At 38.3% G+C, this 144179-nt stretch overlaps 1 protein-coding gene and 1 long non-coding RNA gene across 2 annotated transcripts; both read right to left on the bottom strand.

The window, feature by feature from the left end:
- Positions 1-25227: 25227 nt before the first annotated feature.
- LOC145051572 (uncharacterized) lies at positions 25228-26118 on the bottom strand. Its single transcript, XR_013683707.1, has 3 exons — positions 26024-26118; positions 25791-25862; positions 25228-25515 (listed from the first exon to the last, which is right to left on the bottom strand). It is a non-coding gene; the product is annotated as an uncharacterized LOC145051572 (long non-coding RNA).
- Positions 26119-26622: 504 nt separating this feature from the next.
- LOC145051571 (uncharacterized) lies at positions 26623-28206 on the bottom strand. The gene is made up of 7 exons (XM_078999479.1): positions 28092-28206; positions 27939-28011; positions 27783-27863; positions 27629-27692; positions 27452-27539; positions 27283-27367; positions 26623-26831 (listed from the first exon to the last, which is right to left on the bottom strand). Exons 1-7 carry the CDS (start codon positions 28190-28192, stop codon positions 26748-26750), a joined length of 576 nt encoding a protein of 191 aa, XP_078855605.1. The 5' UTR covers positions 28193-28206; the 3' UTR covers positions 26623-26747.
- Between the last annotated feature and the right edge of the window lie 115973 nt (positions 28207-144179).

Genomic DNA, 144179 nt, shown 5'->3' with positions numbered 1-144179 from the left:
CTTATTCAATACCTTTGTTGATCAAAGGCAGGAAATTCATACACTCTAGTTAACTATAATAGGTATAGTTAAGACTACTGCTCATTACCTCTACTACAACTATACCCACTATAACTGCTATTATTACAAGTTAATGCACGTATAAGAGAACACTCTATGTACTATACTAAAAGTCTACTATACTATAACACAAGAGAATACACTAATCCAGAGTATAACACACTATCTCTCTATAAGGCACTCTACCGCGCTTACCCATGTGACAAGGGCTTCCCGGAAGGGGAGCAACACTACATGTATAGATCTATACAGGACGGACGCTATTACATCCCAACTGTTAACTACAGTCCGAGCCGACTAGGCCCAGGGGTGGCACTACATCACTACATTACGCATGACCGGGAAGGCCATCGGGCACTCTATTATCATACAGTTGGTTACATGAGGGGTTACACCTATATCCAAATAAATACACAAAGACTTAAAGTCTAAGCTAACATCCCGAAGTAAATAAATATCTATTACTAACTGAAGTTGCACCACTACTACTGTTAGCAGGCATGACATTTCTTCAGCTATGTTACTCAAATGAGATTTATTATTGTACTTTTATAACTGAAGGTTTCAATGATAATACTTTTACACACTTAAAGGATTTAACTTACAAATGTACATTTCTGGAAAATATAGGATTTTCTAGGGATTTCTACTACTCACAAACATAATTTTCAGTTTTTATATTACATTTTCGTAAAACTCTTTTACACAAACAACGACACTGAACTCTTATGAACTCACCAACTTTATGCTGATACTCGTTTTCAAAATAACTTGTATCCTTAGGTCAAAGATAGACAGGTACTGGTGCAGCTTTTGGAGAAGATGGAGCATATACAAGACCTATCTTTTATTTTGTTATACTTTTGGTGTCTATTAAACTATACAGAACATGCTTGTAATTAAACTTACTATATAAATGCATTGGTTGTTGTCTCTTGTTTTTACTATTATGGAATTGTTATGATACTGTACATGACGTCCTCCACCCCAGAACGTATTCCGCCATTCTCGGTTTTGGGGTGTGACAGTTTTATATAGTTATACATGCAAGAAAATATCCAAAGCATGAAGCCTACAACTAACATACAATTTGATACTTGAATCATATAAATAGATTAGATGATTACCTCTTTTTTGTAGCTTGATGTATTTGGCCTTTAAGAACTTAGCACCCCAAGTGTGATTCCTCAAACGGTTCACAACAGACCATGAACAAAGGAGAACTTGAGAGAGAGGTTACTAAGCACAAAAATCGGCTACATGAACTCCAAGAACACTAGTATCCTATTTTTGGCTAAGGGGTGTCATATATATAGTGTGGGAATCCAAGATTCATGGGTAAACCCTAATCCATACACTTAGGTTATGATCCATATCTCATGTGGGTAACTCTAATGAATACTTACATAAACTTAGCCCATCATGGATCAATATACCAAACAATATATATATATATATATATATATATATATATATATATATATATATATATATATATATATATCACTGATTTACGTAATCAGTCCCTATTAATTGAATTAGCCTCTTTTGATCACTAAATTATTTTCAAATTAATTATTGGTCAATACCAATTAAATAATATGATTTCTCAATTAATATATTATACTTATAATATAATAATAAATAACAAATAACATCTTTCTCAAATATCCATCCTATCGAATTGTTCTGGTGAAGGCAACCCGAAATGGATCATGCTACTCTCGGGTCAAGTACATAATAATTATAGTTATGGGCTTAGACACATAATCCAACAGTCTCTTACTTGGATAATTCTAATAACTATTATTGCAAGTATAAATCCACAACTCGACTAACAATCGTAGCTCTTAAAAGCCGATGTTGAACTCTGACCTAGTTAATGAAGTGTCCATTAGATAAGGGATCATATATTCCTCCATTCTATATGTCGTATGCACTGAGACATGGATTATAATCATTCTCTCTGTCCATGTGTTGTTTCCCGACTTTCAATTTATGACGACTGACTAATTGAACAAATCAAATCAATACAGGGTTGGCCAAGAACTTCGGTGTCATCACTAAATCATCAAGGGGCTCACAGATATTGCTTTTATCCCTCTAAGGGTAAAAGGAACAGATAATATTTTATTCATATGCTTGCTTTATTTACACATCAAATCACACACAATAATACGTTTTATAACATCGAGTTACCGGTGCGTTTACATATCGTTAATGTGCAACCGACTTGTAAACTGCAACTCATATATCTCCGTTTCAAGAATATAAGATATTATCATCTCACAATCACTCGTGATAAAATCCATGAAATGATTCAGATGAGCGTGGGTTAAATCCAATACTCAAATCTTATTACAGGAGTACTCATGAACACTGCAACAAACTTGTGTTATGTCTAACACTTTAGACAATCTACAAATGAAGTCATTATAGTCTTACCTCATTACCTACTTCCGAAGTATGATTGAGTGTGGATGTTTGAATAATCTTATTATTCAGGAAGTCAAAACATGCGAAGTAAAACACAAGAATAATCGAATCCAATATGGTCTCAAAACTTTTGAATATATATAAAGCACCTTTTGATTAATCACCATATTGATCACACATTATTCATTATATAATGTTTCGATTAATAAACTTAATACTTGAATTAAAGCAATAGTCATCCCATGCTCCAAGCATGCACACTATGTTTACCTAAGGTCCTTACGTTGTGAAATAAATCAATTGTAAACATCTTTAATGACACTCATTTCACAATTCCAAATCCTTATCGCAAGTGAAAGAATACCAAGTCCTTGCCACTTACTGTAATCTGTTAGATTCGAAGCTTATATGCAGTGATCCTTTTGTAACGAGTCTGTACACAAGTCACAGAGACTTTGCCAATTACAAAAAATTCCATTGGAGATTGTTACAAGACAATTCCATAGATACGTAGTCTCATATTCAAAGCACATTCCTTGGAACATCCTTCTTGCATAAAAGTTTCTAACTTACTCATAGATTCTTGATATCCAACTCCCATTATGGAAACTTTTCCATAATTGCCATATGACTATCCATTCTTAATAGAATCCTATTTATTCAGGTTCATATCAATATGGTCCATTCATTACTATACTTCCAACTATCCATAAGCAATCAATCCTTAGCAAACCTTGGATTGTCCTTGACAATTGTTTAACCACTTTAGTCATATCTGGTTCTAGTATTTTTTTTTCCCTCTTAATGCCCCGGGCATTTGGAAAATTAGAACACATGAATATTATAACATATGCAATCGACCCTATATCCGAACCATATGGGACACGATTCATAATGTCTTACATAAAGACATGATACTCGACCAGTCTTCTGCTATAATATTTCCATATATAGAATTTCCAATGTTGAAATATTTTAATATGGTATTCATATATATATATATATATATATATATATATATATATATATATATATATATATATATATATATATCCATGACTAAGTTTGATTAATACTTCAATCTAAACTTTTAGATTCGAAATAAAGTATAAGTATCCTCTCCCTTGCTATAGTGAAACAACTTTTCAACCTTTAAAACTTTGCAAATTAGAACTTTATTTCCTATAAATAGTATTGCTAACTCGTAACACTTACCATAATAATTATGCTCCCACTAGCATAACAATTATTTTGTTACTATCATAAAATTTATGCTCCCACTAGCTTTGACATGCATCCAAAATCAGCTAGACTTCTAGAAATCAATACTTTATTGACTTTATTACCAAAGTTCAAATTTCTGATACAATATGCTTTGATAATCCTTCATCTAAACTCATACACCTTTTATTAGAAAGCCCATATGTGTGTCTAAACTATTTCAGAACTTATAGCAATAAGTTCCAAATGTTCAAACTATTTTCCATTTCTCATAACTTGAACTATGAAGAGGGATGTCGTAATCATAATTGAAGTTGAGAACGCAATTTACAAAACTACTATCTCCTTAAAATCTACTTAGTGAAAGTGTTTCCTCACAATCATTTTCATGAATTGGACAGAAACATTATAACACTCAGATTTTATGGTGTATGTGTTCCTATCCATGTGAATTTGTCATAACCATAATCACAAGACATGGTTAGTGAAAAATCTAAACTCATATGGACTGAACTTGTTCAATCTTAAGTTCTTGCCATTTGGAATGGTCATATAAACAAGAATATGTTAACACGATAGGTTACAAACCTCAAGTCATGCGCTAGTGATTAACAATAGGTTTACTTTTGATTTGTTCTTGAAAGTTTTCAATATCTTTAAGACTCTGACTGACCTCTTGACATATAAGATTCTCTTGTTAAGAACCATTCCTTGACAAGCAAATATCCAAGAGTTAGTGTGGATTCTTATCAAGAATGACACTTCATATAATTGGTCTCAATTGGTCTTTGTCTTATCCAAGACATCACAACTACTAATTACAAATGAGTAAGAAAACTTTTCTACTCTATATTTTATGATGTGTTATAAACCTACTTAGGATATGTCACTCAATGGAAAAATCTTGGAGTATGACTCTAAGACTTGATTTTGGAATGAAGTATGACTCACCTTAACTGATTTAACCATTTCAACAATTCCCGATATCTCTTCTTAGCCATACAAATGCACTAAGGTGTCCTTAGAGGATCACAGTGATATGGTTTTTCATAATCATTAAGATGATCATAAAACACGATACTAAAGTACTTTCCTTTCCTTTCAGTTTGGAGAAACTTTTATCTTTCTGCCTAATTTCATTATACTCATTTGTTCAGCCATACATTGAAACTTTTCAATAATTCATAATTATACTTAATCTTGTAAGCATAATCATATTCACTAAGCTTTAGTAAATCATGACGAATAGTCTTATCATTCTTTGTGGTGGAAATGACCAGTGCACAACAATGTGTACTAGATTCCCTAGTCCTTCACTTGACTCACACATACATGAGAACAAGCAATTAGTCTTAATTTCCCAAAGATGAAGGTTCTGATTCATCATACAATACAACTTGCATGATTCCAAGTTTCTGTCCAATTGAAACTTAGGTGATAATAATCTTTCCTTATTTGGTAAATTTTAGACACTACCACAAACGAAGGAATCAAATCCATATTGCTAAAAATAGATAAACACCAATTTTCACAAATGCCATTACAAGGAGATATAAAATAAGACAAAATCAAAATTTTATTCTTTATTTATAAAATGCGGAAAACCTTTCCTTATAATGCAAGTACATATGAAAACTATATTTCTAAATATTCCTAAGCATTCTATCATAACACCTGAGCAGCAACTCAAAATTCTGATCATCGAATTATGCGATCCAAATCCATCTCTTCGTGATCAGACTCAACATGCTCTTTCTTTATGCTTCTTTTATCTTCTTCGATTCTACAAAACATCAAAATGTAATCTTATCACATCATGTTATTAAGAATCTATAAGAAGGAACTTAATAGAATTAGATAGTGGACTTACCTGAAGTAGAGTCAAACACTCTGACTTTCGCATCCTTGTGATCCTTCAGCTAAATATGACAGCTTCGCATCCAATGCCCCTTCTATTGGAAATAGAAACAAACAGACTCTTTTGGAATGGCACACGAGACAATCTCAGACTTAGTCATTCCCTTTCCGTTGGGAAGAGAGGACTTTTCTGGACTTCTAATGTTTCCATTATTAATATCCATGGAAGTTTGGGAAGTAGATCTTCCAATCAAATTTGCTTTACCGGTGCACCAAATCATTGTTGATTCAGCCGCAATTAGCAAATAGGTAAGATCAATAAGGGTCACGTCGTGATCTGTCATATAGTAGTCTTTAACAAACTGACCATAAGACTCGGGAAGTGATTGAAGAACCAATTCAACATCCCATTTCCTTGACACAATGACTCCTAACATTCCCAACCCATCAATGTGTGACTTCATCTCTAAGACATGTGCACACACAGACCTTCCATCTTGGTGTTTTCTAGCCAATAGGGTTTGAGTGACCTTGAACTTTTCAAGTCGACGAACATGTAGGTTGGGAAGAACTATTGGAGGAGGTAGAGGAAGTGAAGTATGATTTCTGGGAACATCATCTTCATGAGGAAAGCTTTTCCCAAGAGATTCATGAAGACCATAGTTGTCAGAACTAGACATCTTCAACGAAGAAATTCAAGTTTAGTTGATTTAAGTCCTTAATATAACACCCAAAATGAAATATTATGGCTAGGGCCCAACACAATATTCTATAATTCGGAAGAGGGATGTCGTAATCCAATTGTAAAATATTTGATGGTATGTAAATTACGATTTACCAATTTCAACCATGAAAAACGAAAAAGGGTATTAGGTTTTAAATGAATTGAAATTTCTAGATTCTTTGAGATTCATTGAACTTTTTCAATGACATGTTTAATCTCGATTATGCCCTTCAAGTTTGTGACTGGGATGCCAAGGATCACAAACAAGGTGTAAATAACCATGTAAATTAGCTTGGTACTCTCGAAGTCATTTATCACCTAATTAATGTGCCGGTTAACCAAACACGCTCCATTGATCTATGAAAAATTACGAGCTACCCATTTCCATCCTTCATTAGTCCCATATTAGTGTGCCGGTTAACCACACACGCTCCATTAACGACTAATAAGGTGCAATTTGCAATTTCACGGGTTAGCATCAAATTCACATTTTTCTTAAGTAACTAAGATTGGGAATTTATAAGGGTTTAGTTACTTTATAATTATCATTATACTTTCAACGTAAATTAATGTCCTATCCTACCCGTTCGATTAACGACCCTCCACCAGTCAAGGAAGCGGTGAGTAAGAGTGGATACCCATTAAACCACCATTTTATAGGCAGTAACCTTATACCCCCATATAAACTGGCTTCGTGAATGAGGCCTACTAACGGTAAGACTGACCTTTTATTTATACATATATAATATATTAAACTTTTAATTTTATATAGTATAAGGGTTTATTTTAAACTTTTGAAATACTTGATGGTTTAATTAATAAATTATACTCTTAATTAAATTAAACTTAAACTATGTTATTATTATGGATTTATTAATCTTCTCTTTTAATTAAACACTTTAATTAATTTAATACAATCCATAAGAGGTAACTTGAACTATTCAAAAGACATTAAAGTTCTAAACATAAAATACAAAATTAAAACTATTTAATTAATTTTATAAGTTATGAACCCAAGAGTTGCACATTTTCAAATTACTAGGTTTTTTAGAATTCAATGTTTCATAATTTGAGACTTTTCAAATATCAAAAAACTAGAGGAAGAGTTTTGTAACTCTTGAAATCCTTTTGAGTTCCAAACTTAATGAAAAGATTTGTAACTCCATAAAAACTTTTGAGTTCCAAAACTTGATGGCAAGTTTTGTAACTCCTAAAACCATTTAGATCGAAATTTAAAACAAATAAAATAATCATTATTTTATCTTTTACAAATTCGACATAATGCAACTCTTATAGAAAGATAACATCAAATCAAATAATACAACCTATTAGCATATCATATAAACTAGTAATAATTTCAAGATTTGACAATTTATCCTAATTGGATGAGGATAATCACTACCGTATCAGAAAAAACAGATTTTATGATACAAAACAGTTTGTGGTAATGATCCTAATCCAATTCAGGCCAAAAAAACGAAAAATTTGCCATCTAATGATCCAACTCGTCGAGTCAGGCTATGGACTCATCAACTTCAAGGTCATGTGAGTCAACTCGTCGAGTCCACTCATGGGACTCGCCGAGTCCAATAGTCAAACAACAATTTTTTCAGGTTTTTCAACTTTGAACAATTAAACAATGCATCTATATAACAAAAACCAACCCACGGCTCTGATACCACTATTGGGTTTTATGTACTGTAACATTCTTATGATGCATATACAATCCTAATAGCTTTGGATCTAAGTTTTCTCTAGTTATATATGCACTAAAATATCTAAAGCATGAAGCCTACAACTAGCATACAATTTGATATTTGAATCATAAAAATAGATTAGATTATTACCTCTTTGTTGTAGCTTGTTATATTTGGCCTTTAATAACTTAGCACCCCAAGTGTTATGCCTAAAACGGTTCACAACACACCATGAACAAAGGAGAACTTGAGATAGAGGTTACTAAGCACAAAAATCGGCTACATGAACTCTAAGAACACTAGTATCCAATTTTTGGCTAAGGGGTGTCATATATATAGTCTAGGAATCCAAGAGTCATGGGTAAACCCTAATCCATACACTTAAGTTATGATCTATATCTCATATGGGCTAACTCTTCATGAATACTTACATAAACTTAGCCCATCATGGATCAATAGCCCAAGCAATATATATATATATATATATATATATATATATATATATATATATATATACACACACACACACACACACATATATATATATATATATATATATATATATCATTGATTTACATAATTAGTCCCCGTTAATTTAATTAGTCTCTTTTGATCACTAAATTATTTCCAAATTAAATCTTGAACAATACTAATTAAATAATATGATTTCTCAATTAATATATTATACTTATAATATATTAATAAATCATAAATAACCTCTTTCTCAAATATCCATCTTATCAGATTGTTCTGGTGAAGGCAACCCGAAATGGACCATGCTACTCTCGGGTTAAGTACATACCAATTATTGTTATGGGCTTAAACATCTAATCCAATAACCACTTCCTGTATCAAAGACCCAAGAATTAGCATGTGATGAGTTATTAGACATAATAGTGTAAATACCTACAAAGGTCTGATTGATCTTCCCATCCTTTATGCCGTGCAAGTATTTGGGGCAACTTCATTTTTAGTGCCCTTTTTCATGACAATGGAAGCACTCTGCTTCCTTTGGGTTGGAAGGGGGTTTATCATAACCAACTTTGGTCCCACTAGAAGAGGATCTGTCATGGGACTTTCCCTTGTGGCTCTTAGAAGGAGTGTTTCTCTTCTTTCCCTTCCCATTTCAATTGCCAAGACAGGGGTAGCAGTAGTAGGAGTAGGTACAACATGTCGTTCAAACTACTTTCAACAGTTCTTAAAAGACCTTGAATCTTGCTTAGAGTGACCTCCTCCTTGTTCATATGATAAGTCATACGAAACTGATCATAAGAAGGAGGCAAATCATGTAGGATAATGTCAATGGCCAACTCTTCATCGAAATTGACATTCAACTTCAGCAAGCGTTCCACAAACCTTTGCATCTTTTGCTAGTGGGTCGTGATAGACTCTCCATCCTTCATGTTGGTAGTAATCATGGAGGCAATGATTTCATACCTTTCCTGCCGAGCACTTTGATGGTACCTTTCCATCAAATCTTGGTGCATTTCATAAGGCCAAAAGTCCTCATAAGACTTTTGAAGCTTAGTGGTCATGGTAGCAAACATGATACACGACGCTTTTGGCATGTCCCTCTCATGAGTCTTATACTAATCATTTTGTTCGGGAGTAGCAGTGTTTTCATCAATCTCCTTTAGCTCTTTATTGAGGACATAGTTTTTGTCCTCGTAGCGAATGACCATTCAAATTTTTCGAATCCAGTCATTGAAGTTCGATCCATAAAAAATGACCCTCCTACATAAGTTAATGAGTGAGAAAGAGCAGGAAGGGATTGGGTTTGAAGCATTGTTTGAAGTAGCCATCTGAAAAAGAAAGACAAAGTTTAGATTAGATAAGGATCCTTAATATAACACCCAAATGAAATATTAAGGCTAGGACCCAACACAATATTCTAGAATTCGGAAGAGGGATGCCGTAATCCGATTGTAAAATATTTGAAGTTAGGTAAATGACGATTTACCAATTTCCACCATGAAAAACAAAAAATGAAAATTTAGGTTTTAAATGAATTGAAATTACTATATTCTATTGAGATTCATTGAAGCTTTCAATGGCATGTTTAAATCTCAATTTTTCCCTTTAAGTTTGTGACTGGGATACCGAGGATCACAAACAAGGTATGAATAACCATGCAAATGTGCTTGGTACTCTTGATGTTACACATCACTTGATCAATGTGCCGGTTAACCACACATGCTCGATGGATCCATGATTAACATCAAGCTACCCTTTGCCACCCTTGCTAGTCCCAAATTAGTGTGTCGGTTAACCACACACTCCAATAACGACTTAGGAAGGTGGAAAGTGCAATTTCCATGGAATAGGACTATTTTCACATTTTTCCTAAAGTAACTAAGATTGGGAATTTATAAAAATTCATTTACTTTATAATATCATTATACTTATTAATGAGGATTAATTTCTTATCCTACCCATCCAGCTAACGACCCTCCACCAGTCAAGGAAGTGGTGGCTGAGAGTTGACACCCGTTCAATCGCTATTTTATAAGCAATATCCTTATACCCCCCTTATAGACCGACTTTGTGAATGAGGCCTGCTAATGGTGAGACTGACTTGTCTTATATATATATATATATATATATATATATATATATATATATATATATATATAATTATTAAACTTTAATATTATAATAGTATAGGGTTGAATATTAAACTTTTAGAATTCTAGGGTTTAGAATTAAAGTTTCATAAATGAGACATTTCAAATCCCAAAACTTGATGGAATGTTTTGAAACTCTTCAAAATCTCTTGAGTTTTAGAACTTATGTTACATAAATGGGACTTTCCAAGTTCCATAACTTGAGGAAAAGTTATGAAACTCTTCAAGACTTTTGAAATTCTATAACTTAAAGATTTTAATGTTTCATGAATGAGACTTTTCATATTTCATAACTTGAGTACAAGTTATGAAACTCTTCAAGAAACATTTAGATTAAATTTTAACTAACATAATTATCATATAATTTATCATTTACCAATTTGACCTAATACTTGTCACATAGCAAAATAACTCCAAATTTTACAAATAATTAGTTATTCACAAAATCCAGTAATTATCTTAAAATTTGACAATAATCATGTTATTGGATGAGGTTAACCATTACCATATCATTAAAAACAAATTTTATGAACCAAAACATTTTGTGGTAATGATCCTAATCCAAAACAGGTCAAAAACTCGAAAAATCTGCCAACTAATGATCTAACTCATCGAGCCAGGCTATGGACTCGTCAAGTTCCATGATGGGACTCGACGACTCCAGTAGTCAGATAGCAAAAATCATTTTTTTTCAACTTTGAAAATCACACAATTGCATCAATATAATAGAAAACACCCATGGCTCTAATACCGCCGTTGGATTTTATGTACTCTAACATCCCTATGGTGCACATACAACCCTAATGCTTTGGATCTAAGTTTTCTCTAATTATACATGCATTATTCATTTTCCAAAGCAAGAAGCCTAACTAGCATGCAAAGGTGATATTTGAATCATAAAAACTAGTTAGAAGATTACCTTGTGTAGGGGCTTGTAGAATCTTGGCCTTTAAGAGAGCTTAGCACCCCAAGTGTGATGCCTCAAACAAGTCACAAACACCAATAAACAATTATATGAATATAAGATTGGTTTATGAGACTCTAAAATCGGCTAGCTCTTCTTGGAATACAACGGTGGACGATTTTAGGGCTTAGGGTATACATTTATAGTGTAGAATTCCAAGAGTCATATGTTTAACCCTAATTCTTACACTTACGCTTATGGTCCAATAATTGATGTGGACTAACACTTCATGGACTAACCCATAAGATTAGCCCATCACAAACCAGTCATGGATCATTAGCTCAGTCCATATGTATCACTGATTTACATAATTAGTCCCCATTAATTTAATTAGTCTCTCTTTTGATCACTAAATTAATTCCAAATTAATTCTTGATCAATACTAGTTAAATAATAGGATTTCTCAATTAATATATTATTCTAATAATATATTAATAAAACATAAATAACCTCTTTCTCAAATATCCATCTATCAAATTGTTCTGGTGAAGGCAACCTGAAATGGACCATGCTACTATCGGGTTAAGTACATACCAACTATAGTTATGGCTTAGACACCAAATCTAACAATTTTTTCCTAAACCATTTTGAAAAAATGTTCTTCCAACGAAATCAGTGTTTAAGCAACCAAAAGTTGATTGACTTTTGGATCAATAAATGGACCACGACATTCTACATATTCCCAAAAGAATCTTGGAAAGAGCCTTCCGAGATACCAACTGTTCAAAAATCAAAAGCCAAGTCTAAAGCCCATGCTAATGTCCCTAAATCTAACGCGGAGGCTAAAAACTCCAAAAATCACTAATATTATAGGCTTTTGTGCTTCGGTACAAGATACAATATGGTATATTGATAGTGCTTGTTCCATGCACATGACTTGGAAGAAGGATTTTCTACGTGATCTAAAGCTAGCTCCAAATGCTGGTTATGTTACAAATGGCGACAATAGAAATTCGTAGATTTGAGGCTATGCAATCCTCACCAACGGTAACTACTCTGTCTCCAATTTCGTGTATATGACTAATCTCAAGCACAATCTGATTAGTGTGTCCCAACTCACTAATGCAAATTGGAGGGATGACTTCTAGAAAAAATCATATCTACTTCATGACAATATATCAGAAAGAATGTCTCATCAAATCAGGTCGAAACAAAAACATGTATCCTCTGGATATCAACATGATTGTTGGGAAACCTCATATATGTCTTCTTACTAAACTTGTTCCTCATGTCAGTTAGCTTTGTCATCGGTGGCTATATACTTGAATTTATGATATATGAATTATCTAGTTTCTGGTGAAATTGTCCAAGATTTGCTACTCCTCAAGTTTGAAAATGACCATCTTTGTGTTGCATGTGAATGTGAGAAGCAATCCAAGAATGGTCATCCTGTTCTGATCAAAAAATCTATATACGAACCACTTGAACTTCTTCATATCGATCTGAGTGGCCTATCTGCCATTGAAAGTTTACATCACAAAATGTACATTATTGTGATTGTTGATGAGTACACAATATTTACTTAGGTTTTCTTTTTGAGATTGAAGTTAGAAACAACTTCCAAGATCATCAATTTTATCAAAGGAATTGAAGTTCTGACAAAACTACCTGTCCAAGTAATTCGAAGTGACAACAGATCTAAGTTCACCAATTCCGTAATTTAAAAGTTTCTAACTGAAAAGGGCATCAAACACAACTTTTCTGCTCTTTACACTCCACAACAAAACGGTGTCGTTAAATGAAGAAATCGAACTCTAGTTGAAGTCACTCGGTCAATGTTGAAATTTGCAAATATTCCTCTTTATCTTTGGATTGAACCAATCTCCACAACCTGCTTTACTCTGAATTAGAGTATCATCAACCATCAACTCAATAAGACACCATATGAAACGATGAATCGTCGTAAGCCGAGTATCTTGTTCCTACACATCTTTGGATGTAGATGTTTCGTCAAAAATATCTGAGATCAACTCACCAAGTTTCAACCGAAATAAGATGAAGCCATATTTTTGGGACACTCTACCAAATCAAAAGCTTATTGTGTTCTGAATCTCCGAACCCGTGTAATTGAGGAAAGCTTTGGTATCACTTTTGATGATAACTTCGTTTGTAACTCATAACCAAATCATGTTACAATGCACATCCTAGAGTACAATGCTTCACTTCCTGTGTCTTTGAATACTCAAGTTATCTATGAAATCGATTTTAAAATTTTGCTCCGACTAATAGAAACACCTCTTGACTCGGAATCTCGATCAAGACCGTCTTCTATGCCAAATCCTTCTGTTTCATAGAACATATATGGTCTGACCCCAACTTTTCCTCCATTTTCTTCCAAAGTATTCCCATCTCAGGTTAAAGGGGAGAATACCTTTGCCTCCTTGCCTCAAGGTTAAGAAAGCAATACAAACCTCAAATCAAATGTGGATCGTTTTCAAGATGCGACAGATCAATTTGTCGAAATTGATCCAATTCCGAACAAAAATGAAGATGATGCCAAATTCTTTGATTTTCCAGATGATGGTGATGCATACATACCAGGTTCAAAAGTTTTAGGGAACATCATCCTCAAATTCAAATAATTCATGGTTAGAAACACAACAACATTATTGATGTCGGATCATGTGCTACACAAGAACTTCTGAGATTGCACATATGGACAAATGATCATCCTCCAAATCAAGTTGTCGGAAATCTTAACCCCAGAGTTCAAACACGTTATGCTACTAACATTCAAAATTAGTGACACTTCTCGGCATTCATATCAATGGTTTAACCTAAATCCAATAAAAAATCTCTAGAACATTATGATTGAATTATATCCATGCAAGAAGAATTAGCAGAGTTCGACAGAAATGAAGTGTGGGATCTTGTCTCTCCTCCTAATTATCACCCAATTGTCGGAACTCGTTGAGTTTTCCAAAACAAGCTCGACGACGCATGAGTCATTATCCGATACAAATAAGGATTGGTGGTTAAAGGATTCATAAAGATAGAAGGTCTTGATCAAGATAAGACTTTTACACATGTTTCTCGTATTAAAGCCATCCGAATCTTTCTTGCATATGCTGCTCAACGGCATTCAAAATTTACCAAATGGACGTCAAAAGTGCCATCCCCAACTGTGAATTTGACAGTGAAGTTTATCTTCAAAAACCTTCTAGGTTTGTGAGTTTATCCTATCTAAACTACCACTACAAACTCCAGAACATTGTGTATGGGCTGAAGCAAGCTCCTTGCACCTGGTATGAGACTCTTACTTGTTTTCTGAAATGATATGAGTTTCAAAGAGGAGTTCTTGATCTGAAATTGTTTTGAAGATCAAACGGAAAGCATATCATGTTAGTTAAAATATATGTCGATGCCATCATCTTTGGATCAACTGATCCGATGACAGTTGCTGATTTTGCGAAGCCTAAAGTCAGGCGATTCCAAATGAGCATGAATCATGAATTAAGCTTCTTTCTCGGATTGCGAGTCTAAAAAAAATTGAGAAGCTTCATTCACCAAGAGAAATAAATTTCTGAATTTCTGAATTCCATATCTATACCTATCATCTAGAACTTTGTTAAACTCAAAAATTTCTTTTTCACAATCATATGAAACACTATCTACCTTAGCTCTATCATATGCTAAAAATGGTAGCAATTTTCTGTGTTGTTCCTTACTTATCTCACTCGAATGATGTAATTCAGTTAATTTTCCATACAATCTTTTTGCAGAATTACATAAAATATTTCTCTGTGCTAACAACAAGTTTATTTCCTTTGCTAAACTCTTCCTATCCTCCATAATATTCGACACTTGCAATTCTAAATAATCAACCCTAGTGACTTTTGATTCTAACTTCTTTCTTGTCTCTTGTAATTGATCATTTAACTTTTTAGCTTCATTGCTAGCAGACACAACAATTGAATCAAAGTAAGTAACAGTTTCATCAAAAGATACTAACTCAGAATTATATGCAGAAACTGGAATATTAAAGGATTCAAGAAGTTTACGTACCTTGGTAGTCATGGGCGACCTGTCGGTAGACTTCGATACGAAGCACTGCCCACGTACTTCGAAATTCACTTATTCATCTGAATCTTCTTCAACTTTTGCATACATGGCCCCGTGTGTTGGATTCTTCATTTCTTCATCGTCTGAACCTGAGGACCATATTTGATATATTCCCTCCGATTCAGTTTCTCCATGAGCCACTAACGACAAATTCTTTGCCTTCGACTTTACTTCCTCCAGTTTCTCAGTGTAATACACTTCATCCTTTGTTTTATTTTTCTTTTCCTCCTTCTTTATCAACAAGCAATCTACTGCCAAGTTATTTGCACCATAGCAATAATGGCAATTAATCCCTGTATCACCTTTCAACATCTTCTTCATTTGCTCCATTTCACTCTTCGAATCCATCTTCACTTCTTTCTTCTTTTCATCCACTCTATTTTTGTTCTCAAAACTACCCTTCGAATCTGATGACTTGTTCTTTGGATTAAAAGGTTTCTTAAAAAATTTCTTTACTCGATTGTTTGAGCAAAATGCAACAGCCTCATCATCAGAATTCATCAGAAAACCTTCTTCTTCATCAGACTTCGATTTTTCATTCTATCTTTCTGAAACCTTCGAAACGAGTGCCAATGGTCCACCAAGACTTGCTATCGCTTCCTCAGCTATTTCATTAACCTCATTTTCATGAGATTTCAACTGATTGTACAAGTCATTCAAAGTTGAAGTATCAAAACTTTGTTGGTTTTTCACCATCATACTCACACTCCTCCACTCCTTTCGAAGTCCCATTACAAATATCAAGTTGTACTCCATTGATGACCTTGTAATACCGTAACGATTACAACGATAGATTATCTCGTTGAACCGATCATAGTATACTTCAATGGATTCAGATTCTTTCTGTTTGAAATCTTTGATTTCCACCAGACATTTTTTCATAGATGTGATCTTCGTCTTTTCACTTCCTTGAAATTTATCTTTGAGATTGTTCCAGATTTCTTTAGCTGTTGTGCATGTTCTAACATAATTGTACACAACAGGAGGCAAGGCACCTCTTAATTCCCTCATGCATTTCTTCTCCAGTTGTTTTAAACGATTGGATTGATTGTCAACTTCCGAACTGCTTGAAGACACACCGATTAGCTGAACTGTTGCAGGTTGATCGATTTCTCCTGAAATGCACTTCCATAACTCTTCATCCAATCCGTTCAAGTAATCTTGCATACGATCTGCCCACTGATCGTAATATTCTGGAATAAGCATCGGAATTTTTGTGGATGAACCAAGCAAATGAGAAAATGATGTCATGGAATTCAGATTGAATGACGCCATTGTTGTATGGACAAAAACTTCAAGATGATACGAAAACTTTGATAATTTTGAAATCAAATTGTATATTTCAAATTAGAATCACACAACGAACACTCGATTCACAAATATGTTCGCAGAATCAAATCCTAGATTTAGATCAAGAAGAATTTTTCACACTTAAAAAGAACGGTAACTTTTTGAATCAAACAGTAGATTCAAAAATCTTTTTGAACGTATGAAAATCAGATCACAGAAAGGATTCCTGCTCTGATACCAATTGATGAGATTTGTAATCGAGTTTAAAAAAAATTCAAGTATGAATTCAGGAAGAGTAATAACGATGAATACGATAGTAAATAGAATATTTGTTCAGCTCGTATTATGCTTTTGAGTTTTCAGATTATAATGAATAATCCGTAAAGACTGAGTGAAAAACTATCTCTACTCACTTAGTACAGACCCCTATTTATAGGAGAACAAAAGCATAACAATACTAAGGACTAGACATTAAGACTACTCTTTATAATGCCTTAGTACAAATAACATTACATCTGAAGACTCCTTCTTACGAAGACAAAATAAACTTCGTAACAATCTAACTAACACTTCGACTATTACAACATTTAAGCCCTAACAGAAGTATTCAATGGACACTTGTGCATCTGCAAAACTTCCGATCAGTGTTGGACCTAAGATTTTGTCGGACCCATCTGTTAAAGCCGTTGATCAGAAGAAGTATAGGAGAATGATTGGATCACTGGTTTACTTTAATGCAAGTCTCCTAGATAACATGTTTTCAACATGCCTTTCTGCTAGATTCTAGGTTAATCCGAAGATGTCTCAAATTTTGGACATGAAACAAATCTTCTCATATCTTTAAGGAACAAAGAGCCTCAAATTTGGTACCCTACAAATGAAAGCTTGTTGTTGCAAGCTTATTTGTATTCTAATTAAGGTGGACATCAACATGATCAGAAGATAACATCCGGTGTTTATCAAATACTGGGTGGAAGATTGGTTACTTGGACATCCAAGAAGCAGAATTGCATAGAACTTGCAACAACTGAAGCGGAATACATTGTTGCCACAAGCTGTACCTCTCAAGTTCTCTAGATGAAATCTCAACTGCTAAACTACGGTTTTCGATTTCCATGGATTCTGGTCTACTGTGATTCTCAAAGTGATATCGTGATCTCTCATAATCCGATCCAACACTCCATGACCAAGAACATTGATATTCAATACCATTTCATTAAAGATCTTGTTTTAAATGGCAACATTGAACTCATTTTTGTTCCATCTGGCGATAATATTGCTGATATCTTTACTACCGCATTAGACGAAACCAAAGCTAATGGTTTTCTAAACAAAATAGGAATGACAATGCTTGATCCTTAGTTTTTGCAAGAAGTATGTACTCTCTGATTGAAACATTGGAAAATCAAATAATTCTGAGCTAAGCGTTTTTCACTTCAGAACTATTTCTTCTTGGAAAATAAAGGATCATTATATGTCTTTTTGTCTAACCTTTCTTTTAGTATTAAGCTCTGAGGTTGATGATCATTATCTTGGAAAGTTGCATCTGAAATATCTTTTATCAGAGATCTTGAGATCTGAAGTTTTACTTTGCGATTTCTTCATAATAACTTTATATCGGAAGGTTACTTTTCACTTCTGATTAGTTCTGATCTTCGGAAGTTATCAAAATGTTACTATTCACTTACGATTAGTTCCGACCTTCAGAAGCCGTCGGAGAATTTCTATTCATTTGCTATAGATTCCGATCTTTGCAGGAGATCGAAAGATTAATGTTCATCTATGAATAATTCAGAGCTTCGCAATCAATCGGAAGACTTCTTTTTGCAGTTACTTCTTAGTTGCGAGAGGGTAGGCTTGTTCGTAGGCTGATTCCATAGGTAACTATTCTTTCTTTTATTTTTTTATTTTAATTTTGTTTATTCAAAAATCCAAAAAGATTTTTTTTTCAAGAAATTCAAATCTGAATTGGTAATGTGATTTCATTTCATCTCTTTTCTGAGCTCTAATCCTTTAGCTCTTGGAATCTCTCAAATATTTTTCAAATAGTTGACTAAGATCTTCCATGTAACTTTTGTTTCTGATATCCATTCTTGAATTTGTGTCACTTCTCGGATCAATATCTAACAGCTGTAATTAATTTTCCGATTCTTGGAAGCATCATATGTCAGTTCATCTCAGAATTCCTTTGTTCCAAGATCTTTCCTTAATAAACAATAAATGTGATTTTAAGGTTATCATTAATAATTGCCAAATCAAATTAACACTTATATTGCTTTATGTTTTAAGGTTTAAAACAAACCAAGCTAAGAGTGTTTAATCCAATTCATTTGCAAATCTAATGCCTCCTGACTTTTCCTAACTGACAGACTTGGTCAGCGACATTGGCTTATGGAATGGATCGACAAGATTATCTTTCGATATGATTCATTGACTGTGATGTCTTTACATTTGACTCACTATCAAAGATGGTGGTACTTACTGAGTATGTATCTTATGATCTTGTTTGACATGGGTTCCATACTCTTGGTAAGTTCACCGTTAAAGTCACAAATAGCTTCTAAAAGGACCATCAATTATTGAATTTCAATAAAGATGTCACTAATGAATATCTTTTAGTCACGTTTTTTTCATTGCAATTTAACCAAACACAACATACTCTAATTTTGTTAAATCCACTATGGTGTATTACTCGGTACTCTTCCAAGCTAATACATCACCATTAAGTAAAACCATGAATTCCGACTGCAAACAAAATTGTTTTTATCAGTGTGGAACTTACATCAATGTAACTCTTACAATTATCTCATCCATATTTTCAAGATCATTTCCTCTATCCTCTTAGGAAACTTAAGAATGTTCTTGATTTCGATTCATTGATTCTTGCAAAATATATCTAATCCAACTTGTCATGCTCAAGCCATACCAGTCACCAGATGTAGTACATCTCATGGCATATATGATCGATCCCATAGGAGAAGCATATGGGACACAACTCATAACCTCTATATCTAAAGTAAAACTAGGAAATTAGAATCTCTCAATGGCATGCCATATTAAGCACGAACCTTTCAAAGTTCTACATGTCAACTTTCGTCAAGAGTCTATGTGCTTTGGCTTAATCCAATGAATCACCTTGATCTATCTCCATAGATCCTTATATTATATACGTGTGTTGTATCTCCCATGTTTATCATAGTGAATCAATTCCCATACCAATCCAAGATTTTACACTTGCTATGTTAGAATATAGTTTCCTACGCATCATACATTGTCAATATACAACACAAGGGTGATAACAACGATCCCACTAACATTGACATATATATGGTTTATCTATGTTTCTCGAGATTCAAACTCCTTGAACTTTCTCACTGAAACAAAGATTCCAATTACTCCCACTAGCTTTGACATATTTAAGGCTCATCTATATTTCCCTAAATTCAAACTCCTCGAACTTTTCTCATTGAAATAAAGATTCCAATTGTGAGATGCTTGCTTCAGTCCATAAGGAACTTTTTAAGCTTACACATCCTTCAACCCATATATTGGTTTTATTATGTGTATGTTCCTATCCATTCTTCTCTCTTCTTGAAAATCCACTTATACCTAATGATTAAGGCCAAGTGCTTGATCAACCAACTTTTCACATACATGGACTGAATCTCGCTCTCCATGTCCTCCTTCTATGTTGTAGCATTTAGGGCCTACCATAGCCACCGATAGCTTCTATACTCTGATTGCTTCATACCAGTGACTCATTTACTGTCACTCCCCCAAACCGGAATGGCGGAAACGTTTGGGGGTGGATGACGTCATGTACAGTATCACAACAATTGAATAATGGTAATCAAAGTACAACGACCATTACATTAATAAAGTATAGTTTTACATTCGTGTTCAAATCAATGTATACTTGACACCAAAATATATAGCAAAAACTAAAAGACGTAAATCAATGAAGCTCCGTCTTCTCAAAACCTATGGGTACCTGTTTACTAATTCGCTGAGAATACAAGTAGTTTTGTAAAGAGTATCAACAATTAATTTGGTGTGTTTATAAGCATGTTTGTATTTGAAATCTGTAAGTCCCCAAAATGCTTGTGTATCAATCAGATCCATTTGATGGTGCGGAATCCCAATCAAACGGATGATGCTAGATCAAAATAGAAGAGAAGGAGAAGAAGAAGATGATGAATCTTGAATGTATTGATGATATGATTGATGCTCCTTACACAAGATTCACTTTCTCTCTAGAAAACACCTTAGAATACACACACATAAGCTCCTCTCTTCTCTTTACTATTCCATACGTTCCTCACACCCCTCACCCCTATATATATACATGAGAAACATGGCCGTAAACCTGTTTACTACCATAAACCTGTTTACGGCCGTAAACACCCACCTGGCCGTAAACCTGACCGTAAACTCATAAAACATTACAGAAAAATACAATTGCCTAGAAAAGCAAAGTATAAACCATATTTTTGACCCAACAATCTCCCCCTTCGTTTATAGCTTTCTTTTCTAATTGACCCAACAAACTCCCCCTAAAAAGGTAGCTAGCTTTTCTTGATAATCTTCATTGGGAGCTTGGCTTCCACATTTATCTTCAATTTCTTCACAACTTCAAGATGAACATGATGAATCTTCAAAATTTTACTTCATCTTGAGCAATTGGGCATTTCTTCAAGATTTGACTCTGAACGCACATTAGGTAAGGAGGCTTGATGTATTGATTCTTGAAAGATAGCACTTTCAGCTTGAGAATCTTCAGAGAGAACATCAGAGAGAACAAATCTTCTGGATCACTTCAGCAAGTTTAAGATAGCAGCAGACTGATTGAGGAGGCTTCAATGCAATGCGTCACATAATCTTCAATTTCAGCTTCACCTTGCTTCTGGGATTGAAAAATTGAATGTCGAAAGAATAATCTTCATTTCTTGCTTCTTTGAATGAGAATTCTTTGATGATCACGGATGAAGCCTTGGCTCAGAAATCTTCGACACAAACTCCATGAGTTTCATCTTCACCTGAATTCACTTTTCAAGACAAAACAAAACTAAAAGAAAATTTAGCACACAATATTTTTTGGTTTCTCATATTTTCTGAAAAAAGTAAAATAGAAACAAAAATATTTTTGGATTTTTGATTTTCTTGAACAAGAAATAAAACAGAATATAACACTATTTTTTTTTTGAAATTTCTGATTTTTGTTTGTTTTTTGAATTTTTCTGATTTTTGCTTGATTTTTGATTTTTTTTTAATTCTCCCCCTAAATTTGTGCATAGAGAAAAACTATGAACAAATTTAACAAAAACAAAAATATTTGGGATCAATGTTGTGAGACAACCTGAACTTGTTTATCAGTACCTTCGCCTTCATGAATAGATCTGGTCAATTACCGGTATTGTGGTCCACTTAAACACGAAGGATATCGATAAACTTTTCTTAGTAAACTATTTTGCTGATGACGACCATGGGTATTGTTGTCCACTTAAGTTAAGCAACAAGATCTACAGGCAAGCTCTTAAATGGTTGAATTTTAGTTTCACTAGAACGTGTTCCCCACTTCCCGATATACCCTGGTTATCAAGAACTTCCTAAGGAATCCTTACTTTAGGTGAGTAAACAATTATTAACGAGGAAGTTAGATTTAGAAATAATTGCATATGTTGTGTCCCAGGTCAGATATATTTTAATCACGCAGAGGGGACAACATATGGCTAACTAGGATAGAGGGATTGATAGGTAGAATGTTGCATATGCTGTGTCCTAGGTCAGATCTTCTGATTACCTAGAGGGGACAACATATGGCTAACAGATAGAAATAGTTTCATAGATAAGAAGGTGTGTAGAAATAGAGTTGCATATGTTGCATTCCAGGTCGTATTTTCCAATCACGCAGAGGAAGCAACATGTGACTGGCAGATAGAAAGCAAGTAAATAATTTCCTACAGACCTACTTTATCAGAACCCCCCAGTCCCCCTATCAGAACCAGAATTAAGGACATAAGTCCGTACATCAAAGAAAATTCGAACCACTGTTTTAGATATGTATTAATTTAGTGTATCCCGTAGGTTCCTGTGTTTATCTCACTGCTTAATCTACCCGAGCGTCGTATGGTCAGTCCAAACAATCTTATCTAAGTCCACACTATTAAATCCATCGTGCCTACCAGTACACTGATTACAGAGTCTAGACAACTCAGATTTAGTCCTTTACACATGTTTTAGACTGCCCGTTATCACTTTCCAATAATAACTACTAACGAAAAACTATTAAGAAAATGAAAAATTGTCTTTAAAACAAAATAGAGTAAGATAAACTTAGGAGTATAGAGAAGAAAACGCAAACTGTAAGTCATCGATTGAATTTGCATCCAGAAGGTCTGAGAACAGCACACATAATCTCAGAACATATCCGAAAATTCTTCATGTCATTAAGCACTAACCCCATTTGTGATCTCTTCCTTTCCTCCTTTTTCGCAAAAGGACACATTCTCTCAAACAAAGGTCTGAATGGTGTACAGTTGAGAGATTTCCCCTAGCATGTGCCAGGAACAACCACTTCCAACAAACCGAAGTCTGATGATATGCCTCCATAGCTGCTCTAAAACAGAGCGGGATCAGTTGGTCTTTAGAACCCATTCCATTTTGAAACTGGGTCGACCTTTGTCATCTTTGCAAGGAACATTCTCCCACGACATCTCCTGTTTATCACAAACAGAAGATGTAGAAATATTAGAGTCATTAGGTGATTTGGGAGACTGAACCTTTGGAACCCATTTGTAGTTGGGTTTGACCCATTTCTTTTTCGATCCAATGGGTGCCTCGGCACTTGATTTTAAACTCGAAGTCGGCTTCCGAGATCATTTTGACCTAACCGGTCTTGGCATCACATGAGCATCTATTGGATTGGACTTTTGGCTTGCATTCCCTTCTTGCCTTTCGGATTTGGATTCTTGACCTTGGAAGTTTGATTCTTGGCCTTGTACGCGTTCCAGTCACCATTGCGCGATTGTGACCTGGAAGGGTTTCTTTTGAAGTATCTCCCACTTGGTGCGTTCTGCCAGCCTTGTGCATAGTGGAGAACGTATGCGCGATTAGGACAATTTCTAGCAATGTGTCCAGGTGTTCCATAGTGAAATCATGTCTTTTTCTTCACTATGAAGTTGTTTCTTCCTACCCCTGGTGGTGTATCCTTGCCTTGTCTCTTATTTTCCCCACAAGCACAATTACAGCAGGCACACTGTTTCACTGGAATTGGTGGTATGTATTTCTCAACAACAGGTTGATCAGAAGCAGCTAAGTTTGAAGCAACAGATTCAGAGTTCAAGAAGATGTCACTACAAGAAAAAAGGCCTTTTACGACACTCATTGCGCGTCGTAAAAGGCTCAGACGACGCGCAAATGCGTGTCAAGGAAGGCCCTGTCATAAAGAGAGACGACGTGCTTTTGCGCGTCGTCTATAGACGACGCGCATTTACGACGCTCATTTACGACGCGCGTTTACGACACGCAATGCGTATCAAGGAAGGCCCTGTCATAAAGGAAGATGACACGCATTCGCGTGTCGTAACCTTACGACGCACGTGTTAATGACACGCAATGCGTATCAAGAAAGCCCCTGTCAAGAAAGGCCATGTCATAAATGAAGATGACACACATTTTTGCGTATCGTAAATTTAAATGTTTAAAAAAAATAAATTTATATATTTATTAATTTTTAAATTAAATTTGCATTTAACTTCTCATAATAGAAATAAAATACCATATACAAAAAATACAATCCATTGCATAATATAAAATAAAATTTCATACTCAAAAAATAAAATAAATTACACAAATTGTAATGTCATACAAAGAATCATTCGAATGTTAAACAAAAATAAAACATTGCTAACATGGGTTATACATTCCTATAAAACTAACAAGTCTCCCTTAATCTTGATTACTCACCTGCTTAAGTAGAATGTTGTTGTTGAGAAGGTTGCCTAGCAACAGAGAAAAACACAACACCTCTCCCACAATCACAACATCATTTACAGAGAAAGGTTGTCAATTACTTTCATTAAGACTTTCATTCAATCACAAAAATATTAAATAAAAGGGTGAAACAATAACTTACTTGTGATAAGTTGATCTCCCTTAGAGCAAACACAGCTAAAGCATTGAACAAGACCCTATTTCCCTCTTCTTCTAAAGTTTCCAGAATGTTTAGAATGCTCTCCTTACTCATAATATATAATCAATAATCAGATTGAATTATATATTATAAGTAATAAAGTACATGTAACACAATAAAGTATTATTAAGGAACTTATGAGTTCAAATATTATTTTTTACACTCAGATGCCAAAATATTTTATGTTATTCTTCTACAAGTTGAGAACCAACTCAAACATGAAAGATAATAGTCCATCTGGCAGCTTTTGATGACATGGCAAATGAAATTTCTCAGAGATAGAATAATACATGTACTATTAAAATGATGGCAACCACAACAGGTGGTCCAATAACTACAGCCAAAAACATGCCTTTAATCATGTCTAGAAAGAAAAGAAAGATTGTTTGCTGCAATCATAAATCCCATGTGTTACAAACTTATATCCAAATTTAAATTAAATAAAAAGAAAAAACTGTAAAAACAAATTATATCCAAGGTAATACACCATACAACAAAATAGCAAACTCCATCAGTATTTTTCAAAAAAAACACCGTTTTCTTAATTATTAGAACACATTAGGAAAGCTTTATACTCTTTGATTTAAGAAGCTAAGTAAACTATAGGAAATCCACAACAAAAAGAAACTATAAGAAATCCACAACAAAAAGATTTGAAACTTACCTGTCCAGTAAGAAGAGGGGTATCAGCAACAAGCTTGAAAGCAACAGGCCTTGGAGTACGCACAGGCCAAGCCTGCAAATAAAAGCTGCATCAAGTATAAAAGAGAACAACGAAACTGATATTAAAAACAAGAACTTTGATCATTAGAATAAAAGAGAGAGAGAAAAATAGAGAGGGAAGAAATGGAATGGAATGACTCATTCCATTCCATTCCATTCTATTCCAACCTTTACCTTGTTTTCTTATCATTATCAGTTGTATCTGCACCTCTTTCATTTCCTGCAAGATTTATGAACGAAGAATGGCATGTGATCGTGAAGATTCCTCATTTTCATCTGTTGTCCCTGTGATTGTAAATTAGTAAAAAAGTACAGAAAACATGAGAATTTAATCATTTATATATTGAAATTTGTTAAATATGAGGAATGATATAACTTACAGGAAAACGATCCCAAATAAGGTGACCATCATTTGGTTTGAGGTGATAATAAGAGCATCCAAAAGCAACAGCAGCCACACCAATGTAAAAGCATGTCCAACCACAAAGCTCACCTTGTAGACTTAGGCATTTTATACTAGGCAGAATCAAGGGCAATATAAACCTGAGAAGTGGATGCTACTTTGTTTAATTGTAGTTATCACTATTATATAGGTCATCCATAAAAGTTAAAAGGTACACCATTTGAAAGAGAAAACAAGAAAAAGATAAAAAGTGTTATCTGTTAAGGATGAAAAGTGGAAAGAGTAGCTCTTTAAAAAGATTGACAAAATCAGAAAATATATTTCCGTTAACTTGTTAACACAAACCCCCTCGCTTTATCAATCTTTTATACGTATATCATAAATCCAAAAAGTTATCTACGTTGAAACCCAACAAACCAAGTTTCAACAAACATAGCAATGGAAATGGAACACCCATGTTAAAATATATACAAGATGAAGGGCATAATCGTCAATCTACCATCGACATATCTCAGGTGCTTCTGTCCTCAACATTGATATCGCCTCTTCATACTCTGAAGCATATACAAACCCCCACAGCTGCACACATTGACATTCATATCAACTCAACTTATGCAAACTATTTATATTAAATTACACTTTTGGTCCCTGAGAATCTCTAATTTTTCTGATTTTGGTCCCAAAAAGTCTTCTCTTGCAACTTTAGTCCTTATTTGACTATTTTTGGTCCCAAACCATTTTTTCAATTTTGGTCCCCAAAAATTCTCTTACAATTTTGGTCCTTTGAAATTTCTTGTAGAGTTTCAGTCCTTGTTCTAAGTAAGATGACCATTTTTGGTCCCTGAGTATTGCTGATCTTTTCAATTTTAGTCCCAACTCATTTTACTTGGAACGAAGAGTAAAAACGTTACAAAAACCTCAAATAACGATCAAATTTGCAAGAGAATTTTGTAGGACCCAAATTGAACAAAATCAGCCATACTCGAGGACCAAAAATGTAATTTTTGCAAAAATAAGTGAGAGAAAGCACCTCAATTTCCTTCACTTCAAATTCTTGGGTGTGTGACAAACAAGAGTTACCATAAGTTTCTGAGGCCAAACTTGACCCATTCAATCTGGGGAAAAAAATGCAAATTGCCAAATTACCATATTATCCCTCAAAAAGAAAAATAGGAATGATGCAAGTGCAACACTCTTACAAGTCACTATCGAGATACAATGCAAAATGATTTCCCCCACCAAGCGCTAAATACTCAGTTGAACAAAGAGTAAAATACCGATTCACCCCTAATAAATGCACAATTAACATAATAAATCCCAAATAAATATTAAAATTATAAAAGATTTTTTTATATATTATCAAGAAAATGCAGTACCTGTGGGGCGATATATAACAGGACGCCCTGGTGTATTTGTAAACACAAATGTATCATTCGATCCCTGTATAGTATTTACTCATCATAGTGAAAAAGGGTAGAAAAGTCTTTTGTCAACATATAGAGAAAAGAACTTAATTAAACAATTACAAACCTGGTATCTTTTCTTTGTTGATGGTTTCAAAGGTGCCTCAACTAAACCACCAAACACTGCACCTTTACGATCTCCAACAACCTGAAAATGTTTAATCAAGTTTCAGTTAAAGGGTAAAGTTGACATTTTGCATAGTTACTGAAGACAAGACATTACCAGTAGACTTAACCCAGGGCAAAGATTGCTTCTTCTATATAAGGTTGAAAGAGATATGCCATGCCTCCATGTACTAACATATAAAAAAGATAATGATATATCAAGATTCAAGAATAATGTGAAACTGAAAATATGATGAAGATGAAATTTTACCTGTATAGTAAGACCCATTTCTTTCCTTGACTGAGAACAGGGAGTGCAACATAAAGATCAGAACGTGTATTTTCTGTCATAAGTTGTGAAGGTTCTGACATTTTTGGAAGTTTATCAGAAGTAAAATCTGAGAACAAGAGCCTCAACAAGTGCTCCGGTTCCACCAACAGGGTATTCTAAACTACAACCTGGTTTATACCATTCTGCAAACATATAAATCTGCAAATATGTGGATATATATACAGGCAAAAGATTAGACATTTAGAGAACTATAAAATATGAAGGAATAGAATGGATTCTGTTTGGTTGGAATGGAATGGATGAGGACATGTGGTAATGGAATAGCCCATTCCATTCCTTCCTCAATTCCATCATACCAAAAAGTAAAACTACCTTAAAAGAAACTTTTTAATGTATGATATGATTATGTACCATTTTTGCTGAAAGAACACCAATTTCTAATGAAAGGATCTTTGAGTCCCAATGAATCAACTATTTCTGAAAAAGGGCGTAAAAGCTTTGTGGCACCAAGAACACCTTGAGGTACCATTTTTGCAAATGATTTTAGGAGTGGATATGCATATCTAACTCCAGCAGTAGAAACAACTCCCAAATCACCTCGAATAGATAAAGGTGGCAAAGCCATGGCAGCTGCAGATAATGGAAGTATTACATCAACCAAGACTGGAATATCTTCTTCTTGATTACATTGTTGTGTGTTTCTCCTTGGTTCATTACTCACATCGCCCTAACAAAAACGAAGGAATCCCATTACTAAACCCTAATCCTAAAGTGTATCAGTTCGTTCACAGAGATTAGATTTCATGAAGATAAACCCTAAGATTAAAAGGTCAAAGAATTGCACAAAAGGTCATATCAGAAATAGAATTTCAAATCGATGATCAGGAATTGAACTAAACTTGATCGAACTATTTTATTATTGATGGTGGCAGCTTAGGGCTTAGAGAGAGAGAGAGAGAGAGAGAGAGAGAGAGAGAGAGAGTGAGAGTACAGAGGTAAAGGAAGACAAACCGATTCAAAAGGATGTGCTGATCCCAATTTCACAAATCGGCGTTCCAAAACCAAAATTCCCGATCCCAATCGCGTTTCTGTGCAATCCAATTTGCCAATTTCACGTTTCAGGTATGCTTACTTTGGCAAATTACAGTCTTTAGGCTGCCACCTCCACTTTTGATATGAAGTCGTCGCTTGCTTTACAGAGAGATATGAAGTCGAGACAAAAAGACGAGATTGACCCATCTGGTAATAAACGGACTCGGGAAGCTGAACAAAATGACCCGAGATTGACCCATATAGTAACAACGCTATTGATGCCATTCCTTCCATTTTCGACTGTTCATCCTCCACTTCCTCTACTGCTACTTCTTCACCATCTTCTATTTTTTATGTATTTAGACTTGAGAGTATAATTAGGGCTTTTTCTAACAATTTCACCATCGAGTGGGAGATATGGTGGTTCCAGTAGGTAGAAGTGAGGGAAGAAGTAAGCAGCAGTCAATGTCAGGAGGGGGAAGGAAGGAGCGTCCAGGGCAAGAGGGAAAGGAGAAAAAAAAGGAAGGCGGGATTTTTAATTTTTTCAGAATTTCATTTCCCCCTACTGTTAAAGGATGGAACGCGCGTTCCATTAAAAATTATAAAGCGACATCCTTAGACGACGCGCATTTTATTATAGGTGCCCTCCGTGTTTTTTTTAGACACTAATTTAAGGGCGCGCAATAATGCGTGTCTTCTATCCTTCAATTTTTTGAAGAGATGACATTTTTCTAATGTCACTCTCCTTTGCATAACATAGATCAATGAGCGTCGTATTTTGCGCGTCGTAAAAGGCCTTTTTTCTTGTAGTGTGTTGGTTTGTTCAATGGTGTTCTCCTTGTTCTCATCTTCTGCTACTTTACCTGCACATGAAGTAGAAACATTATTATCTTTCATCTCAACACCCTCAGTTGGCCTTGATTTTTCAGTCGTAACTGAAGCTGGAACAAGGGGTTGGCCATACTGAACACGTGCTTCATTTTCAATTTCTTCCTTAGTCATAGGGATGGATGTGTAGTTATGATTGAATGGTGGAGGAACACTATCATACCCTAGACCTTTTTGTTGGTTATTTTTAAATTGCAAACAATGGTTTATCATGTTCGCAACTACTTCGCTTGACACATCAAATTTTCTAAAATCAAAATCTACAGTTACAAATTTGCTTTTTAATGTGTCAAGCTCAGCAGTTAATTCAGCAGGTTTTCTCTTAACATAGTCATAATTTTCACATTTATTACTATAGTCTTCCTGAAGCCTCCTAAAGTCTTTGATTTTTGCTTCTAATTCAGCCTTTAGGGGGTTCTGTCCTTTCCTGGGTTGATATCCTTCGTATTTTAGGTTCTCGACTTCCCATTTTTGCAAATCATTATGTTCACGAAGAATTTTAATCGTATCTTCACATGATTGAGAGCATGAAACTTCATTGATCGGGATGTTTGCAGAACTCATTGTTTTTCTACACTTCAAAGCGTCAAGTTCTTTAGTTACAACAACAAGACTAAGATGATTGAGATCTTTTGTCTTCTTGATGACAACCACGTTCTTATCCCACGACTTTGAAAGTGAATTTAACAGCTGTAATGACCGAAAAATACAACCAATTTTAAATTTTTCAAAAACAACTCGATTCCATTAATTCATTACAAAAAGGTTTTCAATACAAAACATTGAGCGTATTCCCAGAATCACATTACTACAAAATCATGAGGAGCAGTACGATCACGCCTTCGCCTTGTCACGGTCTCCTGAAGAACCTGAAAAACATAAAACCACAACTGTAAGCCTAAAAGCTTAGTGAGATATCCCCAAAATACCAACCACTTATACCATACATGCATAACATGCCACAACATATCTGATCACAGAACAGCCATGCACTTCGGGTCTACTCTGTGACTGGTCCGCCGCATCGGCATACAGTCCACCTGGTCCACCCTCTGAGTCTAGCCATAAACCTCGAGTCTACAGTGTGATGGGTCTGCCCGCACCGGGCCTTCAATCCACCTGGTCCACTCTCCGAATCTAACCACATACATCGAGTCTGCAGTGTGATTGGTCCGCTCGCACCGGGCCTTCAATCCACCTGGTCCACTCTCTGAGTCTACAGTATGACTGGTCCGCCCGCACCGGGCCTTCAGTCGGCCTGGTCCACTCTCCGAGCCTCGGCACGTCTGGTCTGCCCTCTTGGGGCCTACTTTACGTGAATCCAAAGAGATCTAGGCCTTTAACACTTTAGGGCTAGGGTTTGGGACAAGATAGCTTCACTACACACTTGAACATAGGGACTTTCAGGCATTCCAACCCTTCTCCATTCCAGATCTGAGGTAGCAACCTCAGATCTAACCTCTAAACTCCAAAACACCAAAATATAAGCTCCCCACAAACCCTATAATGATGAATCCATAAGAATAACAACCCAAGGACGAGACATTACCTCAAAAGAACGCCCCAACTGCAATGGAACTCGAATCCAAGAAAAGCCCCTTACTCCAAGCCTCCTACCCTTCAGGATTTCCTCAACAATTTGCTTCTCCAAGCTTCCCAATTCAATATGATCACTCACACATGAAGGCTAAGGGTTTATGGACTTGAGGATGAGTAAAGAGGCTGGGGGAATGAATGTTATGTTCTTTATATAGGGCTCAACCCTGAGAATTAGGGTTTTCTCCACTCAGCGCCTACTCGCCGAGTCCACCTTACTGACTCGCCGAGTCGGCCACTTGACACGCGACCAAGTCGCGACTCTACTGGCCGAGTCCACCCATGGACTCGCCGAGTTCCCCTTCCAATTTTTTTCTTTTAGCCCTTCAACTATACTCTTTGCTATTCTGGGATGTAACAATTCTCCCCCACTTAAATTAGGCTTCTTCCTCGAAGCCTACGGCAACTCAACTCCAAAATACTCCCATGATGCGCCACCTGGCCCTAACCGGACCAGGTTCCTCAAGGCATAACCATCGAAACTCGAACTCATTTCCTCTTTCCTTGCGGTGTCCTGACCACCGTCTCAAACTGGGCACCGGCTGTACCCTCTGATAATCACACTTCAACAATCGAGAATTACCCAAGATGCATCACTGCTCCAAATCACAACCATCACTCGACCTATATGAGTTAGAAGATAACTATGCACCACCGGATTCCCAATCCAAGTCCAACTCTAATCATTCTGCTGACAGAAAGACACATTCTTTAGAGCAACTCCCATGAGTTCTCCTCTTGCAATCACATACACATGCTGAACTAGCTCTAGCACCCTCAGGTTGGGAAAACCCGATACATTGATGATATCTCCAAACATCCCCCAGGATGAACCACTACTACGCACTCAACCCTTGATCAGAATCACACTGAGAGCCCAAGACTCTCTCCCTGCATCCCTTCCGAGCCTCTTGGCTCTACACCCGCGGAATTCCCTCCGCGACCTCAGCAGACATCCCAATCCGGATGTTACTCCATTCCACTGCCGCAAACATGCTGCTCAATAACCATACTCGGATCACTCTAATCCTAACTCTTCTCTGCCGTTTTCACTTCCGTGAACTTGCACTCCTTCTCGGAGTTACACTCCTCTCTCATTCCTTACCAAGGAAATCCACTTGGCTGCCTTGTCACCACAACAAGTGCCACGGTGCTCACTCAACGCTGCACCACCCCTTTATAGCATAACCGCTATCCATGCAACACACATACGCTGAATCTACTCGCAAGGACTCTCGAGTCCATGCACCATCTCCACTAATCAAGATCAATACCCAAGGCCAGACCTCCTGATGCTAACACATCGCAACATACTCAATCCATCTCCTCAACCGGACTAGCAATACCTGCAGAGTCTTCAGCATGACTGGACCACCTCACCAGACCTTCAGCCAATTTGGACCACTCTCATAACCTTCAGCCAATCTGGACCGCTCTCAGTGCCTTCAGTTTGGCTGGACCGTTCTCCGAGCCTTCGGCCTGACTGGTACGCCTACCGACCTTCAGTCTATCCAGACCGCTCAACTAGAATTCATCATTCCAAGCTATCTCTCCCGGAAATCCTCCCATGCATACTGTTCTAACCCTTTAAGGGGTCCGAACTCTGTCTCAATCGCACATGCTCGATCCCGGCCTGCTCCTAGGCCCTCCACAATCGAATGCCCTAGGTCTGTATCCCGCCCCGCATGCCTGCTACTTACTCGTACCAGCCTATACTCTTGACTGACAGAACCACTGCTGAAACCCAAGCAGCTAAGAACCCTCAAATACTCATCGATCTCCCGGAGAATTTTCCAATTCTCCCCCACTTGAAGCACTAATTAATAGCCACCGGTCGCCATCACCGACCTCCCAGAACAGCTCTGCACAAAACCAACACTTACACGCGGACTGATTTACACAGGCATAAACAACCTTAACAAGATCCCACATCAACACTGATTATCCCGCTCGAAAGAAATTCAATCTGCATCTAACCACTCCTCAGAAAGCAGATGCTACCCGACCTTCAAACCAATGCCAGGTTTCCACTAATAACCCTCATGAATGATAACCAACGAAATTCCCAATATAATAACCCATAACCAAACCACAAACCTCAAAACGACGAATACCGCATCCAAAGCCACACAAAGATACCAAGACATAAACAATACACCACAAATAATCACAAGATAACAAGATATCAAGAAAGAAACATACCCGCAGCTGCATCCGACACTGCTCTGACCTCCTCTGCCGCAAGCTATAAGCACGACCCTGAGCCCTTGGGGGCTCCACTCCACCCTGACCTCCACCTGTAATCCTCAAAGTGGCCGGTGCTGGAGCCTGCACCGGTCCAGCAGCAAGCTGTGGACAGTTGACCCTCAAATGTCCAACCTGATGAGAATGATAACAAATCCTCAAATCCCGAACCGACGCTGACTGCCGACAATCCCTCGCATAGTGCCCCTCCTTTCCGCACTTGCGGCATGCACCACCGGACCTACAAACTCCGGTGTGACCCCTCCCATACTTCCCACAAGTGTGGCTACTGAGATCCCCCATTCTAACATCAACGGTCTTGGACCGTTTCGGCGCCGACTGCGACTGCACCGGTGCCTGCCTCAGCTCACGCAACTGCAACTCAATCTCTAACTCACGCTGCATAGCGGCCTCCTGCAACTCCAACAAGGTCTCGCACCTCTGGGTAGACACAAACTGTCTGATATCCCTCTTCAGCATGCTCAGATATCGAGACATTTGAGCCTGCTCCGAAGCGAACTCTGGGCAAAATATTGCCCTCTCAGTGAACATCCTGGTGATCTCAGTCACCGACTCCGAACCCTGCTTCAGCTCAAGGAACTCCTGAGCCAATCTCTCCCTCTCAACTTGCGGAACATAACGAGTACTGAACATCTCCCTGAACTGATCCCATGAAACCACAACCGTCTGCGCATCCGAATATGACCCCGTGGTCAATCTCCACCAATCCTTCGCCCCGAGCCTCAACAGGTTTAGAGCACACCTCACCCTCTGATCAGCAGGGCATGAACACGTGAAGAAACACCCCTCCACGTCCGATAACCACCTCATAGCAACAATCGGGTCCTGAACTCCATCAAAGGTGGGAGGCTTTGTATTGTCGAAGTCCCGATACTGAAAGCGCCGACCAGCTCCTCCCCCTGCCGCTGCTACAGCTGCTGTAGCCGCCGCGGCAGCCGTCTCTGTGAGAGCTGCATAGCGCTCTTCAAAATACTCAACCATGGCGGTCTTGATCGACCCAAACAGCTCCGACAACTCGGCCCGAAACAACTCAGCAATCTCATCAAGCAGGATCTCACAAATCCTCGCATCCAACTCACACGTGCTCATCTAACCGATAACCTCGGGCGGTACTGACCCGCCCGGAACTCCCTCTCCTGATCCCGATCTTGGTCCGGATCCACTCTCATCATGCCTCGGAATCTCCATACTGAAACACACCACACAAAATCTCAGACTCTTCCCATTATCCTGGGATCCAACTCTCTCAACCCAACCCTAGAGGTCATGGTTTCCCTGATACACGTATGGGTCCTGTGCTTTCAGTAGTACGGGCCCATACTACCTTCCACACCTACCCATATTTGTATGAAGTACTACCACAACACCCTAGTGAAAACATGCATAATAACTCTCAACCCTCACCACTAGAGGAACTCTGAAAATCTCCCACAAGGAAACCCTAGGCTACAGGTATCACAAATCAGGCAACATTATCATGAAATCCTGAAGATCCCTAGCCTAACACTAGCATGCTGTTCTATCAAAGCTCAAAAACAAATAACATGCATGGTATTTTGGGGTTACTTACTGGCTCCGGCTGATCGTACCTCCGCGTCCTCCTTTACTCATTTGAAAATTATTTTAAACTCTCTTTTGAAAACTCTCCTCGATTTGAGACTGGATTCACACGAGTGTTCCTCCAATTCACTCAAACCAAGGCTCTGATACCAACTTGTAATGACCGAAAAATACAACCAATTTTAAATTTTTCAAAAACAACTCGATTCCATTAATTCATTACAAAAAGGTTTTCAATACAAAACATTTAGCGTATTCCCAGAATCACATTACTACAAAATCATGAGGAGCGGTACGATCACGCCTTCGCCTTGTCACGGTCTCCTGGAGAACCTGAAAACCATAAAACCACAACTGTAAGCCCGAAAACTTAGTGAGATATCCCCAAAATACCAACCACTTATACCATACACGCATAACATGCCACAACATATCTGATCACAGAACAGCCATGCACTTCGGGTCTGCTGTGTGACTGGTCCGCCGCACCGGCCTACAGTCCACCTGGTCCACACTCTGAGTCTAGCCATAAACCTCGAGTCTACAGTGTGATTGGTCCGCCCGCACCGGGCCTTCAATCCACCTGGTCCACTCTCCGAATCTAACCACATACATCGAGTCTGCAGTGTGATTGGTCCGCCCGCACCGGGCCTTCAATCCACCTGGTCCACTCTCTGAGTCTACAGTATGACTAGTCCGCCTGCACCGGGCCTTCAGTCGGCCTGGTCCACTCTCCGAGCCTCGGCACGTCTGGTCCGCCCTCTTGGGGCCTAAAGCCTATCCGGACCGCTCGCTGGGCCTTCGGAACAACCGGTCCGCCCTGGGTATCTTGGCCTACAGCACAAAGCAGGACCCGCCTCAACCCAACTCCAGTCCAAACAACCATGTGCACATATACATACAATCATATAGCAATTCACAGTCAACAAGCAGATCAAACAGATCACATAACATATCATCATCCTAACCAGGATACCGACCTAACAGGTCACTTCCATGGCATCTCCCTATCTCTCAAGATACCGATCTCAATCAGGTCTCTAACATATACCATCGTAGCTCTCAGGATGCAAACATATCAAAGCAGTAACATAACAACAACTACCTGGATCTCAATCCGATAAGGGCCGGCCTTGGTGCCTTTGACCCTGTTGATATAGTGAGGATAACTCACCTCGAAACTGCCGGCTGAAAGGATAAGATCCTGCTGCTCCAAACTCCGACACGAACTCCTCCACTGAACACCAAAACACTCAACTCAATAAATACCCTTAATTACCAAAATACCCCCGGAAGACAAATGGTCAGTCCTTGGACAAGGTCAAAGTCAACCCCTGAATGACTCTACTTGCCGAGTCAACCCGATGACTCGCCGAGTCCCCAAGCTCAAGACTTCCCTCAATCCGCGACCTAACTCGCTGAGTCAACCCGAGACTCGCCGAGTCCAATAACTTTGAGTCCACTCGCACACAACTCACCGAGTCATCCCTTGACTCACCGATTCTCGACTCAAGCAGAAAATATTGGGACTCTTCGACAAGACTCGTCGAGTCCAAGAACAGACTCGCCGAGTCTCAGGCTATCTTCAACCTACTCGCCGAGTTCCAAGCCATCTTCATCCAACTCGCCGAGTTGTTCTTCCAACTCGTCGAGTTCCAGCTCATCTTCAAGCAACTCGTCGAGTCCACCCATGTGACTCGCCGAGTACCACCGGTCTAAAACCATATAGAAGCACTCCAAGCTATGCAATTGATCCAAAACATAGATCTAGCCTCCTACAACCCATCCATCACGTAAAGTGGCAAACTTTACGTGAATCCAAAGAGATCTAGGCCTTTAACACTTTAGGGCTAGGGTTTGGGACATGATAGCTTCACTACACACTTGAACACAGGGACTTTCAGTCATTCCAACCCTTCTCCATTCTAGATCTGAGGTAGCAACCTCATATCTAACCTCTAAACTCCAAAACACCAAAAGATAAGCTCCCCACAAACCCCATAATGATGAATCCATAAGAATATCAGCCCAAGGACGAGACATTACCTCAAAAGAACGCCGCAACTGCAATGGAACTCGAATCCAAGCAAAGCCCCTTGCTCCAAGCCTCCTAACCTTCAAGATTTCCTCAACAATTTGCTTCTCCAAGCTTCCCAATGCAATATGATCACTCACACACGAAGGCTAAGGGTTTATGGACTTGAGGATAAGTAAAGAGGCTGGGGGAATGAATGTTATGTTCTTTATATAGGGCTCAACCCCGAGAATTAGGGTTTTCTCCACTCAGCGCCTACTCGCCGAGTCCACCTTACTGACTCGCCGAGTCGGCCACTTGACACGCGACCAAGTCGCGACTCTACTTGCCGAGTCCACCCATGGACTCGTCGAGTTCCCCTTCCAATTTTTTTCTTTTAGCCCTTCAACTATACTCTTTGCTATTCCGGGATGTTACATTTTGTTTATCTCAGATTTAGTTAAGAAGATCCCATCTATATTCATGTCAGTAGTAAGTGTAGTAAATCGCTGCAACTGAGCTTCCAGGGTTTCTTTAGGGATATAATTGAACATGTTGAACTTTTTTCTTAACATATCCTGACAAATCTCTTTCATGTCTTCAATTCCCTCGTAGACCTCAAAAACCATTAAAAACACAACTAGAAGTCAAAATCAAACTTAAAAGTCAAACCCTTTTACTACAAACCTCAAAAGTCAATCTTAAAAGTCAAATTTAAAAAGTCAAACCGAAAAGCTAAATTTGAAAATTTAAAAGTTAAATGAGAAAGTCAAAATTTAAAGTCAAAGGTCAAATTTTAAAAGGCAAAGTCAAAATTTTAAGTAAAAAGTCAAAACTAAAAGTCAAAATTTAAAAACTAAATTTTTTGTTGAAAATGGAATTTTAAAATTAAAAGAAATTTGAATTTTGGGCTAAAAGTGTGAAATTTGCAAAACTAGAGGCTAAAGGGAGTATTTTTGAATTAAAATCGGAAGGAAAGAAACAAGTGGCTTCTTAGTTGAGTTGGTAAAGCGCGTGGGATTTGAAAGCAAATAACGAGGGTTCGAATCCAGGCACCCCCAAAACTCCTTTTGATTATTTTCTGATGCTGCGAAGACAATATAAGCAAAAAATGGAAGATTCTTAGCATATTCCTTGGTAGTTCAACTGGTAAGGAGCATGTGTGAAAAGCTAGAGGTCTTGAGTTCGATTCCTTGCACCCCTCAAAATGGCCGTAAACGCTTCGCAGATTACGTGAAAAACAACGTTTTTCACCACTTTTTGCTCCAAAACTCGATCAAAAACTCGTTTTTATCAAAAATGCAAAGAACAAACCCCCCTTATTTTTCCAAGATCTATCCAAAGATGCAAGATAAGCTTCAGATCTGACAAAATTGACTGATACAAACCAAGCTCTGATAGCACTTGTAAGTCCCCAAAATGCTTGTGTATCAATCAGATGCGTTTGATGGTGCGGAATCCCAATCAAACAGATGATGCCCAATCAAAATAGAAGAGAACGAGAAGAAGAAGATGATGAATCTTGAATGTATTGATGATATGATTGATGCTCCTTACACAAGATTCACTTTCTCTCTAAAAAACACCTTAGAATACACACACATAAGCTCCTAGCTTCTCTACACTATTCCATACGTTCCTCACACCCCTAACCCATATATATATATATATATATATATATATATATATACATGAGAAACATGGGCCGTAAACCTGTTTACAGCCGTAAACACCCACCTGGCCTTAAACCTGACCGTAAACTCATAAAACATTACAGAAAAATACAATTGCCTAGAAAAGCAAAGTATAAACCATATTTTGGACCCAACAAAATATGTTTGTTGTTCTTTGAAAATGTAAATATGTTCTTCTAGAAAATCCTATATTTTATGTTGTAAATGAATTGTAGTCTTAATACCACAAGACCAAAATATGTAAATGTTGCTGAACTCAATAATAGTATATCATAGTCTTATCGTTAAATAAAACCAAATAAAAATGAAAGATTCTCTAAAATGTAAGTTTCTTTGTACTGGAAAATACTATATTGTATGTATTCTTGTATGAATACTATGTAAATGTAAGTGTCTGGATTCACCAGTTGTACTGTAAAATACTATATTATATTATTATTATTATTTAATAAAACTATGTGAAGTTGTTTACTTATTCATACACTAATCGTATTTTTCAATACCAAATTGTGAGTTATTATAACCATGCTTGATGACCTAAGATGGCATGAACAAGACATTCTTCAGGCGTCGGAAATGGTACGACATTTGTCACCCCAGGCCTGCCGGCCTAACTGTAGCTAACAGTTAAGTTGTGGGATTTTCAGTCTCGTATAAATCTATACACAAGTGTCACGCTCTCCCTCCAGAAGACTCTGGTTATAATTTCAAGGATTAGCTGCTACTTAGATAAGTACGTGAAGTGTGACTCACAAATGCTATATTGACGGTTACGCGTAGAATAATGAAAAGTCATTTTTGTGATAAATAACTATATATATGTTTCATAAACTATATGTATTATAGTTTAAATCTTTGTTTTCTGTAATGTATTCTGAACTTGTTAATATAGTGCATATGATCCATAAACTATACCTATTATAGTTTATATGTTTGTTTTCCGTATTGTATCTCAACTGTGTTAATGGATATGTAAGTTCCATAAACTTTACCTATTACAGTTTATATGTATGTGTTCTACTGAAATGAAAACATTTGTATTGTGAATGATTTGGCAAGTTTAAAATCATAAAATCCATAATAAAGTTGTTCCGTGAAATTTAACATTTATGCCCAAATGGTACTAAAATAGATTGCAAAAATAATATTTTTGTTTAACAAGTTTAAATGGTTTTATACTTATATAAATATAATATTTTTATAATTATGATTAAAAAGGCGGTCGAATAAATAATTCTACCCAAAGCCCACAACCATACAAGGAATAGGAAATAGAGCAAAATTATCAATTCTTAGCCTGTTGAACCTTAATTATAATATATATATATATATATATATATATATATATATATATATGTGTGTGTGTGTGTGTGTGTGTGTGTGTGTGTTTAATAACAACAACGATTGACAAAATATTGAAATCATTTAGATATTAACACAAGATTTCTTGTGTTACACTTGTATCCCCCCCCCCCTAAAACAGTAAAAAAAATCATGAAAACATAGGGGTATGAACTCACCTCGAGTGTGACAACGGTTTTGATAATGGGATAGACACGGTGACTTTGAGCTAGAATACAGGAAGTGATCGTATCCTAAGAGCATATTAACTCATGATTTGTGGTGTATGTTAGTTAAGCTTATCAAGAATATGACGTAAGCACAAGGTGATGAAGAAAATACTTACAATCAACTACTCAAGAGTTAATCTTTGAAGAACTTGTTCACTGTGAGTGTTGCAAAGGAAATGGCTCGAAATTGAAAGAGAATCGTGAATGAATTAGTTTATTGAATGTGTTAAAGTGATCCCATTTTGTTGCTTAAATAGGAAGGAAAGTATCAGGTCGTGATGTGAGGTTTACGTTGGTAAATGGGATTATCACATTGGGAAGCTGAATTAAGATATCTAGATATTTTAGGGCATTTTCGGTCATAAAGGAGTAGATTTCGATCTAGCCTTAACCAAAACCGAAAACCTAAGTTTGTCTAAGATACTTAAAACCAAAAACCTATTGTTTTCTAGATGCTTCAAACCGAAAACTAAAATTGTTGGGGTGTATTCCATGCTTTTGATTTATTCCTTAGACTTCTATTTGACTTATACTAACTTAGTTCAACATGGGTTTCACACATATACTTATATATAACCCATACAAGCATCGTTTACAATATATATAAGTATGTATTTTTGGCATCTTGAAAGGATAATATCGACGACGAAGGATTTATAGGGCTTCTTCGGTCTCCTTGGTCTTTAACCAAGTTTGGCCTCGGCCTTGTTCTGACTAGGGTCTCTGAAAAGGACCTTGTAGTGCATTATGTGTTTGTAGTGGATGCGTTAAAGAAACAAAGATGGAGTTCAACTCCTCGGGTGTAAATACATGCGAGAGATTTCTCTTGGAGACCTTAGGAGTTTTATCTACACTAGAATCATTATGGAATCCTAGTTAGGCATTGTCTCCATGATTTCTATCTGAAACCGTTACACTTACTATAGCGGAGTGGACGAAGAGATACTGGAGAATTTGGAGAGTCTCTAGTATCAGTTGTGGGTCGCTTTTGGTTTAGAGGGGTAGGGAGTTTCAGATTCTTCTTCTTGAGCAAGTCTTCTGACACAACTAAATATTCATCTGCTTCTTCATTCACATTCATAGGGACTTTATTTTGGACTGGGTCTTCAATGACTATGGGGTTTTCAGTAACAATCTTCCTTTTCTTGGAGACTCCAACTCTTTTGGTTATAGTTATAATCGAGGTCTTATATTTTGGCATAGGGACTGGGCCAGTGGGAGGGGGGCTAGGCTGGGTAGAACGATGTGGTGATGTATCACTCTTAGCCTCAATGTCATATGTAACCGTAGAGTCAAATAGTCCAATTGTAGTCAAGATATGCATCAGTAGTTGTCTACATAGGACCAACAATATATTAGTCTTTAAAAAGAGGATATTTTTCTAGATCTCAGCATGAGAAAGAGTTAATTTCATCACCAAGACTAACTTCAGCTTGTTGTGAAGATCCTCCAAGTAGAGAGACCAGAATCTTGTAGATGTGAGATTGATGAGTCCTTCTTAGGGTGATCCTTTTCCTATATAGTGAATGAAATCATCCCAAAGGATGGTTCCAAAATCAACAGATTCACTTGTGAAGATGCTCGAAACGATATCCAACAACTATTTCCTAATATTGTCTATTCCTGTTGTTCTTCAAGATAAGAACTTAATGACATAGTGAAAAACATATTGCCATATAACTGGAAGCTTTCCCTTTTTGAATTCTTTAATTCCTTTAAATTTTTTCTGATAACCCATTGTAACATCCAGGTTCCTAGGTATATTATTTTTATTCATTTATTTTGGGGTTTGTGGAGGGACTCGGCAAGTTGGTGCTTAGACTCGCCGAGTAGGGTCGCGAATTCTTATCCGGGTTAATGACCGAACTCGGCGAGTTCATGGGAGGACTCGGCGAGTCCGCGCTGTTTAATGAAACCCTAATTTTGTGGGTTTGGGACCTATTTAAAGGCCCTTATAGCTGTCAATTGCGGCTACCAAACCCCAGAGAGAAACCCTAAGAGAGCTAGAGCATTTATGAGGGAGAAGAGGCCATTTTTGATCCTTGTGTTAGTGTTATTGCATGAAGAAGGTGACCAGGGCAAGAGGGGGCTGAAGAGGGTGCTATTCTGTGAAGTTCAGAGCCAGAGACATCATTATTGAGGTACGGATTCGACCCTTCTTCAGTTTTGGTGATTATTTTTGGAGTTAGGGTTTTCTAGACCCATTAGAGACTTGATTTGGTAAACATTTGGCCCCTTCTTGTGTTAAGGCTTTGGATCTGGATCCAAAGAGGTCCATAAACCTTAACCCTCTGAGCTTTATGTGTATTAATGGAAGGAATGAGACTAGGATGTCATATTAGGGGTTATTTCTTCGAATAGAGTTCTTGAGCCCTTGCATGTGCACCAAGATCGGAACTTTTCGTGATTATCATGCTTGGGAAGGCCAGATTTATAGATTAGGGGAACGGATCTAACCTTAGGAGGTCATTTCAGTTTGAGCATGGCATGAACTTGTCGAGTCCAAGGGCAGACTCGACGAGTAGGGCTAGGGTTTTCCCAATAATCACACAGTTGGTGACTCGCCGAGTCAAGAGAACTTGGCCCACGTTTGGACTCGCCGAGTCAAGAGTCGGACTCGACAAGTGAGGACCAGGAGTGTGAAGGACACGCATGGACTCGCCGAGTCACATTGGTGCACTCGACGAGTCTGGTCAAGGTTGACAGTTGACTTTTGTTGACTTTGGGGTTTGGTCAACATAGGTAATAGAGACCATGGAGGGGTAAAATGGTCTTTTACCCACTATCTGATTAGCGAGGGAAAGATTAATCGTCGGTTTAATTAGAGTTGAGACTTCAAGTGTTAATTAGAGATATTTGCCTTATGTGTTAGGCAGTGGCGAGTTCGAGATTCAAGTGTGAGGATATCTGTTTTCTGCTTGCCAGGTGAGTTTTCTCACTATACTTTACCTAGAGTGGTAACCGAGTTATTGTATGCTATCTATGTGATGTGTGGCACTGCATTATTCTATGTGATTTATGTTGTGAGTATATGTTGAGAGAAAAACTTGGAGACACTTGAACAAACGTTAGTACAAGTATATTGCGGAATAGAGTTAATCTCAAAGGATCAAAACTCAACAATAATATAGTTAGATAGTTAGATAGTTAGTTGCAGAAGTAAAGAAATGTAAATGACAACAGTTGTTGTGACATCCCCAAAATCTCGGCCAGAAAAGACCGATTTTCATTTATGCTTTTAAAATAATTTCAGAGTAAATCCTTTTGATTTGAAAGAGTTGTGGAATTTGTTCCCAAAAACAAAACATGATAAAACAATGTTTACCAAAGCATTTCATAAAAGAAATGTATTTTCATTATAATCAAAACTCGGGGTGTCATGTTCCGATACAGACCAATAAGCATAAACGAATACATTACAAGTCATTCAACAAATATATACATATACAGACTTGTAATCAAAACAACTGATGGTTCATCCATCTCATGCCCTTGCGCCACTTCCTGTAATACAATTAAAATTGAGTGGGTCAGGCTTGGGAGCCTGGTGAGCATATAGGGTTTTCAACCCACAATAAATAATCATATTTAATTTTCACCAACCAACAATAACCCAATTACCCATTCCCGTTATTCTCACTTTATGTCCCTAAAACAACTAACACAAGGGACCTAGTCTAAGAATATTTCATCGGGGCGACAACACATGCTTCGGGGGTACCTCAGCAATATAAGTCAAATAAGGCAACCATGAGGGGGATGGAGTACAGCAAATGAACACCCGAGTTCATTAACACCTACAGGTGGCGAACCTGCTAATGTTTCCACAAGACTGTCTAGAATAGCCAGTGGTCGTCATCTAAACTCCGCTAGATGACTAAATCAAACAACAACGAGGCCTCTCATCTGTTTATTACACACCAACTATCTACCCATGTTCTACCCAACATATTAGTAGATAAAATATACATTTTTATACATAGTTTTGAAAACCTGTATAGCATGCTTTAATCAACACATAATCCACATAACAGATGAGGCACACCCACACATAGCACCTATCTCAAAGAAAATAAATCATATCTATGAGATAGAAGAGAGTGAATACACATTCACACATATAAACAACAATATACTATACACATAGCACGTACTTTATAGAAAATACTTAATATTTATGTGTTAGAAGAAGGTAAGTACAAACTCACACTTATAAACAACAATATAGTTAATACACTCGAACCAAACTTGTATTATTATCGTGTTTATGAAAGGTAGTATACACCCACTTGATCAGAAGATGATCGGACAGCACTATGACTTGCAGAAGTAGTAATCCTCAGCAGATCTGGAAGATCTTCACAAAAATCGAACTTCTCGCGGGCAGAGCTTCGGCTCGGGAACCGCACTTCTCGGGATCTTCGGGATCTCGGGACTTGCCTCGGGGCTTGAGAACAATACCGGGGCTTCGGGATATTTCTGGCATGCAAAACGATGCAAAACGGGAGAGAGAAGAGAGGAAATTGGCAAAAGACTCGGCTGCCTTCGGTTCCTATTTATAGGAGGCTGGAGCCTCGGAGTACGCGGGGCGTACTGCAGTACGCAGCGCGTACTGCTTCCGAAATCGTCACTGCATGCGTCATCCGAAATGTCGACACTCTTCGGAGTACGCGGGGCGTACGTCGGATCGGACCGGTGACTCCTCTTCGGATAATGCCGGATTAAAAGATTAATTTTAATTACAAAATATTTAATAAACTTCGGAAATTCATAACTTTCGCATACGAACTCCATTTTCGACGTTCTTTATATCCACGCGAAGGTGAGACTACGCTCTACAACTTTCATTTAGACTCCGTCGGCTAATTTTGACTTTATTTTTATTATTTATTTTTAATAGGCCGCGACAGAAAAACTTCGTTATAAATTCATAACTTCTTCGTTTGACGTCCGTTCTCGCCTAACTTTTTATCGCTTCGATACCAACAATGAGATCTTCGATTCTCATTTAGATTACTTCGGCTAAAAACCGCTCGATCTCAAATCGAGTATTTCGGGCTGCACACCGCTAAGCCGAAACTTCGATAAATCATAACTTCCTCATACGAAGTCAGATTTGGGCGTTCTATATATATTCGGAAACCTCGTTTCAACTACTACAACATTATTCAAAGATATTAAGTTTATTTTACACTTAAATTTTGATGCTTATTTTTATTCTTAATTAATCAAACCACATAATTAAGTAATTAAGCACAAAACACATAATACTCAAATAATACAATCTTATTATTTCAAAACGGGTTACAAAGGTTAACCTAGACTATTACATTGCTAAAAATGGCAAGCCCGGAAACAAAGGCGTTACAATTCTCTCCACCTTAGAATGATTCCGTCCCCGGAATCACACATCAACAAACAAATGCGGATAGCGACTCAACATGTCACTCTCCGTCTCCCAGGTGAGATTTGGCCCATTCGTGAGTTTCCATCGGACAAGCACTAACCCATCCATTTTTCGTCGCAACTTCTTAGTCTTTCGGTCAACAATTGCCTCTGGTTCTTCAATCAACCTTTTGTTCTCATCAATTCTCAATTCAGAAATTGGAATTATATCGGGAACTTCTCCCGTGAACTTCCTCAAATAGCACACATGAAAAGTGTTGTGAATTCCATTCAGTTCCTCGGGTAATTCGAGCTTGTAAGCTTGGTTCCCAACTCTTTAAAGAACTTTAAACGATCCAATAAACCTTGGACTCAACTTTCCCTTTTTTCCAAATCTTATAAGTCCCTTCCACGGCGAGACTTTAAGCAAAACCGAATCTCCAATCTCAAAAGTCATCGGTCTTCGCTTCTTGTCAGCATAGCTCTTTTGATGATCTTGAGCTGCTAACATTCTTTCCGTAATTATTTTCAACTTTTCAGCGGTTTGATGAACCATCTCCGGTCCCATAAACTGTTTTTCCCCAGCCTCAAGCCAACAAGATGGCGTACGACACTTCTGTCCATACAAAGCTTGATAAGGTGCCATCTTAATGCTCGAGTGAAAACTATTATTGTAGGAAAATTCTACCAAAGGTAAATGTTCATCCCAGTTACCTAGGAATTCCAAGGTACATGCTCTCAGCATATCTTCAAGTGTTTGTATCGTTCTTTCACTCTAACCATCAGTCTGCGGATGGTAAGCTGTGCTTAAACATAACTTGGTACCCATTTCCTCTTGTAGACTTTTCCAAAACCTTGAGGTGAAACGGCTATCACGATCCGATACAATCGTTAACGGAACACCGTGAAGCCTCACAATTTCCTTCACGTAAGAATTCGCAAGCTTTTCCATAGACCATTTCTCCTTGGCCGCTATGAAATGCGCACTCTTAGTGAATCGATCAACGACCACCCAAATCATGTCGTGACCATTCTTTGTTCTGGGCAGTTTAGTGACAAAATCCATAGCAATGTCTTCCCACTTACCCATAGGCACAGGCAATGGTTCTAAACTCCCGTACGGTTTCTGATGTTGTGTCTTCACTCTCGCACAAGTCACACACTCAGCCACATACTTTGCAACATCAAGCTTCATCGTCGGCCACCAGTAGTAGGGTTTCAGGTCCCTATACATTTTAGTGCTACCAGGATGAATCGAGTACATGGTCTTGTGAGCCTCTTCCATCAGAAGATCCCTAATTCCCCCTGACTTAGGTACCCAAATTCGATCTTGGAATACCTTCAGTCCATGACCGTTAGTACCAAACACCAACGTTTTACCCAAACGTTCCTCCTTTCGGTCATTTTTCTCAGAAGCTTCCTCTTGAGCTTTCTTTATACTTTCCACAATGGTCGAGACAACTTCAATTCTCAACGCTCTTGGCCTTCTCCTTTCAAGATTGACTTTCCGACTGAGAGCATCAGCAACAACATTAGCTTTACCGGGGTGGTAAAGTATCTCGCAGTCGTAGTCCTTGAGTAATTCTAGCCAGCGTCGTTGTCTCATATTCAATTCCTTCTGATTAAAGAGATATTGGAGACTCTTATGATCAGTGAAAAGTTTGCACTTTGTGCCATAGAGGTAATGCCTCCATATTTTCAGAGCGAAAACTACCGCTGCCAACTCCAAATCAAGAGTCGGGTAATTCTTTTCATGCTCTTTCAGCTGTCGAGACGCATATGCTATCACCTTTTCTCTTTGGGTCAAAACACAACCCAATCCAACCCCAGACGCATCGCTATAAACAGTGAAGTCTTCAACTCCATCGGGTAAAGAAAGTATCGGTGCCTCGCATAGCTTCTTCTTTAACTTCTCGAATGCTTCTTTATGCTTATCACTCCAAGCATAAGTAGCTCCTTTGTGGGTCAAAGCTGTTAATGGACTAGCGATCGAAGAAAAGCCTTGGATAAACCTTCGGTAATATCCGGCTAATCCTAAAAAGCTTCGAATCTCCGTGGGACTATTCGGTTGTTCCCACTTCATCATAGCTTCGATCTTCGCTGGATCAACCATTATCTCTTCTTGGTTGACCACGTGACCTAAGAATTGGACTTCACGAATCCAAAAATCACATTTGGAGAACTTAGCATACAGCTTCTCCTTCTTCAAGATTTCTAACACTTCTCGCAAGTGTCTGCCATGCTCCTCCTGGCTTTTCGAGTAAATCAAAATGTCGTCTATGAACACTATCACAGATTTATCAAGGAACAGGTTACAAACCCTATTCATCAAATCCATGAATGTTGCTGGAGCATTGGTTAATCCAAACGACATAACCAAGAACTCGTAGTGTCCATATCTAGTTCTGAATGCAGTCGTCTCGATATCTTGCTCTCTTACTTTCAGCTGATGATATCCTGACCTTAGATCGATCTTCGAGAAATAGCTCGAACCTTGCAATTGATCAAATAGGTCATCAATCCTCGGCAACGGATATCTATTCTTTATTGTTGCCTTGTTCAGCTCTCTGTAATCGATGCACATTCTCATACTTCCATCTTTCTTCTTCACAAATAACACCGGAGCTCCCCAGGGCGATGAACTAGGTCTAATGAAACCTTTGTCCAATAACTCCTGAAGTTGCATCATTAGCTCCTTCATCTCCGTCGGTGCTAATCGATAAGGTGCTTTTGCTATTGGTGTGGTTCCTGGTAACAAGTCAATACGGAATTCCACTTGTCGATCAGGCGGTAATCCAGGAAGATCTTCGGGAAATACTTCCGGATACTCACACACCACAGGAATACTCTACATCACCTTCTTTTCTTTCTTCGCATCAATCACGAATGCTAAATATGATGTACATCCCTTGGTCAAACACTTTCTGGCTTTCATTAGAGAAATGATTCCAGAATTCACTCGCCGTTTGTCCCCATACACCATAAACGAATCTTTACCAGGCGGGTTTACTTTAACTATCTTCTTTTTTGCACAAAATTTTGGCATCATTGGCGCTAAGCCAATCCATTCCCAACACGATGTCGAAACCATTAAGATCGATGGGCAATAATTCCTCGTGAAACTTATTCCCATTAAGGTCGATTAAGATGTTTTTCATACGATGGCTAACAGGTACAAACTTGACACTAGCTACTTCGACTAATAAAGCATCATCTAGTCTATCAATAGGCAAAGTTAGCTTTCTACCAAGCTCATGCGAAATAAAGGAGTAGTTGGCTCCAGAATCAAACAAAATTTGAGCAGGTAATTCATTTACGTGAAAGGTACCTAAAGCGACATCAACTTCATCTTTCGCAGCTTCGAGTGTCACCTGGAAGGCTCTCGCCTTCGGCTTTGGTGGAATGTTGGGCCTAGCTGCCTCCTTCTTCTTCGGACAATCTTTCAAAATATGCCCCTCTTCATTGCAACCAAAACACATCCTTTTGTTGTTCGGACATTCATTGGCAAAATGTCCAACCTTTCCACACTTGTAGCAGGTTACATCATCGCTACATTTCCCAAAGTGCTTTTTCTTACACTTATCACACCACTTCGCTTCGCCTCCTTTTCCTCCAAACTTTTTCAAATCAGATTTCGAAAATTTGCTTCTTTTACCGGAACCAGATGTTCCCTCAAACTTCCTTTTCTCACCAACCTCAACCTTGTCGGTGGTTCTCCCCTTGATCATGTTCTCCACAGACTTGGCAGCCCAGATAGCTGCCTCTAGAGTAAGTGCCTGACGTACTGGCACCTCGTACGCCCATGGGAGTCCCTTCGCATACCGGTCCACCTTTTTCAACTCGTCTGGGACGATACGCAAGGCAAACTCCATCTTATCAGTGAAGCTATTGGTGTAGTCATCAACTGACATGCTGCCTTTCGTCAATGTCAGGAACTTGTTCTCCAACTCCAACAAATTTTGAGCCGAGCAGAACTTGCGCTTGAACTGCACCAAGAACTCTGCCCATGACAATTGCAGTGGCTCATTAGGGCTCAACGTCTTCCCTAGAGTGTTCCACCAACGAACGGCTCCACCTCGGAATTGTCGCACGGCATAGATAGTCTACAACTTGCCTCTGCAGCCACATGTCATAAAGGCTAACTCCATTTCGGAGATCCAATCCATAACCCCAATCGGATCCTCCTTTCCATTGAAGGTCGATGGTTTGCAAGTTAGAAAATCCTTGTACTTGCATCCCATTCCATCATTCCTTCCATCATGGTTGTTTTGCCTAACTATCGGTGGGTTGGCTTGACCAATAGACCCACTAAAGTTTCCACCTTCCGAGTGCCCTTCATTTAATTCAGGCTCTTCCACACGAATTGACAGTTCTTCACGATTCTGTTGAAGCAACCGTCTAGTTTCATCCATCTGACGATCCAACATCGTCTGAATCATCATTTGCACACCAGCCATGGTTATTGGCTCAGGTGCTGCTGCTATGACAGGTACTTATTCAATCACTGGTGGTTGATTCCTGTTTTCGTCAGCATTTCAAACTCCACTTCTTGTTCTCACCATTTTGATCTACACACCGAATAAGGTGAAATTAGATCCTCAATCATGGTAGATATTCAAATCTTCCTTATCACACCGAAACGTTTACATGCTAGTTCTAATACCGTAGACGCACGCTTAGAATCCTACACACATAAGGTTTCTAGATCCGGTCGGCAACAGACCATAGATCCGAACAAATAATTTCATATATGGCAACATATAACATTTCACACATAAAAGCATTTCAGGCAACTTTCCTAAAATAAACCAGTGCTCGTGTCTAAAACATAACAGACACACATCTCAAAACTTCACTTAGCATTCTAAGTTTCAGTCTAGAAATCCTACAAATTCCTAGTTCGCTTAAACTAATGCTCTGACACCAACTGTGACATCCCCAAAATCCCGGCCAGAAAAGACCGATTTTCATTTATGCTTTTAAAATAATTTCAGAGTAAATCCTTTTGATTTGAAAGAGTTGCGGAATTTGTTCCCAAAAACAAAACATGATAAAACAATGTTTACCAAAGCATTTCATAAAAGAAATGTATTTTCATTATAATCAAAACTCGGGGTGTCATGTTCCGATACAGACCAATAAGCATAAACGAATACATTACAAGTCATTCAACAAATATATACATATACAGACTTGTAATCAAAACAACTTATGGTTCATCCATCTCATGCCCTTGCGCCACTTCCTGTAATACAATTAAAACTGAGTGGGTCAGGCTTGGGAGTCTGGTGAGCATATAGGGTTTTCAACCCACAATAAATAATCATATTTAATTTTCACCAACCAACAATAACCCAATTACCCATTCCCGTTATTCTCACTTTATGTCCCTAAAACAACTAACACAAGGGACCTAGTCTAAGAATATTTCATCGGGGCGACAACACATGCTTCGGGGGTACCTCAGCAATATAAGTCAAATAAGGCAACCATGAGGGGGATGGAGTACAGCAAATGAACACCCGAGTTCATTAACACCTACAGGTGGCGAACCTGCTAATGTTTCCACAAGACTGTCTAGAATAGCCAGTGGTCGTCATCTAAACTCCGCTAGATGACTAAATCAAACAACAACGAGGCCTCTCATCTGTTTATTACACACCAACTATCTACCCATGTTCTACCCAACATATTAGTAGATAAAATATACATTTTTATACATAGTTTTGAAAACCTGTATAACATGCTTTAATCAACACATAATCCACATAACAGATGAGGCACACCCACACATAACACCTATCTCATAGAGAATAAATCATATCTATGAGATAGAAGAGAGTGAATACACATTCACACATATAAACAACAATATACTATACACATAGCACATACTTTATAGAAAATACTTAATATTTATGTGTTAGAAGAAGGTAACTACACACTCACACTTATAAACAACAATATAGTTAATACACTCGAACCAAACTTGTATTATTATCGTTTTTATGAAAGGTAGTATACACTCACTTGATCAGAAGATGATCGGACAGCACTACGACTTGCAGAAGTAGTAATCCTCAGCAGATCTGGAAGATCTTCATAAAAATCGAACTTCTCGCGGGCAGAGCTTCGGCTCGGGAACCGCACTTCTCGGGATCTTCGGGATCTCGGGACTTGCCTCGGGGCTTGAGAACAATACCGGGGCTTGGGATATTTCTGGCATGCAAAACGATGCAAAACGGGAGAGAGAAGAGAGGAAATTGGCAAAAGACTCGGCTGCCTTCAGTTCCTATTTATAGGAAGCTGGAGCCTCGGAGTACGCGTGGCGTACTGCAGTACGCAGCGCGTACTGCTTCCAAAATCGTCACTGCATGCGTCATCCAAAATGTCGACACTTTTCGGAGTACGCGGGGCGTACGTCGGATCGGACCGGTGACTCGTCTTCAGATAATGTCGGATTAAAAGATTAATTTTAATTACAAAATATTTAATAAACTTCGGAAATTCATAACTTTCGCGTACGAGCTCCGTTTTCGACGTTCTTTATATCCATGCGAAGGTGAGACTACGCTCTACAACTTTCGTTTAGACTCTGTCGGCTAATTTTGACTTTATTTTTATTATTTATTTTTAATAGGCCGCGACATAAAAACTTCGTTATAAATTCATAACTTCTTCGTTTGACGTCCGTTCTCGCCTAACTTTTTATCGCTTCGATACCAACAATGAGATCTTCGATTCTCATTTAGATTACTTCGGCTAAAAACCGCTCGATCTCAAATCGAGTATTTCGGGCTGGACACCGCTAAGCCGAAACTTCGATAAATCATAACTTCCTCATACGAAGTCAGATTTGGGCGTTCTATATATGTTCGGAAACCTCGTTTCTACTACTAAAACATTATTCAAAGATATTAAGTTTATTTTACACTTAAATTTTGATGCTTATTTTTATTCTTAATTAATCAAACCACATAATTAAGCAATTAAGCACAAAACACATAATACTCAAATAATACAATCTTATTATTTCAAAACGGGTTACAAATGTTAACCTAGACTATTACATTCCTAAAAATGGCAAGCCCAGAAACACAGGCGTTACAGTTGTTATATCAAGAATACACTTAAACTGATTCATAACAAGGAATGCATTCACTCCGAGTTAGCAAGTGAGATCAAGTTTAGTGATTAATTCTAGAAGACTTGCTCTGAAGAGAGGTTATGTTCCAGTAGCAGTTTGAGTGTGAAGAGTAAGAAGATAGAGAAATGAAGAATATAAGAGAGATGATTGAAGGAGAAATCTTGTGTATTAAGAAGTTAAAAAGCGTAGTAAGAAGTGATTTTGATATAAGAGAATGAGTCTATTTATAAAGACTCTGAAACAAACTACTCTATAAGCAGTCGTGCAAGGCATGCTGGACAATAGAGTACATTACATAAGATAAGTAAAGGAAATAACTAAGACTGCGGATGCTAAAGACTTGATGACTCTGGATGCTGAGATGATTGCTGATGGAGAATGGTTGCGGTTTGTAGAAGTGACTTCAGATGCTGGATTGGTTGTGGGAGCTGAACCGTTGCGGTAGTAAAGAGACGATTGCGGTAGTTGAGTTCAAGAGGGTCACTTTTTTTATTCAACAATTTCCCCCTAAGTGACCTCTTTAACTCCGGTTCAGTTATCAAGTTTGAGTAACTTGATCAAAATCCACAAAAATTTTCTAGCATTTTCTAGCCAAGTGAATCTTCTTGTGATCTCAAACTTGACTTCAGTAGTAGTGTGCTTTGATCTTTCTACTACGGTCTTGCAGATGTCAAGTTGCTTCTTGGGCAGGCGGTGCATGGCGTTCATCGGAATGAAGTATTTGACATTGTCTGTCTTCCGTTTGAATATGATGCCAAGTTATGGAAAGTTGGTTGCGTGTAGAGATCTTTCTTCATAGCCTTCTGTAAGCATTGGCACTGGTTCAAGTGGTGGAAGGTCAAATTTCTTGATGATGGTGGGATGGATGTCCGCATCTATTTTGGCAAAGTCACAAACAGTGTCCTTAAGAAAGGATTTGGCTTTGTCAAGAGCAATCTGCATCTTAGGATGCTTCTCTGTCTTGTTCTGAAAGACTCTGGCAATGAGAAATATTTCTTCAGGGTTCATGCAGGGGAAGTCTTCCTGGGTGCGGATGTAGTCATGCTCTCTTCTGGTAAGAGTGAATTGAGCAAAGTCAGCTTTCATAAACTTCCACATCTTGTAATTTTTACTTCGGATGGTCTATCGTTAGACCATATGTTTTCCACTGAAGAGCCATGCTTCGCATAGAAGTGAGTGAGTCTTTCAAATTCCATTGGCAGACGCTTGTGATCAGGAAGACTACGGTCGAAGGATTCAAAAACAGCAAAAAACTTGGCATTCGGAGAGATTTGAATATCCCAGTAACCATCTGATGGTGGTTCAGCATAAGTGAGATGGGGAGTCTAGTCTTCATCTAGCAGCCTGCGGTGCGGATTGACCCATGAGTTGATCAGCGACTCATCGATCATAGTATCGAATCCGCACTCTCTCCAGATAAGTTCAACTAACTTGGCTGCTTTCCAGTCTTGTTTTCTTTGAGCTGTGGCAGGGGAGTCTATGGAGATTTCTGAAGACATATGTTCCTCAAGGTTTTTGAAATGAGGAGGAGTCTCAGGTCTATTGAGGTTGTTTTTTGGTGATGAGTGGGGAGATGGAATATTTTGAGATGGTGGAGGTGAAGGCTGTGGGGTGGGAATTTTAGTTGTGGTGATTGGAGGGCTCTGACGAATGGTTGTATTTGAGCGATGGCCTTCTTCATCACTTCCCCCTCTTGAGGAACACAACCCCGATGATTCCTCAAGCCATTGTTTGAGGCCATCCACTTTGGCACAGACTTCTGCAAAGTGAGTTTTCATAGTTTCGCCCAGTTGGGAGTTGTCTGGAATGGAAGAGTTGAAGAGCAGTTTGTGAATATCCTTTGTAAGTTGAAGGATCTTAGGGCCATGGAAATTGGTGGTAAGAGATTTCTGCATCCGGTTGATCTAGCATGAAGAACAGAGATAGTGGACTCATAGGCAATGTGAGTCTCATCTATCACCCTTTGAGATAAAGCAGATTGGTCCGCAATGGCTGTTTGTAAGCCTTGTTTGATTGCGGTCACCTCAGCAATGAGGCGTTCCGCTGCGGCCATAAATTCTTGATGATCTACCCTGCGGTTGTTGTCAAGCGATCGAATCCCCATTTCGACTTTGAGAGAGATGCGCTCAGCAGCCATACGCTCTCTTGTCTCAAGTCATTCAATGAGGGACTGCGGTACCGAAGTATCTTCAGGTGGAGGTTGAGTAGGCTTGACCGCAGCTAAAATCTGATCGACTTTAGCTTGGAGATTGAGGAACTCTTTTCTTGTGACAGCAACTTTCTTATTTTTCTTTTTCTTTTCCTTGGGCTTAGAAGTTGAGTGTTGTGAACCGCTGGACTCTTCTTCTTCTTCGAACATCATTTGGTCATCATCGGAAGGATTTGGTTTGTTGACCTCTTGGATGTCTTCATCATCAAAACTGAAGGTTGGGGCCGAGCTGAGTTCAATAGCTGGCTCTTCGTCTTGAGATGGGTTGACTGCGGTAGGTGGAACAGGAGTTGAAGTAGGAGGAACAGTAGATGTACCTGTGGCTGCGGTAGAGGCTTGAGCTTTCAACATAGTTTCCGCCATTTGATCCATCCAGGTTTGAACCTTTTGGATTGTGGCAACAGTATGGGCATTGTTGATGGCATTTGCCCAGTACTTGGGCACAGACAGGATTTCTTGTTCCTTCTGCTGCTGTTGTTGTTTGACCTGTTGCTCCTTGCAGGCTTGGAATGCTCTTTTGAAAGCAAAATATTTCTTGATTTCAGCATCAGTAGTTGGCTGATACCGACTCCAAAAGTCACTAGAATCTTCGCCGGCAATTCCTTGTGTTCGCACCAAGGTGTCCCTTGGGTTCACCGACCCTTGCACATTAGTGCTCACCGTGCCTAAGCCACCTGATAAAGATGTAAACAGAGTAGGATTTCCTTGGCTTCCTTGGTCTCCTTGACCCGTGGTCAAGTCTGGCCTCGGCCCAGTTCTGGCATGGGCAAAAGAGATGCCCTGCGGATGGAGTGGTGTTTGAAGTGTTTGGGATACTTGCAAGAGGATGGAGTCTAACTTCTCAGAAGAAAAGATATGCAGTCTGGAAGCCCTGGACACCTTAGGGTGTTTTCCAGATTTATCTACTTGAGATAAAACTGGGGGGCTATCTTCACGTTCGGATGAAGATGATGATGAAACAATCTCACATGATGAGGTTGAGTGGTATTCGAGGGTGGCATTGAAAGGATGTGCGGCCATCCCAAGGACTATCGGAGCCTGTTGAGAGGCTGCAGAATCAGTCCGGTCACGCATTTGGCCAGTGGTTCCGGTTGTCTTTCTTTTCTTGAGGATAGATATAGGTTGTCTATCTTCATCAGAATCACTGCTCGATATAGTGGGGTTTTTGGCTTTTCATTTCTTAGAAGGTGCGGTTGATTTTGGGGCTTTCTTCTTGGGTGTGGTAGCTTTCTTTTTGGAAGCCACATATTTTCTCCGTTGATAAATGTTAGAAAGTGTAATGGTTGAGGGGGCTGCAGTACCCTCAGGGAGAATGGTTGTAGAAGGAAGAGGTGGGGTAGAAGGGTATGGGCTAATACCCTCCATTGCCTCTATATGATATTGATGGGTTTTAGCCATAAGAACTTTCCTATGTGCGCATGCAAAACCCTAATGCTCGGATCTAGGCTTTCTAATAAACATGCTTTTGAATCCAAGACTTCTAATGGCTAATTAGGTTAAACAATAACATTAATACAGATCTAGAATCATACCTTTGAGTTCCTTGTTGATCTTGAGGTCTTGGAGCTTCTAGAGTCACAAATGTCACTCCTCTAATGGCTTACAAACACCAAAGCAAGGAGGATGATTTGGGAGAGAGGAGAGGGGAGGAATTTCGACCAGAGTTCTCTTACTTAATCAGAGGTGTCGAATTCCCTATGCCATGGGGTCTATTTATACTTGTAGACTCCTTAAGGGTTACAACCTAAACCCTAATTGGATAATCTTCTCTTAAGGCTATCCAAATCCATTCCTAGATAAGCATGTGGACGATTTTAGCTTTCCTAAAGCTCTTAGAATCCGTCCAAACCATATCCTAATGGATTTACAGTCTAAAGCTTAACTATCAAACAATTGACAGTTTATACCCCTTTATTTAATTAATCTCTTTAAGTCACCAAATTAATTCTAATTAATTCTATGACTTATATTAATCAAATAGCTAATATATTATTCATTATATTATTCCCATAATATATATATATTAATAATATTTACTCTCTCTTATTAAATCATCCTATCAAGTTGCTATGGTGAAGGCAACCCAAAAGGACCATGCACAACCGGATATAGTTACGGCCTTAGACACTATTCCAACAGTCTCCCACTTGGATAAGTCTAGTAACTATACAAGTACAATTCGGTTTGCAATCGTTGCTCTCAAAGACGCTGTCAACTCTGATCTAATCAATCTTGTCCTTTAGATAAGGGAACGTACAGTCCTCTGTTAGATATCATGCTGACAATCCTATGGAATGGTTAGTCAAGCATTTAGGTTTCTCGATCTCTGATTTATTTGACATAGAACTTAATCGAACACATCAATTCAGTTCTGACCGGGCCCGGCACATAAGTCAAATCAAATCATCGAGCGGCCGAGATATCGCTTTTACCTTCTTAGATAAAAGTTACAGATAAACTTCGACTTATATGCATTTACTTATTCATTTACCAACTATACACAACAATACGTTTTATAACATCAAGTTACTGATGCGTTTTCGTATTATCAATGTACAATCAATTAACAAATAATAAACCATATATCTAGGTTTTAAGACTATATGATATTATCGTCTTGCGATCACCCTTTTATATCTTATTCCATAAGGTGATTCCAGCAAGCGCGGGTTTATTCCAATGCTCAAAACTAGTTCATAAGCACTCATGAACGTTGCAGCAATCCTTTGCTATGTCTAACACCATTTAGACATTCTACACACCAATTCATGACAATCTTCTTTCATATCTACTTCCAATATATGAACGATTGTGGACCATTTGAACAATTCTATTATTCCTAATTTCAATTATTCTGGAAGTCAAAACATGCAAAGTGAAACAATAGCTAAACAATTAACATAAGATAGTAACATTACTCATAAATAAAACTCCTTTATTTAATCATCAAATGTCAATTACATTTATCTATTACACGTTTCTAATACTATCTAATCTATGCTAATATCATCCTTCAGCCCAATACTCCTAGCATGCTGCAAGTGCTTAACCATACTCAGTCCCTTCGTAAGCGGATCTGCTGGGTTATCTTCTGATGATATCCTCTTAACTACGAGTTGTCCTTATTCTACACGATGTCTAATGAAGTGATACTTTCTGTCGATATGTCTTGATCTACCATGATCCCTCGGTTCCTTGTTTAAGGCAACCGCACCTTCGTTATCACAGAAAATCTCCATTGGCTCCTCTATGGCAGGTACGACTCCAAGATCACCGATGAAGTTCTTTAGCCATATTGCCTCCTTCGACGCTTCGCTCGCTGCAATGTACTCTGATTCGCACGTTGAATCAGCTACGGTTTCCTGCTTGGAACTTTTCCATGTCACTGCTCCTCCATTTAGGGTAAAGACCCAGCCCGACTGCGAACGGTAGTTGTCCCTGTCGGTTTGAAAACTGGCGTCACTATACCCTCGCACCTTCAAGTCATCACTTCCTCCGAGGACTAAGAACCATTCCTTCGTCCTCCGAAGGTACTTAAGGATATTCTTCACCGCAATCCAATGTGCTTTGCCAGGATTCCCTTGATATCTGCTAACCATGCTCAAGGCGAAGGCTACATCAGGTCGAGTACAAGTCATAGCGTACATGATTGAGCCAACTGCGGAAGCGTTTGGTACTCGGCTCATTTCTGCTATCTCAGCTTCGGTACTCGGACTTTGAGTCTTACTCAATTTGGCATTACTTTGTATCGGTAGTTCTCCCTTCTTTGAGTTTTCCATACTAAAACGTTTTAGTACCTTCTCTAAGTAAGTATTCTGACTAAGTCCAATTAGTCTCTTACTTCTTTCTCTTACTATCCTTATTCCCAAAATGTAAGAAGCCTCTCCGAGGTCCTTCATAGCGAAACACTTCCCGAGCCAGGACTTTACCTCCTGCAGAGTCGGGATGTCATTTCCTATGAGTAATATGTCATCGACATATAGAACGAGGAAGCTTACTATACTCCCACTGGCTTTGACATATACACAAGATTCGTCTTCGCTTCGTACAAATCCAAACTCTTTGACTTTCTCATCGAAACAAAGATTCCATCTGCGAGATGCTTGCTTAAGTCCATAAATGGACTTCTCAAGCTTACACACTCTATCCGGATGCTTCGGATCCACAAACCCCTCTGGCTGAGCCATGTAAACATCCTCAGCCAACTTTCCGTTAAGGAAAGCGGTCTTGACATCCATTTGCCAAATCTCATAATCATGAAATGCGGCAATTGCTAACATCACTCTAATAGATTTAATCTTCGCAACTGGTGAGAAGGTCTCATCATAGTCAACTCCGGGAGTTTGAGTAAAGCCCTTCGCGACCAATCGCGCTTTGTATGTGTGTACGTTCCCATCCACGTCGGTCTTCTTCTTGAAGATCCACTTGCACCCTACGGTCTTACGTTCGGGCACGTAATCAACCAAATTCCAAACTTGGTTATCGTACATGGATTGGATCTCGCTATCCATTGCCTCTTTCCATTTTGCAGACTCCGGGCCTGCCATGGCTTCCTTATAGCTATTAGGTTCATCAAGATTTACTAGTGTACCATCACTAAGATACGTGTCCCCTTCGATAGTAATATGAAATCCATAAAACTGGGGATGAACTCTAACTCTATCGGAACGTCTAAGAGGTAAGGATTCGTCAATTGGTTCAACCGGAGTTCCCTCCTCGGGTTGAGTGCCAGCGGTAGAGGTTCCTTCATCCATCGACTCTTGAATCTCTTCAAGTTCGATTTTCCTCCCACTGTCTCCTTGGCTTATGAGTTCTTGCTCTCGGAAAACTCCTCTCCTTGCAACGAAGACAACATTTTCCTTCGGTCTATAGAAGAGATATCCAAAGGATGTCTGCGGGTAGCCGATGAAAATACATCGCTCACTTCGAGGTTCAAGCTTGTCGTGAGTATCTCGTCTTACGAAAGCCTCGCAACCCCAAACCTTGATATGTGCCAACGAGGGAGCTTTCCCTGTCCACATCTCGTGAGGTGTTTTGGCAACCTTCTTAGTAGGGACTCGGTTAAGGATATGGGCGGCAGTCTCTAAGGCATACCCCCAAAAAGAGATTGGTAGTGAAGCACGACTCATCATAGAGCGAACCATATCCAATAAGGTTCGATTACGCCTTTCTGCCACACCATTCAACTGCGGTGTCCTAGGAGGCGTCAATTGCGAAACTATTCCACACTCCTTGAGATAATCGTGGAATTTAAGACTTAGGTACTCTCCTCCTCGATCGGATCGAAGCATCTTGATTTTCCTGCCCAATTGATTCTCCACTTCATTTTTGAACTCTTTGAACTTTTCAAAGGTTTCTGACTTTTGCTTGATTAAGTAGATATACCCATATCTACTATAATCATCGGTAAAGGTCACATAGAAGCGGTTCCCATCCTTCGTGGTTGATCTAAAAGGTCCACATACATCGGTATGTATTAGGTCTAATAGTCCCTCACCCCTTTCACAAGTGCTCGTGAAGGGTGACTTAGTCATCTTTCCAAGTAAACAAGACTCGCATGTGTCATCTTCCCTAAGGTCGAATGACTCCAACACTCCATCCTTTTGGAGTTGGGCTATGCGTTTCTTGTTGACATGTCCAAGACGACAATGCCACAAGGATGCTTTATCCATACTAGTGGAAGAATCAATGTTCAAAACATCATTTCCAAAGTCATCAACAATCATAACAGTTTCATATATTCCATTACATGGTATAGCTTCAAAGTAAAAGACACCATTTAGATAAGCCAAAATAGAACCATTCTCATTATTAAAGGAAAATCTAAAACCTTGTCTATACAAACCATGAAATGAAATGATGTTTCTAGCCATTTCTGGCGAATAGCAACAATTGTTCAAATCTAAAACTAAACTATTCCTAAGCACTAAGGAATACACTCCAATCTTGGTCACAGGCGACGATCTTCTGTTCCCCATGATTAGATTGATCCTTCCTTGCTCCACATCCCTACTTCTTCTTAGTCCCTGCACATTAGAACAAATGTGATAACCACAACCGGTATCAAGAACCCAAGAAATAGCATGATTAGAATCGTTAGATTTGATTGTATATATACCTGCGAAAGATGGCTTGATCTTTCCTTCTTTGATTGCTTGCAGGTAATCCGGGCAGCTTCTCTTCCAATGTCCTATCTTGTGGCAGTGGTGGCACTCTGCCTCCTTCGGGTTAGAGCAGGGCTTGGAGGGATCAACTTTGGTCCCACTAGAAGAGGCACCATCTCGGGCTTTCACCTTGCGATAGTTCTTCGATGAAGCTTTCCTCTTCTTTCCCTTCCCTTGTCCAATAGCCAAGACAGGAGCAGCGGGCGGATTGGGAGTAGGTGCAACAGACTTGTCTTTGAAGTTGCTCTCAGCAACCCTCAAAAGACCTTGGAGCTTGCTTAGGGTGACCTCTTCTTTGTTCATGTGGTAGGTCATCCTAAATTGGTTGTACATCGGAGGTAAAGAGTGAAGCACCATGTCGATTGCCAAGTCCTCACCGAAGTCAACATTTAACTTGCGAAGGCGGTCGACATACCTTTGCATCTTTTGCAAGTGCACGGTAAGAGATTCTCCATGACCCATCTTTGCGGAAATCATGTTAGTGAAAATCTCGTACCTCTCTTGTCTCGCGTTTTGGTGGTACCTCTCCAATAAGTCTTGGTGCATCTCGTACGGGTACATGTCCTCGTAGGACTTTTGGAATTCGGAGTTCATGGTGGCGATCATGATGCAATGTACCTTCGTTGCATCTCGCTCATGAGTTTCAAATGCGGTGATTTCGGCTGGAGTAGCGATTTCGGTGTTGATTTTCTCGAGCTTCTCATCAAGAACATACTCTTTGTCCTCATAGCGAGCAATGGTGCGAATGTATCTTATCCATTCGCTAAAGTTCGTTCCATCGAAGGTGACCTTTTGGCAAAGGCTCATCAATGTGAAAGAACTAGCAGCAGCGTTGTTTGCGTTCGACATCTATAATTAGAAAAGGACAAAGATAGATTAGAATAAGAATCCCTAATTATCACCCAATAAGAAAATTAGGGCTAGGATCCAACAATAACATTTACATACTAGAAAAGGGATGCCGTAATCTAACATGCAAATAAATTGAAGGTAAGTGAATGACGATTCACTAATTCTCCATCACGAAACTTAAACTATTAGTCCTAAGTGTTTTTGAGAATTCCTAGGTTCGGATGAGATTCATTGAAACTATTCAATGGCATGTTTAAATCTCGATATGCCCCTCTTGTTTGTGACTGGGATGCCGAGGATCACAAAGCGGGTGTGAATTACCATGCAAATTCACATGGCGCCTTCATTGTAACAATCACCTATTCGACGTGCCGGTAAACCACACACGCTCCATCGAACTATGATAAACAACGAATCACCCTTTGCCACCTTCGCTTAGAACCAATTAGTGTGCCGGTAAACCACACACGCTCCACTAACATCTTAGCAAGGTGCAAAGTGTAATTTCATGGGATTGCATCAATTCACTTTTCCTAAAGTAACTAGGATTGGGAAATTTTAAAATATGTGTAGTTACTTTATATTTCTTATTATACTTTTAATGAGAGGATGAGGTTGCCCTATCCTACCCGTTCGGCTAACGACCCTCCACCAATCAAGCAAGCGGTAGGTGTGAGTGTACACCCATTAAGCGCCATTTTATAGGCCGCAACCTTATACCCACCTTATAGATCGGCTTCGTGAATGAGGCCTACTAACGGTAAGACTAGCATTTAGTTATACATATATATATATTATTCTAGTAATATCATATTAGTATAGGGTTGTATTTTAAAACTTTTAAAATCTAGGGTTTTGAAATTTAAGTTGTCTAAATTAAAGCTTTTAATCACAAAAGTAAATTTCAAAACATGAGGGTAGGTTTTAAACATTTAAAACATGGAGGATCAAATAACAAATAATTCCAATTAACAATTAATATCCTAATGATCTATATTTGATTTATTCAAGATTTCTTTTTAAGATAATTACCAAATTAATCAAAATAATCAATTAATTATCATATAAGGAAATTAAATATTTAATTAGTTGATAATTACCTTTAACTAGATCAAGATAATAGTTATATTTATCAGAAAAACGAATTAATATTGATCTAATTAGTTTATGGTAAGTTAAGATAAGATAAACACAAAGAAATCTCGAATCTGGCCATTCCTGACGCCTGGACTCGCCGAGTGCACAAAGGGACTCGCCGAGTCAGGCCTACTCGCCGAGTCCACTTTGAGACTCGCCGAGTCCATGACTCAGAAACCAAAAATCGAATTTTGCAGTTTTGTTTCAGTTAATCAAGCAACAATTTACAGAAAACCAAGCTAGGCTCTGATACCACTGATGGGTTTTAGCCATAAGAACTTTCCTATGTGCGCATGCAAAACCCTAATGCTCGGATCTAGGCTTTCTAATAAACATGCTTTTGAATCCAAGACTTCTAATGGCTAATTAGGTTAAACAATAACATTAATACAGATCTAGAATCATACCTTTGAGTTCCTTGTTGATCTTGAGGTCTTGGAGCTTCTAGAGTCACAAATGTCACTCCTCTAATGGCTTACAAGCACCAAAGCAAGGAGGATGATTTGGGAGAGAGGAGAGGGGAGGAATTTCGACCAGAGTTCTCTTACTTAATCAGAGGTGTCGAATTCCCTATGCCATGGGGTCTATTTATACTTGTAGACTCCTTAAGGGTTACAACCTAAACCCTAATTGGATAATCTTCTCTTAAGGCTATCCAAATCCATTCCTAGATAAGCATATGGACGATTTTAGCTTTCCTAAAGCTCTTAGAATCCGTCCAAACCATATCCTAATGGATTTACAGTCTAAAGCTTAACTATCAAACAATTGACAGTTTATACCCCTTTATTTAATTAATCTCTTTAAGTCACCAAATTAATTCTAATTAATTCTATGACTTATATTAATCAAATAGCTAATATATTATTCATTATATTATTCCCATAATATATATATATTAATAATATTTACTCTCTCTTATTAAATCATCCTATCAAGTTGCTATGGTGAAGGCAACCCAAAAGGACCATGCACAACCGGATATAGTTACGGCCTTAGACACTATTCCAACAGATATGAGACATCAGCAGTCTCGAGACCAAGCAAGATAAGAATGTGAATAGGAAGCCTGCGGTTAGGTCCAAATAGAGTTTGATCAGAGGAAGGAGTGTACCTTTTGAGATCCTTGGTGACAAAAAAGTTGATATCACTGCCCAAGTACAGACCAGCATCCGCATGTAGATCAGAAATACATAGAGACCAAAATCGAGCAAAGGTGAGCTCGGTTGGGTTCTCTCTGGGGTGCTCTTTGGGAATGTATTGGAGGAAGTCATCCCAAAGAATCTAGCCGTAATTGACATCGTGGCCTGAGAAGATGCTCCATACCAATTCTAGCAGCTTTAAACCCATGTTGTCGATGCCTCCGGTCCTGCCAGACAGACAGCGGATGACAAAGTGGCATACGAACTACCAAACCGCAGGTAGTTGGTTCTTCTTGAATTCACCAATCCCTCGGATCGGTTTCTGGTAACCCATTTGGTAGAGTGTGGTGGTGATGTCAGATAATGATGGGGTGAAGAACTTGATGGAAGGATGAATCAAAAGGTTTATGGCATTCAAGAACTTCTCTTTGGTTAAGATGACCAAGGAATCATTGATGAGGTTGAGATGCACTTCTTGAAGGTTTTCCAGTGGTCTGTATGCAGAAAAAGCACACTTGAAGAGTGTTGAAACGGGAACAACATCAGTGAATGCGTCGAATGGGCCAAATAGGATGTGGGTCTTGAGATGCTTGATCATCAGTTTTGTTGGAGCATTATACGATTGATGATCTTCAAACACTGCTCGGAAGTTGCTTGAGGCGATTGTTGGTGATGTGGAACCAGTTTGAGTCATGGAGCCTGAAGCCTTGGATTGCTTCTTTGATGCACCTGATTTCACCATTGAGAGATGTGAGATTGGAGTTCTTGAGAGCTTTTGGGAGTTTTAAGAGAATAGAGAATAATCGATTAACAGAGAACGTAAACGATTCTAGTGAGGAAGATGGGTTTATAAAGGGGGGTAAAAGGATTTTAACCCTAGATAAAAGATAGAAGGGGGTAAGAAGTTGAATGGGGTTTTTGGGGGGAATCAATGATTCTGGGATTGAATCTCAGCCACACGAATATGAAACGGTTTTTTTTTGGAGAGATTTTGAGAAATCTTAAAAGGAGTTTGCATTTAATGGCGGATTAGACGCATGGTAAGACGTCAGGTAAACGTGGGTTGATGAGAGAGAATGTTGTAATTGACGGGACATGGTTGGGAGAGGAAATGACAAGTTGAGGATGGATTGATTTGGGAATCGCTCTTTTTGTTATCATCCCTAAAATAGGTCTGATCCTGGGTTTATTTAGAAAGAGAATGCGACAGTTTCTAAAGGGAATGTTTGTATTTTATTTAATGAAGGATCATTAAATAGCACACAAGGATTCGATAGTTAATGATCTATTGGAATTTATTTAAGACGATTGCGGATGAATTCATCATTGCGGTTGAGAAACTCCATCGCGGATGAGCAAAGAAAGATTTCAGAGAGAATCTGTGAGAAAACACTTGTACAAGGAGTTAGAAATAAAAGATCATTAAAACCAATGAGAGATACGTATGACATATGGTTGCGGTACCTAGATTGCGGTACCAAAACCATCTATCATATGTAATTCCCAGTTAGAACCGCAATGGAGACCAATGATGGTCTGCGGTAGCTAACACTTCTTAAAGAATTGTGGGTCCGGATTCATCATTCCCAACATTTGTAAGAATGCATTGAGTTTTGTAGAGTCAAGAGCTTTGGTAAAAACATCAGCAATCTCTTCATACGTAGGAACAAAGATGAGTTCAATATTACCTTTCAGAATATGACCTTTGATGAAATGATACCGTAACTCAATATGTTTTGTCTTGGAGTGCTGAATAGGATTATGAGAGATCGCTATAGCACTTTCAGAGTCACAGTAAATTGGTATCCGCAGCATTCTATACCCGTAGTCTAACAATTGTGTCTTCATCCAAAGAACTTGGGAACAGCAGCTGGCTGCGGCCACATATTCTGCTTCTGCAGTAGATAGAGATACACACGTTTGTTTTCTTGAGGACCAACTTACAAGTCTTCCTCCTAGGAATTGGCATCCACCAGATGTACTTTTTCTATCGAGCTTACAACCTGCATGATCCGCATCGGTGAAGGCTTGAAGACTGAAGTCGTTGCCTGCGGGATACCATAAGCCCATAGATTTGCTTCCTTTAAGATACCGAAGAATTTGTTTGGCTGCGGTTATGTGAGACACTTTTGGATCAGCCTGATATCTTGCACATACACCAGTTGCGAAGACAATGTCAGGTCTGCTTGCGGTAAGGTACATCAGCGAACCAATGATACCTCTATAAGTCTTGTGATCCCCAGATTCACTAGAGGGATCAGCAGAGATCTTATAACCGAAGGCCATAGGGACCTTAGCAGAAGAGCAACTGTCCATTGAATATTTTTTCAGAAGTTCGGTGGTGTATTTTTCTTGATGAATAAAAATTCCTTGCTGAATTTGTTTGACTTGAAGACCTAGAAATAAATTAATCTCTCTATTCATGCTCATTTTGAATTTGTTGGTTATGAGCTTAGCAAATTCATCCACCATTCCGTGATCAGTTGATCCGAAGATGATATCATCCACATATATTTGTACCAACATAAGATGGTCACCATTTTCTTTTACGAATAATGTGGGATCAATCACTCCTCTTTTGTACCCGAATGAGACAAGAAATTCAGAGAGTGTCTCATAACAAGCTCTTGGGGCTTGTTTCAGACCGTAGACTGCTTTTTAAAGCTTATAGAAGTGGTCAGGGAACTCAACATTTTCAAAGCCTGACCGTAGACCGTAGACCGTAGACTGCTTTTTAAAGCTTGCTGAAGATAAACCTCTTCTTTTAGTTCACCATTGAGGAAGGCACTCTTAACGTCCATTTGGTGTACCTTGACATTTTTGTGCGCTGCGTATGCTAGAAAGATCTGGATAGCTTCCATGCGTGCTACCGGAGCATACGTTTCCTCATAGTCAATGCCTTCTAGTTGACTGTAGCCATTGGCAACAAGTCTTGCCTTGTTTCTGATGACTGAGCCTGATTCGTCTAGCTTGTTCTTGAAAACCCATCTTGTACCAATAATAGTATGACCTTGTGGGAGAGGAACAAATTGCCATACTTTGTTTCTTTCAAATTCTTCTAATTCTTCTTGCATTGCGGCTATCCAGTCTAGTTCAAGCAATGCTTCTTTGATCATTTTAGGTTCAACCGAAGACATAAATGCTGCGTAATGGCAGTGGTCAGATAAGTCCTTGGAAGACCGAGTCTGGATACCTGCGGATGGGTTGCCAATAATTTGACCTGGTGGGTGATCTCTTGTCCATACATGAAGACGTGGCATCAGATGATCAACAGCTGCGGTAGAAGGAATATCTTGGATGTCAGAGGAATCTGCGGTTGGGGAAGGCAATTCCCCTAGACTTGAGAACATCCTGCTGAATCATCTTGATCTATTGAAGCAGAATTTACTTGAGGAATCGATAGAGATTGAGGTTCCCCCTGGATTGCGGATGGGAGTTCCTCTGGAACCTGAGAAGGTTCCCCCTGGAATGCGGATGGGAGAGTGACAATTTGAAGATCGGATCTAGTGTTAATATTCTCTATGAGTTCGTCATCTGAGTCGTCCGAAGGTTCGTTTGATGGTGAGTCTTCACTTCAAGCAGGAATGTAAGCAGCATCAGGTACTGGAACCTCAACGGTTTCTATAAGATCCGGAGTAGAGCTTTCCCCCTCAACCTGAGAGGTGGAAGTATTGAGCGACACTACTTCAGATAGAGATGGTCCAGATACGTTGGTATGTTGTTGTTGAGCTGCGGGTGACACTAGAACTTCGGATAGTTTTGCCGTTTCAACAGGATCAAACAGATCATCATAGTTGAGTTCAACTATATTTAGAGGTCCGGAAGTGGCTGAATGTCACTTTCCATGATTGCAGTTGTTTCGGTGGATGGAGGTGTACTACGGATGTGAGAGTCATCAAATTTTACATCGAAGCTGTCGATGATCAACCTTGTTCTTCTGATGAGCACTCGATATGCAAACTTGTTAGTAGAATAACCAAGGAAGATACCTTCGTCTGACTTTGGTGCAAACTTGTTGAGTTGGTTTCTGTTGTTGATCACGAAGCATCTACATCTAAAGATATGAAAGAAACGAACATTGGGTTTGCGATTGTTGAGACCTTCATATGGTGTTTTATTGACATGCTTGCAAATAATACTTTGGTTTTGAACAAAGCATGTTGTTGCTACTGCTTCGGCCCAGAAGTAGAGAGGAAGTTGGGCGAAGTTAAGCATGGATTTGGCTGCTTCAACAAGAGTGTGGTTCCTTCTTTCTACTACACCATTTTGTTGCAGTGTATAGGGTGCTGAAAAGTTGTGAGAGATGCCTTTGGAAACTAGGAAACTGTTCAGAAGATGATTAGTGAATTCAGTTCCATAGTCACTGCGGATGCGTCTGACTGGAAGCTTGATTTGAAGTTCGATTTCTTTGATGAAGTTAATGAAGATCTGCGGTGTCTCTGATTTGAGTCTAAGAAAGAAGACCCATGTGAAGCGTGTGTAGTCATCAACAATAACCAATATATATTTCTTGTGGTGAAGACTGGCTATGGTTGAGGGACCGCAGAGATCAATGTGTAACAGCTCCAGTGGTTCAGATATAGAAGAATCCATTATCAGAGGATGGCTTGCTTTTGCTTGTTTGCCGCATTCACACGCTGGACAAAGAGTATCGTTGCTGAATTTGAGAATATGGAAACCACGGACAAGTTCTCCTGTAACGAGATTGTTGATGTAGCGAAAGTTGAGATGAGCTAGCTTGCGGTGCCATAGCCAGCAGACTTCGGATACAGCTTTGGACAGAAAACACAGCTGCGGTTCGTCAATGATGAGAGAAACATCCAGAGGGTACATCGTGCCTTCGGAGCGAGATTTGATTAAGCAAGTGCTGCGATCACTCGTTATTATGTAACAGCATTGATTGTCAAATTCAACATGATGTCCTGCTTTACATAGTTGTCCAACACTGATGAGATTGTGTTTAAGACCTTTTACATAAGCAACCTTCTGAATGGAAAAGTTCCCCGTAGTGAGAACACCGTATCCTCGGATGACACCGTTTCCATTGTTGCCAAACATGACATTTCCACCATTGCATATAGGCTTCAAATCCCGAAGGTACTCTAACCTTCCGGTCATGTGCAAGGAGCAGGCACTGTCAATTAACCATTCTTCTTCTTGTTCCTCCTTGCACAAAGCCTGAGAATTACATGGTTAGTTTAGGCATCCAAACAAGTTTGGAGCCAGGGACGATTGATGTATTCTTAAATGATCCATGGTCCGAGGTTGCATGGACAAGTCTTTTGTCAACTTTTAGACCTAATCCTGGGTGTTTGTTCAGATTGGGATTATTACGAGGTTTCTGAAAAGTACGAGATTTCTGACTTTTGTTTGACTTGTCATGAGATAAAAACTTTTGACAGCTGCACTGACATTTACAAAAAGAGGGTTTGTCATTGAATCTGACATTGTGCTTGGTCAGCGGTTTATGGAGTGAATTGGACTTGAAATTGGTCCGAGGTGGGTAACTTCTGAAAGATTTGATATTTGATTTCTGAAAAGTTTGTTTTGAACGAGGTTTCGTATGTGGAAATCTTTGAGTCTTTTCAGGTGGATTTGGCAAAATTCCTTTCCACTTGCTTTGATGTGATTTCTAAATTGATGGAGTATGTAAAATTCCTTGCCATTTAGGATCATTTTGTGAATAGACCTGAAAAACGTAGTTTCTTACAAATTTGACACCTTTTTGTGTTGTGTCAGAAGTAGCAGGGATGGCTTTTGAAACTGAACTTTCCTTTTTGTTTGTTTTCATGAAAGAAGAATTTTTTGAAATGTAATTTGTGAAAACAAATTTTTCTGAACTCCTGGATTTTGGAATTCTCACATGTTTCCTATTTTTTGAAAAATTTTGTCTGCTTTCGTTTCGAGATCTAATTTATTCTTTGAAAGCTCTTTTTGCCAAAAAATTTGGTGAACCGCAGTCATTGTACATTATTCAACTGCGGTTTCCTAAGATTTTTTGAACACTTTTGAAAATGCGGACTGAAATCATTAGAACTTGAGGATTCTAGATTTTGAGAACATTGACCTACTTCAAAATTTTCTATAGGTAATTCGTGAAAAATCGGTTGAAGAGTTGTAGTTCCTTGAACTGAAGAGTTGCAGTCATTGTTATTCAACTGCGGTGAAGATGATTTGACTACAGCAGAGTAGGTTTTCGATGAGACCGTGGTGGGACACTTCTGGGACATTTGACTATAGTGTGGAACACTACGGTCTGAGGACAAAGATGGAAAGTCCTTTGAGGCTTCGGGGTTTTCAACAATAATTTCTTCATCAACTTCGGATGAAGTTTGAGAATTTGAGTGAATGGTGCCACTGATGGGAGTTTGATCACATGTGTGACTAGAATCCTCGAGCACAATTTCCTCAATGACACAATTATTGCTCAAATTGTGTAATCTACTGAAGTGAGTTTTGATATCTTCGGGAAAAGTCTTGTCATTGACAGGGAAATGAAATTCTCTATCAGGAGGGACATACACTCTGTCTTTGTTGAACCGGGGTGAGGAATCCATTGCGGTAGGATACCCATTTGACCAACCCCAATTATATGTATTGTCCACGGTTCCATTATTTACCAAATTTTCAATAGCCTCACTGTCATTAAACAATTTTTCAATTAAGAGATTTAAACGTACAATTTCTCTCTGAGCTAAATCTCTTTGATTCAAAGCTATTTCTAATTGGGTTTCACTTAACATTCTAGCATCTTTCTCTAACTCTAGATCCCTTTCTAACATTGCCATCTTAAGTCACTTGTTATCCAGTCTTCCTCTCACATGGAACATCTCTTGGGATGCAATGTTCTTCTCATCTAGGGCTTTGTTATAGTCTGTAAGGACGGCAGCACAAGTGTCATTAAGATCATTTATGTAGGGTTGATAGTCATGCATGCTATAATTTAAAGTTTGGATCATGAGTTTTACCTATTCAACGATGCTTAGAGTCCCATCTTTTGCCATGTAGCAGTAGTTTTTGTTTAACATTGTTGATCCATCATCATTCGTAGTGGCCAGCATGCAGATTTTCCCTTTTCCCTTAACACAGTTGATGGTCTTTTCTTCATCCCCTGATGACCAAACTTGATGGTCTCTTTTAACTTGAGCCACATATGCCCTTGCTTTTTCTTTTTCTTCCAACTCTTGAGCCATTCTAAGATAGAATGCTCTGTCCTTGACTAAATTGGCCTTGCAATCTTTTGCGAAGTGATTTTCTTTATTGCATTTGTGACAAATCACAACATCAGTCTTGTCTTCTGATTGAGTACCGGAGTCGTTGTTCTGAGGAGACTGCGGTACCTCCTTGGGTTGAGTGTTCTGAGAGCCTTTAGGGTACCGAGAGTGGTTGTTCTGAGGACCGAAGTTACAGTTGAATGGAGCTTTGTTGAATTGTTGATTCTTGCGGAAAGAAGCAGGTGGTATGCGGTTGAACTGTTGGCTAACTAGAGCAATAGCCTTCTGAAATTCTTCTTCATCATCATACTCAAAATGTGCTTCGTATGACTGTGGTGGGGTGTCATATGATGAATAGTAAGGTGACTGCGGTGGAGCTTGTGCTATGAGAGCAAGTTTTCCTTCAAAGTCAGCATAGTCTTTGAGTACGGTGGATTCTTGTGCTTGAAGTTCTCCATAGAGTTTGTAGAGTGATAAAGAGTGAATCTTCTTGTCACCTTGGACTATCATTTTGGCCGTAGTCCAATGTCAACCTAAGCCATTAAGGAACTGGAGATTGGTTTCATGGTTGCTGCGGATGGTTCCAGCATTTGACAACTTTGTCACTATCAGGTTGAATCTCTGGAAGGAGTCTTCCAAACTTTCACCAGCATGGACTTTGAAGTTGTTGAATTCATTGAGTGGGGTAGTGAGCTTCTTATCTTGTGCTTTTTCTGAGCCTTCGTACAGGTTTTTGAGTACATCCCAGATCTCTTTTGCTGACTTGCAGTTTATGATTATATCAAAGTTGTCAGGAGCAACACCACAAGAAATTCCATAAAAAGCAATAGCATCATTTTCCATTTTATCGGGATCATCCTTGGTGGAACGGCTCATGGTTGGTTGACCTCCACCTAGCCTGGTTGCTGCGCCGTCAGTTTGAACTGGTTTAAGGACTGGAACATGTGGTCCTTCTTCCACGGATCGCTATACATCTCTACCCATTCTTCTTAAGAACCTCTCCATTCTTTGTGACCAATGATGATATTCATTTGCTACCAGTATTGGAGCTCGGTTGGAACCACCAACACTATTGGAGACATTCAGAGATAACGATTGTGCCATTTTGTTTTGTTTTTTTTTTTTTTGAGAAATGAGCTTTAGTGGTATAGAAGGCTTATTGAGAAAATCAGAGTTCCGGTATCCAAAAAGCAACCAATTTGGCTCTGATACCAATTGTTGAGAGAACAATTTGGAGACACACTTGAACAAACGTTAGTACAAGTATATTGCAGAATAAAGTTAATCTCAAAGGATCAAAAGCTCAACAATAATATAGTTAGATAGTTAGATAATTAGTTGCAGAAACTAAAGAAATGTAAATGACAACAGTTGTTATATCAATAATACACTTAAACTGATTTATAACAAGGAATGCATTCACTCCGAGTTAGTAAGTGAGATCAAGTTTAGTGATTAAGTCTAGAAGACTTGCTCTGAAGAGAGGTTATGTTCCAGTAGCAGTTTGAGTGTGAAGAGTAATAAGATAGAGAAATGAAGAAGATAAGAGAGATGATTGAAGGAGAAATCTTGTGTATTAAGAAATTAAGAAGCGTAGTAAGAAGTGATTTTGATACAAAAAAATGAGTCTATTTATAAAGACTCTGAAACAAACTACTCTATAAGCATCCGTGCAAGGCATGCTAGACAATAGAGTACGTTACATAAGATAAGTAAAGGAAATAACTAAGACTGTGGATGCTGAAGACTTGATGACTCTGGATGCTGAGATGATTGCTGATGGAGAATGGTTGCGGTTTGTAAAAGTGACTTCGGATGCTGGATTGGTTGTGGGAGCTGAACCGTTGCGGTAGTAAAGAGACGGTTGTGGTAGTTGAATTCAAGAGGGTCACTTTTATGATTCAACAGTATAACAGAGCTAGGACCAGAGGGTCCATAGAGTAGGGCCCAAGGGCCCACAGAGTTATAGCCTCGAGTGGCTAATATGTGTTATATGTGATATTTTTAGAGTTATGTGCCAGTGTATTTGTATTCTATTTATGTGTTGAGATTTATTGTGATATGTGATATGCATGATTTAGAGTTATCAGAGTTAGTACCTTTGGGTCCATAGAGTTAGGGCCAGAGGGTCCACAAAGAGCTAGGACTGGAGGGTCCCACTGAGACATATTGACCAGAGGGTCAAACGAGTTATAGCCTTGAGTGGCTAATATGTGTTAGAGTGGTATTTTGGGGAACTCACTAAGCTTCGTGCTTACAGTGTTTTGTGTTATGTGTTTCAAGTTTTCTCAGGATCACGGGACGGCACCGGCTCGATTTTACACATAGAGGAAGCGTTTGTTTTGAGGATCTTGGTTTATTAATTGATTGAACAAAAGAGTCATGTATTGTAATTTAAACAAAAGGGAGGTTTTTATGAAAAGTGTTAAAGAGATAATCGATTTTAAATGAATTTTTTTTTTTGAAAATTTCGTTGTTACAAGTTGGTATTAGAGCTTTGGTTTGAGGGATTCGGATGCACCTTCGGGTAAATCTGGACTCAAACTGAGGAAGTAAGAAAATTTTTCAAAGAAATGATTTTCTAAAGCGAATAAGAGTTCAAAGAGAAAGCGAGAAAGAGCAGTGTGTACAATCAGCCAGAGCCCGAACGGTGATATCCCAAAATACCCTTACTTTTGTGTTATGAGATATTTATGATACATTTTATGAGATATTATGCATGCTAGAGACAGGCTAGGTATTTCATATCTTAGGACTACATCGGCCTGATTTGTGATGCCTTAGCCTAGGAGTTGTTGTTATGTCTGATGTCTTTTTGAGCATGTGATGAGTGAGAGTATTCAGTTGGAATCCTTTTAGGAGATTTGAGTAGAGGAGTAATCTAAGAGAGATTCCTAGATGAGTATTGTGGTGCTTATCGAAGGAATAGTTAGTACCCGCGAGGGGTAGAGTTGCAGAGTTCGGTGGTACTTTTGTAACGACCCAATTTTCATGTCCAAAAATTTCGTTTTAAAACATTACTTTAGAAGACATTAATAATTAAAAACATTGTTTGATCAAACCATGACACAACGTAAACCATGTCTAAAAGCCAAATCATACAACCAATCAAAATATCAGAGTATAAATCCCAGAGAATCTTGTGAATGCGGAAACCAGAGAGTGTGTGTGTGACATGCTGCTACCGCGCCGGCTCCTTTCCCCTAGCTGAGGAGGTACCTGAAACCAAAACTGAAAACTGTAAGCACAAAGCTTAGTGAGTTCCCCCACTGTACCACATACCATATAATCTCATAACATACATATATTGTCAGGCATATCTGGGTGCCCGACCTACCCCTTCGGCCCTCTCGACCAGACATTGCCTAGCATATCTAGGTGCTGGCCTCCCCTTCGGTCCTCTCGACCGGATACTGCCTAGCATATCTAGGTGCTGGCCTCCCATTCGGTCCTCTCGATCGGATACCGCCTAGCATATCTGGGTGCTGGCCTCCCCTTCGGTCCTACCGACCGGATACTTCGGGGACTATCTCCCCCTACTGTCACTAGCACATAGCATAACACAGGTAGTAGAAATTCCTAGATGAATATCACAGAGACAAACATCTACATCTAACTCCTACTGGTGGGCCGGCATTGTGGCCGTAGACCCACCGCTACTGGAAGGTAACTCACCTCGAAGTAGCTGCTGATCTGAGCGGGAACTGACTGTCTACTGCTACTGCTGCTGCTCCAGAAATCCTCCGGCTGCAATTCCCACAACATACTCAATCAAACACTGCTAACTGTCCTTTGGGTAAAATGACCATTTTACCCCTGATCATGACCTAAGTCAAAATCAAAGTCAACTTTCAGTTGACCCGACTCGCCGAGTCCCTACCCAAACGTTTGCCCTGAGTCCCATTTCTACTCGTCGAGTTAGGCGTCGACTCGACGAGTTCTTCTTCTTAACTGATACTCAAGTCCTTCATCCTACTCGCCGAGTTGTATGAACAACTCGTCGAGTTCATCTTCATCCGATGAACACTAATACTAAGACTCGCCGAGTTGTATGAACAACTCGCCGAGTCTGTTCTTGATCTAAGGAGATTGCCTTGAACTCGCCGAGTCAGGGCATTGACTCGCCGAGTACCACCATAGATGAGTTCAGCTTCCGACTCACTGAGTCACACCCCGTGACTCACTGCTCACTCGACACTACGAAAAGGGGACAAACTCAGAGACTCGGGAACAGACTCGCCGAGTCGTTGCCGTGCACCCACTAAATACACAGATTTGCTCGATTCCAGTCCATGCCATTCACAGATCTGGACTTCTAGGACACGAATCACACGTAAAGTTTCCAACTTTACGTGTAGATATTCACCAATATGGATTTTAGGGTTCAAAATGCCTCAAAAAGGTAGATCTAGGGTGAACAAGCAACCTGGGTCCATAAAGCTAATAGATCTGAGCTCCTAGAGCTCAATCTTGCCTAGATCTAGAAGTCAATCAACTTATTACGAACCCTCAAGCATACACAATCTTGGAAATGGCTCAAAAATGACTTTAATGGAGCTATAAGGGACAATAAGCTTAAAAACAGAGGGGAAACGAGCTATACCTTAGGGGAAACATTGGAATGACAAAAAGATGCTTGGCCTCCTTCTCCTCTTCTTGATTCCCTCTTCTTTTTCCCTCAAAAACTTCAAGAATACCACAAAAGCACCTCAAACTCACAAGGAAACACGGCTAGAGAGATATACAGGGCTCTGAGGGTGAATGGGGGCGAGGTTGGGGCGGATATGTTGTTTAAATAGGGTGCAAACCCCTGAAACTTAGGGTTTCATCCAACAGTTGTGACTCGCCGAGTCCAGGATATGGACTCGCCGAGTCGACAACTTAAACGTGTCCTGGGTCCCGCATCTACTCGGCGAGTCGGACCTGTGACTCGCCGAGTCCAAGGCTAAAACAAGAGAAATACTTAAATAAGATTTACGTACCAGGAACCAGGTGCTACAGCTTTCGAGGATGAGCAGAGCAAGCGGAGTTATCAACCATAGTGAGTTCTACGTATTCTTCGATGCCCGCTTCCTGAATCGAATGACGCCTTTCCAAGGCGACACCTTCAGGAGAACCATATCCCCGACTTGGAACTCCAAGTCGGATCGACGCTTGTCGGCATAACTTTTCTGCCGACTCTGAGCAGTCTGAAGCCTGCTCCGGACCTGTTGCATCCTCTCGGTCGTCTTGAGCACCACTTCGGTGCTCCCCATGACTCTCTGGCCAACTTCACCCCAGCATATCGGGGTCCTGCACCTCCGTCCGTACAACATCTCGAAGGGAGGGCGGTCGATACTCGCGTGATAGCTGTTGTTGTAGGAGAACTCGGCCAGTGGAAGATAGGTATCCCAGCTACCACCGAAATCTAGCACGCACGCCCGCAACATATCCTCCAGAGTCTGGATGGTCCGCTCGCTCTGACCATCCGTCTGCGGGTGAAAAGCGGTGCTAAAATGCAAACGAGTGCCCAACTCGTCATGAAATCTCTTCCAAAATCTGGAAGTAAAACGCACATCCCTGTCCGAGATAACCGATACTGGCACCCCATGTCGTGCCACAATCTCCCTGATATAGATGTCGGCCAATTTTCGGCCGATATGCTCTCCTGAATCAGGATAAAGTGAGCACTCTTGGTCAATCGATCCACGATGACCCAAATCGAATCCACTCCACGCACGGTCCTGGGAAGCTTCGTGATAAAATCCATCGTGATATCTTCCCATTTCCATAGCGGAATATCCAACGGCTGCATCTTGCCATGCGGCCTCTGATGCTCGGCCTTGACCTTCCTGCAGGTCAAGCAGTGCTCAACGTACCATGCCACATCCCGCTTCATGCAGGGCCACCAATAATCTAGACGAAGATCCCTATACATCTTCGTCGCCCCGGGATGAATAGAGAATCGGGACTTGTGCGCCTCCTCCATCAAAATCTGGCGCACGCCTCCGTGATACATCACCCACACCCTACGGTGTAGTGTCAATAGTCCTCGGCTATCATAATCAAAGGAGGAAACCTGACCCACCACACGCTCACTCTTCCGATGCTCTTCCTTGATAGCCTCCTGTTGAGCCTCCCGAATTCGCTCCAACAAGGGAGTCACCACAGTCATCCTCATGCAAACGTCCCTGATCGGCGCCGCCTTGCGGCTAAGCGCATCGGCCACCACATTGGCCTTCCCCGGGTGGTAGAGGATCTCGCAATCATAATCCTTTACCACGTCCAACCACCGACGCTGCCTAATATTCAGATTTGGCTGATCCATGAGGTACCTCAAACTCTTGTGGTCCGTGTAGATGGTACATCGAACCCCGTAGAGGTAATGCTGCCAAATCTTGAGGGCAAAAACCACCGCCCCCAACTCCAAATCATGCGTCGGGTAGTTCGCCTCGCGAGGCTTGAGCTGCCTCGAAGCATACGCAATGACATGCCCCCTCTGCATCAGTACAGCGCCCAACCCAGAAATGGACGCGTCGCAGTATACCACAAAATCCTCTACGCCCTCTGGCAGGGCTAAGATCGGCGCCTCGCACAGTCTCTGTCTCAGCGTCTCAAACACAGCCTGCTGCTCGGGTCCCCACCGAAAGACCACGACTTTCTTCGTCAGCCGCGTCAGGGGTACGACTATCTTGGAGAAATCCTGAATAAATATCCAATAGTAGCCTGCTAATCCCAGGAAACTCCGAATCTCAGATGGAGACTTCGGAACCTCCCACCTCATCACGGCCTCGACCTTGGCCGGATCGAAAAGAATCCCGTCCTGGTTGACAAGGTGTCAGAGAAATTGCACCTCGCGCAACCAAAACTCACACTTGGAGAACTTGGCATACAAGCTCTCCCTCCTCAGGGTCACGAACACCTCTCTCAGATGCTCCTCAGGTTCCTCCCGAGTCTTGGAATAAACCAAGATGTCATCAATAAAGACTATCACAGACCGATCCAGCATCGGTCTGCATACGCGGTTCATGAGGTCCATGAATGCGGTAGGAGCATTGGTGAGCCCAAACGGCATCACCACAAACTCATAATGGCCATAGCGCATCCAAAACGCGGTCTTCTGCATATCCTCCTCCCTGACCCTCATCTGATGATAACTCGAACGCAAATCAATCTTGGAGAACCAAGATGCTCCCTGAAGCTGGTCAAAGAGGTCATCAATCCTCGGGAGCGGGTAACGGTTCTTCACCGTTACCTTGTTTAGCTCCCGGTAATCTATACACATCCGATGCGACCCGTCCTTCTTCTTCACAAACAGAATCGGGGCTCCCCAGGGCGAACTGCTCGGGCGAATAAATCCCTTGTCTAGCAGCTCCTGCAGCTGCGTAGACAACTCCTGCATCTCGAGAGGAGCCAACTGATACGGTGCCTTGGCTATCGGAGCCGCACCAGGAACAAGGTCAATCCTGAACTCCACCTGTCGCTCCGGAGGTATCCCAGGAAGCTCCTCCGGGAAAACGTCTGCAAAGTCTCGAACCATCAGAAGCTCGCTCACTGTCGCCTTACCCGCCTCCCGGGTATCCATCACATACGCGACATATCCTGCGCATCCCTGCTGAAGGTAGCGCCTCGCCCTCGCTGCTGAACATATTGCGGGTCCATACTGCGGCCTCTCGCCATGAATTACTAACTCTCCCCCGCCTGGGGTCCTGACCCGCACTAGCTGCTGCGAGCAATCTATCACCGCCCCATTAGGGCTCCGCCAATCCATGCCTATAATCACCTTGTTCCCACGCAACGGAATGGGAACCAAATCTACCAAGTAGCGCTCCTCAAACAAACGCAGCACGCAATCTCGAAATACCATCGATGCTCGCACCGATCGATCATCAGCAATCTCCACCTCCAAAGGGCAATCTAACTCGCCCGATGACTCATGAAACTTCTTGCTAAGCGCAAGGGAAACAAATGATCGGGACGCACCCGAGTTGAACAACACCTGAACTGGAAGGCCGTTCACATGGAACGATCCTAATGCATACATATACATACGGAACACATATCAATAACATAACATCATAAAAATAAGATTGAGGGAAAGAATCATACCCGTCACCACATCAGGTGCGGCGCGTGCCTCCTCGGTAGTCAGCTGAAATGCTCGGTTCCTCACCATTAGAGCCTCTGCCTTGCCCTGCCGGCCATCCGTGATCTGCAGGGTCGCTGGAGTTGGCACCTTCACCGGCGCTGAAACTGTCAACTGGGGGCAATTGGCCTTCTTTTGGCCCCTCTGGTTGCAGTGGAAACATAGAAACTCTGATGTCTGAATAACTGCTGTCGGAGCAGTGCAATCCCTGCTGATGTGCCCAGACTTGCCGCACTTGTAGCAGCCTGATGATCCCATCCTGCACGCTCCCTCGTGCGCCTTGCCGCATTTCTTGCAGCGTCCCCGTCCCTGTTGGCCTTTCGGCCCCGCATCTGATCCCTTGGGCTTCTTCCCCGAAGGCCCTCCTGACTGACCCTCTTCTACCTTCCGTTTTCAGATGTGCTCCAAATCTATCTCCCTTTCCCTCGCCCTGGCAATCATGGAGTCCAGGGTAGGGCAAGCCGAAAAGCTAACATGCTCCCGGATGTCAGCTCGTAGCATATCATGATAACGAGTCCTCCTCATGTCCTCGTCACCAGCATACTGGGGCACCAATAAAGTCCTCTCCCGGAACTTGGCGGTGATCTCTGCCACAGACTCCGTCGTCTGTCTCATGTCTAGAAACTCCCTGGCCAGCTGCTGAAGCTCGACAGCCGGCGCAAACTCTGCCCTGAACCTGGTCACAAAGTCCGACCAGGTCATATCCTCGATAGTTGAGGCTCCCAACGAGTCACCCACTGACTCCCACCATTCCCGGGCTCGGTCCCGTAAACACCCTGTTGCATACCTCACCTTCGACCCCTCGGGGCAGAAGCTAGTCAACTGTGCAGACTCGATGTCTGCAATCCATCGCCTGGCAGCAATGGGGTCCTTCACCCCATGGAAATCCGGTGCACCACTGCCCCTGAAGTCCTTGAAGGACAGTGTGCGAGATCCCGACTGGCTAGATGCCATATCACTCCGGAATGCCCGAAGGCGATCCTCCATCAACTCCATGATCCCTTCCTTGATCGACCCAAAGAGAATGGGGGTCGACTCAAGGATGCCTCTGGTGATCTCTGACGCGATGAACTCGCGTAGTCCCTCATCAACCGGCTCGGAACCTGATCCCGAACCTGACCCCTCTCCCAAACCGCCATCTACCGGCCTCGATCAAAGTACCACCATTCTGCAATAGATCTCATCAAACATTAGAGATATTGATATTTCCTGAGGGATCACTGCTACTTACAAGTTCCCTGGTCTTATCTTGGCCTTCCTTGGTTCGGGTACGGATCCTCTGCTTTCAGTAGTACGGGCCCATACTACCTTCCACATCTATCTGTACCTTCTTCAAGGGATGCCTCGACTCCACCAGATCCCTTTCACTACTGCTGATCACTACTATACTCATCCTAGGCTTGCCCTAGGGAAATCTCTGATTCTACTCTATCCAGTCCTCAGCTGCTGCAGGCCTCCTTGTAATGCCAATTAGCCATTACCCGAATACCATCACATATGACGAGGCTCAGATAATCCTTCGAGTACCTGACTCGTCCCTACAACGGTTGGACTCAAACAAGAGCTGTGCAGTAGGATCAAATCCGGCACTCTAAGATTATTCAACCCTGATCACATGTGACGTGACGCATTCGCCTAATGGCTAACTCCCATTATTCAGAGTCCCACGAAGCAAGCAGCATTCAGACAAGGGTAACAATCTCAATCAACTCTATCTGCTTTCAGGAACTGTACTAGCATAAAGTGCTAAGCTCATACTATCAGGTATAACCTAATCAGGCTATCCTACTTGCTGTCTACTCAATAACTAGCATGCAATCATCATACAACTGAAACACATAAAGCAGGCACATAAGGCATCACTCCTAGATCCTTAGTCCTATTCTAGCATGCTGTTCTATAAAAGCTGATAAACATAACATAAACTTGTATGGGTACTTTGGGAATACTTACTTGAGCTCGGCCGGTCGCGCACATCACACACTTCGTTCTTTCTCGAAACTCTTTTCTCAATTTTTTTTTGAAAACATTTTCTTTTTAGAAAACCTTTTAATCCCTCGATTTGAGTTCAGACACCCCCGAAGGTGTGTCCGAATCCCTCAAACCAAGGCTCTGATACCAACTTGTAACGACCCAATTTTCACGTCCAAAAATTTCGTTTTAAAACATTACTTTAGAAGACATTAATAATTAAAAACATTGTTTGATCAAACCATGACACAACGTAAACCATGTCTAAAAGCCAAATCATACAACCAATCAAAATATCAGAGTATAAATCCCAGAGAATCTCGTGAATGCGGAAACCAGAGAGTGTGTGTGTGACATGCTGCTACCGCGCCGGCTCCTTTCTCCTAGCTGAGGAGGTACCTGAAACCAAAACTGAAAACTGTAAGCACAAAGCTTAGTGAGTTCCCCCACTGTACCACATACCATATAATCTCATAACATACATATATTGTCAGGCATATCTGGGTGCCCGACCTACCCCTTCGGCCCTCTCGACCGGACATTGCCTAGCATATCTGGGTGTTGGCCTCCCCTTTGGTCTTCTCGACCGGATACTGCCTAGCATATCTGGGTGCTGGCCTCCCCTTCAGTCCTCTCGACCGGATACTGCCTAGCATATCTGGGTGCTGGCCACCCCTTTGGTCCTACCGACCGGATACTTCGGGGACTATCTCCCCCTACTGTCACTAGCACATAGCATAACACAGGTAGTAGAAATTCCTAGATGAATATCACAGAGACAAACATCTACATATAACTCCTACTGGTGGGCCGGCATTGTGGCCGTAGACCCACCGCTACTGGAAGGTAACTCACCTCGAACTAGCTGCTGATCTGAGCGGGAACTGACTGTCTACTGCTGCTGCTGCTGCTCCAGAAATCCTCCGGCTGCAATTCCCACAACATACTCAATCAAACACTGCTAACTGTCCTTTGGGTAAAATGACCATTTTACCCCTGATCATGACCTAAGTCAAAATCAGAGTCAACTTCCAGTTGACCCGACTCGCCGAGTTGGCTTTCCAACTCGCCGAGTCCCTACCCAAACGTTTTCCCTGAGTCCCGTTTCTACTCGTCGAGTTAGGCGTCGACTCGACCAGTTCTCCTTCTTAACTGATACTCAAGTCCTTCATCCTACTCGCCGAGTTGTATGAACACCTCGTCGATTTCATCTTCATCCGATGAACACTTATGCTATGACTCGCCGATTTGTATGAACAGCTCGCCGAGTCTGTCCTTCATTCTAAGGAGATTGCCTTGAACTCGCCGAGTCAGGGCATTGACTCGCCGGGTACCTCCATAGATGAGTTCAGCTTCCGACTCACTGAGTCACACCCCGTGACTCACTGCTCACTCGACACTACGAAAAGGGGACAAACTCGGAGACTCGCGAACAGACTCGCCGAGTCACATGAACGACTCGCTGAGTCGTTGCCATGCACCCACTAAATATACAGATTTGCTCGATTCCAGTCCATGCCATTCACAGATCTGGACTTCTAGGACACGAATCACACGTAAAGTTTCCAACTTTACGTGTAGATATTCACCAATATGGATTTTAGGGTTCAAAATGCCTCAAAAGGGTAGATCTAGGGTGAACAAGCAACATGGTTCCATAAAGCTAACAGATCTGAGCTCCTAGAGCTCAATCTTGCCTAGATCTAGAAGTCAATCAACTTATTACGAACCCTCAAGCATACACAATCTTGGAAATGGCTCAAAATGACTTTAATGGACCTATAAGGGACAATAAGCTTAAAAACAAAGGGGAAACGAGCTATACCTTAGGGGAAACGTTCGAATGACACAGAGATGCTTGGCCTCCTTCTCCTCTTCTTGATTCCCTCTTCTTTTTCCCTCAAAAACTTCAAGAATACCACAAAAACACCTCAAACTCACAAGGAAACACGGCTAGAGAGATATACAGGGCTCTGAGGGTGAATGGGGGCGAGGTTGGGGCGGATATGTTGTTTAAATAGGGTGCAAACCCCTGAAACTTAGGGTTTCATCCAACAGCTGTGACTCGCCGAGTCCAGGATATGGACTCGCCGAGTCGACAAGTTAAACGTGTCCCGGGTCCCGCATCTACTCGGCGAGTCGGACCTGTGACTCGCCGAGTCCAAGGCTAAAAGAAGAGAAATACTCAAATAAGATTTACGTACCAGGAACCAGGTGCTACAACTTTCGAGGATGAGCAGAGCAAGCGGAGTTATCACCCAGAGTGAGTTCTATGTATTCTTCGATGCCCGAATGTTGCTTGCTTCATGCTTTGTGGAACTCTCGATGATGGGAGTCAGCTACCAAGTGAGTATGACGATATTCAGGAGGTAGATGGTTGGCATCATTAGGAGCTCTCCAACAGTTGATGGTAGAGAAGTGGGAGGACCAAGGAAGAGCCTAGGGAGTAACCTTAGCCAGATGAGTACGCTGGCAGAGTAGAGCATTTCGCTGAGGAGCGAGCACGCGTGGTGGAATTAGTGAACGAGAAGGTTGAGCAGCTACTTAGGAGCTCTGGAATGGTCCATGTGGAAAGTATGGGTAGATGTGGCAGGTAGTATGGGCCCGTACTACCGAAAGCAGAGGACCCATACTCGATACAGGGAGTATTCTAAAGGTTCTAAGGAGCAGATTGAGGAGTGATGTTATGGTTGGAGTACCATACATCGGAGCAGATTGAGGAGTGGTGTTATGGTTCGAGTACCATACTTTGGAGCAGATTGAGGAGTGATGTTATGGTTCGAGCACTATACATCGGAGCGGATTGAGGAGTGATGTTATGGTTCGAGTACCATATATTGTAGCAGATGGAGAAGAGATGTCATGGGCTGAGTACCATGGTTCTTAGCAAATGATGCTTGTGATTCTCCAATTGTCTGGTCAGGATTGATTGCTGGAAATTGGTCGCGATGGGGTTTTAGGCCCGAGGGCCATGATGTTGGAATAGTGTCTAAGACTGCAACTATATTATGCAAGTATTTGGCCCGGTTGTGCATGGTCCTTTTGGGTTGCCTTCACCATAGCAACTTGACAGGATGATTTATTATGAGAGAAAGAATATTATCAATATATTATGAGAATAATATAAAGAATAATAATATTATTATTTGATTAATATAAGTCATAAATTAATTAGGAATTAATTTGGTGACTTAAAGAGATTAATTAAATAAAGGGGTATAAACTGTCAATTGTTTGATAGTTGCACTTTAGGTTATAAATCCTTTAAGGATAAGAGGTGGACGATTTCTAGGGCTAAGGATAGCTATAAAATCGTCCAAGGCTTATCATGGAAAGGATTTGGATTGCTTAGGGCTTAAGTTATCCAATTAGGGTTTAAGGGTGAAACCCTAGGAGCCTTACAAGTATAAATAGACCCCTAAGGCTAAGGGAATTCGTTACTTATGCTTAGAGAAGAAAACCTGGCCGAATTTCTCTTCCCTCATCTCTCTCAAATCATACTCCTTGCTAGTTGGTGTTTGTAAGCCATTAGAGGAGTGACAATTGTGACTCTAAAGCCTCAAGGACAAGAAGATCAAGCAAGTGTTTCAAGGTAAACTTCTAATCTTTGATTTCATATTGTTATTGTAGCATATTAGCCACTAGAAGTCTTCGATTCAATGTATGTTCAATTAGAGAAACCTAGATCCAAGCATTAGGGTTGCATGTGCACATAGGAATGTTCATATGGCTAAAACCCATCACATGATTGAGTCCAAAGAGGCATCCCTTGAGAGGGAGGTCAAGAGTATTTCAGAGTATTTTGGTAAGATGTCAGATGTAGTCACAAGACTCAGGCATTAGTAGAGAAAGCATTTATGGGGGATTGCGATCTGAGTGAGCAATCAGCCGATGGAGGAGATGTCACCTTCCGTGGCCTGATGGGTGCTATTTGTGTTTCCTATGGGAAGTAGGAGAGGCTTGAGATTTTAGTTTTGGGTTTAGGAGTAAACCCTACGTGTTGACATTGATGACAATTTTTCCACAAGAGTATCAGGCAGCATGTCTGCCGCAAGGAAATGATCTACCATGAGCAGGTAGTCAGGGGGGACTGAGATGGTCAAGGACCACATTACACCCTAATTGAGTATAATAGGGCGTATGGTAGCGGTATCAGCTGGTGATCCAGTCGAGTATATTAGAGCGGTGGCTCTTCTGTCTATGATGAGTATTGAGTATGGTAGTGGAGTCCCTATTCTTGTGATGATTCATGTGTAGGAACGAGGGTTGAGAAGTCGAGGATGGGGAGTATGATGATTTATTGTTTCATTCTAAGAGTCAGTGATAGTACTGGACAGTTGAGATGTTCGGTATTGAGATGGTATGAGACTTCGAATGGCTAGAGGCAGTCGTAATGAGGAGTTCCTGAGGATTTCATTGGAGATTTTTGGGTAATGAGGTTTCTTGATCTCTACGTGGGGAGATCATTGGGCGTTGTGTGGCACCTTCCAAGTGTAGGTGCGAAGTTTCTGGTGTAAACCGTTTGTGGGGTAGATTGTTGAGGCGTCAATTGGTGATGGTCCGAACCCTAAGTGGGGGAGAACCGGGTATTTTATTGAGGGAACCAGAGATTTGTGCAAGAGCGGTTAGGGGTTGGATACAGAAACTTGCGGCCCGAATTCATGAGACCAGAGTCATTGGTGATCAAGGAAAGGTGCAGAGCGAGATAATGCATGTCGTATATGTCTGGGAAAGGGATGGGTCTCTCCACGGCAGGTGGCCAATGGGCAGGAATCTGGTGGTGGTCAAGGTCGTTCCAAGTGGAAGGCTCGTAATGATGGCATGGGCAGTTGAGAACTTCTGGATAGAAGATTATCGAGTAGCCAACTCCCGGGCTGGTATGTGTATTCTTGCTTGGATTTTGAGCAATAGAGGAAAGGGTTTTGGAGGATCATTGGTGTGTTCTGAAGCGTTAGCGCTTTCTTTGTATTCCAATTGAGTGTTTGGATACACTGAAGTTGCGCATTGGGTAAAATGAAGGATTATTTATGGGGTTCAGAGGAAATGTATTGTTGTATATGTATGGTGCTGGGAGTAAGAGATCAGTGGTAGAGGCAGGACATTGTGATATTCTGTAATGGTGTTCCGTGGTACCCGGGTATAATGTCCCGATTTCGGAGTTATTTAGAATCTTGAGTTTGAGACGACTAGTTGTGGATCATGTATCTACGGTTCCAGTAGGAGCCCTTCGGGTATTGACATCAAGAGGGATTAATTAAGGAAGTGGATCTTCATAGAGGTAGGTACTTTGTTATAGCGGTCGCCGAGTAAGGTCGCAAATTCTTATCCGGGTTAATCACCGGACTCGGCGAGTCCGCGCTATTTAATGAAACCTTAATTTCGTGGGTTTGGGACCTATTTAAAGGCCCATATGGCTGTCAATTGCGGCTACCAAACCCCAGAGAGAAACCCTAAGAGAGCTAGAGCATTTATGAGGGAGAAAAGGCCATTTTTGATCCTTGTGTTAGTGTTATTGCATGAAGAAGGTGACCGGGGCAAGAGGGGGCTAAAGAGGGTGCTATTCTGTGAAGTTCAGAGCCAAAGACATCATTCTTGAGGTATTGATTCGACCCTTCTTCAGTTTTGGTGATTATTTTTGGAGTTAGGGTTTTCTAGACCCATTAGAGACTAGATTTGGTGAACATTTGGCCCCTTCTTGTGTTAAGGCTTTGGATCTGGATCCAAAGAGGTCCAGAGACCTTAACCCTCTAAGCTTTATGTGTATTAATGGAAGGAATGAGACTAGGATGTCATATTAGTGGTCATTTCTTCGAATAGAGTTCTTGAGCCCTTGCATGTGCACCAAGATCGGATCTTTTCGTGATTATCATGCTTGGGAAGGCCAAATTTATAGATTGGAGGAACGGATCTGACCTCAGGAGGTCATTTCAGTTTGAGCATGGCATGAACTTGACGAGTCCAAGGGCAGACTCGACGAGTAGGGCTAGGGTTTTCCCGATAATCACATAGTTGGTGACTCGCTGAGTTGAGGAACGACTCAGTGAGTCAGAAGGGAACTAGAGGACTTGGTCTACGTCTGGACTCGCCGAGTCAAGAGTCGGACTCGATGAGTTGGGATGAGTTGTCCTGCGATTCGCGATCAGTGTTGATTTGATGAGTGGAGGGTTGACTCAGTGAGTCAAGTGAGGACCAGGAGTGTGAAGGACACGCATGGACTCGCCGAGTCACATTGGTGCACTCGACGAGTCAGGTTACGGTTGAGAGTTGACTTTTGTTGACTTTGGGGTTTGGTCAACATAGGTAATAGAGACCATGGAGGGGTAAAATGGTCTTTTACCCACTATCTGATTAGAGAGGGAAAGAGTAATCGCCGGTTTAATTAGAGTTGAGACTTCAAGTGTTAATTAGAGATATTTGCCTTATGTGTTAGGCGGTGACGAGTTCGAGATTCAAGTGTGAGGATATCTGCTTTCTGCTTGCCAGGTGAGTCTTCTCACTATACTTTACCTAGAGTGGTAACAGTGTTATTGTATGCTATCTATGTGATGTGTGGTACTGCATTATTTCTATGTGATTTATGTTGTGAGTATAACAGAGCTAGGGCCAGAGGGTCCACAGAGTAGGGCCCAAGGGCCCATAGTGTGACAACCCGAAATTTCCATTCTGTACAAACCATTTGAAGCCAATAGAAGTAGAACAGTTACAGTGAAAATTCAGACTTTGGCTATAAGTTTGGCAGTTTTTCACGATTTACACTTAAGGAGATATCAGGAGAGTGGATGCACTAGGGTTTTGTGCAACACTGTTATTCCAATACTCTAGGATATTAAAGTTCATTCCGAGAATAAAAATATTTTCTGCCAAAAATATCAGGACTATATATAGAAATCTGAACCAAAATAGTTCATTAGTTACATTTCCAGTTAGATAAAAGCCAAATTCTCTCTTACGGATCTTCGGGTTTTTATCCCAAATTCTGAGTACTTCGATTTAGTTATATTATATAGCTTATATTGTGTTTAGAAACATCAAAATCGGACCAAAACCCCAAGATTTGGAAGTTTACCGCCCAAGAACACCTGGGGAGTAAACTCCATTTTAAGGGCCAAAAGTGTCCCAATGCCCCTCAAAGCCTTGGAACTCAAACTAGAAGCCTCCACTACATGTTTAGGACACCAAAATCAATTAGAAACAAGGATGAAAGAGAGTTCACGGCCAAGGAGGTTCTTGGGCCGTGAACTCCATGTTTAAGTGCCAAAATGCCCTAAATGCCTTCATCTAACCAAGAGACTAGCATAGCACATTACCTTAATGTGTCTAAGACCCAAAACAATCAAAATACCAACACCTAGGGGTGTTCACGGCCGCAAACACATGACCAAATGGTTCATGGGCCGAAAACTCTAGTTAGGGGTGTTTTGATGCCACAAACACTTCCTAAGGCTTAGGCTTGAATTTAGACATGTACCCTAATGAGTTTAGGACTAGCTAACACACTTAGAATACCAAGAGTAAGGTGTTCACGACCCAAAAGGTTCTAGGGCCGTGAACTCCATAAAATGGTGCCAAATGGTGCCATAAACTCTTCTAAAGCCAAGTACAAAAGCCTAGTATAGTTCCTAGTTAATTTAGAGACTTGAAAACACCATAAACACCCTCCCAAGGGAGATTACAGCCGTAATCTTCAAGGGAATATGGTCCTAGGGCCGTAAACTCCTAAAAGGAGTTAAATTATGCCCTAAACTCTTCCATACACCAAGCTATTAAGTAGAAATGTTTATTATGGCCTTATAGAGCATCAAACATCAAACGGACACATAAGTATGAGTTCACGGCCATAAACTCATGAGTTTACGACCGTAAAGTCATTTGGTAGTTTCATTAGGGTTGTGAACTCCCTTATGGAGTTTTCCTTGAGCCCTACACACAATAGCTTCCCCTACAAACACTTAGATGCAATCCTAGTGGCTAATAACACTTGATAAAGGTGTTTAGCATGTCCTAGGGTGTCTTGACTTGTTTATTAGTTGTTTATAGACTAATTTGTTATATATATGTGAAATTATATGTTAACTAGGATCATAGAGTGTGTTCAAGACTTCACTTGACACCTAGCAGTCCTACCTCTTCAGTTCATCCGTATCACCCACAACAGGTGAGTTCATACCCCTTAGTCAATGTTTTAACAGTTTTTAAATGTTTTATGAGGGGGATAAAGTAGAAACATTCTAGTTATTATATCAATCATTTGTGATTAATAAACAGCATTGAAATGATTGGCTACTCATTAGCCGTTTTACCAAACAGTTTCCTTCAAATGTTTTTCATAAACACTTTATGTGTTTAAAACTCCTTATTACACTATACCTTTTACTCGGTATGTTTCATTTCAAACATATTTACAATTGTGTTTCAAACAAATGTTTCTTTATACTAAACTGTTTTATCAAATCCATGCCTTCAAACCGTTTTATAGATTGACATCAAGTTGATCTTTTCTTAAGATAATAATTATGTTCAAAGGTTTTACAAAACTTATTTATGTTTTTATATTATAAATTGCATGCCTCTATATGTATAGTTATATAAAAAATGTTTAAAAGACTTAGGAAGGCTATCCACCCTATTTCATTTTCGCGCTTGAGATGTGGTCTGGTGGGATATCGGGTACTCGTCCGAAGGTTGTTAAAATATTAGTTATATAACATATGTACATATATAGTCATAAAGGCCCTTCTGGTTCATCCCATGACCTTGGGTAGCAAGGGTATACATCCATGTCCATACGTACCAGTTAGATTATCTAGTAAACTACCATATGGGTAGTTTAGGAAGATACTAGAACTATTACTAGAATGCAATATCATACAATGAGTCAGTTCATTCATGATTCAATACTTGCTAGATAGAGAGAACATACATTATTATGAGTACATATACAACTATACTAGGAGAAGAACATATACAACTATACTAGAGGAAGAACATATACAACTATACTAGAAGGAGAACATATACAACTATACTAGAAAGAGAACATATACAAGTATACTAGAACAGTTCATTACATTACATATACATGAATACGTTAATTATTGTGATATGAATCGTAGCATGACTTAAATGTCATGGCCCGAGTTTGCGTATAGATCTATATTGGATTGACTATCCTACACCTTGTTGCTAGCTACAGCCGGACCTGCAGGTCTGCGGGTGCCAAACGTCATTTCTTTTTACGACCTACATTTGTCGTTGTTTATCCAGTCGATAGTATGGTACAATTAATCACATGATGCCTTAATATAAATCCGGTTTAAGGTAGTTAGTACAGCAGTAGTTTTTATAGCGCTACATTTTGGTACTACATTAATTTTCCCTGTACATATATTTAGTGATCTTTTCACTTGAACTTTAAATGTAAAAACTATATTTTGTTAATGATAGTTACACTTGGAAATTACACACTTTTACAAGAAACGAACATTTAGAACAGTTAAGTCTTGGTAGAAGAATACATTGAGAAAAGTTAGGTCTTGGTAGAAGAAACACTTATATAATAGTAGGAATCATAGGGATTTCTAGAGTTTTTCAAACGTTTACAGTTGTTTTACAAACATTTTTATACTTACAGTTCATTTACATTTTCCATACTTACAGTTCATAAACTTACAAATTCTTACATACAAATTAAGACACTAAAATACTTATGATCTCACCAGCTTCAAAGTTGATACTCGCTTTCAAAATTACTTGTATCCTCAGGTCATCATAGACAGGTACCGATGCAAGGAGAGAGGAAGATGGAGCTCGTTCAAGACTCATCTTTCATTTTGATTTATGCTTTAGTGTTTATCAAAATTTGACAGAACACTTGTATAATAATTATATTATTAATGCAATGGATGATGTTGTTGCTTGTTTACTACTTTTCATTGTTGTGATACTGTACATGACGTCATCAGCCCCAGAACGTTTCCGCCGCTCTTGGTTTTGGGGTGTGACACACAGAGTTATAGCCTCGAGTGGCTAATACGTGTTATATGTGATATTTTTAGAATTATGCGCCAATGTATTTGTATGCTATTTATGTGTTGAGATTTATTGTGATATGTGATATGCATGATTCAGAGTTATCAGAGTTAGTACCTTTGGGTCCATAGAGTTAGGGCCAGAGGGTCCACAGAGAGCTGGGACTGGAGGGTCCCACTGAGACATGCTGACCAGAGGGTCAAACAAGTTATAGCCTTGAGTGGCTAATATGTGTTAGAGTGGTATTTTGGGGAACTCACTAAGCTTCGTGCTTACAGTGTTTTGTGTTATGTGTTTCAGGTTTTCTCAGGATCACGGGACGGCACCGGCTCGATTATACACACCAGAGGAAGCGTTTGTTTTGAGGATCCTGGTTTATTAATTGATTGAATAAAAAGAGTCATGTATTGTAATTTAAACAAAAAAGGAGATTTTTATGAAAAGTGTTAAAGAGATAAACGATTTTAAATGAAAAAATTGTTTTGAAAATTTCGGTGTTAGACCCATCTTGTAGATAGATGTGAAGATTTTAGAATTTCTAGGGTTCTTGAAGTTGGTTGAAGGAAAAATTTTGAGGTTATTGGCTTCAAGAAACTTGGGTTTGGTGAGAACCTCCATTGATTCATCGGCAAGCTTGAGATGGAGTTCATCGAGTTTGTCTGCTGGTCGGAATGTAGAGAAAGCACATTTGGTATGCATTGATTGAGGAACAAACTTAGTGAAAGGGTCAAAGGGTCCAAACAATGGGTCTTTGGTCAAGAAATACATCATCAGTTTGATTGCAGCGTCATAGAGATCATGGTCATTGAAGATTGCTAAATAGTTTCTTACTGCAATTGTGGGGCTTGTGTTTTTGGTAGTTGAGGTTGTTCCAATTGGATTAGCTTACTTCTTAAAGACTTTGTATTTCACAATGATCGATTCGAAAAAGGTTTCTAAAGAACTTGAAAAATTCATTTTAGCAAGATGAGGAAGATGATGATCGCCAATTAGGGTTCAGAAAGCGTAAAGCTTTCTTGGAGGGAAATGGGGGTTTTTATACCTCTGGATTTGAAAATGGAATCCAAACGAGAAAAGTCTTTTAAGGAAAAATATTTTTCTAGAAATCACCGGCATAAAATGCAGTTAAGGGACGCATTAAATGAATAGTATGATGAAATGGGTAAATGTGGGATGATGGTTGTATTAACTGTTAGAAATCATGGGTTAGAGGGATTACTTTTTGTCCGATTGTTAAGTTTAGAACATTCACTTCTCAAAATGTTTTGTAATGTACTTTTAATGAAAAGACAAATCTTCATCTTATATTAAAAGGAAAACGGTACGGTTTTTTAAAAGATACCTTTTAAGGTTTAAACAAATTTAATGAAAAAGGAATAAAAACATTCGAAAGGAAAATATTTATACTATTCATTAAATATCACACCTTTAAAAAACTTTACTTTTTGCCAAGCAGAGAAACTGGTCTTCGTGTCCGTGAAGGAGGAACTGCGGTATGTCTGCTGATAGAGACTGGGAAAAGATAAGCATTGCAGACCAACTTGATCACAAGATTAGAAACAAAAATAATAAGATGAACACAAGATTATATAAATCATAAACATTCTTCGGTAACCAAAGAATATCGAGGAGTCAATTAAGAAATATGTGCTCAATAGTTAAACTTGTAAAAGATAGATTTTAAAACATGGACAAATATACATGCTTCAAAGATATTGAGGGAACAATATGAATAAAGCATATATATTTGTTAGATGAGTTCAATGTTACTTTTAATAATGTGATATTTCAGAAAGTGATAATGTAGTTCAATGTACTTTGTCTTAGAGTGATGAATTGGATTGTGAAGAACAACTGTCTATGGAATATTTCTTCAAAAGTTTGTTGTGTATTTTTCTTGATGATTGAAAATTCCTTGAGGGAATTTCTTGATTTGAAGACCAAGAAAGAAATTAATCTCTCTATTCATGCTCATTTGAAATTGCTTGTCATGAGCTTTGCGAAGTCGTCTACCATTGCTTTATCAGTAGAGCAAAAGATACTGTAATCCACATAGATTTAGACAAGCATTAGATGCTTTTCATTTGAACGTCGAAAGAGGGTAAGGTCAATGACCCCACGCTTGTATCCAGATTTTATAAGAAACGTTGAAAGGGTTTCATACCAAGCTTTGGGTACCTGCTTCAATCCATATACAACTTTCTCCAATTTGTTACAGTGATGCGGAAGATCGAGACTCTCAAAACCTGGAATCTGTTAAAGGTATAACTCTTCTTTCATTTCACCATTGAGGAAACCGTTTTTACATCCATTTTATGTACTTCGAGATTCTTATGTGCTGCATACACCAAGAAGATGCGTATGGCCTCTAGCCTAGCAACTGGATCATATGTTTCATCATAGCCAACTCGTTATAATTAATTGTATCCCTTCGTTACCAGTCGGGCTTTGATTCAAATTACCACACCAGATTCATCCAGTTTGTTTTTGAAAACCTAGCGGGTTCCCATTACGGTATGTCCCTTTGGTATTGAGACAAGTTTCCAAACCTTGTTCCTTTCAAATTCTGCCAATTATTATTGCATTGCAACGATCCAGTTATGCTCTAGAAGAGCTTCTTTGATGGATATGGGGTCAGTTTATGACATGAAAGTTGCAAAGTGACAATGTTTAGTTAAATCATCAGAGGAACGAGTTTGTATAGCTGCAGAGGGACTTCCTATTATTTGGCTGGGTGGATGATCTCTAGTCCAAATGTGTAGACATGAACGATGATGTTCCACATGTGCATTTGATGGAATGTCTTCAATTTTTGGAGAAGCTTCTACCTCGGGAGGCATTTTACTTTGATCATCAGGATCAGGTTCCACCTCATTATGTGAACATACTGTAGAGAGATCTTGGACATCGGAATTTGGTTTTACAACTATTGTTGACGGTTTCCCCTAGAGTGTTGATGGTCCCCTTAGATAGATGCAGTAGGAATGATGGGAACTTCTTCACCTGTTTCTATTTCCTCAACGTCCTCTTCCGACTCTTCTGACTCACCGGAGGCACGAGATCTATTGTAGACTGATAGAATGACTTATTCTATGATTGGAACCTCGATAGTTGTAACATTAAAAGGATTTGATGAATTGTTTTCCCCCTCAACCAACGAGGTGGAATGGAAGTGTGAAGAGTCTTCAGATGCTGCAGGCCTGGAGACTTCAGTATGTTATATTTGAGCATCAGTGGAGACTAGAATCTCGGCAAATCTAGTAGTATCTGGTGGGTCAAAAAAAGTGCCATAATCCACTTCTATAGTGTTGAGGGTTCTGAACTGAATTGGAATGTCATTCTCCATGATGAATTTCGTTTCCATTGAAGAAGGCGATTTTCAGACATCAAAATCATCAAACTTCATTTCAAAGCTTTCTTATATTACTCTTTTTTATTGGATCAGAACCATGTAGGCAACCTTGTTTGTAGAGTATCCCACGAATATTCCTTCGTCTAACTTAAGTGTAAACTCGTTTAGATGATCCTTATTATTGACCACAAAGCACCTACAACCAAAAATATGAAAGAAACGTACGTTGGGTTTTCAGTTGTTCAATCCTTCAGATGGAGTCTTGTTGAGGCGTTTGTTGATGATGCTTCGATTTTGAACAAAGAAATATGTTGCCATTGCTTCTGCACAAAGATAAAGAGGCAGATTTTCAAAGTTGAGCATCGATCTAGCAACTTCCACAAGAGTTATGTTCCTTCTTTCTACCATGATATTCTACTCAATGTGTTTGGTGCGGAAAAGTTATGATTGATACCCTTGGACACCAAGAATTCATTCATGAGTCAATTCGTGAACTTAGTCCCATTTTCAGTTCGTATCTTCCGGACAGGAAGCTTCATCTGAAGTTTAACTTCCTTTATAACGTTTATGAAGGTTTGCGTTGTATCAGAATTTAGTCTTAAGAAAAAGACCCAAGTGAAGCAAGTGTATTCATCTGCAATGACTAGGATGTATTTCTTATGATGAAGACTCGCTATAGTGGATGGACCGTAGAGGTCGATGTAAAGTAACTCTAGTGGTTCAAAAATTGATGAATCAATAATGAACGGATGACTTCCTTAGGAGGTGATAATCATCACATGTCTTGTTTGATTTTATAGATGGAAGAATGAAGTACATAGATGAGATTGGTAATACAAATACGAATGATATATTGGGTCTAAATGGGTAACTTGTCAGAGAATTATCCCCGTTATGTGTGTTTTACAAGTGTATATATATTCTAGGTTAAGCACTAAAAGTCCTATATTTTCGAGATCATGTTGAACATGTATTTGCAACATCATTTGATTTGGTATTCCTGGGTTTTAAGCCCGGTTGAAGTGATTCTTCGTTGTGAATGATTCTTATGTTGACCGTTTCTACAGATGTGAGAAATAAACAAAAAATACAGACGTTAAACTTGTTATGAAATAATAATGGCAATGTTCAGGATCTTGATGTATGTTTAGGATCCTGAGACTCCTTTAAGATCCGGGATCATGGATAGGTTTAAATATCCTTAGATATCTTTGAGATCCGAGATCCTTGATAGGATTGGTGTCTTGGTCCTAACAATCTCCCCCAAATTATGAGTGTAAAATATTTGAATTAATTTCAAGTATTTTAAGTGTATAATTAAATTACTTAGAAATAAAGGATTTAAAATTAAAACTCTAATAGATAGAATTGTATATGTTCAAAAGATATGATTATGTGTCAAATCTCTTCTCAATCCTATATTATCCGCATAAATAGGGTTTAATGATTATCGATCTTTTATTACTTCTTTTAGCTCTCTTTCAAGCATTATCGGTTATCTTGATGATAAATTTCATGTTCATTTCTTCTTATTTATCTTGTTTGATGACCATATGTATAAAGGCACTTTGTTCTTGCTCGAGCATGCTTACTTTTCCCGATAAGGACTTCCTCGATCAAACGATCACGTCTTACGAGGGGACTTTCTCTTTTGATGATAACGGCACCGAGTCCTTGAAAACAATTGGAACTTTTCCTGCCAGCATCATTTTCAACTCTTTTGATGTTAAGGCCAAACTTGACTTCGTCTCTTTTACTTGGTTTTATTTTCCTAAATATACTTTCTCCTTGGGTTTGAAATACCCTTTTTTTGTCATCGTCTTTGAGTTCTTCGAAGTTAAAAAAAATTGCTTATTTTCAAACTATGCCTATGATCTGAAGGATCCTTTTTTTGATCAATCGAATGAATTAGTCTAAAAACATTGACATGCGGTTAGCTAAATTAGTCGATGTTTATGATGTTCAAACTTTTGGATCTTTTAATTCCCTGCTCAAATTCAAAATCAACAAATTACATTTAATTTTAAAAACAAAAAGATGGTTCCTAGAAAGAAAGCTTTTTCTTTGTGAAACACAACTCTATCCCCAACGACAATCTCCTACCAATAAACTGGGTTAGAAAGGATCGGATTTTATTTAATTATGATAAGGATCCCGAAAATCACACTTCCTTATTTTTCCTGTTTTGACACAACTTTCAAGTTCGAGGAAGTTTTTTTCCGGTTGTTACATATATTTAGGAGAAGATTGAAAGCTTTCTCGCTTTGCTTGAGGCTGAAAGGTCTTTAAAGTTTGGCCATTCCAGCTTCCAAGAAGGTTCTTTCACCACTGCTATGTTGTCTACTGGTATGGATCCTTCTGTTTACTTGTTTCATTTTGGGGATTTCGGGCCAATGAGGGTTCTTTGCAATTTTCAGGATCCAATGCTACAGATTCTAGGGCTCACTTCTCCTTCTCAGAACTTCACGAAGCCATGTCTAGCGGTCAGCTCATGGCCAAGAAGTAGAAGACAACATACTTGAGCACACCTTGGAGATCAAGGAGGTGATTGTTCAGGTTAAGAGCAATACCGTTGAAGCCATCTGTGAGACGAAAATTAAGTTGGCGAAGGATGTAGCAAACGCAGGATCATGGAATGTGGCTGGTTGGCGTGAAGCTTTGGCCAAGTTAACTGGTAGGCATCTTAATGCCATTCAGGATCCTTCATAGAAGAAGAATGTGAAGGGAGGAAGAGAAGAAGGAGATAGAGGATACCTCGGCTGGGGGTGATCAAACGTTGAATTAGGGTTGATTAATTTTTAAGATAATTTGTTATGTAAAACAATATTTTCTTTTGTTGGGTTGGAGAGAAACCCCTTTTAAATTTGATGCTTTGGTTTTTCTCTTTTCTTGCATGGTTACTTTGGTTGTAGAAATAGGATAATGAATATTTCAAAAGCTTTTCAAATAATTAAGATCATAAGAAGTTTAGAGCTTATACAAACTATTAGGATCTTAATAATATGAATATAATAACTATCTGATTGGAATCCTGTAATATCTGGGATCTTTCAATTTTATTTAAAAAATCTTGAAAGTTGTTGCAAAACTTTTTTGAAGAAAAATAATTGTAAATGACGATCATAGGTGTCAGGATAAATAGAACTGATCTCAGCTTAAAATCCAATTGATCTTTAGGTTATCTCTCTGAGCATTACTTTGGTAGGTTTTATCATATTGAAGAGAGTTCTTCTGAATATGTTTTTGGGAGATGATCCCAACTTTAGAATTTAGTGGGAAAAGTCCCAACTCATGTAATATTGGGAAAGATCCCATATAGTAATTCACTAAGGAAGATCCCAAATTAGAGTTTTGTTGGGGAAAATCCCAACTTAAGAAATACTGGAGAAGATCCTAACTTAACAAACACTGGAGAAGATCCCAACTTAAGAAATACAGGCGAAAATAATGGGGAAGATCCCAACTTAGATTATACTGGGGAAGATCCCAAATAATTGGGGAAAATCCCAACTTTAGATAACAACTAGGGAAAATCCCATTTCATAAGATAACATGATAATGTTATAAACCTTATAAATTTACTTTAGGATCTTATCATATGCTCAAAAATAAGAGGGTTGCCAAGTCACTAAAGCGTGAAATGATCCCCATATTCACATCCCATAGTTAGATATCATGCGTCCAAGCGAGGTGTAGAAACCTAAATTCTTGAGAAAGATGTCACTAACTCTTTAAACCTTAGGATCGTAACATTTGTTTAGAAATAAGAGGGTTGCCAAGTCACTAAAGCATGAAATGATCCCCTTACTCACATCCCATAGTAAGATATCATGCATGCAAGTGGGGTGTAGAAATCTAAACACAGATGAAAGACATTATTAACTCTTTTAACCTTAGATGTGATTAAGTACCCTTAATCGTAGTAGAGATGATCAGTATCTATTCGTAGTGTCTAGGATCCTTGAGTTTCTGCATGTTGCAAACATTAGCTTGGGGTGGGTGTTAGCGTGGCTAACATCCCTATGATGCTTAAGTCAGTAATGTTCTTAGAATAAAAATAAACAAACAAAAGAAATGAGGGTAAGGAGTAGGTATGGACCTTGACTCGTTGTGATGAAATGTGACTAAATTAACTTGCATAAAGTACGCTTCAAGGTCTATAGCATTTCAGGATCTTGGCAAGATGCTTCCTTCTAGGGTAGCTAGCCAATATGCCTCTCTTCCCGCTAATGAATCAATGAGATAGGCATTACACTTCTAAGCATGTATGAAGGAATCTTTCTTCATGGTTGGTCAATAGTATCCTGTTCTTAACACTTTAAAACACAAGGATCTGCCTTTAGTATGGTTGTCACAATTCTATTTATGTATGTCTTTTAGAACTTCCATGGCTTCTTGATCTTAGATATGGACCTGTTATGGATTTCTTGTATAATACTCCATGGATCATCACAAAACGTGAGATTCTCATCTTGAACGCTTTATCGTTTTTTCTTCTTTTAGGATTGTACCATTCTAGAGATACTCTATGATGGGTTGTATCCAAGACTTCAAATGTCTCTGAGGATCCTGACTACTTGGATCTTTGCATGACTTTGTGATGTTGGTCGTCTGATCATGATCGTCGGGCTTGTCTGGTCTTCTGGACACATTTGAACATCTGGTCTTGAGATCTTTCGAGGAATTGGGCCTCTGATTGCTTCTATGTAAGCCCTCTGATCATGGTCGTTAGGGTCATCTGGTCTCCTGGTGGGATCTTCTGTCGTCAAGATCATTATGTGGGTTATTGGGATCCTAGTCTTTGGCGGGATCCTAGGGGAAGACTCTAAGGTGATGTTTGTTTTTCCGAAGTGAAACTGTCTGAAGTCTACGGACCACTTCTGCAGCCCTCTGCAGTAGAAGAGGTGGACCAAAGTGTTGCAAACTGTAATGAGAAGCATGTTTGTTTTTTTAACGACTGCAGGCTGCTGTAAATATTAAAAATTTTAAAATAAAGTAATTTAATAAACCGAAAATAGTTTTTTAATACCAAAAATTTAATAATTGTAGTCTTGAAACATTGAAATAAAATTCAAACACCCAAATTAGTCTTACAATAACATTTTTGAATAAAATTCATACAACCAAACTTTAAAAATTTTCATTCAACATTTTGCATCAATTGTTCGGCAATTTCATCCCGTAATTGGGTCATATATTCACGGTCCGCTGCAGTACCATGTATTGGAATCTCATCTTCATCATTATCAACGACTTCATTGTTATTCCGAACTGGGACATTTGGTTCATCATATCATGCAAAATACTCATCACGTACTCCCTCTCTTCTTATAAAATTATGAAGCGGAAAACATGCTAGGGTAATGTTTCGTTGTGTAACTAACGAGAATGGTGCCATCCTCTTTAATATAGGGAATCGGGCTTTCAAGACACCAAAAAGCATGCTCAATGACATTCCGAAGTTTTCTGTGTGCATGGTTAAATTTTTCTTTACTCGTTAATGCACATCTTCGACGGAAATCTCCAAGCCAATACCTCACATTACGGTACGGTGCCATAAAACCTTGAATGTTTGCATAGGCGGCATCACAAAGATAATATTTATCTATAAAAAAACAAAAAAAAAGTCATTTATTTTTCAAACTAATATAAAACTATTTAAATAACCATAAATTTACCTAATGGTGGAAGCGGGAATGGTGCATGTGGATTTGCTAATGCTTCTGATAAAATTCTAGAATCGTGTGCTATCCCTTCCCAACCGGCCACAACAAACGTAAAAATCATGTTGAAGTCACATATTGCCAATACGTTTTGGTAAGAATCGCCTTTTCCCCTACTTCTATATAAATCTCGTTTCTTTGCAGAGACAACAGCAAGTATCAAAGTGCCATCAAGTGCACCAACTGCTCCCTTGAACACCCGCCGTAGCCTCCTATTATGTCCCGAAATGTTTGGATTCGGATTAAAAGAAGTTGGTACTAAAATGTCTTGTGCGAAAAGCAACATTTTGTCCAACACTTCATGAAAAACCTTATGAATTGTTTGCTTTGAGTGTTGAAATCTCTGCTTGATAATAACATAATGTTGGTTATGACCAATCATCATCAAAAACATAGCCATCTTCTCCTCAACTGACACATGTTTGTTATCCTTTGACGCGTAGTTTAATCTAAAATGAGCACATAGTCGGACAAATGATTCACGAGACATGTGTAGCACTTCAAGACATTGTAGAGGATTACGGTGAATTAACTCTAATGTAAATTCATGTCCCGTCTTTTCCGAATCGTTGTCCCGCACTCGTTTGACACCCCTCTTCCAAAAGTAGCGGATGTACAAGTACATTAGAATTATGAGTAGTATATTTTTGTCATGATCCATTAGGAACCTATTAATTAAAACAAATACCAAATAAAAAGACACAAAACTTAAGTACCAAATAACCAAAATACAATACCACATAGTTCAAGTACCAAATAACATTAAAGTACCAAATAACCACATACTGCAAACAACATTCAAGTACCAAATAACCAAAAAAACATAACCACATAGTTCTAACACATGCAATTAAAACCTAAACAATTCAAATATGTAAACTTAACGGACAATCTTTCCATCCTTCAAAACTCCTAAACTTGTAGCTGTCATCTCGATCCATCCTCTTAATATATGTGGATCATTATGCAAATTTACCCACATCTCTCTCATAGTCATGGTCCCTCCAAAAATAAGATAAGCAACAAATCGTAGAGGGTCTACTGGGCCTAACTCGAGCAACTCTAGCTTCTCTAAACATTGGGGAATTGTTGGCCCTTGAGTCAAATGTCATAGAGCTTTCTGCATCTCCAATGCTAAATCATCAGTAGTAATAGAATCATTAGGGGAGGCACTAGAAGGTGGCTCAAGTGAGGCACTAGTAGCTCGAGGTCTAGGAGTTGAGGTTTTAGCTCTTTTGTTGGGGTTACTAGAAGGTGAAGCATCAGAAGGTGAAGGTTGAGTAGTATGATTAGAAAAGAAATCATCCTTATCTATATTAACAGAAGGGGTGTCCATAAGTTGTAGTGGTGCGACATGAAAAGAAGATGATCCATGTCTCGATGGTGTTTAGGATGTGGCATAGATGAGATTACCAGAGGCACTATTTCCATCAAACAGTTCTGCACAAAGCTCTAGAAACAACAATGGGTCAGTTTTCAAAGAAGCGGCTTTCGGATGTCCCTAAACCCAATCAATGTAACAAAAGTAGTATAAGAATAAATGGAAACTATATAAACAAAATACATATTAATATGTCTCTCTCTCTCTCTCTCTTATATATATATATATATATATATATATATATATATATATATATATATATAAATATAATTTTTAAAGTCCTCCCACTCCTCATTTGTTAAGTTAAAAGTGTTTGTTTGAGGATTGTAAAGGTTGCCGATTTTGTTTTTCAAATATAACCATCCCCTGTATTTGGCTTTAAGGTTGTCATAGGCATTTTTTAATTGTCGTTGACTCAAATCCATGCTATACTTTTCCTTAATGGTTTTTCCTAACTTGTGCCATGATTGTTTATGCAAACTCAAACCTTTCTACCCACGGTTTGTAGTTCTTCAATACAAGTGAGTAATAAGCATTTTGTTTGCTCATTGGTCCATGTATGTTTATCTCCCATTGCTAATACATACTTTAGCAACAAAGATTAATCATATTTCAACATAATAAAAAAATATGATAAGCATATTCAACGATTTAAGCACAAACTTGCATATAAGCATAAACATAATCTCCATTCAAGAAATAAAAGAGATAACAATTCAACAAATAAGATTAGCATATTCAACGATTTAAGCACAAACTTGGATATAAGCATAAACATAATCTTCATTCAAGAAATACAAGTGATAACAATTCAAAAAATAAGGTTAGTATATTCAACGATCTAAGCACAAACTTGCAAATAAGCATAAACATAATCTCCATTCAAAAAATACAAGTGATAACAATTCAACAAATAAGTTTAAAAAATCCCATTTCAGCAAAGACATTAACCAATTCAACAAAGATTTATGATTTCAGCATATAAGATTTATGATTTTAGCATATAAACTTGCATATAAGTTTATGATTTCAACATATAGATATATGATTCCAGCAAAGATTTATGATTTTATCAAACATTCATACCAATTCAGCACAAAAATTCATAAACCAAAACATAAATTTGAGCAGAAAATTTGTTATAAGAACAATTATATAATAAATCAACACTCAACAAAGATTATAGCAAGAATTATTCACATCTCAGCAACAAAATAAGTACTCAAAGCATAAACTTACATATAAGTTTATGATTTCAACATATAAATATATGATTTCCGCAAATATTTATGATTTTATCAAACATTCATACCAATTCAGCACAACAATTCATAAACCAAAACATAAATTTGTGCAGAAAATTTGTTATAAGAAGAATTATATCATAAATCAACAATCAACAAAGATTATAGCAAGAATTATTCACATCTCAGCAAGAAAATAAGTACTCAAAACAGAAATTTGGTACTCAAATCGCTATTGAACTAAGAAATCAGAAAAAAAAAATCCCTAACCTGTTGAGTGGCGGTTGATTGGCAGCAGAAAAGGTGAGCGGCAAGCGGTGGTGACGATCGGTGTGTGGCGACAAGCGACTAGCGATTGGCTAGAGGGTTCTTGGCCGATGGAGACGGGAGAGCGAACTCCTTGAGAATGCGGCTACAATTGTCCGCTTTTTTTGTTTAGATTAGATTAGAAGTGGTGAGAAGAGGTAAGCCCAATGTTGTTTAGGGCAGAGGGCGGGAAGAGGTTTTTGAGCTTGAAGCCTTTTTAAAAAACAAACTGATGTGAACTTAAAGCTGTTGCGCGTGTGCTGCGTGGCGCAACACTAAGAGGTTAGAAGAGCTTTTTTTTTAAAAAAACAAACACAACCTAAGTTGGTTAATGTTTTTGTGTCGGTGTTATATTCTCTTCGTACCTGATTCAAAATAAGAGCTTCAAATTTGGAGGATAATCTTTTAAGAATTTGAAGGTATGGTGCTAGTATTTCGCCTTTAACTACATAGAATCCATTAAAGTGGTTAGTTATTAATAACAAATCGACATAAACCTGAAGATCCTTGATCTGAAAATCCTTGTCCATTTGCAGCCCCATGATCAATGCGTCATACTCTGCTTCATTGTGAGTTGCATGGAATTTACAATTATCTGTCTAGGGTATGATGTCCCGCTATGGCGATTTTTTTATGATCCCAAGGCCTGCTCCTCTAAAGTTGGATGCTCCATTTATAAAGAGTATCCACCACCCCATGTTTTCGTATTTTTCAAGTCATTGGACTTCCAACTATACCTTAGGTTGTAGATCATCACTAAAATCAGCCACCAAAACCTGCTAATGCATGTGAGTTTATTGAGGATCTTGGCTCATATTTGATGTCATATGTCGTGAGCTTCAATAACCACTTAGTCATTCTGACTGAAATTTCTAGATTTCTCATGACATTCTCTATAAGATACTGAGTTTTGACATAAATAATATATTAATTTGGTATAAGCAAAAAGTATTGCACATATTAGTTTTTCAAGGAGAGAGTACCTGGTTTCATGATCTAAGAGACTTTTAGTTACATAATGAATAGGTTGTTGTTCATCATCAAGATCCTTGGCCAGAACATCACTTACATCATCTAAAGATACTGAAATATGTAGGAGGAGTGGTTCCCCATTCGAAGATCCTTGGACATGACTCGCTTCTATTCGCCTCTTAGTGACCATGTAATCAAGGAACTTGTCTGCCTTCATTCCAAAATGATGTGGTATTCATCTAATATATTAAAGACTTCTTCAAGATCCTTGAAGTGATCTTCATCTCTTTTGGGTTTGACCACCATGTCATCAATGTAGACTTCCATGGTGTCCCCTAGTTTGTCCTTGAACATTCGATTTACTAGTCTTTAGTACGTTTTCCCTAAATTTTTAAGACGAAAAACCATAGCAATATAGAAATATATACTTGTATGGGTTATGAAGGTAGTATCCTCTTCATCGGATGGTTCCATTTATATTTGTTGGAATCCAGCCGAGGCGTCGATAAATGTTAGTAATCCATGGCATGTCGTGGCATCTATCATGAAGTCGATGTGTGGCAAAGGAAAAGGATCCTTAGAGTAAGCCTTATTACGATCTGTGTAATCCATACATACTTGCCATTTTCCATTCTTCTTTTTTTACTACCACCACGTTGGCTAGTCATTTTGGGAACTTAACTTCTTCAACCATTCATGTCTTAAGAAGTTTTTCAACTTCCTCTTGGATGATTTGGTCCCTTCCGGATGTGAACCTTCTTCTCTATTAATGTATGGGTAAAAGGAAGATCAATGTTAAGTTTATGAATAATAATATTCTTATATATACCTGTCCTTTTCAATGCAAAGGATTTCCTTCTTTCTTTCAGGAACATAACTAGGTCCTTTTCAATGTCTTCTTTGTATTGAGGATCCTATGAGTACTTTGGCATCAGGATCCTCAAAATCTAGGGGAACTTATTTTATATCTTTCTCATTCACTTCTAGTATGTCGTGTGCCAACCGCTTTAATTTCTATGTTTGCCTTGGTACTGAGTAGGGCTTCATTGAGGTTTTGTAGTATTCTTTAGATTCTTGTTGATCACTTGTGATCTTTACTATTCCCCAAGGAGTAGGCATCTTGATGCCTTGATCGTACGTCGATGGAACTACTTTCAAGTCATGGATCTAGGGGCAACCTAATATAACATTGTAGGAAGATAAAGAATCAATGACATAAAAGCGTTCCATAGATTTTACCCTTTCAATGTAGATGGGTAGCTTGATCTCTCCAATAGTATGCTTTGTTTCACCACTAAATCCTATCAATACTGAGGATCTTTTAACAATTTCAGATTCTCTGATGGTCATCCATTTTAGAGCGTCCAATAGTATGATGTTGAGTGAGGATCTTCCATCAACAAGGATCCTTCTGACAAAGTGATTAGCAATGTATTGAGTGATCAACAATCCATCATGGTGGGGATGCTAAACATCATCCCTATGATTTCCTTCTCGATCATGATCAACGTATTCTTTTTGGGTCTTTCTTCTTTCTCAATTTTAGACACCTTGGCATGTCTTTTGGCTGTAGAGTAAGAAGTTCCATAAATGTCAGGTCCTTTGGGAATAACATTGATTAACTTGGCATCCGAAGGAGGGGATCCTGGTTTTTTCAAGGATCGTCGTAGGATCCTGCTCCACTTGCTTCGGCCATCTTTTCATCTTCCTAGGATCTCTTTAAAGTGTCCTTTACTTAGGAGATAGCTAATCTCCTTTCTAAGGGCTATGCAATCCTCAATGATGTGGCCAAAATCATCATAGCATGCACACCATTTAGACTTGTATTTGCATCCACTCGATTTGTCTCCTTTACTTGGCCACCTTGCTTTTTTGCCAAGATCGTACATGGAAAATATTAAAAATAAAACATCCTCAGAAAAATAATAGCCAGTGATCATGGGGAAGTCATCATCCTCTCCTTCATCGCCAAGTGCATTAACCTTATGATGATCAGGTTTGAAACTTGGTTTTAATTTATAGGATCTTTGGGCGGAATCGGACTTCCTATTGTCATTATTTTAAGAATTTGGGGGGTTGCACTTATTTTGAATTTCTTAGTCTTTTTCTAGCCTAGTGAACCTTGGTACTCTACCGTTGACTTCATCCAGTTTTTTGCATGGAGTCATTATAAGGTCTTCGTAGAAAGGAGAGTGGGCCTATTTTGAAGGCTTCCACGGCAGTTTCCATGTCAATATTGGGAATGTTCAACACTTCCCTACCAAACCTGTTTACAAAATCTCTAAGGATTCCTTAGGATCCTAGACTACTCGATATATATCACTAAATATCCTTTTGAATGTCCTGCTACATTAGAACTGATTATTAAAAAGGTTAACTATACGACGATGAACGTTAAGAAGCCATTTATGGGCTAATTAGGTGAGGGTTGAACTACAATGTAACGCCCGTAGATCCGGGCTAGTCAATTTAGAGACAATGAGCGTTAAAAATGACTTTTTGATGTAATATTATTTTGAAGGATTAATCTTAACCAAGTTGTAGAATATGTATCAAGGGTTCCGTACATATAAAGAACGCCGAAATCCGAGTTATAATGAAGAAGTTATGGCCCGTCGAAGTTTTATGGCAAAACCGGCACGACACCAGGAAGCGTAAATAGTGAATTTATGATAGAGCGACTTTTAGCCTTAGTAATCTAAACAAAATTCGTAGAATATTTTAAACCGAGAGCGTCCACAAAAAGAACGCCCAAATCTGACTTCGTATGAGGAAGTTATGAATTTTCTAAGATTTGGCATAACAGTGCATGACCCGAAACTCAAATTTTAGTTTGAGCGGTTTTTGGCCTATGCGACCTAAATGAGAGTTGAATATCTCATTAATAGGAACTCAATGGTAAAAAGACAGACAAAAACGGAGTCCGTATAAAGAGTTACAAATTTTACGCGGAGATTTAATAATATAATCTCCTTGTACTGTTAAATTTAAGATTGGTCATGAATTAGCTGACGAAGTCAAAATGAAAATTGTAGATCTTATTTTTACCTACTCGTGGGAACCCCCTAGCACGAGGCGGAAGCCCCGGAGCGCCTGACGGATCCAAAAAGAAGAGCCTTTGGCTCAGAAACTCTGCTTCGACGGAGCCCGGTTTTGCGAAAAAAACCCGCTATAAGTGAGCCACGCCTACCCTATCATTACTGTATCATATATTTCAATATAGGAATGTTATTAGGACCTTATAGTAATTATTTGGGCTATTATTATGAGTTATATAAGTGTCGTTATAATATCTTTTTAACCAATTGGTGTACGGAGAATCTGGTTTGGAGGGTCGCTTAGGTTGTTAGATTTTAGAAGTGCTATATGCTAAAATGATCCTGCCCTCCGGTGTTCCATGTCTGGCCCCTGTCTGTACATAATGAGTGAAAAGTATTGTGTTAACGCTTATATAATAGTAATGATAGTTAGACTATTAATTAGTCTCGTTTAGCATTAGACTAAACTCTAGTAGTAATTATACTAGGTTCTCTCAAAGGAGTCATTTAAAGTAAACGAAGTGCTGTCCGAGTACCGAGTCACCACCTTATCACGTGAGTGCATAGTTACTTTCATCTTACACATAGATAAGAATTATTTTATATAAACTACATGTTATGTGTGCATATTACTTAAATACTTGTTTTTTATGTTGGATGAACGATTTTATATATGTTTTAAATGATTTAAACTGTATATGTATTTTATATCTACAAAATATGTTTGGTAGAACACGGGTAGATTAAAGGTGCGACAAATGATGAGCGATGAGCGATGAGAGATGAGATGAATGATGAGAGATGATATATAAGTGGTAAAATATGGCGAGAAGTGATGAGCAAAAACGATGAACCAAACGATGACCTAAGCGATGACCCAAGCAATGGCCCCATCATCTAGCAGAGTATGGATGACAACCATGGACTATTCTAGATAGTCCAGTGGAACACTAGCAGGCTCGCAACCTGTAGGTGTTGTGAACGATGTGTTCACCGGTGTACTCTAAAAACCTATTGACATGTATTACAAGTCGACTCTCGAAAACGATATTGTCAATAAATGAGATAAACCTCGACGACTATGAAGTTAGCACCTGTTGAGTAAACCCCGACGACTATGGAGTTAGCGCCTATTGAGCAAACCTTGGTAACTATGGATTTAGTGCCCGTTGAGAAAACCCTGGCAACAATGGATTTCGTGTCGATTCCTTAGGATGATCCTTAGGAATGAATGAATGAGAAATAGTTGATTCTTAGGGTAGATCCTTAAGAGTAAAGAAGATAATGGGGATGGGTAATCGGGTTAACTGTTTGATGATTAAACATAATAATTATATTATTCTGGGTTGAAAACCCTATGTACTCACCAAGTTTCCCATCCTGACCCACTCAGTTTATTTATATCACAGGTGTTGATATGAAGTCACCTTACACTGAGAGATTAAGGAGATATACATCACTAGTGATAATGAATGTAAGTTCTGTTTATGCGTATGTTTCTGTATTGACGATGACATCCCAAATGTTTTAAAATGAATAAAAATACTTTTCTTCGGAAATGCTTTGATAACGTATTTATCATGTTTTACTGGGAACAAATTCTTCAACATTTTTATTAAAAGAGGTACTCTGATTTTTATAAAGCATAAATAAAATCAGTCTTTTATGGCCGTGAAAATGGGGATGTCACATACAACCCTTTCATAAAAAGCTTATTTTAAGTGTAATGGGATGATAATGATTTCCTTTCTTTTCCTGTATTATGCTACGTATTCCTTGGGATCCGTAGTTCCGTTTTAAGGCTTCATGCTAGGAGTCTAGAAGTGTTTTGGAACTTCAGTATCGACTAATATAGGAGAAAATATCGAGATCTTGTGGCTTGTGGGATGCTTTTAGTATAGGTATGGCTATTCATGGTACACTCGAGATCATCTGTCTCAGTTGTTGAAGTTCCGTAGGCATGATAAGACTTATACCTACATGAAGATCCTTATAGTTAGTATTAAATGCATTGTTATGTAGTAAGTTACCAGTGTCTTGGTTTTTACGGGTAGTGAAGGTTTTGTTAGGATCCTGCATCACATAGGTTCGATTATTTGTGATTGCCCCCCAAGTTAAAGAAGCATTAGGTGTCGAGGTTGTAGTATCTTGACGACTCCTCTAGGATCCTACGTTGTCGAAATCGAGGATCATGGGTTGCAAAATCGAAGGTGTTGTTTCATGTGATTTCTGGATTTGTGTTCTTATTCTTTCCATTTCTTTGAACAATGTTTTTTGTCCTCCTGTTGTTGATTCAGTTTTTTCTTTACCATCTTCATCATGTAGAAGAGTTCGTTATTAAAGATCAGAACAGGAGGATCCCGGAATCCCAGGGATCCTGGATTCCCATGGTTGATGATCGAAGAGGTGTTCCTTTTAGAGGTATTTGGAGTTTTCTTCTTACTCGTAGGTCGTTTGGAGGTGGTGAAAGATTCTGAAATGGGGGAATAAAGGAGGAAGATAAATTTTGTTGTGTAGACATGATTTTCAAAAACTATGAACACCACGGCCCCATGGTGGGATCCAAATTATTTTGGTCAATTCGATAAAAGGAAGATCAAGCAAGTTGCAAGAGAGTTTGTGGTTTTGCAGCTAATAAAAGGATCGAATTCAAGTTAAAATGAAAAGAGTGGCTTACAAGGAAATCCCTTGATCCTTGTTAGGATCTCCGACATAAAACCTTGGGAAGTGATAATCATCACCTTCATTGTTTGATTTTATTTATTGAAGAATGAATTACTGAGATAAGCTTGGTAATATGATTACAAATGATAGAGTGAGTCTAAATATGTAAGGTGTCATAGAATTGTCCATGTTGTGTGTGTTTTACATGTGTATATGTAGTCTAGGTTAAGTAGCTAAAAGTCCTACATTTTCGGGATCTTGTTGAATTGGTATTTGCAACGTGCTTTGACTTGGTATTCCCAGGTTTTAAGCCTGGTTGAAGTGATTGTTCATTGTGAATGAGTTTTATGTTTACCATTTTAGCACATGTGAGAAATAAACAAAAAATATAGTCGTTAAACTTGTTAGGAAATAATAATGGCGATGTTCAGGATCCTGAGACTCCTTTAAGATCCGGTATCCTGGATAGGTTTAAGGATCCTTAGATATCTATGAGATCTGGTATCCTTGATAGGATTGAGGATCTTGGTCCTAACACCATCAACATAAGCTACCCGCCGAATTGAGAAGCTCTCGGTTATTAAAACACCATAACCAAGTATTGTTCCATTTTCATCATTTCTAAATGTAACATGTCCATCACCGGTGATTGGCTTGAATTCATGAATGTATTTTAACCTTCCATTCATGTGCAATGACCAACCGCTATCAATTAATCATTCTTCTTCATGTTCCTCCTTTAACATTGCCTACACAACTATTTAGTTAATTTGGGTACCCAAACTTGTTTGGGGCCCGCAACACGATATAGATATTTCCTACCAAAGGAATGCTCATATGCAGTGTAGTGTGTAGTAATGGTGGTATGTTGTGTATCTGTTTTGGATTGTGGAATTATCTTCTCTCTCCACATCTGCTTGTCTTTATATCCTAAGGGCTTTGATTTTTATTTCGAATTTGTTTTGAAGTCAGAAGCATGTTCCTTTTTCCAAAATTTCTTAGGAACAAAGTGTTGTGAATTTGCAGGTGGACGAGAGCTGAAAGTGAGCTTCTTTTTATTTATCCAAATGATGGATTTCGGCTCTCCTTTTGGGATATAAGACTTGATCTTGGGTCCACCTTGTTCTAAGATTGACTTTACCTTATTTTGAGTAACAATTGCGGTGTTTTTTCTCTAGAAAAACTCTTGCTTTTGAGTTTTATTCTTGGTCCTTTGAGCATTAGTCATCTTAGGAATAACAATTGCGGTGTTGTTATTCTTCAAAGATTTAGGACTAAGAGCGTTTGAAGGACTAGGAGATCTGTGAGGACTTTTAAGTTTTAGGTCCTTAGTAAATTTCTGCAAAGAGGTGTTTTGAAAATCTTTGTCTGTAGTAGAGTTGTTTTGAAAGATTTTCTCCACCGCAGAGTTCGAAAAACTTTTTCCTTTTAAAGATTTAGACCTCTCATTTTCTCTTCCCTTACAAGTTGGCTCAGATTGCGTTTTCTCAATACATGATTGAAATATCCTATAAGGTGGGACATATAGATGATTGACATTAAATCTCAGTGGAGATTTCTCTCCAGGCAAATAGTCATTGGACCATCTCCATTTATAGGTGTTTTCAATAGAACCATTGCTTACAAGATTTTCAATGGCTTCATTTTCATTAAATACTTTTTCAATTAAAATATTAAGACGTACAATTTTTGATCAAGCTAAATCTCGTTGATTGAAAGCAATGTCTAACCGAGTTTCACTAAGCAACCCAACATGCTTTTTCTAGTTTTAAATCTACTTCTAGCATAGTGACCTTAAGCCTCTTATCTTCTAGTCTTCCTCTCAAGTGACACAACTCTTGGGTCGCTATGTTTTTCACTTCTAAAGGCTTTGTTATAATTTGTAAGGATGTCAACACATGTTTTAGTAAGTTTTTCTAGGCAAGGTTTATAGTCATGAATGTTATAGTCATTTGACTGAATCATAAGTTTTACCTGCTCCATGATGTTGAGTGTTCCTTCTCTGTCCATGTAGCAGTAGTTCTTCTTCATATCAGTTCAACCATCCTCACTATTGCTGCCTTTTCTTGCAAGCAAACAGATCTTTCCTCTTTTCCTCTTATTGTCAAGTTCATCATCTTCATCTCCTAAAGACCATACTTGATGATCTCTTTCCACCTATGCCACGAAGGCTTTCCCAACTTCTTTTTTCCTATCCTCCATCTCTTAAGCCATTATCAGATAGAATGCTTTTTCTTTCACCCCAGTGGCTTTACAATCTTGAAAAAAGGTATTCTTTGTGACATTTGTGATTGATGAGAACTCCATCCTTTTTTGTCTTTAGTGTTACCTCCGGTGTCGGTTGACTTGTCTGTTTGTGATGCTTCAGTGGGATTGGTTATCATCAGAGGTGTATTTTGAGGATGCGGTTGGTATGATGGATTTCTAGGGAATCTTTGAGGTGGATGGTGAGAGGTGTTTTTTGTGAGTTGTAGCTGCGGTTAAAAGGAGGTTTTGTAAACTGTTGATTCTTGCGATAGAATGGAGGTGGAAGTCTATTAAATTGTTGACTGACTAGAGCCAGAGCATTTTGAAATGCTTCCCCGTCTTCCAATTTTGTATCAGCTTCATAAGACTATAGAGTGTTGTCATATGGAACTTGATATGAAGACTCTCTGATATGAGGCTACTGAGGTGTTTTGTTGGCAAGTAGTGGTAAGTGTGCTACCAAGGAAAGTGGTGCACCTAGATCTGTGCAATCTTTCATCACCCTAGACTCCTAAGCTAGAAGTTCACCGTAGAGCTTATATAGTGACAAGATTTTGATCTTGCTATCTCATTGGACTATCATCTTTGCGTTAGTTCATTGTCTGCCCAAACCATTAAGAAACTGTAGATTGGTTTCATGGTTTCTTCGAACAGTTCCAACATTTGATAGCTTGGTGACGATGAGATTGAATCTTTTGAAGGAGACATCAAGACTTTCACCAGGAAAAGCTATAAAGTTGTCAAAATCATTTAGTATAGTGGGGAGCTTCTTGCCTTGTGCCTGTTTAGCACCTTCATAAATATTTTTGAGTACTTCCAAATTTCTTTGGCAGATTTGCAGTTAATAATGATGTCAAAGTTGTCAGGAGGAAAACCACACGAGATTTCATAGAAAGGAATTGCATCTTTCACCATATTTTATGTATCATCTTTGGTGACTCTGTTCATATCAACCTGACATTTTCCAAGTCTAACTTGAGCACTATCAGTGACAATAGGTGTAAGGATAGGTATATGTGGTCCTTGTTCTACAGATCGCCAAGCAACTTTTTCAAGTCTTTTCAAATATCTCTCCATTCTTTGTGACCAATGATGATATTCATTTGCAACAAGTATTGGAGCTCTATTCGAACCTCCAACACTGTTAGATACATTTAAAGAGTAAACTTTTTCCATATTTCCTTAAATTATGAAAATATATGAGCTAAGTGGTATAGAATTCATTTTATATCAGATTATTTCTTTTGAAAAGGGGTTATGTTTTTAAAGAATATTAAAAAGTAACCACTATGGAAATAATACCAATTGTTGAGAGAAAAACTAAAAGTCCAGATATTGATTTGCGGAAATGTAAGTTAATCTCAAGGCATCTTTTAGTAAGCTCAACAATAAAGAAATATGCAGAATAATAAGGAAGAGTATAACAACAAGATTAATCAGTAAACATAAACAAGTAATAATACTTAGATGAATTGTATCAAGGTTTGCCTTTAAACACAAGTTAGTAATTGATGAACAACATAAGCAAGAGATGATGAAGATAATGAAGATTTGTATTCGATAAGGACTAAAACAATGAAAATATGAGAAGTGGTTAATAGATCGATCAAGATTATCATATATTTATAGTAAAACCGAGTACATGATAAATAATAGAATACTCCTATGTCAGGCGACCATGCTTGCCACGCCTGGACTAAAAAAATTCATCGAACACACAATGTCAGAAAAGGTGAACATTACTTATCAGACACTTCGAAGTACAATAGACAAAATGTAATCTCCTTCAGTTAAACATCCTTCACTCTGGTATTGCAAGTCTTCGGTATCAAATATCACAGCTCTTCGCAACTGATTAAAATATCTAGAGCACTACCGCAACCAACAAACAAGACTTCGGTCCTTCAATACACCTACCTCATAGCTGCCGAGGGTCACTTCCAAGCATCAATAATATATATATATATATATATATATATATATATATATATATATATATATATATATATATAGAGAGAGAGAGAGAGAGAGAGAGAGAGAAAGAATGAAAGAAAGAAAGAAAGAAAAATGAGGGTTCAATTGAGAAAAAAAAGTTAAGAATGAGGGAATGAATCTGAGTCACTCATTTCGAATCTGCCACTTAAATGTTCCAGCGTACTGAGCCGATGGAAAAGATCATATATATATATATATATATATATATATATATATATATATATATATATATATATATATATATACATACATACATACACACACACGTATATGGATATGTATCTCCATATATGAATACATATGAATAAGTGTATTCATATATGAATAACTACAAGGAAGCGATTATTCATATGTGACTATGGGGTTGGTGGCAGAGGTGGTGTTGGTGATTGGTGGCCGAGGGGCGGTGGTGGATCTATATATAAATATACTTACATTGATATTAATATATGAATATTACTCATCCTCCATCACCTCGATAAGCCAGAGCGCTTTACGGCAAAAATAAATGATTTGTTGAAATGATTCCTTCATTCTCAAAATTTTTTATTTTATCAATTGAATATATATATATATATATATATATATATATATATATATATATATATATATATATATATATATATATATAGGTGTGGTTCAATAGAGAACTATAATTAACCAAGGAACCAATCTTTTTTTCAACTTTTAGAACTTATTTTTTATCACAAAAAAGAAACTAAAAATACAGAAATTCATAACTTTTTATCCTTTTTCCAATGATATAAAATTCGATTTTTTTTAACGTCAAATTCACAATGTGAATCTTTGAAAAGTCACATCGTGAATCCAGATTCACACGGTGAATCCGAAAAATATTTTTCACATTCACAATGTTAATATATGAATTTAGATATTTTTAGATTTTTTTTTTCGATAAAAAATAAGCTCTACAAATTGAAAAAAAGATTTGATTCCTTGAAGAACCAATAATTACGGTTTTCTATTGAACTTTTCCCTATATCTTTACTATCTTATAAAAGAAATCTCACTATTTCTAAAAATAGATTGGATATAATAATATTATTTTTTTAAGACGTTCAAATCATTAAGATAATAGTACAAATAGTCATCAATAAAATAATATTAAATTTTAACCCGCATTTTGAATCCTTATATTTCTCAACAAATTCTATCTCCTTTCCTGAATTTTGGATAATTCAAATTTTGAAACCATCAGAAAATACATGTTGATTCAAATATCCCTCCTGCAGATGGCTCTTTGTTACATCCTCTGCTATAAAGCCTACCGTGAATCTATTGTTAATGGAGGTTTTGCAAAGTATAGCATGTTATATTTTTGATGTTGAAGATCTGAAATTCTATCATAGGTAGGTAAGAATCCTCTTCTTGAATCTTTTTTTTCTCTCTAAACACAATGATGATCTCGAATCGTTCAGGTTATCTTGCAACCCTATATTCTCACCTGTCTTCACCAATAACATCATCCACCATTGTATTCACAAGATCAACCATCATCGCTGTCAAAACCATTAGACACCACCGCATCAGGCGACTCCTTCCTATTACTTCTTATTTGTATGTATCTTGAGTTGGAATCGCAAATCAAAACACCCATATATTATTTGGAGTTGTTATTTTCTACACATCGAATGATAGAGCTTCAAGATTTTGTTTACCTTTCCCCTTATTTAGACATATGATCAATTTGTATGTGATTTTTTGGTAACAGAAAGCTCGGATTTTTGTTGTTGCAGATATGCCAACAAAGTGTTTTCATTGCTCCACTTTCAGGTAACATTTTTGACTTAGACATGCTTTGATTTCAAAAAAAACTTGATTTTTTTGGATCTTCTTATGGATGTGATGGTTCTGGGAATGGTAGAAAACCTCACTCTCAACCCACGAACCCTAATCTTCTCCATTTATCTAAGAATACCTTGCTTTCTATTTCCTCACTTCCTCACCTGCCTCAACTCATTGAAAATTGACCATTAGCCAACCAGAAAGTCTATACAACGCTTCTTCCCTTAAAGATTAACTTTTAGACAAGTGAAACTGGTAAATCACATTCTTAGTTTTTTTTTGTCGCTTCAGTCCAAGAATTGGGTTTTTTATTACTTTATATTTGATCTTATTTTATGATTAATGATATTAGGTCTTCATTGTTAATTTTATTATTATGTATGCAGAAGGCTTCTTGTTGAAGCTGCCCTATAATGTCTAGAAACTTGAAAAGAAGGTCGTATAAACCATAGTGTTAGTCATTGAATATGAAGGGATTGGAAATTTGATTAGAATTTCTGAAAGGGTTGGGGCTAACCATGTAATGTTGCTAGAACTTCATGTGTATCTTGATCTACATATACTTTAGGTTCGGAAAAACCATTTTTTAATAGAGGCTTTATCAATGTCGATATCAATATGCATAAAAAAATGAATCAATTTGAGACTGGATGGGGTAAAGGCCTTATCTTAACAGGTTTTATTTTAATCCTTACTTGTAATTGATTTCATCATTTTAACTTTTTGTATTTTTATCTTATAAATATATTGAGTGAAGGCTTTATTATATCAGGTTTGTTCCTAAAAAGGTTTTTACTATGTTTCTTTAATGTGTTGGCTTTGTAGGTTCAAAGAACTCAACCAAGAGGGCCGGTTAGAGCATTGTATTATCATTAGTTTGTATATTTTGGCATCTTACTTTTGCAATAAAGAATGGTTAAATACAAGATTTGCCATGATTAAGGTAGTTTGTATATTTTTCATCTTGTTTAGTCTAAAAATGAAATCTTTTTCATCATTGGTCCTTATAATGTCAACTTTCATCACAAGGACTTCCTAATTATGGTGATTATGGTCCTTATTATAAGGTTCTATATAGATTTTGTTCAATATTTTAAGGTTTTGAGAACCTAAATCAATATGAATCCTTGAATTACATACCATTGTTGAAAATGTTTTAATTTGTGACCAAACTTGGTTTAAAAATCACAATAAACAAGTTGACACCCGAGTATTTTGGCCTTCTCAAAGGCCTATTTATCGACTTTTGAATCACAACACCTGGTATTCTAAAGGTTTATTTTTATAAACTATTATTTATATATTTTAGCATTTTACTTAGTAGGACATTAAATTCATAAAGAAATTAAGGAAAATGAAAAAAAAAAAAAGAGGATGATAAACGGTACAAGTGGTTTGGGTATGTATAAATGAAAGTAATAACCATTTAGGGGGTGTTTGGCAAAAAAAACTTATTGCTTATTAGCTTATTAGCTTATAAGTTAATAAGTAAGTGTAGGGTAACTTATAAAAAAATGACTTATTAGAGGTTCCCCACCGTAATAAGTTATTTTCATCAAAACACTTTTTTAACTTACAGTGGTGTGGAACCTAATAAGTTGTTTTAAAAAAACTTAGCCAAACACCCCCTTAATATGGTATGGTAATGCTTTTGAAAATATATGTCATTTAATATTCATTTCTCGAAGTGAACGCAAAATGGTTTTAACTTTAAAAAGATCAAACTATTCGTTGTCCGCCGCTTTGCGTGGGTAGACGGCTAGTATATATATATATATATATATATATATATATATATATATATATATATATATATATATATATATATATATAATGTTAATAATTTAGCATGAAGTTTGATTTAGAAAAGAAGTTTGTTAAAAGTTTAATATTTTGGTATTCTTTAGTGGTGATCACTGTTTATGACACACTCTAAATTCAAATTTAAATCTTAGATACTTCAACATTGAAGTTACGTACCCTTAAAATGACATGAAAATAAAATTCATACCTTAAAATAAGAAAAAAAAATTGCTGTTAATAATAATAATAATCTGCTATGACATACTATTTCCCCAATAAATTTATTGTGGGTTTAGAAAACGGAATAGTAAGGAGACAAAATCATATGAAAAATGGTCCATAGTTTTTATTACCTTTTTGTCTAAAGCTGTTAAAGAGAAAGTGCATTTAGCTTTTTGTCTCTTTCAAAATTGGATATAGGGACATCATACTTATGTTTGTTTCTAACTTTCTAACCATGGTTAGGTTGCAGCACTAGTAGTGGTTGGAAATATAATTTCGAAATTTTTTTATTTTACAAGAGTAATTTATTTATTTTAATATTTTAATATTATTTTACAAAAGAAAATTATTTTTTGGGTAAATAGCATAAAAGACATTAAGTTTATATAAAAAATTTAATTTGACATTGTGTTTTACAATTGTTTTCCAAATTTTTTATAATTTTGACCACTTGACCAGCTAATCTGATTACATGCTGACATGATATGATGACGTGTTAGTTTTGATGACGTAACATTCTAAAATGATATGTTGACATGTTAAAATAGAAATTTTCCAATAAAAAACATTAAGTTTTCACGTTTTTCGATTTTTACATGTCAAAATTGTTAATTTTTTCCCATAAAATTCAATTTTGACACTTTTTATGTTCCAAATCGAACATAATTTTTTTTTTTTTTAATTTTGTTCAAAGTTGATCATTTTCCATTTGAAACCGTATAATCGTATAGATACATTAATTTATTTAAAAAACCATATTTTTATATAAATACAAGGTTTTTCTTACATTCAAACCATAATTTTATGCATAAATATGTGTTAGTTATATAAAAACCATATTTTATATTAAATACATAATTTTAAAATGAGTTTGGAGGTTTGGAGGCATGTAGTGATCATGGCATAGAGGTGAGGTTTGCAACCAGTTAAATTTTCAATCTTATTAGTTTATGGTTAGTTTGGTTCCCATGATATAATGCATATTTATGCATAAGATTGTGCTTTGAATGTAAAATTAAATAAATAAAAACCTTGTATTTATATAAAAATGTGGGTTTTAAACGAAAAATATATTTAGAGTTTAAAATATATTTATACTGTTTCAAATGGAAAATGGTCAATATTGAACAAAATTGAAACAATTGATGTTCGATGTTAAATAAAAAATATTGTCAAAGATGAAAAAAAATTAAACTTAGTGTCAAAATCCAAAAAGAAAGAAAAATAAAAACTTAATGTGTTTTGTGAAAAAAAATTGAATTTTGACACGTCAGCATATCATGTTTGCATGCCACATCATCAAAATTGACACATCAGCTCGTAACCGGGTTGACCGGTCCGGTGGTCAAAATTATAAAATTTTTGAAAACACAGTGTAACTGGGAGTGGAAATCAAATTGGAAAGATTTTCTTTTAAGTTTTGATGAAGTTTGAGTTATTTAAGATATAATTATAATATAACATAAAAATGTGTGATTATAACTACAACAAGCATAGTGACTTTTTACACTTAACATATGTTGGACTAGTTACGAATATTTGTTAAGGAGACAATGTGCATTCACTGTATAATGTCACACTACTTCAACGGAAATTTACTTTACAGGGTACATTTGATCCGACGTTGATTTCAAATGGCGAAACATTTATTTCTTCGTATAGTAGATGACGTTACTAACATTTCTGAATATATCAGACAACATAGGGATGCAATAGGTGCATATGGGTTATTGGAAATACAAAAATGCATTGTTGCGGTTCACCAGTTAGCTTGCAGTTTCATTTATGATTCATAGGACGGATATTTTCAAATATCTGAGTGAGGGCTAGGGACATCTTGGATGAGTTTTATAGATGTATTGTCACTATTTACGGTCCAAGGTATTTACGTAAACTCACTTTTGCTGACATTTAACCATTATATGCTCATCATACTAGTGTTCATGGCTATCATGGGATGATTGGAAGTTTGGATTGTCTTCATTGAGCATAGGGTAGTTGTCCTAATGCATGGCATGGGAAGTTTACACGGGGTGATAAAGGTCACCCCATAATCATACTTGAAGTTGTTGCGTCACATGATCTTTGGATTTAACATATATTTTTTGGTGCTCCCGGTTCAAATAACGATATTAATGTTTTAGACATGCCACCCTTATTTAATGGGTTGTGATTGGTCTGCACCTAACTGTTCATTTCAAGTAAAGGGAGCAACATATGATTATGAGTATTATCTTACCCATGGTATATACCTTGAATTTGTTGTGTTTGTGAAAACGCGGACATGACGAGGTTATCCAAAATGTAAAAAGTATAAAAAAAATTCCAAGAAAAGGCTAATAAGGATGTCGAATGAGTATTTGGAGTCCTCAAGAAGCTTTGACGCATACTACAACATTTGGCATGTATTCGAACAATGGAAAAGCTCACTTATATTATGTATGTGTGTATCATTTTACATAATATGATTTTAGAAGACGAGTGAAAAATAATTTGACAACATCAAGAAATTGAAAATGATCCCTCAAGTGGGCCAATACTGCTTGGTTCCTACGTATGTTGCAGAAGAAGAATGACGATACGTGACAATCAAAAACATCATAAGCTTCGCAGTGATTTGCCGGAGCATATATATCGAGTTAATGAAATTGATTTAAATCAGCCAATTGAAAATGATATCGGAAAATATTCGGACTGAAAGATTTTATGTGTTTTGGATTAGTGGTTCAACGTGATTAAGTTATTTAATTTTTAATTATGTTTTATGTTTATTAAATCAAATGTAATGTTTTTAAATTTTAATGAAATGTTATGTTATTTTAATTAATATTTATTTTTTGTTTTATGTGGTTTTTATATTTTTGAATTTAAAAAAAAGTTGGTAGGTAAAAATATCACCACACCCCACTCATAGGTAAATTGTAGTAAAAATGGTAAAAGCTTAGGCGACGCCTATGTGACACACTTTTACCATTGGCAAAACATTACCACACCATTTAGCCTAAGAAAATGTCAACTATACATATAGTTACATACCCTTAGAGCATCTAAAATGGTAAACATATCCTATGACTTAAAAAAATTTCAACTCATCATCTAACTAGTTTTAGCCTCTAAATAAATAACATCTCTAATTGTAAACCTCTTCGAATCATTTTTTAAAAGAATTTAACTTATTTATCCTTATCTATCTAAAATGTTCTATAAAATTTCTCAATTAATTAGCTGGTTTTTAAACATATATTATATATTAAATGTCACAAACAAACAAAAATATAAATATATCTATGTTAGGTTTTACTTTATAAACATAAAATACGAAGAAAAAAAATTAATATGTTATAGTTATAAAAAAATGATTCAAAAAGATATATATATATATATATATATATATATATATATATATATATATATATATATATATATATATAGGGAAAAGTGAATATATGGCTGTCATGTATGTAATATTAGGTATAGAACCATCAAAATTGAATTCATTTTGATTAAAAAACATAATTTTTTTTTTCTTTGTTAGCTTCTTCCTATTACTTTTAAACTCATATTATTCCTGATTTCATAATTTATCTCCAACATCTATGTATTTCGAATGAGTTGTTTTTATTAGACCTCTAGTAGGCTTTATCGCTTTCTTTGACACCTACCATATATATACTTGCATGGTCCTTTTTGATGTGTTATGAGAAGAAGTTTATTGGGTTTTTAATGAACAATTTTAATTTTTCACTATAATTTTCTATATTAAATTTGAATATGAAGATTTATAGATAGTTGATAATGTATTTTTATACATGGTTTGTGGTGTAAAATAAAATATTTAAACCTCCATAAAAATATGTACAAAGTCTATCATCTACCCTAATAGTGAATATAAGAAAGATGGTAGAGAGATTTGATTGCATTTTGTTAAAACTATGTAGTTATTGATGGTTCTATACCTAATATTAGGTACATAACAGCCACATATTTCCTAAGCCCATATATATATATATATATATATATATATATATATATATATATATATATATATATATATATATATATATATATTAAAGTTATGAAAAATTTTAATAGTATTGGTTGACATTTATTTTTCAATTAATGTTATAACATTCACCCTTCAGCTTTATGCTTTTGTTCACAAACAACCCTTTCATTTTCGTTTGAATTTTTCATAACCCTCGCATTTTATTGCATATTATTAGTATTTAGTCATATTAATATTTTTTTTGGCAGGTATGGTCCCTCAACTATATTTGGGTCATTTTAAAGTTGTTTCTTTTTTGTCTTTTTTGGTCCCTCTACTTTTGTTGGTTATTTGTGGCATTATAGGTTCCTATGTTTTCGTTTAATTGTCAATCTATTAGTTTTGCTTATAGATTCATTGATGGTTTTTTATTTCTTATTTATTTATTTGTTTATAGATCAGTTAAAGAGGGAAGGAATGAGCAACTCAAACTATAAACATTTTCAAAGAACAAGCAACGAAAAAACATTGTTGCATCCGACCCCCGCAACGCGGGGGTTCCCCATCTAGTTGATATAAAACTTATATTTTTTAAATGAATTTTCATTAAATATTTAATAGAAATAATTAATTAGTAAATATATAATAAATATTTAAAACCTAAAATATAAATAACATGTAAATTGCAATATGATTAAAGAATGAGGAGCTAAAGGTATTAAACATGAAAGTAATATTGGTCACTCAATATATATTGAGTGGTTATTAAAAGAACAACTAAGTTCATTACTCTAATGGTAATAAGTGATCACTGAATCATCATTGTTTTATTTATATTTTGTTAGGGCTGGCAAATATATACTAAAGAAACTAGCCAACATATTAACAATCAAATCAAAAATATTGGTAACCAATATCTTTCTTACCCAACATGTCTAATTCATAGTATCATATTAATTGAGTAATCATGGTATGGTAGTATGATACTAAAGATATTAGTTACCAATAAAATCATTTTCTTTCACTATTTTAACTTTTAAACTCATGGTAAAACTTAATAGAATTATTTTGTATCGAACTTTGAATCCTAATGTTTGTATATACCATTACCAACATGTATCAACCAAATTTATTGGTAGCCACACAAGTTGGTACTAACTATACTTGATATGGTAATGTGAGAACAAGATTCAGTGCGCGGACAATGTTTGAAAACTCAAACCTTGAATTAACCTTTAAGATCAATGTGTGCTTCTAATTAATTGGTCTAGTCAAGTCTGGTAAACTAGTCGAGACTTGAAGATAGTATTTAACAAAGCATTCAAGAAGTAAAATGAATTAAGATCGAGTATAATCAAAGTGAAGACAATTTAGAACAAGTAGAACATAAGTGAAAGAAATTTGACTTGCAAAAGAGTTTAAAATTGATGTGAAGAGAATACTGATTACTTTTATTCTTGGTGTTAATTACATGAAACATCTACTCCTTAAATGGTAAATGAGAGACATGGTACAAACCGAGGAAACATTCTAAGGAATATATAATACTAACTGTTTGACAATAATGGCACTTAAAAGATTTACTAAATATGTCCTAAAAATTGTTACACCAAGTAAAGACATAAACTATTAAATGCCTGTACAGACTCAAACTTCATAAACATCTTCATCTCATATTCAAAAAGACTTTGGATTTACTTTGGTTCGGATTACTAGAGATTCAATTCTTATGCATTAACAATCTCCCCCTAAGTGAACTTAGCAATCAATCAAATCAGTTGGTATCTTCAGATACAAAAAGGTAAGCACTTTGCAGCCAGCTTCGAACTTCCAAATACTATTTAAGGTGATCAATGAACTTCTTCTTCACATGCTCAGGAGCTTCACTTTTAGTAGCATTGGCAATGAACTTTTGCAGGATGTTTAAAGGAACGACATGTTTATCAAGAACTTGGAAAAATTCTTTTCGCTTGATCTTCTTCTTAAGATAGACATATCCGGGCTCAGGTTCTTCAATGGGAACTTTTTCCAAGATTTGAGCTTCAGGCAGTTCATAAGTTATCTTCGCCAACACATTTTCTGTTTTGATCAACTATGTGAACTCACTGTCGGACCTGCAAAATTAAGCAACGTAGCCCTTCACGAAGTTCATGGTAGCACTATAAGCTTCGATGCTTGAATGATTGGATTGGCAATCTCGGAGGTGAGCAACGATTGTGAGAATGTCATTGGGGTTGATATATGGAAATTCAGCATTTGTAATAGTGATAGTTGCTTCCTTGTTTTAAGAAATGTAGTATCTGTACAACATGCATTTGAGATCAAATTTACTTTGAACCTTGTTTCTAAAACCAACGATCTTGGTGACCCGCTTCCGAGACCACACTTCTTTTTGAGGACATGTGTTAATGGAGAAGAACGTTCTTAATCTCTCTCGCTCTGTTCTTATGATAGTTTGTGGATCATCATTCAGATGAAGAAGAGCATTTGATGTAGAATTTTCCATGTGGAAAGATTAGAAGATCAATTTGGTCGGAATCTTGAGTGAGAAGATCGAAGTACATGAAAGGAACAATATCAATGTCATGAATGTTCCCTTCTCTGAAGAGGGGAGATATGCCCAACAACGGATTCAGATTGTCTTTCAAGGCTTGAATCCTGATGCTTGATCAATCTATTCTTGGGACCAACCGTCGGACTTTCTGAACATCCTTTTTGGGTTGTTATGTTCAGAAGCAATTTTATTCAATTTCTATTGTGATGGCTCGTTTAAGTCAATAATGACTTGTTGTACCATTTCGAAGATGATGAATTCTATAGGAAGAGTGATCAGGGACTCTTTAAGGAGATCATCTGGTTTTCAAGTAGGAGAACCTTCATCGATCAGAACAATTCTCAAAGTTAGGATTAGTGGCAGCATGGATTGTGCAGCTCGAAAGGCGTAAACAATTAGTTTTGTGTTGATCTTCTCCATTTCGCAACTTCTTTGGAGCACATCTTCCATGGATGATGGCCAAGAAACAACAGACCATATCCTCTTTTCTTTTTCCGAGAGAACCTTCACTGGATATTCCCTAGAGGCTTGAAGTCCAACAACAACATTTTTTAATTTGTTCTTCTTCTTTTTCATCTTCTTCATCATCTTTTATAGGAGGTTCCATGGATTAAACCTGGATTAAGTCATCTTCATTGGATTCATCTTGGAGAGTGAATTTCGAGGCATCCTTCCATTAGATTGTTTTACCTCTATGACTAGGTCCTTCTCCCCCTCTTGTGTCAGAAGGCCCAACATCCGATGCAAGTCTCACAGTGGCTTGAAACTCGGTTAATCGTTCAAACATTCTTTGAAAACTCATGTTGATTTGTTTAGAGAGAGCATTGCAGGCTTTAGCAATGGGGGATTGGGTTTTGAGGTGATCAAACAGGGAGCCCAAAATCGAGAGAATTTCATCGAATTTATTGTTCAGAACATTGATAATGTTCCAACATGCTCGGAGTATCTTTATGAGTACCTATTTCATTATCAGATTCATTTCATCTTTCTTCCGAATCTCCTTCTCCAAACTATGGATTTGTTTTTCATAATGAATATGGGTTTGTTTGATTAGTTCATTGGTGGCATTGATCATATTGTCATGAATCTTGAGTAATTTATTGGTGGCGGAGATGTGGTAATCAAGGCGATCATTGTACTTTTGTTCAAATTCCTCCAAGGTATGCTTGAATCAGTGAGAGATAAGCTGATCAAGTTGATTTGCTCTTTCGGGTTCCGATGGGATAAATTATTTGATCTTAGAAAGAGATTTAAGAATAAGTTCAACTTTGGAGTCGAGGTTGGTGACCTTCTGATCAAGCTTTGAGTCAAGTTGAGCTATAATCTTGTCAAGAGAATCGACTTTGGAGACAACACTAGCCACATTGTCTCGAAGTTCCATCAGGGCAAACAAATCGGTGATGTTTTCATCCAAGGAGCTAGTGTCCGAAGTAGAATTCTTAGACTTGTCATTATTATCACCATCATTTACATCAAGTGGTTCAGAAGGAGAGGGATGTGTCTCAATTTTGTTGCCTTGATTGTTTAGATTGGTTTCAGCTTCACTTTCATGAGTGGCTTGAGCATTGGCATCAGAAGAGGATGGTTTCTGTAATGACTTGAATGATGTAAGAATTGGAAGAGCACCAACAGAAGTGATATCATCATCGAACATGAATGAAGTAGAATGTTCTTCATTGGAGAGAGGCAGTGGAGTTTCTTCACTTGGGTATTTTGGAGGAGGATCATCCAAATCAATTGTTGGATCGGGAATGTCTTCTATAGCTGCAGTCTGGGCTTTTTCAGAAGAGATAAACTCTTGATATGTTTCTTCATCTGTAGTAGCGGTGAATGTCAGATTGCTTTGGATGGCCCTATAATGCATGGAGATATAAGTGTACTCCACTTGAGCTCTTGTTAGTTCCAGATATCTTGTGTGAGCACTATCCACAAAATCATACCATTGTTCATCAGTAGTACCTGGTTGCCCTTTACCTGAACCAGGTATCATACCAGTGGGGGCTCTGGAAATAGGAGGGACCACTCCAGCTTCCGAAAGCTTAGAATCCAAGACAGGGGGCCCATATTGTGCATGTGTAGTAGAAAGTGGGATATTCAAAGAGACTCATGGGTGTGTTCTAGGGGGCTTCAAGGAACTCTGTTCAACACATGCACCATCTTTTTGGGAAGATGGGGTGTGTGCAGCCTCCCCGTGTGTGTGTGTGTGTGCATTGTGATTTTGAAACTCTGAAGGGTATTTCGGAAGAGAGGACGAGAGGGGTTAACTGAGGTCCAGAGTCAGAACGAATGTTAACATGTGATTCCTTTTGAGAGGAACCACTAACTTTGTTTCTCTTTTTCATTGGATATTTAGAGGGTGGTGTTTTTCGATTCGCCGTCTTTTTCTTTCAGCCACTAGTGGAAATTGGTTTGTTCGCATCCGAGGGCTGCTCATCCGAGATTAGGGAAACTTTTTTTGGGTTATACACAGTCGAAGTCTCTAGATGGTGTTTAAGATAGATAGATTCAGATGGAACAATTGCCAACATGTGTTGTAGCTATCGTCTAATGTCCTTAAAATAAAGATATACCTCTTTAGGATCAAAATTGATGGGGATGGATTCCCTTATTTCTTCATACAATTGTTGAAGTTTTAGAGCCCAAAATCTCGGACTTGATATCTTATTTGGCTTCCTTTTGATGGCAAACTTCCGAAAGTCTTGCCATAGTACCTCGTTCAAATCGACGACGTTGCATTGTCTGGAGTAGATGTTACACATGACGTACAACCAATCCTTACTCATGCTATCAGTACCACCTCGATTCCCTGATAATCCTCGAATGATTAGATGCATCACCACGGTCCATAGACCAGGAACAACCAATTTCTTGAACTTCATGGCTTAGAATTCACCGCTATACCCAATTTCATTCAAAAAAGAATGAAATTCTTCAAAAGTAGGTTCTTGAACTTGAAAACCGTTGGGGTTTTTAGGGATACCTATCACCTTCAGAAAAGTCTTCTTATGCATGGGGACGATCCTGTCATCGGCTAGTTTTGTTTCAAGAATGTCGTTCTCAATCTCGATCCTCTCAAATGCTTTGTGAAGAATGCTTAGTAGAAGTTTAGGGTTTCGAGCTTTGGTAAGTAGAATAGCAATGGGATGGTGAGAAATAAACTCAATCATGACGTGAATGGATTTGTTATAATCCATCGGGTCGAGTGAGAAGAGTTGAGTTGTTTCGCTGAAAATTGGTTTAGTTGATGAAGAAGAAGCGGAACCCTTGGATGATTTATTCTTAGTTGCTCGTTTGGAGGTTTTAGGAACATTTTGTAAGGACAAAAAGACACGTAAAATGATCTTATACTTTCCTTGAGGAAATAATTATGGGGTTAAATGATTTTGACTTTGGAATTGTTTCACTTTCTGACATTTCCATTAGAGAGTACAAGCCTCTTGGAAGATTTGTGAATCAAGCATCCTCATACCCATTTTGTTTAGAAACCAATTAAATTTAGCTTCGTCTAATGCCTTAGTAAAGACATCAACAATTTTATCGTAATATGGAACAAAAATAAGTTCGATGTTTTCTTTTACAACATGATTTTTAATGAAATGGTATCGAATATCGATGTGCTTTTTCATGGAGTGTTGAATTGGATTGTAAGAAACCACAATGGCACTTTGAGAGTCATAATGGGTTGGAATTTGTTGAAATCGATAACCATAGTTCAAAAGTTGAGATTTCATCCAAAGAACTTGTGAAGTGCAACTTGCAACAACAATGTATTTTGCTTCGGCTGTTGAGAGAGCATTACAGTTCTATTTCTTAGATGACCAGCTAACCAATCTTCCACCCAAAAATTGGCAACCTCCTGAGGTGCTTTTTCTATCTAGTCGAAGACCTCCATAGTTTGAATCAGAGTATGTTTTGAGAATTAATCTAGAGTTATCAAATGGATTAAACAGCTAAAATAATCAAGAACACACAATGAATATCAAATTTTTCATATGATTAAATATCACAGCCTTAGAAGAGGTCGATTAAGAACTGCTACTATAAAAGCGTGTAGGGTTTACAAAAGACGATTTGAAGATTACATAAAACAGTGCATGCATGCACCTTAAATAGCTAAACCATAATAGTAAATAACGGGTGGACAGGCCCAACCCGGATACAAAATGATTAAACCAAAAAGCCCACAATGACGCAACACTTTAAAACACAACAATCACCCCCTTTGTGTCAATTTAGGCATGAGACCTTCACTGTGGAGTTCACTTTTATACTTTAAAAGTTTCGGAATTACGCTGAGCAGAGCTTCGCGAACTTGGATGTACCGCAAAATCATGTCAGAGAAGCACTTCTTATCAGCTTTGTTATTCCTTTTGCATTGTTCACAAACTCCAGGATGTAATGCAGACATGAAGTGGCGAAAAGATGCATATCAGTGAGATGAAAGCAAACTCTGTGAAAATCAGTATCATTTCGTTCTTTCATTTGAAATGCCAAGCACCAACCATCCTTTCGTATCTTCCCCAGCTTCATTTTATCAAAAGCTTCAGGAGCTTCTTTGGGGAGCACAAACAGCTTCTTTCGCAAGACAGATGATATCTCAACGTCTGTCACACCCCAAAACCGGAACGGCGGAAACGTTCTGGGGTGGATGACGTCATGTCAAGTATCACAACACATGCATTATAGTAAATCAAGTACAACAATACATTGCATTAATAGTAATAATTTTTCATGTTTACATTACAGTACATCAAAGTAATACAAGTAATACAGACAGATATATATATATATATATATATATATATATATATATATATATATATATATATAAGTGCAGCGAGGCACTAAGCCATCTTCATGTACAGCTCCGAGATGTATCTGTCTAATGCTAACCTGAGAATACAAGTTATTTGAAAAGTGAGTATCAGCATTTTTACAAATGCTGGTGAGTTCATAAGCATTTAGTGACATTTCATTCAAATAACTTAATAAAGTAATAGTTTAAGAGATTTCAGTGTATTAGAGTCCTTTCCAGAAAATCCTATATTTTCTTTAATAAAAGCAGCCTTCTACCAAGACTGGTCAGTGATGTGTGGTAAAAAGTAGTTTTCCCTAAGTTGCTATCATTATCAAAATACTGAATTTGATTATTAAGGAAAGAAAACGACATCAGGGAATATCATATGCCTCAGCAGTGAGGACTGCTGACTAAGGCAAGGAACCATAGACTCCAGGAAAGTATCAAACAAACGACACGCCTGGTTCAGTCTAACAAGTGGAGACACAAACCCCAGAAGGTACCAAATGAAAGGTACAACTAGTAAGGTCTAAAACAGTGGATACGGACCGCAGACAATATCAAATGAAAGATACGTCTAATGAGGTCTAAAACAGTGAACACAGTGAATACAGTGGATCGAATGAAAGATAGGTCAAAACAGAGGAGACTCTTAACTGAATTGATTGAAGTAAACCCGTATGTCTACACAGTGAAGCTAAACCACATTTTGGGCATGATTTGGGGTGTTTACGGCCTTGGTATAGACCTGGGCTGTAAACTCCTTTTTATCCTTCATTTTGATGTGTTTAATTGATCCAAACCCCAAATACTAAGTCCCTAAATTATATATGAAGCCTAAGGGTGGTTTGGGAGTGTTTTTGGGGCATTTTGACATGGTTTAGAGGGGTTTACGGCCTAAGCATGTGCTTGGGCCGTAAACTCTCTTTTATGCCCCAATTCATTGTGTTTTGATGTTTAACCACTCCTAGGCTAGATCCCCAATTAGTTTCCAAGCTTAAGGGCAAGTTTAAAGGCATGTTTGGCACCATTTTAGGGGTTTACGGCCCTAGAGTGTTCCTGGGCCGTAAACACCTTATCCCATGCCTTCTTGGATGGTTTTTGGGCTATAACTACAGCTAGTAATGTTTAGAACAAGCTAGGGTAAGCGGACTTACAATTTGGAAGCGTTTGGTTGCGGATTCGGGGCGAAAACGGGTCTAGAGAGAGAGTGTAAAAAGTCTCCAAATGGACTCCACTCACCCTTATATAGGGTTCCGAGTCGGGGCTCAGTGGAATTTTACCCGATACTGCCGTTAAACGGGGCTTTTGGTCGCACTCGATTTAGTGGTCGTAATAATAAAACTTAACATTTTCAAATTAAATGGAAATGTGTGTCCTGTGTTTTATTTCCTTTTATCACGACTTAACGGCATGTTATATGTAACCAAATGGAATGTTTATTAAATTGACGCCCTCTAATTAACAGAACTTTTATAGAGTGGAATATTCCTTTAACGGTAACGGGGAAATGTAGCGGGACAACTTGGGTTGTCACAACGTCCATTACAACAATCTCTTGAATGTATGAAATTAACATTCGTTTGAGATGAGTAAAAACGGGTTTGTATTTCTGTTCATCATTGAGCAACATGTTGAATAGCATAATCCAGTCGTACGGGTTCAGTCATGGTAGATCAGTAAGTGTAAATTCGCATACCTGACTCGTAGAACCTCTAGCAACCTTAAAGTTAGCATTTGAGAAGCTATCGGTTTTGATTGTACCTGAAAACTTCACAGCAACTATCTTCTTCACACTCCAGGTTTCGTGTTGTTGCTTCATGTGCTTCAAGTAGAACGAGAAGAGCAAATGGTCTACACCACTGTCTGTTGGAGGGACGTTCGCAACTTTCGAAAATCTACGAACCTTGAAGGCTTTCAAAGTGATTCGAATATCCAGTTGTGAATCTTGTTTGTTTTGCAAATCGAAAGACACAACTGGCTCTAACCAATCCTGGCTTGGAAGATCAACAGACTCGCTCATTATTCGCTCCAAAGTCCATAATGGAAATAAAATCTTTTGGCTTTCCAATGTTACTTGAGCTTCACATTCAGTTCTTTCTTTTTGTTTAGCTTCTCCCACAATCTGATTGTGTTCATCCATTTCAGCTTCATCAGCATTACCTTTTTTTTAACTTGTGTTCATCGGTTTCTTCTTCTTCACTATCATCAACGATTCTTTTATCATTGAGCTTTTCTTTTCCTTTCAAATCCAAAGCTACATTACCCTTCAGTTTGTTTTCTAAATTAGGCTTCACAGTTGATTTAGGGGTTTCTTTCTTGGATTGCTTCACATTTTCTCCCTCTTGTTTCGAAAGTGAGTTTGAATCCGAAACACCATTTAGCCGGTTCAGCATAGCAACTGGTCTAAGCTTTTCAGCTAAATGCTTCTTGACAGTAATCGCGATCATAGAGTCACGAGTCTCGATTATGTCAGAAAGTAAGGCGTTCACGTCTGCAACACAACTCTTTATTACAACCTTTTCAGACAAGAGTTCGTTAATCTGTTTCTCAACATGCTCCAGCTTGATAGTTAAAACTTTCACTTTTTTCTGTCTTCGCAGCAAGAGCATCCATTATTTTCCCTCTGTGGCCAAGTCATCTTGAAGCTTTTCTATTTTTAATTTTATGGAGGTATTGAGCTCTGAGTTTTCAGCTTGAATACCCATCCGAACTTCTTCAAGCTTTTCCTTCTCTATGCGAAGGGTAGATCCAAGACTGGAAATAACTTCATTTTCCTCGTAGCATTTGATTCAAATGAGCTCTGAAAAGTGCTCATGAAGGATTTAACATCAGTAATTATTTTATCTAATTTTTCGGTCGTTTCTTTGCATACCGAAGTAGAAGCATCAACTGCATTATTAGTCTTCTCGAGATTTGCATTGTGTTCTTTTGTGAGGGTCTCAAGAAAAGATTTGATGGTAGCCTGAGAATAAACATAGTTGGTTGAGGTTTTGGAGGATTGAATAAGTGAATCCAACTTCTCATTAATATCCTTGAGTTTCCCTTTGGTTATAGGAGCGTCGTCATCACTTTCTGTCCTGATGTTGAATGGACTGTAAGTGGATCCTCCAAATTCTTCGGTATCTTAACCAAAAATGGTATTGGGATCGTCCTGGCGAAGAGGTGAAATAGTTGGTGTAGAATGACCAAAAGTGAAACCTAAAGCACTTGCCTCCGCATCAGATGCGTTGACAGAAATTGGAGGTTCACATGTGGTTGTGGTTGTAGTGGCAGTTGAATCTGTCAATATTGGGGTTGACTGTGCGAGAGAGGTTTGGGTTTACGAAACTCCGGTAGATACAGGTGGGCAAGAAGCAATAGTAATTGGGGTAGTGGCAGTAGAGGTGGGTGAAGGAACAGAAAAATCATGGGAAAAATCATTTGTGATTGGAACAGAGATAGGAATTTCAAAAGTTACCTCAGTATTAGAAGAGACTGCATGCGAGACCTGGGGCTGCAAAGTAGTAGCGGTATCATCTTGTTCGTTTTGAACTTCTTATTGAATAGGTACCTCCAAAACCGTGTTTGAATGCGAGTCTTCGTGGTCACTTGGTGTTGGAGCCTGTGGTCTGCGAGCAGCTTCCTTTACCTTCTTCTTTTTCGGTGCTTGAGGAGGTTTAGATGGACCAGCTTTCGCACCTCTTTTATTTCCTCCTTTCTTTGTCTGTCTTCCTCGTCAAGAACCATTCGCATTTCATCAGTTATTGGGTGAAAACCAGAAACTGGAAGACTACAATAGGCTCGCAGCACTTCACTTGCAGCTGGAATATTGCGAAGCATCGCTTCAGGGATGGATCTGATGAATGAAAACTTTGAAGTGTCCACCATGATAATGTTGTTGGTGTGGAAGATCTAAATGGCAGCCATACCTGAATCATCGAGGATGGGAACATTAAGCTTATTAATCGCCCGTTGAACCACAATCATCCAGAAACGAGCACAGAAATCTCATTGTGTCATGTAGTGGAGAGGGTACATTGGACCAATTGAGCCCAAAGCACTGAGCCATAGTCCAAATTGATGCTGGACAAGACCCCTTATATGATTGTTATAAATAGTTTGATGGCACAATCGGGGCCAGTTACCCTCTCAGAAAAACTCTTGAAGATGAGGGTGAATAGTCTGTTCCACATCGGCAATAGGTTAGGTTTCTTGAACTTCGATACGACAGTAAGAGATTCCTTGTACCCCATCTGGTAAAACATCTCCAAGATGGCTGAGTTAGAGATGGTCTTAGGGTCAATCAGGTCACAACCTTGAGGAAGCCCTAGAAGGCTACAAAAACGAGATTTTGTGATGTTGGTTTTCTTTTTGAAGATCAAGAATGTAATCATCTCTTACCCCTTTTGGTAACTAGTTGTAGAGTACACCTTGGACAGATGAACCAAGGGAACTATCTCCGACTTCGTCAAAGCGATGAGTAATGGAGAGTACCTCAGGCACTCCGCGATTGGCTGAAGAAATCTGTCATATTTGGTCGGATTAAGGTCCATAATGATGTTCTGGTTTTCCTTAATGTTGAGAATCGAAGATTGAGTCATATGTTCTGCAACGAAGGGGGTCTCTGATGAAGTTTCCATGGAATCATGATGAAGATGATGATGAACAACAGAGGAATAATCGTCGGGAGGATTTTTGAATTCTTTTGAAAGTGGTAAGTAATTATCGAATCAGCAAAATCCTTTTATACCATATAGTATGTGAGAGAAAACTGGCGGTTGGTTGCATCGATTACTGAAAAGTCACCTAAAAAGGCATGATAGACAGCTATGGCGGGTGTCAGGCGACGTCAAATCAACGTCCGTTTAAATTCAACCGCCCGAATCCTATACTTTTAAAGTGACATTTCAGTTACACCCTTTCGCAATTAATCCAGATATAAACTTTTGCAATTAATCACCATCAGTTGTTCTGTGAAACTGAAAGTAATCATGAGTACCACGAACCAGACTTTGGAAAATCACAAGGATCTTCATGCCAGAGTGTGCCAAAGATAAAGAAATAAATCAACATTATTCTAAGGGATTCTAGTGACGTCTATTAAGACATAAAGTAGATGGATCCCGGGCAATGATCTATTCCTTCGTAGTCAAGAGAGATTTTGAAGTGTCTGTGTGGTTTCCCATTGAATTACGATCATCTGTTTGTTGAAAAAACAGTGAAAGGCTTCTTTTTCATTAAGCTTAAAGGGTGGTTGAATCTTCAACCAAACTACGAAACTTGACATAAGTTTGAACGTTCGGATAAAGTACTTGTTTGACCAGTGTAGCCATAAGAACAAATATGATTTGGAATTATTTTAAGTGACTAGGATAAGTATATAAATCTCAAGGAAAAAAATAAAAATTGGATCTATTGGGAAGAAACGACTTAGGACTAGAACATTTCATTAAGATCTCACAAAAAGAAAAAAAATATTTCATGGTACTGACCACGAAGGTGGATATTCGTTAATTCCATGGTGAAAAATCTAGAACGGTTAAATTGTTCACTGTCAATTCGTAAATGTGTTAGAATTTGGGTTTCACTCAATTCGTGGTAATAACGAATTTAAGATCATAAACACATAATTTGTTGTAACCATAAACCTCAATAGTGATATCTGAGAGTCTCAAGAGTTACATTTATAAATGCGAAAGTGATGGAGAGGTAGTAGGAGGTGGTTCCAAAGAAATAGTGTACCTCTTCTACGTAAAAGTAACTAAGCATTTAACTCTTAACTCAATGTGAGAAGAGTAGGGTAGCTCATGACTTATGTGAATAAACAGCCTAATTGGGAAGAAACAATTGGTGTTATCGATTCATTAAGGCTTCAACATAGTCTTTGAGGCTTCGGACTACATGCAACAACATGCTTCTAGGGACACTTAACTGGTGCATAGATTAGAAAATTTATACATGCCCCATCATTCATAATTGAGATCACCAAGATATTTGCTTTCAAACCTGCTCAATTATCTAATATTTTTGGTATTTTTGATTACTTTACAAAAAAAATAAATGATGAAAATAAAGAAAATATTTTTGTATTTTTGTTTTTCTGAAAAAAAATAAAATACAGAAAGAAATGAAATATTTTTGGATATTCAATATTTTGAAAAAGAAACAAAAACAAAATAAAATATTTTTGGATTTTCGATTTTCTGAAAAAGAAATTAAAACAGAAATAAAGAAAAAGAAATAAAGAAAACGTACAAAAGGATACATGAAGTTCCTAACCATGAATGAACAGTAGACTATGAGTCACCACAAACATTTGCATTTGTTCGCAGCGTGAACAATTGACTACAAGTTATTACAAGCGTTCGCACCAATTCGCAGTGTGAACAGTGGACTGTGAGTCACTGCAAGCGTTCGCACAATTCGCAGGCTATCAAAACCTTATGACTGTGAAGGTGGTTTCAGAACAGATTCAACCTCTATCATTCCTAACCCCTGAAGAATGTGATTAAAGGTTTGCTCATGCAAGGCTTTCTTTAAGATGTCGGCTAGCTGATCAGCGGATCTAACAAAGTGTATCTCGACATTTCCATCTTCCACATGATCTTTGATGAAGTGATACCTCAATACGATGTGTTTGGTCTTTGAATGTTGCATTGGGTTGTGACAAATGTGAATGGCGCTCTCAGAATCGCAATATAATGGGATTCGCTTCTTATTTATGCCATAGTCACGAAGCTAACTTTGAATCCTTATTAATTGTGAAGTACAAGAGGCAGCAGCTATGTACTCTGCTTCAGCAGTTTATAGGGAGACACAAGCTTGCTTTTTAGATTGCCAACTTACAAGTTTGCCATCAAGAAATTGACATCCTCCCGTTGTACTCTTTCAATCCAATCCGCAACCTCCTAGATCAGCATCTAAAAACACTTGCACAGAGAAACCTGAACTTGAAGGGTACCATATTCCTAGTGAGGATGTTCATTAGAGATACCTGGAGATATTCTATACAGCAGTCATGTGGGGTTCGCGAGGATTCGCCTGAAATCTAGCACAATAGCAAACAGAAAACATGATATCTGAACGAATAGCAGCCAGATACATGAATGAGCCTATCATTTGACGATAGAGTGTCATATCAGCAGTGGGCTTGTCCAGAGACGGTGTTAGTTTCGTTCTGAATGCCTTTGGAACCTTCACCTTCGAATCTCCCACCATTCCAAACTTAAAGAGTAAGGTCATTGTATAAGCCTCCTGATTGATAATGATACCTTCTTCACTCTGTCTTATATTCAAACCAAGGAAAACATTAATCGGACCCATGGAGCTCATCTCAAATTTAGTTTCCATCAACTTTCGGAACTCAACATTTACTGTTGGATTTGAGAATGTTGCGTCATTGGGCCTTATGCGATTGTTTATTTTGAATACCCGGTTTGGGCCTGTCCAACTGTGGTTTATTATTATGGTTAGCATTAATATATAGTGCATTCATATACAACTTTCAAGGTTATGCTTCTTATTAATAGCTTTTGCTGCATTGTAACCCTAACACACCTCTACAGTCGAAGTTCTTCATCGAGCTCTTCTGAGCAGGAGACTGTGTAATTAATACACATCTCTTCTGTTTGAAGAATTCTTTACGGTTTCCGCTTTTATGAACATATAGAAGTCATCTTCTTCTGGTCGACGGTATCTCTTGTGTTTGATAAAACCCTAAGTTAAACTTTACAAGTCTGATTCTAGCAGATATTAGAAGAAGCTCATCATGTCTCACGACGACTCTCAAACCAATCCCATCAATATCTCCAACAACATTGGATCCACTACTAGGATTCCCATTCTCTACACTTAAGATTATGAAGTGTGGACGCACCACTTCGAAGACTACGTCGTTGGATCTGAAGAAAATGGCTATCTTGTTTGGGAGGCGATAACATTGGGTCCATTTATTCACTCTAGAATGAATAGAACTATCAATACTCAAAAGGAGTACACCCAACTCTTGGTAGACGTAGAGAAGATCCCTCAAGATGAGAAAGACAAGTTGCTATCTAATGTTAAAGCTATGAGAATCATAAGATTCGCTTTGCAAGCTGACACCGTTCGTCTAGTAAGCTCTTGCACCACTGCAAAAGAAATATGGGATAGGCTAAAAGAATTATATTCTACTGATGAGGATCTAGAGCACTCAATTTAAACTCTGTTGCTCTCTGAGTTTGGTGCTTTCGAACAAAACCTTGAGGAGAAACTCATTCAAGCATTCGATCGGTTCAACCACTTACCTAGCAAGATGATAAAGCATGGTATTGGAAGGGCAGTGATTGTACAAAAAGTTACATTCATGAATCGATTAAGACCTGAATGGATGGAAGTGATCTTAACTGTAAAGCACACGAGCAGTTTAAAAACTATTCACTGGGGAAACTGGTTGGAATCCTCAAATCGCATGAAAGCGTGGTGTCAAAGGAAGCGATAGTAGTTTCAGGTGTGGAATCATTGGCTCTTCTCTCTAAAGGCAAGAGCTTGATAGAAGAAAAAGAAAAATCGGATATGTCAGAATGTGATCTGACTAGTGAAGAATATGCAATGATGGTTACAAACCTAAAGAAGTTTGCTCGTAAAAAGTTCCCTGTCAACAAGAACCGAAAATGGCAAGGAAGCTAAAGCTCAGATAAGCGAAAGAGGAGACCAAGAACACTTCTCAAAAGGATGAATAAAAGGAGAGAAAGCTTGTGGGAGACTCTGGGTATGATTTCAACTACTGTCACGACAAGAACCACTTTCCCAAGGATTGCATGCTAAGAAAAATGGCTGAGAAGAAGGATGGTGAAGATGATGAAGCTTACTACATGCGTAAGCCGGAGGAGATAAAGAAGAAGAAATCAACTAACTGTCTTATGAATATTTTGATTATGCAGGAGAACGTTGGTGATGATGAGCTCGGTGGAGTAAAGGTCTGGTCAACAGACTCTAAAGATGAAGAGGTACGTAAACCCACACATGGAAGAGAATTTGTGGCGAAAGAAGACCTTACTACGTCAGCTGGAAGTTGGTTGATGGTGACAGCTGGAGTGTGAAGGATGAGGGGATATGCAACCGAATGTGAGCATGAAGAAGCAAGGCTGAATTAAGACAAATGCTTCACTGCCAAGCCTGTGAGTGAAAGGATCAATGACTGCGATTAATTGATCAAAAAGGTACAGTCTATCCTTGAATCACTTAAAATACCAGTAATTAACTATGAATAAGAATTAAAAGAATTAAAATTCAAGTCTTCTAACTTAAGTGGAAGTCTAACGAAAACACGCCTAGAAAATTCTAACCTAAATGATCAACTCAGCAGGGTGACTTCCAAGAGTGAGGAGAGAAGGATGTGGATAGAGCTGAAGGAAGCAGAGTTAGTTAGGGCTAGGGTTGAACTTATTTATTTGCAACGTGACAATTTAAAGTTTTTAAAATAAAGGAATTTTTTAGTTTAATAGCTAAACGCTTATACACAAATATCACTCAGTTGCATTTAGATTGTGAGATTGGTAAGAAGATTCATAAAATGATTTTGCCCTTCCTTGAATTTAAGGAAGACAAAGTCATTGCTGAATGTGAATCCATTATGTCTTCAGATGAGGTTTCAGAAACCTACAGATATGGACTAGACAAAATTGAGGCCTTTATTGAATCAAAAGAACATTAATGCATGCTTTGGAATTTACTGGATGAAAATGACAAATTAAAAATCAAGACCGAGACCATATACAAGTTTGACTCATCTAATGCTAAACTAAGTTCAAAAAATAAAATAAATATACAAACCACTTCTGAATTTGATGACGACAGTGAGATGAGTGCAATCTCAGTAGAAGACGAGGTCGATTGTTCAGAATTTCTTAAGAGTGAACCTGAATCAGCAAAACCACTTATATCTGAAAATTCTGTTGATTTAGCTCGCATATCCAAGGACAAGTCCAAGGTCCTCAAAGAAAAGGCGGGTTTTTATCAAAAGGTGCAAACAATGCTGAACCAAGTGTATGTCGTTGAAGGAGTAACTAAGAAACAAACGACAGAGTTGACATCCTTGGTTGATAAAGATAATGTTGAAGGTTGCGAAAACTACTTCTGGTATGCTCCTATTGACAATGAGACGAAACGGTTGGTCTATCAGAGCGAACCTCATGGAGGGTGAAAGGTAGATACGTGGCTGAACCCATCAATCGTCCTTCAAGTTTTGATAAACCAAGTTCAAGTGGTACGAAAAAGATACCAAACGAACCGATGAAAGCATCCAGTATATCTTCCACAACAACCGAAGCTCATAAAGAGAGACTGAAGCCAAGAGTGAATATTCACAAGTCTTAAGAGCAACTCGTTGAACATAAAAGGAAGAGGAACAAGAGATACATGTAGAACCTCAATGAAAGAAAACAATTTAGGCAGTCCCAAAACCCTAATTATGTTCACTCTAAAAAGGCGACCAATCTCAAGGTATACGAGAAATCAAGAGCCTCATTTCCTTCTAGCAACTACTGCCAGTCATGCAGTCAGAAGGGCCAAAACAGAAAGTCCAGTTTCGGTCCTAAATCCCATCCCCCTCACTTCCAACCAAAACCGAACCCAGTGAATGATATCAAAGGAAAAGGAAAGCTCATCTCGAATAATGAAGCTCACTTTAAGAAAACGTCAATTAACCCTAGGATTCAAAAGATAAATTCCACTAAGGTTCCAACTAAAAATAAATCATCAGAATCACAACAACCAAAACAAGATAAATATAAAATCAGAGTCTATACCATCAAAATAAAAGATAAAACCACTTTAATAAAAAGAACATATATGGTTGATCTTTCAGTAGCAATTCCCTATTCTGTAAACGACTCACGAGGGCCCAAGAAACTTTGGGTTCCTAAGTCTGCCTAATTTCTGTAGGTTATTAGTGACGAGCATTTTGACGACGAATGGTATATCGACAGTGGCTACTCTCGTCACATGACAGGAAGGAGGAAAGAGCTAAGGGAGTTTCGGTTCCTTAAGGATGGTGGTTGTGTTAAATATGGGAATAACTCATATGGCACGATCAAAGGATATGGAATGATCACCAACTGTGAATTCTCAATACGAAAAGTAGCCTACGTAGAGGGATTGCAGCACAATCTCATAAGTGTCTCTCAACTGGTTATGGGAACTGGCTTGAAAGTCTCGTTCGATGATGAGGGTTCTGAGATAATTGAAAAGAAAACGAAGAAAGTTCTATTAAAGTCCAAGCGCAAATGCGAGATGTATCCTCTAAATCTCAATCGAATTCGAGGGAAACCAGCAGTTTGCCTACTGACGAAGGCGAAATCAGATGAAAGTTGTTTGTAGCACCAAAGGCTCTCGCACCTGAACTTCAAAGATATAAACAAGTTGGTGCTTGGCGATCTTGTGCGACGACTTCCCCTTCTCAAGTTTGATAAGGAACATTTGTACGCAGCGTGCGAGATGGGAAAGCAAAGCCGAAAGAGTCACCCTACTCGCATCAATACAATGATCATCGAACCCCTTGAACTTCTACATATCGACTTATGTGGCCCTTCGGCTATCGAAAGCATTGGTGGTAGTAAGTACATACTTGTTATAGTAGATGATTTTTCATGCTTCACCTGGGTTTTCTTTCTTAAACAGAAATCAGAAGCAAGTCCCAAGCTGAAGGTTTTTATCAAACAAATGGAGCTGCAACTGCGAAAGGTGGTAAGAAACATAAGAAGCGATAATGGGCTAGAGTTAAAAAAACAAAGACTTTGAAGAATTTCTGGCTGAAAAAGGAGTAAATCATAACTTCTCTGCTCCTTATACTCCACAACAAAATGGGATCGTTGAAAGGCGAAACCATTCATTATGTGATGTAGCCCGAACCATGCTAAGCTTTGCTTCTCTTCCACTATATTTCTAGGCTGATGCAATAGTCGTTGCTTGTTTGTGACATCCCCAAAATCTCGGCCAGAAAAGACTGATTTTCATTTATGCTTTTAAAATAATTTCAGAGTAAATCCTTTTGATTTGAAAGAGTTGCGGAATTTGTTCCCAAAAACAAAACGTGATAAAACAATGTTTACCAAAGCATTTCATAAAAGAAATGTATTTTCATTATATAATCAAAACTCGGGATGTCATGTTCCGATACAGACCATAAAGCAAAAACGATAACATTACAAGTCATTCAACAAATATATACATATACATACTTGTAAACAAAACAACTTGATGGTTCGTCCATCTTATGCCCTTGCGCCACTTCCTGTAATACAAATAAAACTGAGTGGGTCAGGCTTGGGAGCCTGGTGAGCATATAGGGTTTTCAACCCACAATAAATAATTATATTTAATTCCACCAACCAACAATAACCCATTTACCCATTCCCGTTATTCTCACTTTATGTCCCTAAAATAACTAACACAAGGGACCTAGTCTAAGAATATTTCATCGGGGCGACAGCACATGCTTCGGGGGTTCCTCGGCAATATAAGTCAAATAAGGCAACCATGAGGGGGATGGAGTACAGCAAATGAACACCCAAGTTCATTAACACCTACAGGTGGCGAACCTGCTAGCGTTCCACAGGACTGTCTAGAAAAGTCTGTGGTCGTCATCTAAACTCCGTTAGATGACTGAATCAAAACAACAACGAGGCCTCTCATCTGTTTATTACACACCAACTATCTACCCATGTTCTACCCAACATATTAGTAGATAAAGATATACATTTTTATACATAGTTTAAAAACTTGTATAGCATGCTTTAATCAATACATATTCCACATAACAGATGAGGCATACACACATAACACGTATTTCATAGAAGACAAATCAGATCCATGAGATAGGAGAGAGTGAATATACATTCACACATATAACACAAAATATACTCATAACACGTATTTCGTATAAAATACTTTATAATTATGAGTTAGAAGAAAGTAACCACACACTCACGCATATAAACAACAATATACTTAATACACTCAAACCATACTTGTATTATTATCGTGTTTATGAAAGGTAGTATACACTCACTTGATCAGAAGATGATCAGACAACACTACGACTTGTAGAAGTAGTATTCTTCGGTAGATCCGGAAGATCTCCACAAAAATCGAACTTCTCGCGGGCAGAGCTTCGACTCGGGAATCTTACTTCTCGGGATCTTTAGGACCTCGGGACGTGCTTCGGGGCTTGGGAATGATACCGGGGCTTCGGGGTACTTCTGGCACGCAAAACAATGCAAAACAGGAGAGAGAAGTGAGAAAAAGAGCAAATGAGCCGGTTGCCCTCGCATCCTATTTATAGGAGGCTGGAGCCTCGGAGTACGTTAGGCGTACATCAGTAAGCGGGGCGTACGCGTCCGAATCGTCATGGCATTCGTCATCCGAATAACTCGAGTGTGAGGTGCGTCATGCTTCGCGGTACGCTGGGCGTACGCCAGTACGCTGGACGTACTTCAGATCAAATCGGTGACTCCTTTGGATATACATCCGAATTAAAGATTAAATTTAAATACAAATTATTTATTAAACTTCGGAAATTCATATCTTCTTCATACGAACTTCGTTTTCGATGTTCTTTATATCCACGCGTAGGTGAGACTACGCTCTACAACTTTTGTTTAGACTCCGTCGGCTAATTTTGACTTTATTTTTTATTAATCATTTTTAGTAGGCCAGGACAGAAAAACTTCGTTATAAATTCATAACTTCTTCGTTTGACGTCCGTTCTCGCCTAACTTTTCATCGCTTCGATACCAACAACGAGATCTTCGATTCTCATTTAGATTGATTCGACTAAAAACCGCTCGATCTCAAATCGACTATTTCGGGCTGCATACCGCTAAGTCGAAACTTCAGAAAATCATAACTTCCTCATACGAAGTAAGATTTGGGCGTTCTTTATATATTCGGAAACCTCGTTTCAACTACTACAACATTATCCAAAGATATCAAGTTTATTTTACACTTGAATTTTGACGCTC

The sequence above is a fragment of the Lactuca serriola genome, chromosome 5, assembly GCF_051521515.1.
Source record: "Lactuca serriola cultivar US96UC23 chromosome 5, Lser_US96UC23_V15, whole genome shotgun sequence".
Classification (NCBI taxonomy): Eukaryota; Viridiplantae; Streptophyta; class Magnoliopsida; order Asterales; family Asteraceae; genus Lactuca; species Lactuca serriola.
This window is presented reverse-complemented; position numbering and strand designations above follow the sequence as displayed.

Excerpts from the sequence above, each read along its gene's own strand:
- LOC145051571 (XM_078999479.1), bottom strand. The coding sequence starts at position 28,192 with ATGTCAGAACCTTCACAACTTATGACAGAAAATACACGTTCTGATCTT. Across the intron at positions 27,540-27,628 it reads TGTTATATATCGCCCCACAG|GGGTGAATCGGTATTTTACT; the intron begins GTACTGCATTTT and ends TGCATTTATTAG. Across the intron at positions 26,832-27,282 it reads TTGAAGTGAAGGAAATTGAG|CTGTGGGGGTTTGTATATGC; the intron begins GTGCTTTCTCTC and ends CAATGTGTGCAG.